The sequence below is a fragment of the Canis lupus genome, chromosome 3 (genome assembly GCF_011100685.1).
Source record: "Canis lupus familiaris isolate Mischka breed German Shepherd chromosome 3, alternate assembly UU_Cfam_GSD_1.0, whole genome shotgun sequence".
In the NCBI taxonomy this organism is placed as follows: Eukaryota; Metazoa; Chordata; class Mammalia; order Carnivora; family Canidae; genus Canis; species Canis lupus.
The window spans coordinates 16,888,973-17,033,151 of record NC_049224.1 but is presented as its reverse complement, the minus strand read 5'-3'; the positions used below and the strand labels follow the sequence as shown (position 1 = coordinate 17,033,151).

The 144,179-nt window shown below is 33.7% G+C and overlaps 2 long non-coding RNA genes and 1 pseudogene across 4 annotated transcripts; 1 reads left to right on the top strand and 2 right to left on the bottom strand.

Moving 5' to 3' along the window:
* Positions 1-30,564: 30,564 nt before the first annotated feature.
* On the top strand, positions 30,565-136,897 carry LOC111095137. The gene is made up of 4 exons (XR_005356702.1): positions 30,565-30,658; positions 33,124-33,164; positions 34,775-34,816; positions 136,613-136,897. It is a non-coding gene; the product is annotated as an uncharacterized LOC111095137 (long non-coding RNA).
* Positions 65,496-65,596, bottom strand: LOC119871319 (annotated as a pseudogene).
* LOC102151432 lies at positions 71,652-117,034 on the bottom strand. Of its 3 annotated transcripts, none has more exons than XR_005356700.1 (5): positions 116,917-117,021; positions 77,322-77,426; positions 74,243-74,353; positions 73,688-73,773; positions 71,652-71,911 (listed from the first exon to the last, which is right to left on the bottom strand). It is a non-coding gene; the product is annotated as an uncharacterized LOC102151432 (long non-coding RNA). The 3 variants fall into 3 exon arrangements; XR_005356701.1 differs by lacking the exon at positions 77,322-77,426 and adding an exon at positions 87,269-87,307 and having other exon boundaries at positions 71,653-71,911; positions 116,917-116,980; XR_005356699.1 differs by lacking the exon at positions 77,322-77,426 and having other exon boundaries at positions 71,655-71,911; positions 116,917-117,034.
* Positions 136,898-144,179: the final 7,282 nt, after the last annotated feature.

Here is a 144,179-nt window from a genome sequence, read left to right as displayed (position 1 = left end):
GCAAAATAAAGGGAATTTTAACTTTATATAACTCTGGCAAGTTCATATCAGGGCAATACTAAGTTATAATCTTTTTACTTATACTTACAAAAGCAAAAATACTAAGTATTTCCCACCAATACATAAGGCAACATTTTTCATAAATATGATTTCCATGTTAAATAGGTCAGTCTCCAGGTTCTTGATTACATTCCATTGATTTGATTGCACTCCATGTTTAATGACTAAAACTATAGTAATATTAACTTTTAGTATTAATTATATAATAATTATATTAGATGTATAATACATAAGTAATAATATTAATTACTGTTGTTTTCTTAGGGATCTGGTATCTCCACTTTGTTATTCAAAATTATCTTGTGTTCTTGGTCCTTTTTTTTTTATCACATTGTGATGGTCGATGAGATTTTGTTTAGAATTACACTGATTGCAGACTAGGCGAAGTTGATTTTGTTGTGGACTTTTCATTCCTAAACATGTTATTTTCCTTTAAAATATTTGTTGTTGTTAGTATTATTGCTATTATATGTTTTGTTACTGGTGTATAATAAAAACAGTGCATTATTTATATAGATTCTTTTTTTTATTTATATAGATTCTGTGTCCAGTATTACTGCTGAAATCCCTGATAATATTTTATAACTTATTTCACTCATGTCACTTCCAAATGTGAAAATTTCTTACTTTCCATTTTTTACACAGAACTTCTTCATTCAATATTAAGTAGAAGCAATAACAATGGGTTTCTTTTACTAGATTCTAATTTTGAAGAGATGGGATGAGTATAAATTATATCTAGACTTACAACTTTTAAGAATTTAAAAAAGTTTTATGTTGAACTAGTTCACTAAGACTTTTAGCACAAATGAATATTGCATTTTTTGGAATGTTTTCTCCATAATTTTCTTTATTTAAACTATGAAAAAAAATAAAATATGAAAAAAATCACATTGGTATATTTCCTAATGTTAAACCACTTTTATTTTCTGGGACATGTCTAATTTTGCCATAATGTATTATTAATGCAGTGTTGGGCACCTCAATGTAGTTTTACATTTTAAATATAAAAAATATTATTTATACCATCATAATCATTATTGTCTTGATAAAATGAAAGACCTTGTAAGGAGGATTCTCAAATTAAATGGCATAGGTAACAAATAATAGTAAATTAGTTTTGAGTCTAATGGCCTTTCATTTTATCAATAAACCTCATACATTGTAAAATGGCACAATTAAGGAAAGTTTACTGCATATTCCAAATTATTATTTAACCAGCTTAGTAAAACAACCCTGCAGTAGAAATCTCACAATGTGGTCCTAATTTACAAGGTGATACATTAATAAGATTATCACAAATTTGCAAATCAAATGCCCTTTATTTCTTTATATAAATAAAGAAGAAAGGTAAGTGAGCAATAAATAGAACTTGCAAAAGCACTACTGGTAGTTCTATTCTTATCATAATGATATAGTGATGCTAATAATGATCACCATGCCAAGAGTTCTTTTATATAAGTAACAGGTAGCATAATGCAACCTAGTACATATCTTGATTTCTTATGGAGTGTTGGATATTAGATAGGTCCTAGACCAGTTAATATATACCCTCTGGAGTTAATTTTTACCTATTCATGCACCATTTAAAAAATGTGAATTGGAAATTTCTAGAAGGAAATCTATTCCTAAGGAAAAATTAAAAATAAAAAAGATTAACAAAAAGATCCTAAATCAATTATTAATAAATAACTACTATGGAACTCTAATAAAATTAGGTAAAATCAAAGTATTTAGAAATAGGACAGCATTCATTTACTTTCGTTAAACCTTTATGTATAAATGGCTGTGTGGGTCATGCCTTCTGAATGTTATGCTTTGGAAAGATTCATTACATTCTACATATACACATAGTTGTATACACTTGAGGGTTTTTCTTAAATATGGAACATCACTTAATGTCTGATAAACTTCAAGGAAGAGGTTATATGTAGAATAACAAAGTGTGTGACAACCTGGAAATACAAAATATGCCTGTGTAAGATAACACTGTCTATAAATGCCAGACACAGCTTCTTTAATTTAGTTGAGTGGATCATTTCTTGGATTTAGCTCTGTATCTGTTACTTGCTAGTGCTGTGACCCAGCTCAATATTTCTGAGCCTTAGTTTCTTTATCCACAAGTGGGATAAATTATTCAATAACAATCATCAAATTATCAGTAATAATTCCTAACATGTGGGATTAAATTCCTAGGAAAGCCTGGAATTAATGTAAAATGCCTGGAGTTAATATAAAACATAAAATCTACCTTTTCACTTCATTGTTAGATTTACGTACTTGAGAGTAAAGAGTGAAAATGTTTTGATTTCATCAGTGTCTAATTGTGGTCAGGAAAGAGGAAATTATAAATTTACTTAAACTCAAAAAAATTTTTAATATTGAGTGAAAGTAACTACTGAATAAAATTTTAAAATAAAACCTCGGGATGGATTTTTGAATAGTATTACTTGAAATAGAATAGTCAGGTATATAAAATGCTTTAAAAATCTATAAAATGGAACAAATTTGTCAACTTAAAATTAGAAAAGTGGCCCATGTCCATCTTTAACAAAATGATCACTTTTTATTTAAAAGCAGACATCTGTAGCCACTCCACAGATTATGAGAATTGTGATCAGATACATAGCATATGGTACCAAGTGATGTATCTGAAGAGGCACAGCTAAGTTTAGATTTAACCACAATTTCTAGGTTTTACTTTAAAACTAAATGTAAGAAACATTCTGGCATCATTTATCATTAAATGGAGATAATATATGATCTCATTCTTAACTGCTCTTTTAAAAAAGAAGTATGAATGTAATACACAGTTCCTATGTAGTCTTCTCAGAAAATAATTGTTCTCTTGATCTGTTTTTTGTTTTTTTTGCTGACAGATATACATAAATAACATTGACAATAAGGGGGAAATAAATATAAATGTATGTACATATTATATAAAATTTCAAATGAATATGCAGATATAAAACTCACCATGAAAGTAGGTTAAAATTTTATTTATGTACCAAAGCAATTCTGAAAAACTTTGAATAATTATTAAGATCTTTAGATTATTTCTCCTATGCTACAGTATCAGATGATATTCATTAATTCATCCATGGTTATGTAACTGAAATAATAGATAATATAAAATTTATCATTTTTGAATCCTTGGAACTTTTTGCAGAAATTTAGCCCATAATAAATGCAAAGAAAGATATAAAATCTCTAACCATGCATAGTGACTAATGAGAGAATAAACAAAATCCTATTATAACCATTGTATCTCAATACAACCCTCAAGTGTATACAACTATGTGTACATTGTAAAATAACCATTGTGTCTCAATATCAAAATACACTACTTGAGATATCCATTCAAAGACCTGTTTTATGTTGATGGAGTAGGAACAGGGCAAAGTTCGATCCCAGTGTTGACAATGTTTGTTGGGTCTTTCTTGTCCTGTTCCCTGATTTTAAAATATCTTTAAGTCAGTTCTCTATTTTATCACTCTGTTGATTCTGTTGTATATGGGAAAAGTGGTGGGGCTCTATCCACCTGTGATCCTACACTAGTTGAATATTTGGACACAGAAGAATCACTGTAACGCCATCATGCTATTGAGAACTGCTTGTACTGAAATAGGTGCAACAGGTGTGTGATAGACTCTTCCTGGTTTTGCCTAAAACCATCATGAAAATATTTTTTCATTTGGTTGGTTGGGTTTTTTTCCGCCTATTTTAAAGCTGCAGGTCAGTGGTCAAGGCCACATACAAAGGACCTGGAAAACTTGGTCTTGTAGCTGTTCGCTGTGGGGACTTGGGAAAGTGTATAACTACTCTGTACCGTAGTTTCTCATTTGTAATAGAGAGGACATCTTTCTTAAATATCATATTGATTATTACCACTGTCCTTTGAAATCCTCCTTTCCATGCTCATGAGAAACTTGATCTCATCTCCTCATGGTGGAATGACTAGAAGCTTGGGAAAACCACATTTGACTCATGCATTCACTATATGGCTTTTATCATCTCAGGGCCTATAGTTTCCAAACTTAAAATTATTTTCTTGGCTTGCTATAACACCTTTATCTCAATGTATTAAGATTTTTCTTATTGTTTTATTAGAGTGTAACAAATTTAATTAATAGCTTAACAATGCCCATTTATTTGCTTATGGATCTATAGATTAAAAGTCCAGGTGGGCTCCATGGATTGTCTGTTTAGGATCTCACAAAGTCAAAATCAAGGTGTCAGGTAACCTGAGCTTCTATTTGGGGACTTTGGGGAAAAATCTTCCGAGCTCCTCCTTATTGAAGAATCCAGTTTTGCACAACTATGGGACTAAGGTCCCTTTTCCTTGCTGGCTGACAGCTCAAGGTTGCTCTGTTTCTAAGGACTTCTCTCAAGTTCTTTCCACATAGCCCTGCCATTTCCCTACTGGCAACAGTGCTTCAAATTCCCCTCAAGTTTCCAAAGTCTGATTTTTTTTTCTTCTGCCAGTTCTTTTAAACAATGTGTGTGATTAGATTAGGCACATTCTGATAATCTCCCTATCTTAAGGGCCACTAGCTAGTAACCATAATGATATTCACAAAATTCCTTTGCCACATAATATAGTTACAAGATTAAAACCAGTGGATAAAGGACATGGAGACTATCTTAGAATTGGGCAAATCACATTCAGGCAACAAATATGTGAAGATAAAGGGGTTGCTTCTATGGAGAAGAATTAGAGTAATAAAAATCACAGGAAGCAACACTGTTAAACAATTTAAAATATTATACCAACATATGCATTATGTGTTACTTTGCATATATGGTTGCTTGCCTAAACAATCATTTCATAAATTGCTATTAAATGAGTAAATGAGTAACAGTAAAATGAGAGACAAGGGCCTCATTATATTTATTTGCTCTCTATTTTGTGAGGGTAATTACTGAATATTAATTCAGTCATTCTGTCCTTAAGGTAAACCATTCTTTACTGCATTATTTTTACAACCTTAATATCTACCTTTCAAATATGACTTAATTCAAGGTTTTAAAAAAGTTTTATGTTCATTATAGAATGTTTTGGGGTTTTATTTGTTTTTAAAATTTTGTTATCTTGAACTTGGTGTTCATATCTGTTGCCATTTGTGTGTTTAAAATTATGATTTATTAGGGAATTGCTTATAATATGCTTTTTGATATAAGGTGTTAAAATCTGTTTTGAATATCATGAAGAATTATGATTGCATCCAGAAACAGTTTTCTTCTTCTTTTTTTTTAAATCCAGACTTTTGAGAAAGAGCTCAGCATAGATGTCTTATTCTCTGTCCCTATCCTATAAAGAAAATAGACATTGACAGGATCCCTGGGTGGCGCAGCAGTTTAGCGCCTGCCTTTGGCCCAGGGCGTGATCCTGGAGACCGGGGATCGAGTCCCACGTCGGGCTCCCTGTGCATGGAGCCTGCTTCTGCCTGTCTCTGCCTCTCTCTCTCTCTGTGTGACTATCATAAATAATAAAAAGAAAAAGAAAGTAGACATTGAGTGTACCTTCCTTGGTAAGATTTAATATTTTTTTAATTATAGGAAATCTGGCATTTTAGCTTTTCTATTAATCAAGTGTGTAATTTAAAAAGTAATTAATATATAAATTATATATATAAATTATGATATATAACATATATATAATTTATATAATATAGGATATATAATATATAATATATATAATATAGTATTTATATAATATAGTTTATATTATATTATTATTAATATAATAAATTATATATTTATAATTTATATATCTCACATGTCCAGTGAAAACTATTTAGCATTTTGGCACTTTCATTTGTCTTAATTTCACTCATGCCAAAGTTTATCTATTTGGAAGAAAGCACTGAATAATTTGGTGCAATGGGCTGAGCTTTTTGTGAAACTATAGAAAGTTTTGTTCTTTAGCTTTTGGATTGTGCTTTTTTTGGAGGAAATGTATCCTTTAGACATCAAAATGAGAGTTTTCCCTCACCACAGTCATCTATATTTATCTGCAGTCTGTCATTCAAAGGCATTTGTGTTTAAATGTCTGTTTCAGAAGTCATATTTTCCATCTGAATCCTTTAGAACCATGCACACAAGCTTTTAGATATAATCTCTTTCCTCACTCTACATGTTGCCTTTCCAAACTTAATATGACAAAATAGTAAGATATTTCATGTACCTGCCACTTGAATTTTCTGAATTCTGGAGACATCTGTTTCCTGTCACTGATAAAGAGCAAGAAATCCATCCAATTAAGAATGGTGAAAGAAGTTGGAATAGTTGTCTTGATTTATAGGCAATTAGCCAGTAAAAATCAATGTGGAATTTCCATTCTTGGGGAATTTCAATTATGTGATACACAAAATTTTTCCCTATAAGGAGTAGGTAAGTTGAAGGACTATTAAAAATTTATATATACATACACACACACACACAGACACATAAAGATTATTTATTTATTTATTCATGAGAGGCACAGAGAGAGAGAGAGAGGCAGAGATGTAGGCAGAGGGAGAAGCAGGCTCCTTGCAGGGAGCCTGATGAGGGACTGGATCCCCGGTCTCCAGGATCACGCCCTAGGGCGAAGGCAGTGCTAAACTGCTGAGCCACCCAGGGATCCCCTATATTTTTGAATTAAAAATAAATACTTCAATATTCAATGATTCCTTCTGTTGATGATTATTTTACATGTAAACATGGAAGGGAGAAGACAAGTGTTAATATGAATGTCAAAGAACCCATGCATATTTTATGAAGCAATAATTGATAAATGTAGCAAACCAAATCAACTGAAAATAGTTATCTGGGGATAATTCTCTGATCTGCTAGAGAAATTTATTCCTACTCTATTCAAACAATATGCTTATATAAAGAAGAATGGCCAAATAAGTATAAATTTTATATAAGATTTTACCATTTTCTCTACTTAGTTGAACTCCACTATAGTCCTTTTTTTATGTCAGTGGAAGGAAAATGTGACCATTACTGTAATTCCTTTTTTTTTTTCTGTTAGTGAAAATTGCAATACAAAATAGGTAATGCAACTCCACTGCTGGCCACGAACAGTAGTACCTCAGCATATCTCTACATGAAAGCTTATTTTACTATCACTTAAGGAACTCATTACCCTTTTATGAGGCTTACATGCTGCTTTACAAATATAGCACTCTAGTAACATTATGGAAGCATCATTATTCTTGCCAGTGGCATTTTTTAAAGCAAGGAAAAACTAGTTTGAAAATAACTTCCTTAGTGTTCTTAGTCTTTTGTACTATGCTAATATTTTTCCAAACTTTTGTTGAAATCATAGTTTTATTTTAGTTCATCCACCATCTGGAAGTTATTAAAATGTGAGAAAGCCTGTATGATTTAGATTTAATTGTTGATTCTTTGGATCATCTTTAATAGAACAGGCTTTAGGCCCATTTCTACACAGGAGCCAGTGGAACTTTAGCATTAACACTACTTTAACATTGAAGCTATTTGAGTAAAATATCAGAGCAAGTTATTTTAGTTTCAGAAAAGTCCAGTTAACTTAGAACACAGCTACATTACATTAATAAATACGGAGGCATGGGGCAAAATCTCACATGAGATGGTCAGTCCCAAATTGTTTGCTACTAACAAAAACTATACTACGAAAATTTGTCAATGATTATTTTACATAAAAAGAAAAGTTTCAAAATTGTGTTTTTGTTTTTTTAAAGTTATCCTAGGAGCACCTGGGTGGCACAGTAAATTAAGCATCCCAGTCTTGGTTTCAGCTCAGGTCATGATCTCAGGGTCCTGGAATTGAACCCTGGGTTGGCTTCCTGCTCAGCCAGGAGTCTGCTTGTCTCCCTTGTTCTCTGCCTCTCCTCCTGTTCTCTCTCTCTCTCTCAAATAAATAAATCTTGAAAAAAAAATTAAACTGTCCTTATTCTCACATTACGATTTCTTATTCTTGAACAAGAAAGTAGATGATCAAGTTACAATAAATACTCGGGAATTGTACAGAGCATTGATTGAGTGCATCTTGCAAGTAATATTATTTCTCTTGTGTCATGGTGAAAATAAGAGTGCAAACAGAACCAACTTATTGAACAGTATACTTCATTTGTTAGTATAGGACATCCCAATTTAAGGCATGCCTCTAAACCTGCCTATTTTTAGAAAAGGATATTTAAAATATTGAGATATTATGATAGGAATATTTTGCCAGGTAAATGACAATGAGAGGATTTTATGAAATGTGTTTTAATGCATTTCTTAAGGTAATAAAACCATGACTTCTAGAATTCAGGAGGTAATGTGTTAATGTACAACAGAATGGATAGCTAAGGACTTGTTAATTTCTATTGCTATATGAAAATGATTTAGTTCTATGGACAACCTGAGCTTCCTAGAGTTACTATCCAATAGTGGTTTTAAAATATGAATAAATTTGAATTATTTATTAATATCAACCAACTATCCCTCTTAACAATACCTACCTGGCTACAGCCTTTCTAAAAACAAAATGAAGATTTTTCTATCATGGAAAAGGACCTCCAAGAGCTACCTGTTCAACTTCATTTATTTATTTATGTTTGGCTGGCCCTGATTTGAACCAGGATGTATGCCAGGGCAGCTGGGGTAAGATGACACTACAGGGATATGAAAAATTCATAACTATAAAGTATCAGGTAATGAATAACAAATGTATTCACTATTTTGTACATTACATGACAGCTAGCTTTAAAATGCTACATATTTTTTCTTACAGTGAGAGCTCATTATAAAAGTATTAATAGAGATTTTTATTACCCATCCAGGAACTTTTAGAAGGCTAGACAAGACACTAGAAAGAAGGTTGTTTTAACTTATGCAATTGTTGATGTTAACATTCCAAATACAATTTCACAATTTGTAGTTTTATAACTAAACATAAAAAAATGTGTAAACTTGTCAAGTAAATTTGTTTGAAATTTAAAATTTTTAGATGGACAAAGAAGACCCGTGCATATTTGGTTCAGTTGTATCAACATTATAATATGTTAACTCAATTCTTAAAAATTGGATATGAGGTCATTTTTTTAAGTTTTAGACAACTGATTTTAGAATCATCATGAATGAACTTTTGATTTCTTTTCACCTGTCATTGTTGGCAAAAATCAATGTTGAATTTTGACAAAAGCCCTTATATGCAATTACATAATGTGACCTTGAAATTTCTCATCTATTAACTCTTTTGTGTCTTAATCTACTTTATGGGAGTAATAATGTATTTAACAATCAAGAAAAAATTCTAAAGAGGAAAAAACTATTCAAAACATTCAGCTACTTGGTACAATTACATGGTTTATATATTTGTTGATTTTTTTGCTTTGGTGCAGCCCAGTCAAGTATTATTATACACAAAATATCCATGTGCAGTGTCTTGCTTGTACTTGAGGATTGGTAAAGACCGAACCATTTTGGAAAACTGGGCTTCACCATCCTATTTCAGAGAGCTGGTTTTCGAGGAAATGAGACAATATGGTTGACTTTTCATTAGGAAAAGTGAGGAAGAGATGTATTTTTATTTAGGTCAGTGGCATGTTTGGGTTTAACTCTTACTTAATAAGGAGTTAGGAGAAAGAATAAGGAGCCCACCATGTCAGAAAGAGTCAAGAGGTGCTGAACACTGGTGTTGCCATTTTTTTTAAGTTGATTCAAGCTAGAAAATCATTCTAACTTTAAAAAAACTCTGGAAAGAATGACTTTAAGGTCTCTGTGAACCTTCATATTTCATCATTTGTTAATTAACAAATATTAATAAAACATCAACTATGTGAATAATGAAAAACTAGATAGTGTATATGGTAAGATGTGACACCATTCCTATTTTTAAAGAATGTTAAAATATGATCTGAATGACAAGTTAAATTTTTAGCGTATTATATTATGCATAGGGAATTACTGAACACAGTATGCAGCAGTCTCATGTGTCCATCTGGAAATTCAGACCTCAAGATAAATATATTTAGCTTATTCTTAGGATTAGTTATGAAAATCTGTTAGTTTTTAAAGACTATTTATTTGAGAGAGAATAAGTGACTGTAGGGCGGGGCAGAGTGAGAGGGAGAGAGAGAATCCCAAGCCAACTCCCCACTGAGTGGAGAGCCCAACAAGGGCTTGAACTCATGACTCTGAGATCATGACTGGAGCCAAAATCAAGATTCAGATGCTTAACCGACTGGGACACCTAGGCACCCCTATGAAATGCTGTTATGACTGGAATGTTAATGTAAATAAATTCATATACATGTAAGAAATGTAGAAATGAAAAAGCTAAAATTAAAGAAATTTCCTGAGTAGTGATTGTGATTTGATGAATTGACTGTTACAGGTATTTTTCTACACCACCCTGGTGGTAGATTCTGAGGGCATGATATTGACAATATTTTTTTTCATAGATCAGTCTAATTTATAGGCTTCACTTATTAATTGGCAAATATTTATTGAGTATATATTGTGTCTCTATGCATTATTCAAGGCACTGGAAATAAAGGGATAAATAAAAAAGACATGGTTCCTCTTGCTAACATGAATATTTTGGAGTAAATTCTAACCATCTTATGGTTCCATTTACTATTAGTAGAGCTGTGACTTACAAACCTGTATGATGTCAATATCTCATGTGGCAAAAGTGCTTCCATGGAGCACTTCATGTGAGCTTTTGTTCCCCTGGCTGTCCCCCTTTTCTTTTGCTTTATTCCATCTACATCTGTCATAGTTTACTCAGCTTTGTCTCATGCATTCATTTACTACCTATTTTTGAGCACCTGGGATATTCCAAGCACTGTTTTCATCTCTGGTTATGCAGAGGTAAATATAGACAAAAGACTATACAGAAAAGCTCCTCAAATTAAATCTTAGTTAATGCCCACACTGAAAAGATGAAAACAGTAGGAGTTACTTTTGGAGAGAATGTGGAATAAATATTCATGGCAGTAGATGGAGACAACTGATAAAAAGTTGTTAATATCAAGAAAAATTTCAATATGAAACAGATGTTTAAAAGATACGAGGTATTAAGACAAAGTCTGATAACACTTTTTGTGGCTAATAACTCATGAAAGTAAAGAGAAAATTAAAAAAAATCAAGACAATTAACCAAATAATTTAGGACAACTTTATTTTCTCCCTAAGAAATAACTACATGTGACAGAAAAATGATGCCTGATTTTTCTTTTCCATTTTCTAATTCTTTCATTTCAGTCTGGCAAAGATATTCTAGATTGTTATAGAAACCAAGTTATAGGCTGATGGCAAAAGCTGGAATATAAATTCAATGAAATACTATATAAATCCAGCATGTATTAATCAGACAACTGCAAATCAGTAAAGTAGTGATAAAGTAGCAAATCTCTGCTTATTTTTGCTTGTTGTAGGAATTTTCGGTGACATCTTTTTTTCCTGACTTTAGTATCAGTGACTTAACATCAATTGCATAGCATTTTAACAACATAAAATATCTTCAAATAGAGATACAATTTCAACATTTTAATTATTTGTTTTAATATTTGTGATAATATATGCCATTAACTATAGAATCACCATTTTCTCTTATGACAATCAGAAATAAAACTTCTGAATAAACTTAGGTTAAGAATTGAAAAAAATCATCTAATCTAGGTGACATTAATGTGCAAATTTTCCATAATATGTTGCCTGAAATGTTGAGAAATATTAAGGAATTCTGATCAAGTATGTTGGAATGTACTGGTTTGAACAAGGTAAAATAAACTTTTTATTACAAGCCACCTCAGAAATCTGACAGATCATAGAATCCAAGGGGTATAGATTGTTTTTATTTTATTCACCTTTATACATTTAGTGTGAGATTCTCAGTAAATTTTATTTTAATCAATAAATACCAGAATGCAAGTGATTTTCCAGAATGAGAGTGAAAATACGCAGTCATTGCCAAACACATTTGGCCACAGGACCTTTTTTTTTTTTTTTTTTTTTTTGCTGTACAGACACACTTTGAAAAATGCTATTGTTGATATAATTCATGGAAGAAGAGCTGATATTACTAGGAATACTTTGCCCAAACTTCCTCTAGAGCCAATTGATTAAAAAAAAAAAGTCTGTTGTAGAGAAAATTTAATAAGCATCCAATGAATTTCTACAGCTCAGTTATTATGTAAAGTAGTAAGAATATAAAGATGCCTTGAATCAAATCCCTGCCTTCCAGATTTTTTTCCACAGAGCATTAAAACAATATCTGTTTACATGGTTTACTGTACTATAAGCACAAGTATGCATAGGATGCTTTAGAAGCCCAGATAGGAGGCTCTTTGCACAGCTGGGTGTTCAGCGATAGCTTTGGGAAGACCTGAGTGTGTAGGAGTAGGCATTAGCCATGTGGGAGTAGCAATAGCATTGTAGGTGGCGGTGTGGGGGGGGGGGGTTCAGTGGTTAAAGTGGGTAAAACAAATTTTTCAGGAAACTCCTGGAGGAAGAAGTCAGGGAGTAGGCAAAGGTGAAGCTGACAGTACACAAAAGATCTCAAAAGATGTTTGAAAACTGTGCTTAGATGTATGCTCAACAAAGAGCCAAGTATTATGGGAGCCTCCAAAGTGCATGATGCATCCCCAGAGATCAGCTATAAACACAGGAAAAGTTAGGAATAGATATAAGTGGCAGTTTGAGGCAGCAATAAATGGGGAATCAAGCAAGAGAAATGCCAAATAGCATTTGCTATACACATACTATGTGCCAAGCACTTTGCACTTGTTATTTAATTTAACCCACTTAATAAGGATATGGGTTTGGTAACCACCATGAACTGCTGGCACAGAAGTCGAGAGGCAATATACTATACTGTATAAGAACAGAGACTCTGAAGCCAAGAAGCTGGAGTTGGAATCCTGTTTATACCACATATGATGTGACCTTGCACACTTCATTGAAGAGCTAAAGAGAAAGAGATAAAGATACGTGTATTGTGCATCAGTCCTTCAGGTGGAAGGACTCAAAGCACCCTCTATTTTACAGGGCCACTGTATGGAATAAATAAGTTAATAAATGTAAAGCATATTAAACAGCATCTGACACATGGTAAGGACCAGATAGTTACTGTGTTTATTATAGAACAAGTAACTTGCCCAGTCTTATAGCTATTTTATAGTACAGTCAGGATTTATCTCCAGTCTATCTGACTTCAAAGTCCAGGCTCTGTTTTCAGTGTCTCCAGACAATCCATGATTAATTTCTAAATATATTGTACAGACAAGAATATCCAGGAGAGCTCAGAGCTAGGAGAATTCACTCCAGGTTAAGATAGATCTCTATTAAAGAGGAGGGGTCTGAGGGAAGCCCTAAAGATGAATGGAATTTTGAGAAAGAAGGAAAGGAGGGGGCATATGAAGTGAATGTATTGGCATGAATAGAGGTATAATGTTAGAAAAGTGCAAATAACTGTAACTTGATATTCTTTCTTCTGATTTGGTAATCCTAACAGAAGTATACCGGGTAAAATTAATATAAATGGAAAATATTAACCTGAAATCTCACCACTCTAGTCATGAATGTATATTTTATCATCTTTTATGTTATCAAGCATTTATCCACAGAGAAATATACTATTTTTATCATTATGATAATGTGAAAAATCACTCTTAAACTATTGGTTAGTTGAGCACTCTATGGCATGTTTCTCTTGCTATACTATGCAGCAGTTGAAGTCACTGAATTGTTATATGCTGAATCTTGTAAATACATATATATGTGTATATTTACATCTATGTTTATACACACATTTAAGCTCACACACATATAAGATCCTCTAGTATATGTCCTAATATTTAAATGAGATTTATTATTCTTTTTTAAGATTTTATTTGTTTATTCATGACAAACAGAGAGACAGAGGCAGAGACAGGAGAAGCAGGCTCCATGAGAGGAGCCCAATGTGGGACTCAATCCCAGGACTCCGGGACCATGCCCTGAGCCAAAGGCAGATGCACAACCACTGAGCCACCCAAGCATCCTTGTGCTTCATTATTCTGAAGCATGAGTGATATTGTTGGATCACAATATAAAACGAAGGAGTTGATTAAGCATTTGTGTCAGTGAAGACTTTTTCTTAGTTTTAAGAGTAGAAAACTGTATATTACTTTAAAATCAATGCATTAGGAAAAAATAATATCAGTACATTAGGAACAATTAATTGACTTTCTTAACTGTAAATAGCGGGTTCTAAAAAAGTTTTTATGTTGAGCTCAGGGGAATGCTAGTAGCTGAGACTCAAATTTTACCATATGTTGGTAACTCCATACCTATTCATATCTAATATAATAATAGCTAATATTTATGGGTGCTTATGGAGTATTTCAGGCAATTTTCTGGGCATTTCTGAATACTTAATTTCTAAGGTTTAATTTTCAAGTCAATTCAATGAGATAGATGGTTAGGAAATTGAAATAAGAGAAGTTAAGTAACTTTCTCAAATCCAGCTTGAAATATTCTCAGTGGCCAGAGGGATGGAGTGCTCTAATTGTCCAGACATAGATCATGTGCCCACCCCAGTGATGATCTGAATGGTGCAGGGACTGAATGTCACCAAAAGCACAAGACAAACGGGGAAGATTTCAGAGCAGGCATAGTGATAGATGTCTGCTACTGGAATCCACTTAAGGAATATAAAGTTTTCCAGCACCTTTTTGCTTTCCTCCAAATAAAAATAGAAACTTTTTGAATGAGTAAAATTAAGACAAAAATGAAAGTGCAAAAATGGTAGATTGTTCTTATTTGATATGATAAGTGTATATGCTTACCACTTAGATTGCTGACTTAATAGAAAAATTATTTTTTTTATTTTTTTATTTATTTATGATAGTCACAGAGAGAGAGAGAGAGAGGCAGAGACATAGGCAGAGGGAGAAGCAGGCTCTATGCACCGGGAGCCCGATGTGGGATTTGATCCCGGGTCTCTAGGATCACGCCCTGGGCCAAAGGCAGGCGCTAAACCGCTGCACCACCCAGGGATCCCATTAATAGAAAAATTAAATGAGAAAATTGGCATTGCCCGGTAGCCACTAAAATGTAAGCTGTGCATGTTTGGAGAATAGCAACATAAAGGCAGAATTTTAATCTCTAAATCTGAAATTACATTCATCTGTCTATTTGCAACCTAACTAGCATGGAGCCTGCTTCTCCCTCTGCCTCTGTCTCTGTCTCTCTCTTTCTCTCTCTTTCTCTCTCTCCTCCTCCTTCCTTTCCTCCCTCCCTCTCTGTGTCTCTCACGAATAAATAAAATCTCAAAAAATAAAAAATAAAATATCCAGGCCAGCTCTGGATAAAAGTTTGTCTAGCCCATCCTTTACCAAATTAGACTCGTTCACCTGCCAAATTTATGAACTGTATTCTCTAATAATTTTTTTTTAATTTTTATTTATTTATGATAGTCACAGAGAGAGAGAGAGAGAGGCAGAGACATAGGCAGAGGGAGAAGCAGGCTCCATGCACCGGGAGTCCGACGTGGGACTCGATCCCGGGTCTCCAGGATCGCGCCCTGGGCCAAAGGCAGGCGCCAAACCGCTGCGCCACCCAGGGATCCCTCTAATAATTTTTAAATTAACTTTTAATTAACTAAACTTTTAAATTAATAACTTTTGTCTCAAATGGATTATTTTAAAATTTAGTGTTATAAATGAAGGTAGATATTTTCCAATATATTTTTAAATAAGATTATTTCAAATTAAAAAGAAACATGCCTTTGTAGTATCAAATTTCAAATGTTATGTCATCCGTGATAGTCATATTAGATATTAGAAAACACTGTGTCTCTTTCAAGAACTTAATATGCAAAGCTTCCTTGGCCTTGACATTCTTTAAATACTCCTCATTAGCAACAGGCGGTATTACATTGTGGGTCTTATCTTTGAACAATATCTGACCTCTTCTATAAATGATGTCAACAAGCATAGCACACATTCTGTAAAAAAGTAATAGTCATCTGTTCTTCAATTTATAGTATGTTTGGAGATTGTCAATTTTTTGCAATTAAGGTTTAAAAAACATACAAAAATATTTCAAAAAAGATATGGAAAAATAAACTTACTATTTTATTTTCATTTCCAAGTTTTTATTTAAATTCCAGTTAGGGGAGCCTGGGTGACTCAGTTTGTTAAGCGCCTGACTTTGGCTCAGGTCATGATCCCAGGGTCCTGGGGTTGAGCCCCACCTTGGCTTCTCCCTCTCACTCTGTTGCTTGTGCACTCTCCCCCCTCTGGCTTTCTCTCTCAAATAAATAAAACCTTTAAAGAAAAAAAATGTATATTTAAAAAATAAATTCCAGTTAGTTAACATAAGTGTAATAGTAGTTTTAGGTGTAGAATTTAGTGACTGAACACTTACATACAGCAGCAGTGCTCATCACAAGTGTACTCCTTAATCCCCATCACCCATTTCACCCATCCCCCCACTTCCAGCAATTCTCACTATGCTCTCTGTAGTTAAGTCTGTTTTATGGTTTGCCTCTCTCTTTCTCCCCCTTATGTTCATTTGTCTTGTTTCTTAAATTCCCCATGAGTAAAATCACATGTGTTTGTCTTTTTCTGACTGATTTATTTCGCTTAGAAAAATATACTCTAGTCCCATCCATATCTTTGCAAATGGCAAGATTTCATTCTATTTTATGGCTGAGTAATATTCCATAATACACACGTACCCTTTTCTTTTTTTTTTTTTAACAAGATTTTATTTATTCATGAGAGACACACAGAGAGAGGCAGAGACACAGGCAGAGGGAGAAGCAAGCTCCAAGCAGGGAGCCTGATGTGGGACTCGATCTCAGGACTCCAGGATCACGTCCTGGGCTGAAGGCAGACACTCAACCGCTGAGCCACCCAGGCGTCCCCACACCCTCTTCTTTATCCATTCTTCAGTTGATAGACATTTGGAATCCTTCCATAATTTGGCTATTGTGGATAATGCTGCTTATAAATATCAGGGTGGATGTGTCCCTTTGAGTCAGTACTTTTGTCTCCTTTGGGTAAATATCTAGCATTGCAATAGCTGGATTATGGAGTAGTTCTATTTTTAACTGTTTGAAGAATGTCCATATTGTTTTCCAGCATGGCTGCATCAGTTTGCATTCCCACAAAAAGTTTGAGAGGGTCCCCCTTTCTCCACATCCTCGCCAACATCTGTTGTTTCCCATGTCGTTCATTTTAGATATTGTGACATATGTGAGATGATCTCATTGTAGTTTTGATTTGTATTTCCCTGATGGTACATGATATTGAGGATTTTGTCATGTGTCTGTGAGCCAGATGTATGTCTTCTTTGGAGAAATGTCCATTCATGTCATCTCATCTTTTAACTGGATTGTTTGTTTTTTGGACGTTGAGTTTTATAAGTTCTTTATACATTTTGGATACTAACCTTTTATCAGATACATCACTGCAAATATCATCTCCCATTCTGTAGGCTGCCTTTTAGTTTTGTTGATTGTTTTCTTCCTTTGCAGAAACTTCTTATATTGATGAAATTCCAGCAGTTTATTTTGCTTTTGTTTCCCTTGCCTCTGGAGATGTATCTAGAAAAAAGGTGCTATGGCCGAGGTAGAAGAGGTTGCTGCCTGTGTTGTCCTCTAGGATTTTTATGTTTCCTGTCTGACATTTAGGTCTTCCATCCATTGTGAATTTATTTTTGTGTGTGGTGTAAGGAAATGATCCAGGTTCATTCACTGGTTGTATTTTCCAGTTTTCCCTACACCATTTGTCCTTTTTTTATTTTTAAAGATTATATTTTTTTGAGAGAGACAGAGAGAGTGAGAAAGAGCACAAGCAGGAGGAGAGGTAGAGGGAGATAGTGAAGCAGACTCCCTGCCGTGCAAGGAGCCCAACACGAGGCTCAATCACAGGACTCTAGGATCATGACCAGAGCCAAAGGCAGATGGTTAACCTACTGAGCCACCCAGGGACCTCTGTGTGCTTTTCCCATTGGATATTGTTCTTGCTTTGTCAAAGATTACTTGACCATACATTTTTGGGTCCATTTCTAGGTTTTCTGTTCAGGACCATCGATCTGTGTGTTTGTTTTTGTGCCAGTACCATAGTGCCTTGATAATTATAGCTTGGTAATACAGCTGAAGTCTGGAATTGTGACCCCTCCCTCTTTTCTTTTTCGACATTACTTTGGCTATTCACTGTCTCTTGTGGTTCCATACAAATTTTAGGATTATTTGTTCTAGCTATGTGAAAAATGCTGCCGGTATTTTGAAAGGGATTGCATTAAATGTGTAGATTACTGTAGATAGTATAGACGTTTTAACTGTATTTGTTCTTCCAATCCATGAGAATGGAATGTCTTTCCATTTCTTTGTGTCCTCATCAATTTCTTTAATCAGTGTTCTGTAGTTTTCAGAGTATAGATCTTTCACTTATTTGGTTAGATTTATTACTAGATATCTTATAGTTTTTGGTTTAAATATAAATGGGATTAATATCTTGATTTCACTTTCTGAGGCTTTTTGTGCAGAGAAATGCAACAAATTTCTAAACATTGATTTTTATATCCTGTGACTCTTCTGAATTTGAAAATCAGTTCTGGCAATTTTTTTTGTCTAGTCTTTTGGGTTTCCTACATAGAGTATCATGTCATCTACAAATAATAAAAGTTTGGCTTCTTCATTGTGGATTTGGATGCCTTTTATTTCTTTTTGTTGTCTGATTGCTGAGGGTAGGACTTCCAGTACTATGTTATGTAACAGTGATGAGAGTAGACATCTCTCTCTTGTTCCTGACCATAGAGGAAAAGCTCTGTTTTTCCCCATTGAAGAGGGTATTAGCTATGTTTTTCATATATGTTGTTTATTGAGATACGTTTCCTCTATCACTACTTTGTTGAGGATTTTTATCATGAATGGATGTTGTACTTTGCCAGATACTTTTTCTGCATGTGTTGAGAAGATCAAATGGCTCTTATCCTTTCTTTCATTAATCTTGAAATTAATGTTGATTGGTTTGTGAGTATTGAACAATGCATGCGTCTCAGGAATAAGTCCCATTTGGTGGTAATGAATGATTCTTTTAATTTAATCTTAGATTAAGTTTCCTAGTATTTTATTGAGAATTTTTCTATCCATGTTCATCAGGAATATTTGGCCTGTAGTTTTCTTTTTTTAGTGGAATCTTTGGTTTTTGACTCAGGTAATTCTGGCCTCATAGAATAGTTAAAATTTTTGCTTCCATTTCTAATTTTTAGAATAGTTTGAGAAGAACAGGTGTTAACACTTCGTTAAATGTTTGGTAGGATTTCCCTGTGAAGCTGTCTGGCCCTGGGCTTTTGTATATTGGGAGATTTTTTGATTACTGATTCATTTTCTTTGCTGGTTATTGGTCTGTTCCAGTTTTCTATTTCTTCCTCTTTCAGTTTTGGTAGTTTGTATGTTTCCATTTCTTCCAGTTTCTCCAATTTGTTAGAATATAATTTTTAATAATCTCTTAATACTTGTTTGTATTTCTATGATGTTGTTCTTTGTTCTCTGTTTGTGATTTTATTGATTTGAGTCCTTTCTCTTTTCTTTTTGATAAGCATAGCTTGGAGGTTATAAGTTTTGTTAATTTTTTCAAATAACCATTTCCTGGTTTCATTTTTTTTAAAGATTTATTTATTTACTCATGAGAGACACAGAGAGAGAGGAGACAGACACAGGCAGAGGGAGAAGCAGGTTCCATGCAGGGAGCCCAATGTGGAATTCAATCCCAGGTCTCCAGGATCACACTCTGGGCTGAAGGTGGCGCTAAACCTCTGAGCCACCGAGGCATCCCTTGATTGATCTTTTGTGCTTGGTTTTTGTTTGTATGTTTTTATATCATTTATTTCTACTCTTATTGTTATTTCTTTCTTCTGTTGGCTTTAGGCTTAACTTGTTCTTTTTCTAGCTCCTTTTGGTGTAAGGTTAGGTAGCTTATTTGAGATTTTTCTTGCTTTTTGAGGAGGGCCTATGTTGCTATATATTTCCCTCTAAGGACTGCTTTTGCTGCATCAGAAAGGTTTTGGACCATCATATTTTCATTTTCATTTGTTTCCATGTAATTTTTAAATTTATTCTTTATTTTCCTAGCTGACCCATTTATTTTTTAGAAGGATCTTCTTTAGCCTCCATGTATTTGTGGTCTTTTCAAATTTTTTCTTGTGGTTGATTTCAAGTTTCATAGTGCTGTGGTCAGAAAACATGCAGAGTATGATCTTAATATTTTTGTACTTGTTGAGGCCTGATTTGTGACCTCGTATGTGATCTATTCTGAAGCATGTCCCATGTGCACTTGAATAGAATGTATATTCTGCTGCTTTGGGATGAAATGTTCTGAATATATCTGTTAAGTCCATCTGGTCTAGTGTGTCATTCGAAGCCATTGTTTCCTTGTTGATTAGACCATCTGTCCATTGGTGTAAGTGAGAATGTTGAAATCCCCTAGTATTATTGTATTATTATTATTGAGTTCCTTTATGTTTGTTATTAATTGTTTTATATAATTGGGTGCTTCCAAGTTGGGGCATAAATATTTACAATTGTTAGATCTTCTTGTTGGATTGACCCCTTTATTATGATATAGTGTCCTTCTTCATTTCTTGTTACACTCTTTGGCTTAAAATCTAGTTTGTCTCATAAAAAATATTGCTGCTCTGGCTTTCTTTTGACATCCATTACATGGTGCCTTTTTCTCTATCCCCTTATTTCAGTTTACAGGTATCTTAAGGTATAAAATGAGTCTCTTTTAGGCAGCTTATAGGTGGGTTTTGTTTTTTTTTTAACCCATTCTGACACCCTGTGTCTTTTGACTAGAGCTTTTATTCCATTTACGTTCAGAGTAATTATTGATAAGTATTTAATGCCATTTTGTTACTTGTTTTGTCATTTTTTTTCTGGAGACTTTCTTGATTCCTTTCTAGTGTTTGTCACTTTTGGTCTTTCTTTCCCACTGAAACAGTCCCCTTTAATATTTCTTGCAGGGATGGTTTAGAATCCTTTAGTTTTTATTTGCCTGGGAAATTCTTTATCTCTCCTTCTATTCTGAGTAATAGCCTTGCTGGATAGATATTTTTGGTGCTATTTTTTTTTTCCCCATTCAGCACATTGAATACAACATACCATTTCTTCTTGCTTGCCAAGTTTCTCTGGAGAAATCTGGTGCTAACCTTACTTGTCTTCCCTTATAAATTAAGGACTTCTTTTGCCTTGGTGCTTTTAGGATTTTTTTCCTTACATTTTATAAATTTAACTACAGTATGTCTCGGTGTCAACCAGCTTTTGTTGATTTTGATGGGATTTCTCTGTGCCTCCTGGATTTGAATGTCTCTTTTCTCCCCAAGATTAGGAAAGTTTTCAGCAGTAAACCTTCTGCCCTCTTTTTCTTCCAAGACTTGTATCATATGAATGTTGTTATGCTTTATGCAGTCATGGAGTTCCTTAAGTCTATTTTCATAATCCAATACTTTTATTTCCCTCTTTGTCGGCTTCATTATTTTCCATAATTCTGTCCTTTGTATCACTTATTTGCTCCTCTGCTTCTTCCATCCTTGTGGTCATTATATCCATTCTGTTTTGAATCTAGGTTATTGCATTTTTCCTTTTGGCCTGATTAGTTTCAGATCTTTTATCTCTGTAGTAAGAGACTCCCTAGTGTCTCCTATGCTTTTCTGAAGCCCAACTAGTATCTGTATGGTTGGTGCTTTAAGTTCTGGGTCAGGCATATTACTTGTATTTGTTTTGATTAGATACTGGGCCATGACCATTTCTTTTCTTCTGGGATTAATTCCTTTGTCTTGGCATTTTGTCTAGGTTTCTGTTCTTCTCTGTGTTAGGAAAGCCTGTTTCCTGATCCTGAGAGTAATATTTTTTATGAAGAAGTCATATACTGTTCAGGGCCTGGCACTTCAGGAATTGTCTCTGGTGCATGCTCTCTGCTGCTGAGTTATGGGTGCTCTATCCCTCAAGTCAGTCCTCTGCAAAGTTTCTCCTTGTCTGCAGTGGGCAGTGTTTGGCCCTTGGCCAGCATGTGGTAAGTTTTAACTGGGTGTGTTCTTGTCTGCTTGCTAAGAGATACCTGTTGCTATTTCCACTAACATTGGAGGTTGCAAAACTCTCATCAGTAGATGTGGTGGATGTCGGGGTTTGTGTTGGTCTTCTGGGGAAGAGGCCTGCTGCACTGGTGGTGAGGCACACTTACCTGAGGAAAGTGGTACCAGCAGAGAGCAGCTGGACTGGTGTAACCAGGTGAGGGCACCAGTGTTGGCTCTGTGTTTCTACTGAAGTTTGTTTATGCTGAGGGGTAGGAGAGGAAGTGGGGCCAGTGTGTTCCTTTGTACTAATAGAGGACCTGTAGTCCACACTTGCTGCTCTGAGGGAAGTGCTTTCAGAGTAGTGAATAATTTCCCCTGGTGTATCACAGGAATTTTTCAGATAGTGGGTTTCACACTGTGTGTCTCTGCATCTCTCACCTTCCTGGAGCAGCCAGCTCCTGCCTTTTAAAATTCTAAACTTCAGGGACTTGGTGTAGGGGGCACCTGCCATGGTACCTTGGGAATGAGTCTCTCTGATCTGACCCAGAAGAACATATGTGCCAGAGCTCAGGGCTGTGAGATTTGGAGCTAGCTGGCTAACCAGCCAGTGTCCCAGTTAACTACTCTAAGCAGGGGTCTCTATGTCTATGCTGAGAAGCAGGGAAGAGAAATCATTGCAGCCAGTTCCTCTGTCCCAGGAGAGGCAAGGCTACCTCTCACAGATGTGCTAAAAAACAAAACAAAAACAAAAATTCATAAAACAAACAAACAAACAAACAAAAAAACACTCTCTCCCTGTGTCAGTTAGGTTTAGGTAATTCTCAGATGGCACAATCTGCTCTGGGATTGTTTGCATTCCTCTGCTCTTGGAGTAAAGCAGTGTTCTCAGATCTCTATCCCAGTCAAGCCCTCAGACCTCTGAAACTCCAGTCTTTTATCCTCCCTGTTACAAAACTCATGAAATCCGGTGCCTATCTGTTTCTCTCCAAACCATATCTCTGCGCTTCCTACCTTCCATGAAATGGACCATTTTCCCCCTATAGTTTGGGCAGAAAAGAGTTCATCTTAATTTCTTCTCATTCTTAACCCCAGAATTCAGACTTATCTCAGCATGCAATCCCCCAAGTTGGGAAAGTCAGAGCTTATTTGTCCCAGCAAATATTACTGATTGCCGAGTACTGGGAAGGAAAGAGATACATAGGTAAAGGTTGGGGTGGAAAGGTGGAAAGATGGCTTAGAATTGCTGTCCACTCTTTGGAAGTTATGAACTGAGATTAAAGCCATTGAAACAAAAGTGGAGCCATTGTTCCATTTTCCCTGAGCAAGAATCGTTTTCCTCTAATAAAGAGGAGACTGCTTATGTCTACCTTGTCTTGAGTTCCTATTCTGTTTCCTGAAAGACATCCCAAAATACACTGGACCCAAAGTGGAAATTTGCATAAGTTTCCAAGATAGGAAGCAAATATTATGAGGCTTCAGGTGGACTGGAGTATCTACAATTTTACTCCTCTCTGAAACTTACACATGGTATCATTTTATTTTATATAGTTTTTTATTGGTTTATTTATTTGCTTGTTTATTGTTACACACATCTGCCTCTACTTCTGACACACTGTGAGTTGGGAGTCATATAACATTTATCTCTATACTATGAACAAGAAGATTTGTTATCTTTTGGGATTGTTGTAAGGATTAAATAAATTAATTCCTTTAACATATTTTGAATAATATGAGGCTCATAAACCTTAATAAAGGTTAGCCATTGTTTCGACTAGACCACAAAGAACTGATGAATTGTCCAAAATCCACTTCTCCCTAGATTGCTTGACCATATTGAAACTTTTATCTTCATAAAAGAGTTTACTATGGGGGCAGCCCCGGTGGCGCAGTGGTTTGGTGCCACCTGCAGCCCGGGGTGTGATCCTGGAGACCCGGGATCGAGTCCCACATCGGGTTCCCTGCATGGGGCCTGCTTCTCCCTCTGCCTGTGTTTCTGCCTCTCTCTCTCTCTGTCTCTCAATAAATAAAATCTTAAAAAAAAAAAAAAAAAAAGTTTACTATGTAAAGAGCTGTTTGAAAAGGTGTTTTTTTTTTTTTCCTTTCTTCCCTCCCTAGTCTTAACCAGTCTAATGGAAATAGGAGTGCATTGAACAGAGTATCAGTTCTGTAGGTCACTGTCTATTTGCATGAATTATAGTACTGCTAATGAACCTGTGCCTCATTTAGAAAACCCCACATATTCTTTTAAACAGAAATTGTGCTGAAATGAAAGCCATTTTAGCAGAAAAACAAATTTTACCTGGTCACTATTTTCTATTTCCTAATAATAATGAGAGCTATCAATTTAAAACTGAGTAACTGTGTGTGACATGGTTCTAAGAGATTTTATGTTTGATCATTTGTTTAATTTTCAGATCAGATCATCCTTATGAAATGGGTGTGTTAATCTCCATTTTATAAGTTGAGGTGCAGATAAGTTAAATAATCGTGCAAAGATTAAAAAATAATGAATTATAGAGTTTGAATTTAAGCCAGGACTACATGTTCATGTTTTATCTATTAAAATATCCTAGATATTTTTCTTTTGGATCCTATTTTTTAATATATTGAGATGGAAAAGTATTTATACCGTGTTTTTATACTGCAAGCATTTTTATTCTTAACATCTTGATAAAATCATTCTATTCCTTTTTATATCTAACTTCATAAAATTGTGCTTAAATTACTCACTAGATTTTTTTCCCCCTTATGTAAATCTGAATTGATATTAGGAGGAGTAAAACATTCTTTCCATGTTCAAATATTTTGGTCTCTCTGAATATTCCCCTTGAGGGGTTCTCTTCCTCTATACCTCATAAATCATGTAATCACTATCCGATTTTGTCATGTCAACTAAGTAGTTATAGATATATCACTAAGTGACATGTGATTTATAGTTCTGGTAGGTAATCTCCGATGGCAAATATCCTTTAATGTCTTTTTCCATAGGACTAAGTGCCCTTTATTAGTGATTTCTAGAAGTTCTAAAAAATTGAATAATAAATTAAAAAAAATAAAATGTGATCAGAACTTGTTCAGTGCATTCACTCAGGCAGTGTATGTGTGTATGTGTGTGTGTTCTGACATCTCACCATTTGATTAAATTTTTATTCCATTTAGTTTAAAAGGAAAATAAAACAATTCCCATTTACAACCAGAGAAACATGGGATTACTATACTGTTTTTCTAAGTCTCAGCTTTCAGAAGTTTTCTCTAATATTTTTAATGAGATATTCATATTGTTCTTTTAATTTTAAAAAATGACTAGCAGTTAATTATTATAGCAAGCTATTTAAAGATACTATTTTAATAAGAAAAGTGCTACACAAAAGAATTATAGTAATTCTCAAGGCAATTTGAATAGCTGGAATCTGAGAACAAACATTTGATTTAGTAAGGCTCATGCATTCTCTAAAAGATACTAGAAATAAAAATATTTTAAATGATTAACAGTCTGTGAAATTATAGCTAATATTAACTAACCTGTCTCTAATCTTTATGATTGAGGAAATGTCCATTGATTTCACCAAAAAAGCAACCCAAAACAAAAAGCACAATTTTGACAAACCACATTTCATCCTTCTCTTAAACTTGACTCTTTAATGTCCTTTAGCCATATCTCTTTACACTTCTCTCTGTCAGGACATGTCAGGTTCCCTACAACATTACTGAGACTTGAATTCAAGGGTGTGTGGTATATTAAGAGTAAGATATACTCTTTGAAAAAATGGGTAAAGAAGCAGTAAAGCAAGGAAGGAATGTACACTGAAGGATGATGATTTTCAGATAAAGTGTAGCCTTAGTCTGGTCTGCAGGGGGAGGATGCTAGACCATGAACCAGAGTTGTGCCTTTTACCCACTCATCTATCCATCAATTTCCTACTAAGAGTGTGGTGTGAAGAAATCTTAATTTCTGTTTGCTGTATTTATGTATGTATTTGTAAGTGTGTTGTTAAAATTTAATGAAATTTAGTATACATATTTCTTGAGATTTTGCTTTCAATACTTTCTCAGTGTGGCTTGGGGACTGTTACCAGTATAGAGGTTTATGTAACTCTTCATAAAAGTTGTATAATATTCCAAGACAAAGTGTCATCATGTAATGGTTATAAATTCTCCATTGTTGTAAAAATTTTACAAATATTTAAGTACAAAAACTAAAGCAATAAACAAGATTCTAGCTTCCCTTAGTGTATATTTCTATGGAGGGGTGCTAGAGTGTTAATACACTGATGAGGGTAGAGGAGATGAAAGGTAAGTAGATTTTTTAAAAAAAATTCTTATTTCCCCCAACTGTTTTTTTTTTTTTTTTCAGTTTTCAGAACAAGTATTCTTTTTTAAAGTAGAAATAATACTGAGAGTTGACCAAGTGGTAATAAAACCACAAATTAGTAACAAAACCAGATAACAAACCCTCCCTAGAAAACTTTGAAACTGTCTATTAAGGCTTGCATCAAAGAAACTGAAATTGAGGAAGTTCTAAAGATAATGACAGTGAAAGCCTTTGTGTCACAATCTAGGGAATATAATTAAGCACAGTACAAAAGAAAACCAATAGTATTAAGTGCTTATAGGAAAAGTGAATAAAGGGATTAATGCATAAATAAAATATTTTAAAAGAAACAAAAAGTGAGCAAAACAGATGACAAAAAATAAAATATTAGGAAAAGAAAAATAACAAACCAATAATTGAATGGAAATAATTAAAAATCATTAAAATGTAAAATCCTAGAGAAATTGAATCAAGAAGGGGAAGAAAACATATATATAAAATAATAAGAAAATAATCCACTTAATGTCAGAAAATTGTTTAAAACTTTTTAACAAATTACTTTGTAGCATTAATTAAATTTGAAAACATAATGTGATAGATGGTTTCTTAATAAAAATATAATTCCCCAAGATCAATCTCTAAAAGAAAGTTTAGTTATATCAGTTTCTATACAAGAAATATAAAGTTATCATTCGACAAAAACAAAAAACACTAGGAATAAGAGGTTACACAGGGGACTTCATTTTTGTCAAAATTTTGTTTTGGTCAAAATTATCAGTGAACAGTAGCATTGCTTTACATTTTGTTGAATATAAGTTGGGTGGGCAATCTTTTCCTGTATTTATGGTTTATGTCATGGACAACTTTGTTTTTACATATACTATTTGTTGATTAGGTATGTTGCCAATATTTTATTACAGTCTGTTACATGCTTTTTAACTTTGTTATGGCTGCTTTTAAACAGAATTGCACAATATCAATGTAATCAACCCTGTAGTCTTTCTTTATGGTTGAGTTGTTGCTCTTTATCAGGAAAGACTTCTTCACCCCAAATTAGAAGCTAAAGAAGTTCCCCTTGTGTTTTCAATACTTCAAAAGTATTCTTAAAAATAATTTCTGAAATCTGTCTAGAATATATTATTGCATATTATGTGACATAAGGATCTAAACTTAGGCTTTCCTTCATATATATCCCATTGTCCTAATATTATAATTGGTATTTTCAACAGAGACTTAAAGTCTCGCCTTTAATATAATCATAAATGTTATCCTCATGTATTTCTCTGGAGCTCTGTTCCATTTAATTATTTGTCAACTTCTGTACTACTGGATGACATTTTATATCTTTGTAGTATCTTCATTAATTTTTCTAACATCTATGAAATACATGCATAAAAGATAAATTAGACATTAGAGTAAGATCATAATGAAATACAGTGTCTCCTGCTCTGTTACACTAAACTGCCAGAGGGAGGTATCACTTTCAACTGTATTTTTATTGTTTCTTAGAGTGTACTTCTAAATTATAGAAATAAATTTCAATTTATTGAGATATATATATATATATATATATATATATTTATATGAACCTTATGTATTAATTCTATGTCCTGAATAGTTAGTTTGCTTTGATTCTCCTTGTTTCCTCTCCTTCATCCCAATGTATTCACATCACTAGTTTTAGATATTTTCTTGTTTTGGGTAGATATCATTTTTGGAACCTGAAAAGATATAGTTACTCCTTTATTTTTGTTCCATTCATTATGGAGGGATCTCTTAAATCTTACACTATGATAGAAGGGTATTAGCATTTCTAGAACTCATCTCTTTCATTTTTCAATTGCTTTCACTTCTTAACTGAGTTTACCTCTTAACTTTATAAATTGATACTAAGTCAAATATCAATAAACCGTATTAGGGCTACATAAATATTTCTTACTGAAGATCAAAGTAGTTGATAGTAATGCATTTTATTTCTCATGCTTATTTTTAAAGGTATTTTAGCTACTTTGTTTTTTACTTTATTAGAGTCCAGTAGTTATTCTAGTATTTCTAGAATAATGTCAAGTGTGTAAAATCTCTTTTTTGCTTACAAACACTTCTTCAAATACTCTGCCTCCTGATCTAGTACTCACTGGACCTATTGTTTATCCCAAGATGTCTCATAATAATTCTTGTTCAGTGGATTCTGTTTTTGTTTTGTCTCCTATATTTTACTTTGTTTCAATTCTCCTACTTTTACATTAATTTCTCTGGTAAGAAACTTCTTTCATGTCTGCAATGTTTATATTTGCTGTCATACCCTATTCTGCACTATATTCTATATTCCAGTGGGGCTTTTCAAAATGTTAATGTCATTGTGATTGCAAAACCTTTATAAGTGATCAGTTTCTTTCTCCTCTTTTTCTCTATCTTTTGGAAAGCTTTATCACTTTTCTTTTGTTGTTAGACTTCTGAAATATTGTGTCAATGTATTTTGATGGAAGCCTTTGTTGGTATATTTTATTTGGGTTACTGAATATTGAATGATTTTCTTAATTTTTAAAGTTCATGTATTTCCTTTAATAAGAAAACCAGTAACAACAACATTAATAGAATTGGCATTTGCATAGCACTTAATGAAGGCATAGACATTGTACAGTTTATTGAATTTTTATATAAGCCTATAAACATATTGAATACTGTGCTTGCTCTGGAATGTTACCTTGTACTTCTTTCTAGTCAATTTCCCTACCTGGCTACACATAACTAGTATTCTGATTTCTGTCTCTATAGAATACTATTGACTCCTTTGGATTTCATAGGAATGGAACAATAAAACACACTTTTTGTGTCTGGCTCTTTCCATTATCACATTTTTTTGTGATTAATACAGTTAGATTAATCATTATCCATGTTTATTACTGAGTGGTAATTTACTGCATGGATATACCATGGATTAGTCATTATTTTCTTGGTGGATATTTGATTTTCTTCTAATTTTTAGTTATTTAAAAAAATGCTTTTATGTACATTTGCAGGAAGTCTTTGACCATGTGCTTTCCTTTACCTTTGGTAAATAACAGTAGAAAGTTTGAGATATATGGTGGGTATATGCTTAACTTTTTAATAAATATGCAAACTTGTCCAGAATGATATTACTATTCACATTTTGTCAAGTAGTGCATGAACACTACATTGTTTCAAATCACATCAACACTGTGGTCATCTTTTTAATTGCAGACATCCTAATAGGTAGTTACTATTGTACTGTGGTTGTAATTAAACTTAATGGTAACTCTTTTTTAATGGGCTTGCTGGGCATTCGTCTATCTACTTTGATAAAGAATATGTCTAAATCTTTTGGTCATTATAAATAGTGTGTTATTTTTTAGAACAGTTTAAGGTTCACAGCAGAATTGAGGGAAAGGTATAAATATTTCCCATATACTTCTACTTCACATATGCATAGAGTCCCCCATTATCAACATCCCTTACCAGGGTGATGGATTTGTTATAACTGATGAAGCTACATTAATGAACATCAATAATCACCCCAGTCCATAATTTGTTTTTGAGTTTACTCTGATGTTTTATGCTCTATGTGGTTGGGAAAGTATGAAATGATGTGTATTTATCATCTTGGTATCATGAAAGAGTTTTGTCACTTCTCTAAAAATCCTCTGTGCTATCACTTACTTATCTCTACCCACCATCTCCAAACACTGGCAACCACTGGTCTTTTTATTTTCTTCATAATTTGCCTTTCCCAAAATACTATGTGTTTGGAATTATACAGTATGTGGTCTTTACAGATTGGTCTATTTCAAACTCATAATATTCTCTTAAAGTTCTATGTTTTGTCATGGCTTGATAGCTAAGTTCTTTTCAGCACTTAATAATAATAATTAATCAGTTTTGTGGATATACTACTGTTTATTTGTTCATTCACCTACTGAAAGGCATCTTGGTAACTTCCAAGTTTTAGCAAATATGAATAAAACTACAAATATTCATGTGCATATTTTTATATGTACATAAAATTTCAGTTCCTTTGGGTAAAAACCAAGGAGCATGATTTAGGTCTTTCTCGATCTGTATCGTTTTTATTTCCTTTCCCTGTCATATGGCATTAGCTAGAACTTCCAATATGATGTCACAAAAGTATTTGTGACAGAGGACATCCTTACTTTGTTACTGATCTTAATGAGAAAGCATGAGTTCCTTATGTATTACGGTAGCTCTAGGCTTTTTGTGTATCTTCTTTTGAGTTGAGTAAGTTCTCCTCTATTCCTACTGAGTCTTTATCATGAACAGCTATTGGATTTTATCAAATGCTTTTTCTGCATTTATTGATATGGGCATGTGATTTTATTTTTTAGGTTATTGGTGTGATGGTTTATATTCATTCATTTCAAGTGTTGAAATAGACTTGAATATCAGGGATAAACACCACCTGATCATGATTTATAATTCTTAATATACTCTTAATTTCAATCTTCTTTTGAGGATTTTTATATCTGTCTTCATGAGAGATACTGTTTTATAATTTTTTTCTTTCTAATGTCTTTGATTTTTGTGTGAAGATAATGCTGAACTCATACAATGAGCTAGGAAATATTGCCTTTTTATCCTATGAAAGAGATATAGAGAACAGGTATAATTTTTAAATGTTCATTAGAATTCACTATTGAAACTAGCTAGACCTTGTACTTTCTGTTTTTGAGGGTTATTATTTATTTAATTTCCTTAATAGATAGAGGCCTATTCAGATTGCCTATGTGAGTTTTGCAGGCTATGACTTTTGAGAAATTCCATTTCCTCTAGATTATCAAATTTGGATTGTTCAGAATATTCCCTCATGATTCTTCTATTGTCCATAGGATCTTTATTGGTCCTTCCTCTTTCAACTCTGATATTAGTAATCTGTGCCCTTCATTATTTTCTTAACCTGACTGCTGCCTTATTTGTTTGATATTGATATTTTCAAAGAGCTATATTTTGGTTTTATTGATTTTCTCTATTGATAATCTGTTATCAACCTCACTTATTTCTAGTTTTTTTCCGGCTTCAGATTAATCTGCTTTCCTTTATTTCTAGTTACCTAGTTTGCCTTTTTTTTTTTTTTTTCTAGTTTTCTAGTTTGCTCCCTAAAGGGGACACTTAGATTGTTGGGTTTGGATCCTCTTTTCTAATAGATGAATTATATGTTATAAAGTTCTCTCTAAGCAGTGCTTTTGCTGTATTCCACACATTCTGATAAATTATTTTTATTTTCATTTAGTTCCTTCAATTTTAAATTTCTCAGTATTTCTTCTTTGACCATATGTTATTTGGAAATGTGTTGTCTAATCTCATGTGTTTTGGCATATACTAATTATCTTTGTGTTATTAAGTTCTAGTTTAATTATTTTGTGGTTGGAGAGCACATGCTGTTTTCTATAGTTTTAAAATTTTTAAGGTGTGTTCTCTTGCCCAGAACATGGAATATCTTGGTGAATATTTTATGTGAGCTTGAAAAGAATGTGTATTTTTCTCTTGTTGGGTGAAGTAACCTATAGATGTCAATTATATCCAACTGATTGATGGTATTTGATTCAACTACATCTTCACTGGTTTTCTGCCTGCTGGGTCCAGTAATTTCTGATAGATATTGAAATCTCCAACCATGATAGTGAATTCATCTATTTATTTTTGTAATTTTATTTGCTTTTGCCTCCTATAGCGTGAAACTCTTAGGTTAGTTGCATACTTGCTTAAGGATTATTTTGTCATCTTGGAGAATTGATCTCTTTATTATTACCCAACACCCTTCTTTATTCCTGATAGCTTTCCTTTCTTTGAAGCGTACACTGTCTGAAATTAATATAACTATTTTTATTTTCTCTTGATTAGTATTAGCATAGCATATTTTCCTTAATATATTTACTTTTAATCTGTGTTTCTATATTTAAATTTGTTTTTTTGTAAGGAAACATATAGTTGGGTCTTGTTATATTTACCCTGTTAAACTCTTCAAATTGTTAAATTTATACCATTGATTTTCAAATTGAGTATTGATATACATGGACTAATATCTATCTTACTCATTACTGTTTTCCAGTTTTTGCCTTTGTTTTTAGTTTCTATTCAGACTTCCACTTTTTTTAATTACCTTTGTGGTTTTACTTTTATTTTCTTTAAATATTTTTTTATTTGAGAGAAAGAGGAGAGTAAGTACAAGCAAGAGGACAGGCAGAGAGAGAAGCAGGTTTCCCACTGAGCAGGGAACCCAATGTGGGGCTCAATCTCAGAACCCTGGGATGACCTGAGCTGAAGCAGACGCTTAACTGACTGAACCACTCAGATGCCCTGACTTCTGTTGTTTTAAAAGAGAATTCCATATGATTCCATTTAACCTTCTTAGCATAGAAGTTATATTCCTTTAAAAAATAATGATTGCTCTAGAATTTGCAATATATATTTACAGCTGATACAGATCTACTTTCAGATAATTATACTACTTCCAAGGTAGTTTGAATATCTTAACAAAAATATTCTAATTCTCTCCTTTTGTTCCTTCTATCATTGTTCATTTCACTTATATATAAGCATATATAATAAGCATGTTATGTACATAAGCATACATAATAAAATACATTATTGATACTACTTTGAACAAATTGTTTTCTGTTAATTAGTAATAATAAAAATTGTTTTATCCTCATTAACTCTTCAATATTTTTCTTTTGTTTATGCAGATCTGAGTTTTTCACCTATATCATCATCTTCCTCTCTAAAGGTATTTAAAAAAATTTCTTAAAGATTTTGAGAGAGAGCCAGGGAGATAGAGCATAAGCAAGGGAGGAGGAAGAGGGAGAGGGAGAGGGAGATGAACAAGCAGACTGCCCAATGAACATGAATCCTGATGCAAGGTTTTATCCTAGGACCCTAAGATCATGACTTGTGCCAAAGTCAGATGCTTACCTAGCCAAGCCTCCTAGGTAGCCTTTAAGATTTTCTTTTAACAGTTCTTTCAAAGTAGGTCAACTAGCAACAAATTTTCTGGATGTTGATTTGAGAAAAAAAATATTATTTTTTAACTCACTTAGGATAATCTTGCAGGGTACAGAATTCTACTTTGGTAGTTTTTCTCTCACCAATTAAAATACTACTACTCTCTTCTTGCTTGCATGATTTCTGGGAATAACTAGGGACAATTACTCTCTTTGCTCTTCTATGTGTAATGTGTTTTCTCCTCTGACTCCTTTTTGGATTTTTTCTTTATCTTAAATTTTCTCAAGTTTGAAAATGATATCCCTAAGGGTAATATTTTAGGATATGTATTCTGCTTGTTGTTCTCTGAACTTCCTGGATCTATGTCTTGATGCCTGGCATTAATTTGAGGGAATTTCTGTGACTATTGTTTGAAATATTGTATTTGTTCTTTCATCTCTTTTTTTCTAGCATTCCCATTATACATATGTTATACCTTTGTAGTTGTCTTGCTGTCTTTGTTCTTCTCTAAGTCTTCTGTTTGCCTTCTGTTTTCAAAGATTCTATTGATATATCTTCTCACTCAGAAATTCTTCATCAGCTGAATCTTGTCTACTACTATTCCCACGAAAGACATTGTTTGCTTCTATTACAATCCTTTATACTTACACCATTTTTTTAGTTCTTAGCATCTCTGTGTCTATGCTTACATTACCCATTTGTTCTTATATGTTGTTTATTTTACTCATTAGAGCTGTTAACATATGAATTATAGCTGTTTTAACTTCCCACTCTGATGATTTTGACATCTCTACCAAGTCAGGTTCTGACACTTCCTCTGTTCCTTCATGTTATTTATTTTTCTTCTATTCCTACAGCTTTTACTTTTTCTTGGTAGCTGTGCATGATATACTGGGATATAAAGGAACTTATAAACAGACCTTTAGTAATTTGGTGAAGTGTAGGGATATGAAGTCTTTTTTTTAATGAGTCCTATGCCTCTTGACTGTGAACTTGACAAGAGTTTTCCAGGAATTTTCTCCCATCTTACTTGGGGCAGGATGGATAGAACTGACTGGGTATTTACCTTCCCCCAGGACAGTTAAATTTTAACAGTAGTCCAGCATATTACACTCTGGTTAAGTAGTTTACTCTTGGGGCAGGCCTTAAGAATAAAACACGCTGGAGTATTTAGAAATAGTTCTTTTTCTCATTTCCATGCCAGATGCAGAAAGGAATTTTTCTGTGACATGTGCTATGAAAACCTGGTCAAGTTTCTGTAGTGAATTTGACAATATTTTCCACCCATCCTTGACTAGGTCTACTGGTGTTTTTAATTGTAAGATTCATTTGCATTAAGCCTACACCAATTTTTTAATTACATTTTAGTGTTTTGTTTTGTTTTGTTTTCTACAGTACTAGTTGATTCCATGGTTTCTGCTTATGAGTTCTACTGTGGTAAGTTGAGACTTCCTGTACATCCAGTCTGTAAGTATCCAGTTTTCCCTGTGTCCTCTTGTCTCGTGAATCCAAGAAGAGTTTATATTCCAGCCTGCTCAGTTTTTACTTGTTTTTCTGGAAAGAGTGATAACCTCTAATTCTTCACATGTGGAAATAATAAGGAATTCTGCTCATTATTTTTTTCAAACTGGGTTGTGTGCTTGTTTTATTTAGTTTTGGATTTTCTTTATATACAATGAATAGATTTCTCTTACTAGACATGCTATTTATAAGTGCCTCATACTTTCTTAAAACATAGGGATTGTCTTTTTGTTAAGAATGAATTTCAAAGATCAAAACTTCTTAATATTGATAAAATTTAATAGTTTTATTTATTTGTGTTATGGAGCATAATTTGGGTGCCACATGGAAGATCATTTGTCTTAAGGTCAGGTTAAAAATACTTTCTCTTTTCATCTTCTTTATAGTTTTTGATTTACACTTTAAAATTCATTTCAAGTAATTTTAAATAAGGCAATAAATATGGTTTAAAATGATTTTGTGCATATTTGTATCTAATAGTTTCAGCAGTACATTTTAAAAGACTGTCTTTTCCCAGTGAATTTTCTTTTCTTATGATTTTATTTATTTATTCATGAGAGACACAGAGAGAGAGAGAGAGGCACAGACATAGGCAGAGGGAGTAGAAGGCTCCTTGTGGGAAGCTTGATGCAGGACTCGATCCCAGGACCCCAGAATCATGACTTGAGCCCAAGTCAAATGCTCAACCACTGAGCCATGCAGGTGCCCCTCCACTGAGTTTTCTTTGCAACTTTTAAACACAACTATTTGCCATATATGTGTGGGTCTGTTTCTGGGCTCTCTATTTTGCAATAGTCAGCCAAAATCACATTGTCCTGATTATTATAGTTTAAAACACTTACTGAAGTAGGTAGTATAAATTATCCAACTTGTTTCTTCTTTTCAAAGTTGTTTTGGCTATTATAGACCTTTAAGTTATTTTGCCTATTCCAGATGCTGTGCATTTTCATTCAAATTTTAGAATCAGTTTCTCAATTTCCTCAAAGACAACTGCTGAGATATTGATTAGGATGATATTGTATCCATAGGCTAGGCAAGAAAAAAGGTTTAATTTTTAAAATTTTAAGAGTTCAGATCATGACCACAATATGCCTCTGCATTATTTGGGTCTTTTATATTTCTATAAACAGTGTTTTCTATTTTTTTGGTATGTGGGTCTTGCACATCTTTTATTTGGCTTATCCTTAAGAGGTTTTTACTATTATGTTCTTAAAAATTATATTTAATTTTAATATAATTGTCCTTTGCTAGAAAGAAAATCGCCTCCTCTATATTGATCTTGTATCCTGTAATGTTACTAACCTCACTTACTAGTTCTATGTTCTACTTGATTTTGTGACAAACATGTCATCTGGAAATGGTTGTACTTCATCTTTTAATTTTATCACTTACCTAGGTTTGAATAAGAAAGTACTCTAAAATGTGATTACTTAAAACAGTGATTTATTATTGCTTATAGTTTGCATACTGGTGGAGTGGTTTTTCTATTGGTTTTGCTTGGACCTACCCATGTGACTGAATCAAAATTGACTTTGGATTACAAAGTTTCTATGGACAAGAGTAGACTAAGAAAATGTCTTAGCTGGAAATAAGATTTATTTATTAGTGAAGAGAAAATAAGTTTAAGACCTCTTGATAGGAGAACCACAGAGAATATTTCTATGTTTATTAGAATATTCATATATTATTTTTCTATATATTTTATTATATTATTTTAAACTAATAACACTATTTTTTGAGGATTCTTGCATAATAAATGAGCGTGTTCTGTAGCTCTAAAAATATATGTTGATAAACTAATGAAATATCAGTGGATATTAATGATCCAAGATTAATAAATCTAGGGATACATAGAGATAGCCCAACCTTTTTGTTGACATTGGTTATTCTTTTTTTTCCTACCTAATCAGTCTTGCAGGGTGGTTATTACTTTTATGAATCTTTATTAAGAATTTTTTGGCTTTCTCAATTTTCAGTGCTGTGTTCTATTCCAATGACTTGTGGTCTTTACCTATGCATTTATTCCCTTCACACATTTTTGTTCATTTTGTTCTTTTACTATACTCTTTTAAGAAGGATAAATTTATCTTTTAACAAAAACATTAAAATCACAATTTTTATTTTTAGCACTTAGCAAAATTTCAGATTTTTATGCATTGTCTCTTTAATATAATTTTCTCTAAAGTAGTTCCCAGTGGATTATTAAGAATTGTGTTGTTTAATCTTTAAAATTTGAGTGTGTCTAGATATATTTTGTTATTTCTAATTTGATGTTTTTTAATGTCCAAAAGTATATTCTTTATAACTTCAATCCCTTGGGCTTGATTGAGACTTGTTTTATGGTTCAGAATATGGTCTATCTTTATAAGTATTTCATATACACATGTAAATAATGAATTTCCTGCCATAGTTGAAAATAATGTGCAATAAATTATATGATAGTTAGGCAGTTTCTTACAAAACTAAACATATACTCACCACATGATCTATAATTGTATGCCTGGGTATTGACCTGAAGGATTTGAAAACATGTCCATATAAAAAAAATTGCACAGTAGGGGCACCTGGATGGCACAGTCAGTTAATTGATTCATGGTTTCAACTCAGGTGGTGGTCTTGAAGTCATGGGATGAGCCTTTTTTGGGACTCCACACTCAGCATGGGGTCTGCTTAAGACTCCCTCTCCTACTACTCTTCCCTGCCTCTCTGTCTCTCTCAAATTAATAAATATTTTTTTTAAATGCACACTAATGTTTATAGTATCTTTATTCATAATTGCCCAAATCTAGAAGCAAGCAGGATGTCATTCAGTAGGTGCACAAATAAATAAACTGATACATCCAGGAAACAGATTATTATTACTTGGCAAAAAGAACTGACCTATCAGGCCATAAAGACACATAGAAATTTAAATGCATATTGCTAAGTAAAAGAAGCCAATCTGTAAAGGTTATATACTGTATGATTTCAACTATATGGCATTCAGGGCAAAATAAAGTATGGAGAATAAAAAGTTCAGTAGTTGATGGGTTGGGGAGAAGATCAGAGAGAAATGAATAAGCAGAGCTCAGAGGATTTTTTTAGGGAAGTAAAAGTACTCTGTATGATGCAATGATGACTATATATCATTATACTTTGCCCAAAACCATAGAATGTAACACTCAAAGATGAACCCTAAAGTACTGGACTAGGTGATTATAATGTGTCATTGTAGATTCACTCTTAGTAAAAATGGACCATTCTAGTGAATGATGTTGATAATGAGGGAAGCTATGCCATGTGTAGGGCAGGGAATGAGTAGGAAATCTCTATTTCTCCCAATTTTGTTATGAAACTAAACCTTCTCTAAGAAAATAAAGTCTTAAAAATAATACATTGAGTCATGATGGTTGGAAGAGTTTCATCCATTTTATACCCTCACATTCTTGAGAGAGAAGTATTAAAATCATAGGGTATGATAGATTTGTCTATTTTTTCCTATTAGTTTGTTGATAAGTGATTAGATTATAGGTATATTTTAAATAGCCAATAGGAATTAGAGTTGCCATTTACTAAGTTGAGATAGAATGCTGTATGATATCTCCTGATATCAATGAATCCAAGAGAAAAAGTGGTTTAGACTACGTTTATGGGTAATACATGTGGAGAATAAAAAAAGTTATTGAAGTTGAAAAGTTAGAGGGATTGGAGTTTGGGAAGAATTAATGAAATTAATTTATTAATTAATTTATTTATTAATGAACTCAAAATTTTCCTTTGAAATATTTATTCATTAGCTTTTTAGTATTTTATTTTATTCATTAACTATCTTTGTAAAAATTTTTTAAAGATAAATAGATAAAAATCTATTTTACAACTATCTTTGTAAATATCTCTTTTGCATTTATTCAGCTAAAACATATTATTCAATTTGTTTACATATTACTTTGATTTACTTTTGTACTGTTTTCTATTTGAAGTCCACTTTAAATGTTAAAGCCAAGTATTTTGTCATGATTTTTTTATTTCTGTCTGATACCTAGAGCTCTCTAGCCTGATACCTAGAGCTCTCTAATCTATACAAACTATAAAGTTATTAATCAAGAAACACCTTTATTGAATATCAAAGATCATCTAATCTGACTGTCATCTATAGTGAGCATCCCTACTACAAAATACAAAGGGTTGATTAGCCTTTACTAATAAACTTCCAGAAACGAGAGTGCATTCTCCCTTGTGGCAGGTAATTCCCATATTGATCTACCAAAAAAAAAAAAAAAAAAAAAATTCAACATTGACTGAAAATCTTTTAATTACTTTGTAAAAGTAATCAAAATGTAAGTATCCATAATTTTTAGAAAATACTACATGTATTAAAATCTGCTATACGAAATAGTGAACGACAGGCCTGATAATTTGCTATGTCTTTGAGTATCTACCCATACAAGTAAATGTATATACATACAAACTAACAAATTTAGGTATTAGAAAGAATTCTGTTTCCAGGGCAATTGGACAGGATTTATCCAGCAGCATGGGAGAATATTGTCAAGATTCAACTTTAATTCAATCAGGAACTTGATAAGCAAAATCAGTGAATGAATGCATGAATGGATTGAGTGAGTGAATGAATTCTTTATTGGCTCAAATAGCTTATAAGTTTATTGGTCATGCAAACTACAAGGATTACAAATAAGTTTGGGTGGTTGTCCAGAAAACATGTGCTTTAAATATTGTTTATTTGCTTTATATTCTCTTATCAGAAGGGAGAGTGGACAAGGAAATATAATAAACCTCCACTAAAGTGAACAAGAATTTGTAATAAGGAGTGCATAGAAAATTAATTTCAGTAACAGGAAGCAACAAGATCAAGCCTGTTTTGTGATAGAGCTTGTTCCAAGTTGGTTCCCTAGGGCCTTGATAAAGTGATGGAGGCAGCAGCAATGGCCATGGCCCTGTTCTCAAATTACTTTATTAAGACAGTGACCAGAGTTTCAGACAGAAATAAACAAATTCAAGCCATATAGTTCAGCTTATCATTTCCAGTATATGATAGCATTTCATTACTGTTATGAAGCAGTATACACACACACTGAATCTGTAAAAAAAAATCTATTCAATATATTTTATCATATAATACATTATGATATATAATTTACTGCACTATTTGTATTAGACCAGATGCTCCAAATAGTATAGTTCCTGGCAAGTTAACTGCCATTGACTGTATAGTGGTGTTAAAACAATTTTAGTAAACCTCTTTTGTCAAGAAAATTTGTTACTTTTTTTAACTTTTAAAAAATAGTGATCCATTAAACTAACAATATGATCCACTGGTTCAAGATTAAATATTTAGTATTAGTTTATTTTTACTGTTCGACAACTGTTTTTTTTTTTTTTTCCTCAATGTAGGTTGTTTTACTTGATAATAATCTTATTTAAATAAGCAGTCTTTCTTGTGTTCATATGGAATGGTAGTCTCTAAGCATTTCTTATGGTTCCTTGGTGGGATGGTCACTTAATGATCAAATTAGAGCTCATTCAACCAGAGCTGTGGTAACAATAGTTACTAGGCTGCAGTCCTCCTTTTCAGACTTAAAGAACATGCAGGTGGAGTTCATTATTGTGAATCACCCAGCATGGTCCCCTGGCAGCAGATTAAGAAAACAGTCTAAATTAGAGATGGCTGCACTGCTAAACTTATTCCTCGTTCAAAATGTAAGGCTACCCCTACATTTAGCCACACACATCTTATCTGTAGTAACCTTCTATCCAGGGAGGTCTCTATAAGTATTTGCTGCTGCATTTGTACAATACCTAAAATATTTATGAATCTGAAAGTTGAAAAATTACAGATTTGTAACTAATACATTATGCAGCTGCACGTTCTTGGTTTGCAAATTTATAACTGGGAATTTAGTACTAACAAATTCTAGCTTTTGAACAATTGGATGTATTTTTCCAACTGTGTTGCCCAGCCTCTTTTTACTCTCACTCCCCAGGCAGGATGGCAGCAATGGTGGTACAGCCTTTGGGGAGGTAAGGAGGAGGGATGGATGGAACTCTTTGCCATCAGTCACCAACAGCCCCTCTGGCTGATTAAGTAGCAGGTGTTAATAGGAACCCAGGGGAGTGCTCTCCAGTTCCCTTTAGCTGGAATGATAGTGACATGATTCAAGGCCTGAAGGGTTTAGGGCCCTTTTAGGGAGTAGAGGAGAAAAGTGGACTTGTAAAGTGGAAAATAATAGAAGGGTATGTTGTTTTGAAATACTTTTCTTAATGCTTGAATAATACACAGTTTTTGAAGATTTGAACATGGAAATTTCTTATACTTATGTGTCTAACATTAAGAAAAGGAATGAAAGAACATACTAACCTTTAAACACACTGCTCACTCTATAATTTTGATTTCATTGGAGTTGTATAATGCACAGTAAGATTTAATTGTTTTAGATATTAGGTAGATAGACAAGGAAATAGATCTTATGAAAATATGGTGGAAGGATACCACAGCTTCTGGAAAATTACAAAGCATAAGCTTATACACACAAAGCGCACAAAATCAATAGATGTGGTTCATAATCCAAATCAGTGATGACTGTTAAAATCTGGAGTTTATTATGGTTAATCTGTATATTCATTTGAATCTTGCATCTGTCTCAGAGGACGTTTTTTTAAGAACATGACTTTTAAGTTTGATATACACAATATTAAAATATTTTAAGGACTTTATCAATATTAGCACCACCAAAATACTGTCATACTTACTTCTGCTTAACAAATATCACTCCCAAGTAGCTATTAATACTGTTAGCTGTATTGATCAATTTTTGTACTTTATAGGAAATTTTATTCTTTACATAATATGTTACATACTCCTTTGTGCCTAGTTTAGTTAATATATTTGTGAGACCCATAAATATTGCTGTGTGTAGTTATAGTTCATTATTACTTTTATATAGTATGTAATTGGGTGAATAAGCATATATCACACAATTGGTGGTTATTGAATCCTTCCCAAGTGGATTTTTAGTGTAATATTGATGTGAACATTCCAAAGCATGTCTTCTGGTAAGGATAGGCACACATTTCTACTTGTTATAAACCTAAAAGTAGAATTGCTGGATTGTAGCATACTTTAGCATTGAAGTCAAACACATAAAAGAAGGATAAATGGATATTCTAGAATTTGAAAGTATGTTATCTTATAATTTAAAAAAATAATTGAATTGAAAAATAAAGGTGGCAAATGAAAGTGTCAGTGAAATTGAAGATAGATTAATAGAAATCATTCTACTCAAAGCAGAGAGAGATGAAAAACTGAAAAAAGGTTAACAGAGCCCAATGTCTGGTGAGACAATATCAAGTGATCTAACAAACATATAATTACAATGTCAGAAGGACAGTATAGATAACAAAAAGTATTTTACAAAATAATAGAATGTTCCCAAATTAGGGGAAAACACCTAAAGATTCAAGAATTTTATCCAAATACAGACAAGATAAATACAATGAAATCACACCGACTCATCCCATAAACTCCTAAAACCCACAACTACAAAATCCTTGAAAGTAGAAAAATGATAAATCACATACATTTGAGGAAAGCTATGAATGATGGTTGATTTCTTCTAAAAAATACTGATGTCAAAAAAAATAAAAAATAAAAAAAAATAAAAATAAAAAATACTGAGGTCAGTAGACAATGAAATGACATCTTCAGAGCGCTGAGAGAGAAATGTCAGATTTTTATAGCCAGTGAAAACAATACACAAAAATGAAGGTGAATCTAGTAGTTTTCTACTGCTATTGTAACAAATTACCACAAACTCAGTGTTAAGCCACACAAATTCAGTCATTTTGGAGGCCAAAATCTGAATAGATGTCACTAGGCTAAACAAGTTGTGTGTATTTCTTTTGGAGCCTTCAGAAGAAATTCATTTCCTTGCTTTTTCCAGCTTGTATTGACTGCACACATTTATTGGCTCTTGGTTTTCTTCAAAGCCAGCACCCACACTGCTATAACCTCTCCTAGTGACATCATATCTCTTCTGGTTCTAATGCCCATTTCACTTCTAAGGAGTTCTCTGATTACAGAATGTGTAATAAGACCCCTTTGGGAGCCATAATTCTGCCTTTTCCACATCTAACATTGAATCAAAAACTTTTTTAGATATATACGTAAATCAGAGAATTCCTGGCCAGGATAGTAGGAATCTCTGGCCTGTTTACCAGAATCTTGGCCTCTAAGAAAACAAAACCAAAACGAAAGCAAAACAAAACAAAGCTAAAGAATTCTTCAGGCTGAAAGGAAATACCACTACAAAGAAACTCCTATTTAGAAGAAGGAACCAAGAACATTAGAAATGGCAAATATTTACTATGTCGGCAAACATCTTAATTGATTTTGTGATTATCATCTTTTATACCATGTTTAAAAAATCTTTGGCTTTTCCAAGGTCATGTATTTTCTATATGAACTATAAATACTTAGATTTAGCTATCTATATAGAATCCATTTTTAGGTATAGTATGATGTCATGATTAAAATACACTTTTTTCATGTAAATATCTACTTGACTCAGCAGTTATTAAAAAGACCATCTTTAAAAGAATTATCTTTCTTTACAGATTCCTATTTTCCATTTATGCTCTTTATATTTTTCTTCTATTTTGTCCATCTTTTCTTATATTTTAGTTAACACATGGGCAGATATTTCAAAGTCCCTTGCTGCATCTTTAATATCTCAATCATCTAATGGGTCTGTTTCTATTCTCTTTTTTCACTTGAATAAAAGTCAGTTTTTCTTTACTTTTCACGGTTACGGGAATTATTAGTTATATGCTAGAACTTGCCTATAAATTAACCATGGGCTTCAGATGATCTTATCTGTAACTAGAAAAATTTTTTCTTATATTCTCTATTAGGAAGTTGGGGTGTGAGATAGATATCAATCCGCAATCCACGTAGTGATTAATGTAGTTGGGGATATTTTCCAGTGAGTAAGATTTGGTGTTTTTATGGTCAGTTGGAATCCTAGAATGCATACTTTGGAACTTTTCCTCAGGCCTGAAAGAGTACTGGAAATTGAGCTCTGTTCTCAACACACTTCTTCAGCCTAAAACACCAACAGACTTCAAAACTGGTAAATACCTTGAGAGTTAGACAACCATGTGCTTGAAACTTATCTCTACTCCCACCAAAATATTTGTTTCCTAAGCATTTATGACTGTGGGAGATGAACTCCTATTAGAAGTTTTGTCCTAATTCTCCAGTATATTGTGCTGTCCCCCAAATTCCTGGCTGCACCTCCAGTTTCATGCAGCTAGGGTTTGGTTGTTTTTTTTTGTTTTGTTTTGTTTTTTGTTTCCCCCAGTAGAGACACATTGCTTGTATGATTCACAAACTTCAATTTAAGCCTACCATTACCAAATGCCTTGAGGAAAAAAAAAATGGTTCTGGAAGTAAGATCTAAAAGGTTCTTTACTCTCCAGAACTTTATCTAGTCTTTGTTGCAAATGCATCCCTGGGATGTCTTTATTATTTTATAATTTAATTGAATCTTAGTTTTGAAGTAGAAGCATTATCTTATCATAGCCTACTATACATATACAAGGACAGAAGTTAAAGTAATATTATTTGTTAGATCCAAATATATACTGTGTCTTTATCCATATTAGGAAAAGAGCAGTACTTCCTGTGTAACTTTAAATCATGGGTGTGCTGGTTATTGTGTGACAACAAGATATCCAATGAGAAAGGGAGTGAGATGAAAGTCATATTTATAGGTTTGTTTATTTCCATGATATAAATCTTCCCACCATGATCAATTTCAGGCTACCCATATGATGTTACCAAGTGCAGATTTAGGAATAGGTATAGTCTTGCTTAAATCATTACTTAAAGTTGCAATATGTTAAAATGATTTTCTGTAACCACGAAGGGTTGAAATCATAATTTTCTCTTTTATTATTTTGGAATTTAATTATGTTGAACTTTTAATCGGAAAAAAATTATAATTCAAAGAAACTCAGTCTTTGGACTTTGTGAACAAAATTAAATATTGAAAAACAGTAAATATGTTTTTAGTCATTAGTATCTAATGTTTCATAGGTATTATTTCTCAACATTATGATAATTATCTTAATGTATTGTCTGTTACCAAGATGATTATAGCAAGAAACATTAAATGAAATCTATATGCATAAAAATATTTGTGATGTCTCAGGCATTTTTCCCTTGAACTATTTATAAATAGCAATAGTTATAGAAATGTGTCAAAGATATTTTTAATTGAAGAGTATTAAAATTAATTATGACAGAATGCTGAAAAAGTAAATCAAAAGATTCTTTTAAAAAAAAAAGAGTGTATTACATTCAAAAGACCGCAGATTTTACTATGTTACAAAATGTTGAGAAGTCCTTTTCTTGGGGATCTATAATTAGAAAATAAGACTAAATGGTTAAGAGAAACAGGCAAGTTGCCCACATTTTTAAGAGAGAAGAAAATACTTGGTTTTGGGGCTACTAAAAGTGACGGCCTGTATGCCTAGCATAGGACGTCTGAAACTACCACTCAACCTACTGGCTGCTACTCAGTTCTGAATTTAGTCCTGCTGAACCTACTACCACTGAAGAATATTGCATATGATTAAGGGACCATATAATCTGTTGTCCATACTGGGATTCTCAAGGGTAAGGGTTTATTAATAGCAATAATTACACTGGACGATAGACAAGCACCAGAGCTGTCTCTGGTAAAACAGGATATATGAACATACTTCTTAGGCTTCTCATGTTGCCATGGCATCACCCAAGGCCTCAGATTGGAGAAACCTCAGTTACAGGCCCCATCCAAACTGACAACAAACCAACACAGTGTATATCTACATTTTCAGTTTAGAAAATGTAGATATTTCTACATCTTAGAGGTGAGAATTTGCCTCATTTGGTGTGGAAATTCCCTCTAAAAAAGAGGTTCCATGTGCTGGGTGTTCAAATTGAATGACAGATATAAATTGCATAAGTTTTAAAGTAACTTCTTGTTTATCAAACCTGGTCAATTGAATTAAAAGTAAATGCACATTAAAAAACATTCCCATCCAAATGACCATACAAGTTCTTCAATATTTACTCTGTACTCTAGCTACAGAAATTCTGGAATTTTACTTAGTTGTCAGTTTAGAGTGATACAATAGCATAAAAAAAAATGTGCTTCTAAGATGATTTAATTAGTTGATTTTCTAATAGCATATTTCATCCAAGATTAATATTATTCGAGTAATGATTTTCTTTTGTTAAGCATACAATTTGTCTTTTCAGCCTGGACACTGAAAGACAAGGTTAATTAATGGAGGTGTTAAACCTGATTTTATTCCTTAAAACTTCCTAATTTTCTCCCAGGTAATTTTAAACATTTTATCTGAGAAAATGTATCATAACTTAGTCTATTTGGACAGTTCAGGAATAGTTACATAATTGTTCACTGCTCATAAATACTCTTTTTACCCTCCTTGCTACCTCCATTACTACATACACTTAGCTTTCATTTGCTCTTCACATCTCAAGTTTTACAGCTTTAGACTCCTATGGTAAATGTGTTCATAGCGCCATGTGACATTGTATAGTGCTATTCATGGTTCTAATTTTATGGTTATTTTTGTATTTATTTAATTATTTGTAGCCACCTACCAGATAGTTATTTCCAAGAGATCAGTGATTTTTTATTTTGTTTATTTGAGAGAGAGAGAGAGAGAGAACAACAAGGAGGAGGGCAGAGAGAGAGAGAGAGAGGGAGAAGCAGACTCCCCACTATCAGGGAGCCTGATGCCCAGCTTGATCTTGGGACCCCAGGATCACAGCCTGAGCAGAAGGCAGATGTCCAATGGATTGAGCCACCCAGGCACCCCCCAAATGATCAATGATTGTATCTTTGGCTTTTTTCCCTGTGATAAACAGAACACCTAATCTACAGTAGGTGCCTAATACAATTTGTTAAATGGATGGATAAATTAAAAGTAAACACAAAGAGGAGCACTTGGGCTCAGTCAGTTAATTGTCTGACTGGTAATTTCAGTTCAGGTCATGATCTCATGGGTTGTGGGATCCAGCCCCACTTTGGGCTGTGTGCTTAGTGGAGAATTTGCTTTAGATTCTCTCCTTCTGCCCCTCCCGCACTCTTACGCACATGTGATCGTTTTCTCACTCCCTCTCTCAAATCTTGGGGAAAAAAAAAGTAAAAATACAAATATAGTTCTATTTGATTAAAACTAAAATGTGATCAGATCTATTTCAAATCAGTTAAATGATTAAATATACTTACCATTTAGGATAATTACCCATCAACTTTTATTTTCATATTAACTCTGAGGTTTTTTTAATACAATTCTTGTTAGGTAGATTAAGCTACCAATATAATTATCACTGGACAGAAGAGAAAATTTGGAGTTTAAGAACGAGGATGATTTCTCATGAACTGTTTATCAAAATAGTGACTAGAGGACATTTACTAAATGGTAATAAACTTCTACTAAGTTCAGTGACCAAAGAACTGATTTGAAATACAGATCTCTTTTTGTCTCGAAATGGAAATTTATTACAATATTTAGACTTTTAGGTTTGCATGTCACTAAATGAATACTTACTAATAACTAAATAAAAAAGGAATGCTAATATTTGCTATGCTAAACTAAACTTAATTTGGTAAATTTTTCCATAACTCTAAGTATTTTAGTACAAAGTCTCACTACCACACAGTAATTGTTTGGCACCACAATAAAGCTCCTACTGTACATGTGTATTTATAGATAATTGGAGTTTTTATAACTCACACAGAGGACTTTTATCAGTACATCACCAGAATTATTTTAAGTGTGTTCTGGTATTCCATAACAGTTATTCTTGCAAACGATTACAAATTATTGTAGATTTATGTTCCTCATTATCCATTCAGTTTGTTGGATTGTGGATTGAGTAAATACCCCCTTTGGGAACGACTAACATGTAATTTTCTTATGTTAGATTACCATAACTGAAGTTATCTTTCAGACTTCACTTATTAATTGCATTAAGAATATTATTTTTAGGGCAGCCCCGGTGGCGCAGCGGTTTAGTGCCACCTGCAGCCCGGGGTGTGATTCTGGAGACCCTGGGATCGAGTCCCACATTCGGGCTCCCTGCATGGAGCCTGCTTCTCTCGCTGCCTGTGTCTCTGCCTCTCTTTCGCTCTCTCTGAATAAATAAATAAATAAATCTTTAAAAAAAAAAAATATTATTTTTAAATGTTCATCCTAAGTCATTCAGTAAGTGTAGAGCTTGGATTTGTAACCTACTTATAACATAAATATTCCAAAAAGATTTTACTTTATGTTGTCCAAGGACAGTACTTTAAGAACTAGTGATAAAAAGTATGGCACATATGCTGTTCAAATGAGAGAAATTATAAGCCTATTCCTGAAATAATGGTATTTATTTATTCCTTCCCTCAAGTTGCTTATCTTTATCATCTCACCTCAGTGAGATTTTTCTACCGTTCCAACTCCTATAAAAAAACCTTTTAGACCATTATCCTAAACAAATGAATCCAAGCCACAGAATTTTATCATACTTTTGTACTAAAGTCAGCTGGTAGTCTTTCAAGCTATTTATCAGTAATAATAAAGTTATGAAGTTTGAAAATGACTTATACATCATAATATACCTACATATAAATATTAGAGTAGGTTCAAAATTGTATCATTAAACAATCGTCCTTATTCTCTTTTACTGACATCTACAAACTTCTGCATTAGTACAAGGGAATTAACCAGTACTGATCAAGGTAATTATGAAAGAAAAAGCACATTAAAGTTAGTAAGACTTGAAGACTGCTCTTTTTCTAAATATACACAACTATACATAATTATACTTTATGACAATGAATAGTCAACATATTAATATTTTCTGGAAATAGAACAGTTTACCAACTACACCTCTTAAAATTAGACTTTTAAGGGCATTGTCAGCATAACTTGAACAACTTCTTATATATATGAAGAGTAAGTTTGGCCATAGCTTTAGTTAAATAAAATAGATGCAAATTGAGAAAAATAACAATCTCGAATATGCTAGAAAGACAAATCTTCAGAAACTCATCAATAATTATATTAAAATATATTTTCATTAATATTTACAGAAGTAGTGGTCTGAGAAGCTTTGGAGGAATTGGAAATAACTTATTAGAATTAAAAGTCATAAAAAATCTAAATTTGAAGTTGTCCTTGGAATTCTCTACAAAAGATTAAACCTGGGTTGAATTCAGTCTTTACCAATTAATTTTTTATACTACAATCCATCCCACAGTTTCTCCAGGTTTAAAGCAGGAAATATCAAATGGAAATCTTAAGCTTTTCTGGGGAAATGAGAATAATTCATAACTTAATCTGTAACTCAAAATAACAGACTTTAGAGTAAGTTCCCCCAAAGTTACTTCTCATTAGTTGTATAAAATCTATAAGTTTTCTGTAATTTTCTCTGATGGCTTTGAAGAATTAACTCATAAGCTCAGGCATAGTTCTTCTCATATTGATGGAATTCCAGTTAATCAAGTCTTACCATATGAATCATAGTTTCCCAAGTTGCATTCTGCATCAATGTGCTTCTCGGAGTCATGGATGAAGCAGATATGAATGGAATGAAGTTAAGTTTCTTCCAGACCCTCTAATAGCTTATGTGCATTGAGAGTTCAAAGTATGGGAGGAATAGGTTGTGTTGGAAGCATGGAGAGAAAGAGAAAGAGACAGGAAGGGATATTGGCAGCGTAAGCTAATTTGAACTTGTTGTTTGGAAATTGCAAAGTTTATTGTGTCATTTCTTCTGAAATAGCAGTCACATTAAACTTTGCTAACTTACTTTCTTCCAGATCTGTGAATCATCAAGCTCACTTCATATCTATTTCTCTTTAAATTTAAGAACTTGAACCTTAATGAGGCTCCATATTCCTCAGAGATCCAAAATCTTTAAAATATTATTTATTGATATTTCCTGCCTTAGAAAGTTTTCTATAGCCTTTTTTCCTTTTTTTTTTTTTTTTTTTTTACAATTTTCCAAAAGTGCAGGTGGCTAAATCATTTCTTTTAGAAGTATGCAGATTGCTGCTCCTCAAAGCCTGTTCACTCAATGAGGCTAAATACATATCCATGCAAGATGAGGATAGTATTGAGTCATAAAAATCTTGAAGGACCAAGAGACTAAAATAAACATGTTTTCAACTCTTCTGACATCTGGTACTCAATGTGAAATAGCAATATTGAAAAATTACTAAAAGATGCTTGTTTCAAAAGTTTGATTCAAATAATTACATATTAGTATCTACCAGTATCATTGACGTAGTGATAAAGAGGAGATCATCACTAGTGTGTTCAAATTGACAAAGCTATTCTTAAAATACTACTTTATTATAGTACAATTTAGCCATGATGATTCATTTAAAAATAGTTTTTGTTGAAAAGAAGCGGACATTTCCCCCCAATTCCTTAATTGGAGGATATAGAGAATACTTTCTGTGGCTATAAGCTAAATCATTTCATATTGCTCAGCTCAATGTGGCTCTTGTGATAATTGTTCAGAATTGTATTATAGTTAAAATTACACTGTAATAGAAAAATGTCCTTCTTTCCCTTTAAAGCAAAGCTTAGTCCTGGCAGAAACAAAAAATTCTAAGTTGGGAAATCTTTGTTTCATTAGCCAGAATGCTAAAAAATGCCTAACTAAGAGTAAATCTGCTAAGAAATTATTTTCTGTATAATCAGGCTAATTGATTTTTTGGTTATTTGCTTTGTTAATTATTCACTCAACATTAATTGTGTGAATATTTATTTCTCACTATATATCAGAAACTAGATGGCAAAGAACAGCATAACATTTACTGAGTATATTTTAGTGGAAAGAAATGGAATTTTACTAAAAAATTGAATATTAGATATTGGAAAATTCTAGGCAAATTGATTATGTGGCCATTTTACATTGGGAGTCAGTAAGAAAGTATATCATGCAGAGTGAGAAGCTAGCACAAAGATCCTATGGCAAAAACTAGCTTGGAGGAATATGAAGTCCAATGTGGTGGAACAAATGGATGAAAGGAAAGAGGTAGACATTGAGAAATATTAAACAGGCACCAGAAAGATAATTTTAAGTCAAGTTAAGGATTTTTTTAAATGATTAAGAAAATGGTTTTTTAATTTAAAAAAAAATAAAAAATCAGTGTTTTAAACAATGAGTGATAATCTTTAGAAATTTTTTTGTAGGGGTACAACTATAAGCAAGGAACTGGAGATGAGTGCAGTAGGCACCAGATGATGGTGTAATTTAATAGCCTTGTGGTGTTGCATTAGAAAGAAGTGGACTGTTGAGAGAAATGTACTGGAAATAGAGTCCCTGAGAAGTGGCTATGGGATTGGACATCACATGGAAAAATAAAGCTAATAATTCAGAGTCAATAGACCAGTCTCACCTATTCACTTACTCAGTTGTTTTAACCCTATTTTGGAATATTTTGAAAAAAAAAAATCTAAATTTATGTTTACCTCATAAAGAACAGAGAAAAAAAAAGATTATTGAGAGGAGCCAGACCAGATTTGAAGTCAGAAGAAGGCAATGAAGCCAAAAACAAAAATGCAATAAAGCAGTATGATTCTCTAGATTTAAAAGCTTCTTGTACTTACTCCATGTTAATATTGGAAAATTTCAGTTATCAACTGGAACAATGAGAAAAGTACCATAATCTCTCTTTTATACCTAGATCAAAATTAAAAAGGACAATATGCATTATCTGCCAAAGTGCATTCTTTGCAATGCCAATCCCATGTAATGGTGTGAATACATTTATGAAATATTGTATATTTGTAAATGTATATGTATTATTTATAATATATATGCATATATATTTACATGTGTATTACATATATATATAAAATAAATATTAACATTTAAAATGTAAAAGTTTTTTTGAAAAAAGCTAACATAAAATAATGCCCATGGTAGACTATTTATAATTATCATTATGGTGTAGTTTTGGAATATACGTGAGGTTTGGTGTGGTGAGATCCAGAGCCATGACCAAGAAAGAATTCTTGAGATGTTTTTGATGGAAAATGATGGTTTTATTAAAGAAGGGGACAGGACCCATGGGCAGGAAGAGCGGCTGCCTGGGGGTTGTGAGGAGTGGCTGATTAAATACTTGGGAGTTGAGGGAGGTAAGGAAAAGGAAGGGAGGTTTTCAAAATAATTTTGCATGATAAAGAGAACCTAAAAGATACTGGAGACCTTGCCATTGTCAAATTAGGGTTGTAAAGAATTAACATTAAGATAGTTGGGGGTTTCCTTCTGGAAGTTAGGTTATTGATAAGAATGCTTTTATCTTGTAAATCACTAAGACATTTTGTAAACTCTGGGAGACTCCAGTCTAGAGGACTATATAGACTATAGTCTAGAGGACTAACCCTATAAATTAACTATTTGTTTTCCTTTCCCTTAGTTTTAGGGCAGCCAGGAGTACCTGACAAATGCCACACATATCCCCACTCTGGGTTGGGGGGGCTCAGTTGGGGGGTGTCAGCTTGTGGTTTGTCCTCAGATAGCCTTCTGTTCCCTCATCAATTATATTATGGGGTAACAAAACCATATTACATATTACCTCCCAGAATTTACAGATCTTCAGGAAAACATTAAATTCACTCAAAACAGGAGAACTATCTTCTCTAGAAGTTACCTTACGTAACTTAGGTAGGTATTTACGTAAGAAGTTATCTTACGTAACTTAGGTATTTATACCACCAGAGGTACAATCTGAGGTCACTCTGTGAATTAATACCCCAGATATCTAGGTCTCTGTGAGATGCTAAAACCAAGTAATATTTTGTCATGAATATTAAAATCAAAAACCAATTCAGAGTCATAGCAATACGAGTGCATAGCAGTTACCAATTTGCTATGCCTCCAACTAAGATACAATATGATGAACAAGGATGGAGATTAGAATTTTTCCACAGGTAGGAATAAATGGCATGGTAAACTTTAAGCCCATTAAGAATTGCTGCTAAAGATTTGGATTATTTCAATCTTTCTAGAAGCTTATTTTATTTGAGTAAACATACTCTGAGTTGAGTAAACATACTTTACACTATACTAAGTTGAGTAAACATACTTTACACTAAGAACAAGAAAGTATATTTCTCAGAGGTTTGCCTTTATTGATGAAAATTTAATCTTGGGAGTGGAATGGGGAACATGTGTTTTGTGTGCCTCATGATTGAATTGTAGCCTTAATTATAGGTTTTATAGTTTAAAGGCCACTGGATCTCATCTTTCATTTCAACACTGCTACCTATGAGGATACTCTAGCCATTTTGTATCAAAGTTATCCTGTTTTCAAAATAATTACAAATGATAACTATGTTCATCTGACAGATGAGGCTGTGTTTTAATAAGGTAATACATATAAAAACACTTTAAAACTACAAATTTCTAAATATCTTTTTTTAATTTTTTTTTTAAATTTTTATTTGTTTATGATAGTCACAGAGAGAGAGAGAGAGAGAGAGAGAGAGGCAGAGACACAGGCAGAGGGAGAAGCAGGCTCCATGCACCGGGAGCCCGACGTGGGATTCGATCCCGGGTCTCCAGGATCGCGCCCTGGGCCAAAGGCAGGCGCCAAACCGCTGCGCCACGCAGGGATCCCAAAACTACAAATTTCTGTACAGCTATGTGGTGTTGTTACTATTTTGATTGTATGTGCCTCAAGATGTGAGCCTTTGGCAGAAGAAATATGAAAAAGATTGAATGTAGGCATCGGATTGTTTGAATATGGGAACACTCACTTTTTGCTCTGGATCCCTTTAAATACTTAAATTATTGAGGACACCCAGCAGGCTTGTGTGTATGTATTATGTATACTGTTAAAATACAAAATGGAAACTGACTAAATTCAACTTATTGGCTTCCTTAAACAATTCAGGAATCCGGCAGCCTCCCACCTAGCAAGTAGAGGGGGATTCTAAGGAGTACAAAATGGAGGGTTTTTACAGGAGGGTGGGATGAGAAAGTTATTAGCAAAAGAAAAGGATTTTTCTAGGCATGGTTGCTTTCCCCTAGGAGGAAGAACAAGGGCATTTATTATGCAGATTTACCTCATCTTCCTCTGGGGGTTGGAGAAGGCCCCTGTAGCAGATTACTTTAATGGTATTTACGGGAAAATTCTTGAATAGTGAAAAGTAAGTTTCTGGGGGAGGTTAAAAATGCAGTTAGATTAGGTATTAAGCTCCAGTTTGAAGATTCAGCCTCAATGATGCCATTGTGAGCTTGTGGTCTTGTCTGTCTTTCTTCTTTCTTTCTTTCTTTCTTTCTTTCTTTCTTTCTTTCTTTCTTTCTTTCTTTCTTTCTTTCTTTCTTTCTTTCTTTCTTTCTCTTTATTTAAATTCCATTTAGTTAACATATACTGTATGTTTCAGGGGTAGAATTTAGTGATTTATCAGTTGCATATAACACCCAGTGCTCATTATCTCAACTGCTGTCCTTAATGCCCATCACCCAGTTACCCCATCCTTCCAACCCACCTCCCCTCCAGCCACCCTCAGTTTGTTTTCTAGGGTTCAAGGTCTCTTATGGTTTGCCTCCCTCTCTATTTTCATCTTATTTTACTTTTCCTTCCCTTTCCCTTTGTTCATCTGTTCATTTCTTAAATTCCACATATGAGGTTTTGGGTTTTTTTTTTTTAACAATACATTGATAACCAGCTAGAGGTTAAATCAGAAATTTTTTAAAAAAAGTTTATATATAACAGCCATAGGAAACCGATTATTTGTTAATATAAATAAAAGATTTTTTAATAAAAAAGCCTTATTTTTGAAAGCCAAAAATTAGCAAGAAGAATGGCATTGTTTAAAGTTTTGCAGTTTCTTTAATGTCTGGCTTATGAGAAGACATCTGAATTCTCATATCTATTTCTGCATTCATTCTGGTGACATGTTGCTTTAGTTGAAGTATTGAAAGAAAATTCATTCTTACACAGGTATGTGATCAGAAAAGGGAGTTCGTCTTGGACTGCTCATAGCTCTTAGGGACCACTAAGCATTTTCTCACTAACTTTAAGAACTGCTGCTCAAGAAAAAGATAATTGAAAGAATTAACAATATTAGAGTTATACCACTTAACTCCTTATTTCTAAGTGTTCTGGCATAAGGGTAGGCATGAAAACTTTGATATTTTGGCTGATGGAAATCATTCTATCCCAAACTTGACCTTTTTATTACTTTCAGGGAACAGCTCTTTGATTTTGAGGGAAAATACAGTTTTTAATAAGAGAAAAGAGCTTTAAGTTGCCAACTGAATTCAGAGTCACACTTTAAAATCTAATGTAACCTTAGGTAAATTTTACTTGCTCTTAAGGGATTTTTCTGAGAATCAAACAAGGTAGGCTGTTCTGAATAAAGAAAAGTCTATCTTTGTTATCCTTCAATTTGGAGAGAGGCCATCTGCAGTTGAGGTATTGAGATATGGGAATTGAGATATTGCATGCCCCATTTGCTAAATGTGACATACTGGTTTAAAAACTATTGCTCTCTCAAAGGCTAGTTCCAGTAGCCTTGGTTTGAAGTAGAAATTAATGATTGGTCTACTGCTTATAGGTGGAGTAGGTGGTGGACACTTACCTTCTGGTCAAATAGGGACTATTGGGTCTGATTCAGACACTATAAACAACAGAAGGTAATGTGACACAGTATTTGGTCTCTCCACCTACAGTATTTCCTCAGCCTTCACAACAATTTGGAAATGAGTCTGTTATTTTATAATTATTATAGAGGTAAGGGATTTGAGATCTGTACAAATCGACTCTCTCCCTCAAAAAAATCCCTGATCTGGTAAGGAGCAGAACTTGGAAATTGTCCCACACCTTTGAAGCCCATGTATTTTCCTAGATCATTTTTAAAGATATTTAGGAAGAAATGATTTCCCACTTTTAAGAATTTACTGAAATGGGGAGAAGGGGGAAGAGAGGTTTTTTATGAAGTTAGATGCCCAAAGTGCAAGCATGCGATTTGTCACAGCAGTTTCACAAGAATTTGTGCTATGCAGAAGTCTGTTGGAAGTATTCAAGACTTCATGGCTCAAAAACAGAGTTGAACACAGACTCAAAATTTCTTAACTACTGCATTTTGGGTATTTAAATCATACAATCTGAAAACCTCAAATACAGAAACATGTTTGTCACTGACAAACCTGGTTAGGTTCTTGAGCTATATAAGCTGCACTCTGGGAGAGAGGCTTTATTACTATGAGGCAAAGTCAAATTTGGCAACTAAAATATTAAGAAAATAGAAGGTTACTGGTTTGCAAGTGGTCATGGGGTGGTGATCTGATTGATTAATTAGTGACCTATGTAGGTTGGGTCTAATCCTCACCTGTGTGCATTCTAGAAACTTGTGGGAAGAAACCTGCTTTGATCTTGTTAGGAAAAAACAAGAGTAAAGACTAGAGTAAAAGATGATCATTTCTTTCAAAGTATGGATGAGGATGGATAGAGGAACAATAGCCATGCCTTCTCTAGATTTATAGACAAAGTCACTGTGGCTCTGAGCTCCAGACCTGATGTGAGCTTTAACAACGTGCATTCCTTAATGTACCTTTGTGGATATATCCACTTTTAATTCCATAATGATTCAGATGTACTTGATTTAACTCTTCTGTTTCCTTTTTGGCATAGAGTAGGTCATTTGAAACCGAGGCACATAAGCTACACACATGCACACAAATACAGACTTAAGGTTTTAGAAGCAGAGTCTTTTTGAGTGGCATTCCAACAGAATCTTAAAGGCCACTTTGTCTCGTACTACTGCTAACTTACCTACTGAGGTCATTCTGTCCTCTTTTCTAGACAACCAGTGTTGGGAATAATCACTATTAGCATTTTATTTTTTAAAGATTTTATGTATTTATTCATGAAAGAGAGAGGCAGAAACATGGGCAGAGGGAGAAGCAGGCTCCATGCAGGGAGCCTGACGTGGGACTCGATCCCAGGTCTCCAGGATCACGCCCTGGGCTGAAGGCAGGTGCTAAACCGCTGAGCCATCCGGCTGCCCACTAAGAAGAGCATTTTAGATGAGGTAACCTAAGTCTTGGGGGAAATAGCGTCAGTCGATTTTTCTTTGCTCCTTTTAACAGAGGAATAGGTATGCGATACTTGCAAAGTAAATTTAAGCTATTTATCAGTGATGTCTCACATTCTCACTGGAAATTCTAGATCTTATTAGTTTCTTCCTTCCTTTTTTTTCCTTTCTTCTTTCCTTCTTTCTAATTTTTTCAAATATTATCACTATGCCAGCCTTTGTCCCAGGATAAGAACTGGGAGTCGTAATGCTTAACTTTTTTTTTGGTTGCAATTTTCTAATTTTTTAATAAATGACTTAGGAACCTTAGAGTGTTGGGAGGCCTGGGTGCCTCAGGGGTTGAGCTTCTGCCTTTGGCTCAGGGTGTGATCCCAGACTCCCTGGATAAAGTCCCACATTGGGCTCCCCACAGGGAGCCTGCTTCTCCCTCTGCCTGTGTCTCTTATGAATAAATAAATACACTCTTAAAAAAAAAAAAAAAAGGACCTTAGAGTAGTTGAACAGGAAATTAGTATAGTGAAAGTAAAATAAACATTTAGAAAAAAAATAAGTACATGGATAAATCATAGGTGATTTCTAAATAGTCATTTAGGGAATTAAATACTGAATAGTTTTCCTGGAAATGTTATTCTCTCTCTGATAAAATGAGCATTCTGAAAATCATGACAATTTTTTTATTTCTAGAGGTTTCCTATTGCAGCCAAAAAATACACACATATATATTTAACTTAAGCTAGAAGGTGGTACTGGAAACAGTTTTTTTCATTTACTGTATTACAGGATGCTTGAATATTATAGAACAATCAGTTCTTTCCTGCCATCAAAAAAGCCTTCAAGAGATATGGGATAAGAAAATAGTCATACTGTGAAAGTCATTCGCTTTGAATCCTGATTCCATGTATTTGAAAAAGGACTACCAAATTTGGTGTTATATCTTAATATATTTTGGTGTATTGATAACAATAGTATAGGAAAATGAAGAGCAGTCTTTAAGAAATATTTTAGGATTTTTAGTTTCAAGGATTGCTTTATTTTTGACTTCTAAAATACCCTAAGTCAGTTCTAGATAAAACCTATTATTTTGTCTCAATTACAGATAATCTAAAGAACAAAAACCAGTTATTTAATGGCTTACTAGAAATATAACAGCTTTATTTTCTCTCTAAACTAAATTACTATAGTACTGCCATTTTAATATAACTTTTTAAAAGATATGATCAAGGATATGATTTCTTTATTTCCATTCTGCATTTCCATTTATTTACTTTTTAAGATGGTCCTTTACATTAATAACTTAAAGATATTCAAGTACTATAGATAGCTAGAGGCATCATTGTTAGACTTGAAAATATGTGGGATTCTGATCCTTCGCTGGGCTTTATTGATTTAGTCATAAGGCACCTAAACACACAGTACTCTTTTGTACTATAAGTTGAAAAGCCTTTCCCATGCAGTTAATGTTGCAACTTTTGCCCCAATCAATATTTAGTTAGCAGCCCGCAGGAATGGTGGTAAACTTTGTTCTACACCAGTATTTTAGGTAATAAAATATTAAATCATTTCTTGAAATATAACAAGATTTCTTTTTCAGATTTAATGTGACAAGATAGTATTTTATACTGTTTTTATTAGCAGTATAACAAATGGTGAGTAAAAAATTCAGATACAGTGCAGACAGACTTAGGCTGTCAGAACTAGTGCGGTGGCTTTGTCTGGCTCTTAGAGCACAAAACCCTTAGGTAGGATACATACAGAAAATCTGTTGTCAACAAATGACAAATATTTTAGGGTTCAGTTTATAGTTATTTTCTGTAGGATATTACTACTCATATAAAACACATATTCCAGGATATTCAATTAGACACAAAATGTGTATAAATTATTTTCAATTTCTATAGAAATTAAACATTTCCTAATATCCTTATATGGCACTATTTAACTATAGATGTTTTGGAGGGAGAGACACAATATCATACCTCCTCTAACTTTTCATGTTACCTAGAAAAATGTTATGTATTTGTATTTATTGACTAGCCAATATTTGGTACTCAACTGTTTGCTGGAAAAATGTGAAGCAGAGAATTTCTAAGAATGGTGCAATCACATCTGCATTAGAAATCTGGAATTGCCACTCACTGGTTATGTATATTTGAATAAGTTACTTAAAGCCTCTGGATTTCAGTTCTCTCATCCATAAAATAAGGCAAGATTTTTTGAATGTACACTTAAATATCTAGCAGTATTTCCCCCTAAGATGGTAAAATGGCCCTATTTAAATCGGTTCCTTTTCAAGACACCTTAAAATGAGAACAAAAAAGGGGTGGGTGGTAAGAAAAGGAACCGTCACAAATCTTGAATTCTAGGTTATTATGTGAATCCTTAGTTATTAAAGGAAAGTGCACTGAGACATGAAAAGGACTGAAAAATTGTACCAAAATAAAAAAAAAAAGACAATCAGTCTCTTGTAGACTGAATCTCAGAGATAGTCATTTGTCTTCCGGACAAATATTTGAGTATTCTGGTCTAGATAATTTATATTAAAAAATCTTAGAAAACTAAAATAGTTGGTTCAGGTTATGGTAAAAGCCCTCTCCCTTTCTGGCAATTGAATATCACAGAATAATGAATCAACCTACAATAATACACCTCAACCAAAACCTGCTACTTTTCACACAGAGCCAGTACTTAACTTTCTATTACTCATTTAAAAATATTGTACTAGTTTCTGCAATTGAATGAATTTTTATGCCACCCTCTCGCCAAAAAAAATTTATATGTTGAAATCCTAACCCCGCTATTGTGATGTCATTATGAGGTAAGGTTTGGGGAAGTGATTAGGTCATGAGGGAGATCTCATAAAAGTGGAATTAGTTCCTTATAAGAGAGACCCCAGAGAGCTCTCTTGCCCTGTATACTATGTGAAGATACAATAAAAAGTTTGTAACGTGGAAAAGGGTGGACCCTCACCAAAATCCATACTGACACCCTGACCTTGGACTTTCAAGCTCTGAAACTATGAGAAATAAAATGTTGTTGGTTATAAGATGCTCAGTCTATGGTATGCTGTTATAGGAGCCCAAAACTGATTACACCTTTCTCTAGGAAGGTTGTAACAAATTACCATAAACTGAGTGGCTTAAAACAGTGGAAATGTATTTTCTCACTGCTCTGGTGGCCAGAAATCTGAAATCAAAATATCAGCAAGTCTGTGCTCCCTTCAAAGGCACTAGAAGAAAATCTTTACTTGATTCTTGTGGCTTTTATGGTAGCTTTAGGTTTTAGTGGCTTGTGGCTGTGTAACTTACATATCTCCTTCGGACTCTGTGTGAGTTATTCCTCTTCTATTGGTCTCAAATTTCCCTCTTCTCTCTCTTTTTTTTTAATGTATTTATTTATGTGAGACACAGAGAGAGGGACAGAGACATGGACAGAGGGATAAGTAGGCTTCCTGGGGGGAGTTGAATGTGAGCCTCGATCCCAGGACCTGGGATCACAACCTGAGCTAAAGGCAGATGCTCAACCACTGAGCCACCCAGGCATCCCTCCCTCTTCTTTTTCTTATAAGAACTCCCATTACTGTACTTAGGGCCCAACTGGATGATCCAGAATGATTATCTCAAAATCCTTAATATGTCTGCAGAGACCCTTTCTCCAAATAAAGTCAAGAATTGTAAGTGAACATATCTTTTAGAGAAGCCCACTTTCCAATTCATTAAAGAATGAAAAAGTAACCAAAAAAATCACACTTTTGAGAAAACTATTAAGAAAACAAATATAAAAATATAAGGGGATTGTGATTTCAATAATATCAGAGTATTTTAATCAGACTGCCCAGAATTATAAACTAGTAAGGAAATATACATAAATATATTTTTGATGATAGTGAAAGATGACTGAAAATAGACATAGGATGACATTATACCCTTTTTCCTAAGTTTTTAAGTTTTATTTTCACTATAGTGAACATGCAGTGTTATATTAGTTTCAAGCATCCTATATAGTGATTCACCACTTCTATACATTACTCAGTGCTCATTGCTCTTAATCCCCATCACTTATTTTACACATTCTCCCTCAACTCCCCTCTAATAACCATCCATTTGTTCTCTATAGTTAAGAGTCCACTTTTTTGGTTAGTCTCTCTCACCCCCTTTTCTTTTGATTTTTTTTTGTTCCTTAAATTTCAGATATGTGTAAAATTATGTGGTATTTGTCTTTCTCTGACTGATTTTTCTTGACACAATACTCTCTAACTCCTTCCCTGTTGTTGCAAAAGGCAAGATTTCATTCTTTGTACAGGCTGAATAATATTCTTGTGTTTGTGCATGTGCGTATGTGCTTATGCATTCATCTATGAATGGACACTCAGGCTGTTTCCATAATTTGTCAGTTGTAAATAGTGTTGCAATAACATAGAAGTGCATATATCCTTTCAAATTAGCATTCTTGTATTGTTTTGGTACTATGCAGTAGTGTGATTACTGTCATAGAGTAGTACCATTTAAAAGTTTTGAGGAACCTCCATTCTGTTTTCCACAGTGACTGCACCAGTCTGCATTCCCACCAACAGTGCAAGAGGGTTCCTTTTTCTCCACGTCCGCACTAACACTTACTGTTTTTTGTATTTTTTATTTTAGTCATTCTCACAGGTATTAGGTGATATGTCATTAGAGATTTGATTTACGTTTCCCTAATGATGAGAAATATTGAGCATCTTTTCATGTATATGTTGGCCATGTGGATGTCTTCTTTGGAGAATGTGTATTCATGTCTGCCCATTTTTTAAAGATTTATATTATTTTAGAGGGAGAGAGAGAGAGCTCATGGGGTGAGAAAAGGCAGAGGAAGAGAGAGATTCTGAAGCAGATCCCCTGCTGAATGTGGAGCCTGACTGAGGGGTTGATCCCACAACCCATGAGATCATGACCTGAACTGGAAATCAAGAACCCTACACTTAACCATCTGAGCCACCAGGGTGCTGGTCTTCTCCCCATTTCTTGATTGTTTTTTGATTGTTTTTTGATTGTTTTTTTTTTTTTAAGATTTTATTTATTCATTCATGAGAGACACAGAGAGAGGGAGGCAGAGACACAGGCAGAGGGAGAAGCAGGCTCCATGCAGGGAGCCCGAAGCGGGACTTGATCCCAGGTCTCCAGGATCATGCCCTGGGCCAAAGGCAGCACTAAACTGCTGAGCCACCCGGGCTGCCCCTGAGCTACCTGAGCTGCCCTGTTTTTTCTGTGTTGAGTTGTATTAGTTCTTTATATATTTTGGATACTAACCCTTTATTTGATAATTCACTTGTAAATCTCTTTCTCCCATTCTGTTAGTTTTGTTGAGTCTTTCATTTACTGTACAGAAGCTTTTTATGTTAAGGTAGTCCCAATAGTTTATTTTTGCTTTTATTTCCCTTGCTTCAGGAGACTTGTCTAGAAAAATTTTGCTATGGCCAGTGTCAGAAATTATTGCCTGTATTCTCTTTTAGGATTTTTATGGTTTTATACCTGAGAGGTCTTTAATCCATTTTGAGTTTATTTTTGTGTATGGTGTGAGGAAGTGGTCCAGATTCATTCTTTTGCATGTAGCTGTCTAGTTTTCCTGACACCATTTGTTGAAGAAACATTTTCTCATTGCATATTTTTGCCTCTTTTATCAAAAATTGACCATGTAATTGTGGGTTTGTTTCTGGGCTTTCTATCCTGTTCATCAATCTGTGTGTCTATATTTGTGCTAGTCCCATACTGTTTTGATTACTCTAGCATTGTAGTGTAACTTGAAACCTGGATTATGATATCTCCAGTTTTGTTTTTCCTTTTCAAGATTGTTTTTGGGCTATTCAGGGATTCAATTTTAGGATTATTGGTTCTAGTTTTGTGAAAAATGGTGTTGGTATTTTGAGAGAGATTGAATCTGTGGATTGCTTTGGTTAGTATGGTAACCAAATGTTAGTATGGTAACATTTTAACAATATTTGTTCTTTCAACCAGTGAACATGGAACGTCTTCTCCTTTGTGTCCTTTTCAGTTTCTTTCACCAATGCTTTATAGTTTTCAAAGTACAGATCTTTTGCCTCTTTGGTTAAATTTATTTCTAGGTATTTTATTCTTTTTGGTGCAGTTGTGCATGGGATTGCTTTCTTAATTACTCCTTTTATTGCTTCATTATTAGTGTTTAGAAATGCAACATGGGCAGCCCCAGTGGCTCAGTGGATCAGCCCAGGGCGTGATCCTGGAGTCCTAGGATCAAGTCCCACGTCAGGTTCCCTGCATGGAGCCTGCTTCTCCCTCTGCTTGTGTCTTTGCCCCCCCCCCCCCACCTCTCTCTCTCTCTCTCTCTCTGTGTGTGTCTCTCATGAATAAATAAATAAAAACTTAAAAAAATGCAACAGATTTCTATATATTGAATTGATGTCCTATGGCCTTCCTGAATTCGATTATCAGTTCAAGTAGGTTTCGTGGAGTCTTTAGGGTTTTCTATATATAGTATCATGTCATCTACAAATATTGTAAGTTTTACTTCTTCCTACCAATTTGGGTGCCTTTTATTTCTTTTTGTTGTCTTATAGTTATTGCTTGGACTTACACTACTATGTGGAATAAAAGTGGTGAAAATGGACGTCCTTGTCTTACTCCTGACCTTAGAGGAAAAGCTCTCAGTTTTACACCATTGAGTATGATGTTCACTGTGGGTTTTCATATATGGCCTTTATTACATTGAGGTATGTTCCCTCTAAATCTACTTTGTGGAGGGTTTTTATCGTGAATGGAGGTTTTACTTTGTCAAATGTTATTTTTGCTTCTGTTGAGATAATCATATGGTTTTTATCCTTCCTCTATGGATATGTATCATGTTGACTGATCTGCAAACATTGAACCACACTTGCATCCCAGGAATAAATCCGACTTGATCATGGTGAATGATTTTTTTAATGCATTTTTGGATTCATCTTAGTAATATTTTGTTGAAAATTATTCTATGTCCATCATAGATAATGTTCTGTAGTTCTCTCTCTCTTTTTTTTTTTTTTTTTGATGAGTCTGGGTAAAGGTTTATCAATTCTAATAATCTTTCAGAGAACCAGCTCCAGGTTTCATTGATCTGTTCTATTGGTGTCTTTGGTTTGTTTCTGTTTTATTTCTGCTCTAATATTTATTATCTTTGTTTTGCTTGTTGGAGTTTCATTCTTTTTCTAATTCCTTTAGGAGTAAGGTTTAGATTGTTTATTTGAAAAAAAATTTTAAAGATTTTATTTATTTATTCATGAGAGGCACATAACAGAGAGAGACAGAGAGGCACAGACACAGGCAGAGAGAGAAGCAGGCTCCATGCAGGGACCCTGATGTGGGATTTGATCCCAGGACTCCAGGATCATGCTTTGAGCCAAAGGCAGGCGCTAAACCTCTGAGCCACCCAGGGATCTCCTATTTGAAAATTTTCTTTTTGAGGTAGCCAGCATTGCTACAGACTTCCCTCTAGAACAGTGGTTGCTGTATCTTAAAGATTTTTGGCCATTATGTTTTCATTTTCACTTGTTTCCATGTATTTTTAAATTTTCTTTTTGATTTTCTGGTTGACCTGGTCATGGTTGAGTAGCATGTTATTTAACTTCCATGTATTTGTGGTCTTTCCAGATTTCTTTCTTGTGGTTGATTTCTAGTTTATAGCATTGTGGTCAGAAAAGATAAATGGAATGACTTTAATCTTTTTTGAATTTGTTGAGACTTATTTTTCTGGCCTATTATGTCATGTATTTTAGAAGAAAGTTTTGTGTGCACTTGAAAAATATATTCTGCTGTTTCAGGATGGGATGTTCTGAATGTATCTATTAAATGCATCTGGTCTTATGCGTCACTCAAAGTGTCTATTTCATTATTGATTTTCTGTTTGGATAATATACCCATTGATGTAAGTGGAATACTAAAATCTCTTACCTTTAATGGATTACTATCAATTGGTTCCTTCGTGTATGTTATTAACTGCTTCAAGTATTTGGTCCCATGTTGTGTGCAGAAATATTTATAATTGTTATATATTCTTGTTTGGATGTCCCCTGAATGATTAGCGTCTTCCTTTGTTTCTTGTTATAGTCTTTGTTTCAAAGTCTATTTTCTTCAATATAAGTATTGCTACTCCAGCTTGCTTTTTACATCCATTTGCATGATAAATGCTTCTCCATCCTTCCACTTTGAAATCTGCATATGTCTTGAGGTCTGAAATGCCTTTCTGTACAGATGGGTCTTGTTTGTTTTTTTTAATCCATTTCTTCACCCTGTCTTTTGATTAGAGCATTTATTCCATTTACCTTCAAAGTAATTATTGGTATGTATGTATTTATTGCCATTTTGTTACTTGTTTCATGTTTGTTTTGGTAGTTTTTCTCTGTTCCTATATTCTCTTGCTCTCTTCAATCACAATTTGTTGGGTTTCTTTAGTAATTTACTTGACTTACTTTCTCCTTATTTTTTGCATATCTATTAAAAACATGGAACCCTTCACAAATTTGCGTGTTGTTTTGCACAGGGACCATGCTAATTTTTTTTGTATCATTCCAATTTTGTATATGTGCTGCTGAAGCAAGCATGGCATTATACCCTTTAGGAAAGGAAAGTACACTGGATAAATTTTACTTTTGTCTGTGTGGGTCCTCTTCTCCCAGAGGGTACCACCCAGTTTAACTTATATAAGGTTGGTTAAATTTGAGCAGAAATCTCATTAAAACTTATTCCTACTGGTTAGAGGAATTTGCAGGAAAGCTGGAAAGTGAGGGGAAAAAAATCAAGGAGAGAAAAGAGTCATGGTGTGGGGAGGGGCTCAAATATATGTGTCATCTCTGTCTAAATTGTTGGCTGGTATATGAATAAACCTGTGTGGGTAAAGTCCAGTAGTACAAAGGAATAGGTACAAGGTTAATAATAATTAGCAAAGACATCAGCTGCCTTCCATGGCAGGTTTATTACGTTTTGAGTTGGAGTCCTACCAATTTAGGTATCGAATAAGACAAAAACCAAAGGGCAACAACAACAACAAAACCCAGAATTCTTCGGAGGTAACTAATATATGACAGAATCTATCATTCACATGTTCCACATGCAGGAGAAAATTCTAGAAATTCTGTAAAGAAACAGGTACATGTGACATGTAGTCACGAGAAAAAACAATAATAGAAGGTCACCCAGACAACAATATCTCGATGTTGGAATTAGTAAACAAATGTAAAGGAAGGAGTATAACTGTTCTTCTATAAAGATGATACATTGTCTACATGGAAATTTATAGACTGTTTGAAGTTATTACTAGACTAATAAGTGAAGTTAAACTGGATTTAAGAATCAGTATGCATATATTAAATACATATTTGAAAACAAATGGGAAGTAAAATAAAGTAATTTTTGAGGGGGGCATAATTATAAGAAAATAAAGGTTTAAATAATAAAAAAAGGAGCCTGCCTGGCTCAGTCAGTAGAGAATGTAATTCTTGATCTTGGGGTCATGAGTTCAAGTCCCACATTGAGCACAGAACTTACTTTAAAAATTGAATGAATGAATAAATAGAAAGATATATCATGCTCTTGGAATCAAAGACAAAATGCTGTTCAGGTATTTTTAGCCTAGTTTCTTCCCAAATTGGTCAATAAATTGAACACCTCAGCCATAAACTTATCTAACTTTTTTAAATTGAAAATTGAAAAATTGTTCTAGAATTTATAGTTACTTTCTAAAATCCACTTTTACAAGTGACATTGTATAGCCAAAACAAAATTAAAGAAGAAAAAATAATAATGTAGGAAAGCTTACAATAGACATTAAGATTACTAAAAAGTTGGATTTAAGAAATTGTGTCACTATTTAAAGAAAAGAAATGGATCACTATAATAATGAAATTTGAGAAAAAGACAAACACATATGTGATTCATTCATTTCAAATCTGATGTCAAAAATATTCCATAGGAAAAATATCTTCAATAAATAGTGCTGGAACAACTACATATCCATTTGGGTGTGGAAACAAAACTTGATATCCATTTTACATATACACAAAATTTAATTTGAACTGAATCATAGACCTAAATATAAATACTAACACTGTAAAGACTTGAGAAGAAAATATAACTAAAAGGATTAATTAGCCTGGTCACAGAAAACAACTGTAAAGGACAAATGATAAGTTAAACTTTATGAAAATAAAAATCTGATCCTCAAAAGATACTATTAACAAAATAAAAGTAGGATAAAAACAAACTGGGGTAAAATATTGTCAAAATACATATTTTAACAAAGAATTCACTTCCAGAATACATAAAGATTCTCTAAACTCCACGTAAAAGACTAACAACACAATAAAATTTGTACAAATTATTTGAAAACAAACATCACAAAATGCATGTGTGTATGTGTGTGTGTGTGAGAGCGAGAGAGAGATATTAAAACATCTGTTAAAACACTGTGGATACATCATGCAGGGGAAAATAACTGGATACAGAGTAGTAATCTCATTGACAAAGTCTGTATAGCTGGTGAGAATGACAGTTACCTTTACCAATTGTAAAGTAAGGTGGTAAGCCTGTCACATCTCTTTGAGGGAGAATTCCAGGATGTTATTCTAAAGGACAAGAATTTTTCCACCAGAGATCTATTGTGAGTCTATATATAGCAACTATTTTCTACATGCTTTGTATTCAGAGTTTGTAGCTTTATTGGGCCATGTGGTCTTTTCAAAACACTTAATTATACATGACTGGATATTAGAAAGATGTTATTTTCTGGCTGGAGCCAGGGCTTGATCATAGGGTCTAGGTTCGATTAATGGGATTGTTTCCCCTGAATTTTGAAACTCCAAGGAATGAATGCAAGATACAAGAACAGAAAGAAACTATTCTAGGTGGTAGTAGTGGTGGAGAGAGAAAAGTTCAGCTTATCAACAAAGTGTGTTAATGGCAGTAGCTTTGCCAACATAATTTTTAACTTAGGTTTTCTTTTTTTTTTTTTTTTTAATTTTTTTTTTTAAATTTATTTATGATAGTCACACAGAGAGAGAGAGAGAGGCAGAGACACAGGCAGAGGGAGAAGCAGGCTCCATGCACCAGGAGCCCGACGTGGGATTCGATCCCGGGTCTCCAGGATCACGCACTGGGCCAAAGGCAGGCGCCAAACCGCTGCGCCACCCAGGGATCCCTAACTTAGGTTTTCTATGTTGATTCTTGGTTTTCCTTTTCGTACCTTACTTCTATTTCTCAAACCTGATTTTCCAGTTTTCCATAATCCAGTCTGCCATGCCCTAGCCTTTTAGCAAATGCATTTTCTAATTAAGGTACCCAGAGCCATTTTCTGTTTTTTTTTTTTTTTCAACCAAGTTTGCAAGGATGTTATTACAACCTAATTGTACACTTACATAAACCCCAGTACATTTGAGCATATAAATTTTAAGAAATTCTCTAACTGAATGGACATGGATAATTCTCGAATCTCTATCCATAGCAATTTTTAAATACTGCATTAGTTTGCTTAAAAATGCAGGTAGCTAATCTAACAGCTGCACAGTGCTCCCTCTGTTGGGTGCCACCTGAATGAGAGTCAAGAGGTTGGTGGTGCAGGGAAAGGAGAATGCTGCTTGTCACATGTGCCTTCTCCTGGTTTACTGAATCAGAATTTTTAATATGTATATGTATTCAGGTACATGTCAGAAGTTGAGGTCCACTGCAATATATATATGCTAACTTTGATTTCAAAGTGAGTTGTTTTCTGTTAACTTTATTACATTTTTAGTACACATATGAACAGAAACATTTATGTATGTATGCATGGTATGTATTTATTTGTGTTTTTTAATCTGCCCAGAAAATGTGCTATTTGAGTGACCTGATATATTTCAGTTGCTTGATACTAATGTTTGTGGTGGAAAAAAAAAAAAAAAGCAATTTGAGGTCTTTAAAACCAGGCGATGTGAACCGGTTAAGGATTAGGAGATAGCAAGAGTGGGTAAGGGTTGTCTGACTCACTCTCTTAATGAGTGGGTTCCTGTGGGGGTGGGAGGGGAGGGAGGAGGCTGACCAGCTGTTTTCCATCTCCACTGAAGCTAGTCAAAATAAATACAAGTAGACTGTTGTTGGACTAGATGTTAGAGGCTGAGGTAAGGTGGGTAAAGGGAAGAGGAAATGGCTTACTCAAATAGCTTTAAATGTGGGAAAGAATACTAAGATGAATACTGAGGTACATTTCTGACTAAAGAACAATGAGATAGCTTAAATTATCTCCTTAGTTTCCTTTAAGCCCTTGGAGCCCAGAATTCAGGATCTGAGGGGAACATCCAACTTCTTAGCAGCCAAAGAAACTATATTAAGGAACACATTTACTACTAAATTGTTACTGAATTTAAAGGGAGCTGATGAATGGCTGGCAAAAGGAGGCTGTCTCATGATGTTCTGAAAGCAAAACCAGTTAAGAGGGTCAGCAGATCTCTAATTATAATGGAGCAGTTAACACCACTATAATTAAAGCTGCATCAGCATTTCCATTGCAAACTAATGTTTTTCATGGGTTGAAACTCAGCTGTAAAGATTCAGTCTTGGCTGAAAGTTGGCATATAGGGCTCAGGAACTCAGCAGGGAAGGGGCAAAGAAGGGAGATTTTAAAAAATTTATTTACTGAACTGTCAAACACAAAATATAGCCATTAAGATCTGTTGAGGAAATAATAAATAATACATTCTCTCAAAATTAGTATGCATAGCAAACCCTGGGTGCCATAGGCATGGTGGAAAAAAAAAAAAACATTTAAGTTATACAGATTGGCAAACAAAAAAAAAATACTTGAACTGAAGGATGAGTTTTTAATCCTGTGAGTCGTGTCTCTTTTACAGAGAATATTTAGATGTTGCTAAAAACATATTTAGTGTTCTTAAATATTTATTTGCCCAAGAAATTTAGATGACTCCAATGAAGCTGCAAAATGTACACCAGCACAGTGGGGTTAGTTACATAGGACGTTATATCACTTTCTTCCTCTGATTCCTTTGATAGATAACTTTAATCTAAATTCCCTCATTTCTATGAATGTTAACACTTTTCTTTTTATACATGAATTTCTGGATGTTTCTTAATAATGATACACTGATTTACTGTGATATGTTAATTTTTATACATACTCCATTTTTGTACTTTAAAAGGTACAGTTAATAACTCATGAAGGAAAATTACAAGATGTTAAGGGCCTACTATGCACCGGACACATACCTAGTGGCTTGTTTTCAACTTTATGATTCTGCTTGGAATTATTTTTATTTTTGAATATTTACATTAAAAATAATTTATATTATTGCTTTAATTTATGTTACTTTATTATTACCTTGATTTTTATTTTGCCCTGTAAAATCTCAAAGCTCTTTGTTCTTTGAATGTAATGACACTATTTAGGTAAGGGCCAGTTTGATCATTCTTGTCTAATCTATAACTTTATTTATTATGGTCAAGATTATAAAACCAAGTAAGAAAATCTCACAGAAAAGCCATTTCAGAGAACTTTGATATCAAGGAAAATAAGTTGAATATTCATTATATATTGACAAATACCTGGAAGGATAATAACCAAACTGATAAATGTGATGTGACAGGAGACAAGTAGGTGAGAAATCAGCTTAAGGATGATAATAAACTGACTTTAAACTTAACTGTTGTATTTTGAACTTTCATGGAGAAATACATTTTTGTACTTTTGTGTTTCTGAATGAGTTTTAACAATAAAAATTGAAAGAAAAACCTGTTCTAGCAAATGTGGCAATTAAAAAAATGAACAGAAGATATGAGGTTCAGTTGTATACATAAGAATATCTTTCTCTTATCTGAACCTGCATTTATGGTTCAAAAGACTTTTAAATATATGTTAACTCAGTAGGAATAAGGAAACCTCTTACAGAATAAAAACAGCCTACTGGTATCTAAAAATGTTCTACAAACTAATCCAAAAGTATTTTGTGTTTTGCTTAGACCTTGCCAATAAACTTCCTGCTGAGTATGTGGTTTATTGCAATTAAAAGAGAAAAGATGGTAGATAATGGATTGGACATATCTTGTGGCTCTCCTTTTTCTCTTCCACCATTTTCCCTCACACGTGTTCCAAACTGTGCTTGACTGGCTACCTCTCTCTGGCAGCCATTCCATTAACAAATTCTTTGGAATACTGACCTAAGTAGCCGCTCTCATTGCCTGTAAGTTACCAGCAGGAGGAAAGTGGTGGTTATTAAAAGTCAGCTAAGAAGTAAAAAATAGATTTTAAAGGCTGTGGACATGGAGGGGGGGGAGGGGTCTTTGGAGTAGATCCAAACCAGGTTGGCCTGAATTGAGCAGCTATTAACTCTACAAAAGTTTTCTGAGAGAAAAGTTGCCATTCATATTTCAACTTAGAGAAGTCAAGAAGTTAGCCAAACAAGATGTAGATAATCAAGAACAACAGTTTGCAAACCTCAAGGAAACCATGGTGGAAAGGGGGGAAAATGGATATGAAAACCTCAGAGAAAAACTAATCAAATCAGACTTCTTGAAGGTCCTGGCTCCTCATTCATGGAGTCAGTTACCCAGGCGATGAAAGTATTGAGCATCTATTCCATGTCATTTTTGATTCTGGCCTGGGGATACAAAAATAAATGAGCCATGATGTGATTTTCATATTTATGATCATTTAAAATACATTTTCTCACTTTAGATCACAACTTCCTGCTGAAAGCTAGTTTGATATAGGACTGGTCAAAGTTGAAAGTTGTTTTAGGATTATTATCTTCTCTGTTTAGTGCTTTAGTCTTCAAATAATTCTTTTTCCTTCTTCAGATATTCAGTTTCTGACTTCACTTAAGTCTCATGTCAATGTGTACATAAAAACATGTTCTCCTAGGATGGATTCAACCTATTAAAGGGTAAACAAAGCAATTTATAGGCAAGGAATCAACATTAAAGACAAACAACAAAAGAAGGAATAAAATGAAATGACATAGAATAAGGTAGAAAATAAAATGAAGTGAGTTTCTAGTGGTACAGGTTAGCATATACTATGTTAGCATATATTTGTATACATATATTCAACTATATGTGTATATTAATTTATGCCAAAAATGCTTTCCTCCTTATGGTTATTTATATTTTACTTTATTTCTGTTTCTAGAATGTTATTTACATCATTAGTGGATTATAGGAAATGATGGTGATGATTTTCATTTTTTAACAAATACCAAGAAGATACTGCCCTTTTTTTGCCTATACATAAGGTCATGGTCTCACAGTTTTTATTAGGAAAAGCTCAGCAATTTCTGTGAGACTTTCTTTATCTCAGAGAGATAAAAATAAGCATCTTTTCTGAGTATTTTTGAGTGGGGAAGAATCTTTAAAATGTCTAACAAGATTGCCTGGTTCTTCTATTTTCCTAGGGTTTTTTATTTAGCTTTGATTAAGTCAAGACCTATCAGTCACTGATAAAGAGTCATGGAATATTTTGCAGGAGAGTAGGATGATTGATTTCTACAGAAATATGAGTAAAACTAATATATTTCAGTGATCCTTTGATTACAAAAACTGAAAAACTACCTTAAAATAAGAATGGGGCATTTTGATTTACGGAATTGAACAGCACAAAATAAAGTCAGATTCAGTACCCTACCAGGTCTATTGGCTCAATGTCATCAATAAATAGTGACTTGTTCGGCCTATGTTGTCTTTTTTTTTTTTTTTTTTTTTTCTTTTGTGATTTTACTCTCAGGTGTGGCCTCTCATCATATAAGAAAAGTATCCACAGCTGTAGACTGATATATTTTCAGTTTAACAACTGCCTAAAAAGAGTGTTCTCTTCTAGTAATTTCAGCAAAATCCAGTAGACTTGATTAGCTCTAATTGGCCTTATTTGGGTTACATTTAAAAACCTGAAGGACGCCTTGGTGGCTCAGCAGTTGAGCATCTGCCTTCGGCTCAGGGCGTGATCCCAGTCTGAGGATCGAGTCCCGCATGGGGCTCCGTGTGAGGCGCCTGCTTCTCTTTCTTCCTACGTCCTTGCCTCCTTCTCTGTGTCTCTCATGAATAAATAAATAAAATCTTAAAAAAAAAAAAACTGAGCAAATCACCATGTCCAGGAGGATGCTATGCCTACATATGACCAATTCAGTCATAGAACGAGGAGAAGAAAAATCTGAATCATTCAAAGAAAACGAATATTTATGTTTCTGGGAAGATGGAGTAGATATACTTAGCAAGAGGAATACAAAAGTACAACTAATAACTTTGGCTATAATATGTAAAATATAAGGAGACAAAGATGGACAGAAGAAGGCAGACCAAGGAAGGATCTTGAGATTCCAAGGGAAGACAAAGTGATGAGTTCCCTGGGTTTTTTTTTTTTTTTTTTTTTTTGACTTGATATACTTCAGATTGGCAACTGAAGAACTGGCAACCTGGGAAAAGGCAAGGAGTACATAAAAGATATCTCAAGAAAAGGATAGTCTTTCTAGTCAAAGGATCACGAAATGGGCTGGCTGGCAGGACAAAACACTAGGGTATATCTTCTCTGTACAAGCCAAATGAAACATACCCACAAAAAGAAGACAAAACAGCAGAGGCTCCACACCCTCTCTCCCAGCAAAGGTGAAGTAGAGAGCCTGAATATACAACCTAGAAAGCAGTAATAAACACCACTTACCACTTACGATGTCAAGATGTCATTGTTGACAACCTTTTGGACTAGAGTTTGGTGAAGAACATTAGCCATGATACCAAAATATTGATCTAGGCAAGAAAAAGATAAATTGGGCTTAATCAAAATTAAAATCTTTTGTTTTGGGAAAGACCATGTTGACAGGATGAAAATATAAACTATAGGCAGGGGAAACTATTTATAAGGTGACAAAGGGATCATAAGTAAAATATTTAAAGAGCTCTCAAAACTCAAATAATCCAATTAGAAAATGGGCAAAAGATATGAAGAGATACTTCACTGAAGAGAGTATATAGATGGGAAATAAGCACATATTAAGATATGCACATCCTGAGCCAATAGGGAAATGTAAATGAAGGTGATGATGACATGTTGCTATCCCCTTCAATAACAGGTAAAATAAAAACTAGTACTAATATCAAATGCTGGTAGGGACGCAAGGAAAGTGGATCTCTTGTACATTTCTGATGGGAATATAAAATGGTAGAGATGATATAGAGTATAGTTTGGCAGTTTCTTAAAAACTAAACACACATTTACCATATGACCAAGCAATTTCACTTTTCTTCTTTTGACCAAGAAAATGGAAATTTATCTTCATAAAGACGTGTATATGATTGTTCCCAGCAGCTTTGTCTTAATAGTTCAAACCTGGAAACAAATAATTTTCCTTCAGTAGATGAATAGCCAAAAAAACTATGGTATATCCATCCACACTATGAAGTAGTACTCAGCAATAAAAAAGAATGCACAATGATACCTGTAACAACTTTGAGAGATTTCAATAATGTGCCGAGTGAAAAATTCAGGATTTTATGTGATCCTATCTAAATAGTACTCTAAAAACAATAAAAGTTATATAAATGGAAAATCAGTAGTTTCTAGGGTTTAGGGGTGATTTGGACACAGGAGTGGGTGTGACTGCAAGGGAATAGTAAGAATAAGATCTTTGTGGTTATGAATTAAATAGTATTATATATTGATTGTAGTAGTGGCTACACAACCCTACACATGTGATACAGTGATAGAGAGCTATACACACACATTGTACCAATGTTACATTCCTGTTTTGGATATTGCTCTACAGCTACGTACCATGTACTTACTGGAGGAAATGGTGCAAAAAGTACAGTGGACCTCTGGACTATCTTCGCAATTTCTTGTAAAATATAATTATTTCAAAGTATGTAAAAGCTTTTTAAAAAGAAACAACAAACCCTGAAAGTCTGGTGATGCTATTTCAAGATGAAGGTAATTAGAGAAAACAAACCTATATCTACTACAGGGAAAAGACAAATTATTTGGTATTTGGTTTCTATCTATATTTACTTCCAAAGGAAATGATGTTACTTCATAAAATTAACAATTAAAAAAAAGATATAATTACTTTCATATTTGTTTTCCTTGAACTACAAAGCCAAATAATCATTTTAATTATGGTATTATGATAATTGCTATTATTATTGTTATTTTAGATTATCAACTTTCTTTTATAAAGTCAAATTTGAAAGAGAGAGGAAATGCTGCTTAGAAATCTTTGATACCAGTGTGCTCTTTCCAATTTGTCCAATTTAACATGCCTGCTATTTCTGTTCTTCTTTTCCCTCCAAGTGAAGTGTGTTAGTGGCAGTCACTAAATAATCATTTTATTTGCTTTTGTGAAATATGTCATAATCCAATGTGTAATGTGTTTTGAGAATAAAATGCTATTTCTGTGCATTTAAAAGTAAGGGAAAACAAGAGAGGATTCACTGTTTTACCAAATGATTAGCAAATTTTGATGAATTGGAATATTTTTCAAGTAGAAAATTTTAGATCAGAATTGATAGGCCTTTGGAAAAGTTTGTTATACCTTCTATATTCAGAAATCAATAAGAAACATTAAAAATAGTGTGCATTTTTTAATAGTAGTCACTATTTTTATCGTCTAAACATAGATTATATGTAGAATTTTCCTTGAACAGGCGGTATTGTTAAACTGGTGCACTGATCAGTTCCTAATGAAATTATTTTTAAAGTTAGTTTAGAGGCATTCCTAACCATCCAAGTCATTGCATAATTATATATATATATATATATATATATATATATATATATAATTGGAGAAGCAGGCTCCATGCAGGGAGCCTGACGTGGGACTCGATTCCAGGTCTCCAGGATCACACCCCAGGCTGAAGGCGGCGCTAAACTGCTGAGCCACCAGGGCTCCCCTAAAAAAAGTATATTAAAGAACTTAGAAAAAATAATCAAAAGGATTTGGTAAAATTTCAGATACCTTCAGAAAAATTTTTCACCAATATGTTCAGTTATCACACTACTCAAGCTTATACATATCTTTAGTTCTTATTTTATCATTCACAGATATCACTACTGAATGCCAGATTTCAATATTGTCAGGGTTCATGATTAAATGATGTAACATCCTCTTCCAAGTGGGCAGATTCGCTATTTGATAGTGGCCCTAGGAGAAAGGTACTAGAAATGTGTATCAATTAAGTTTTTATTGACTATTCATAAAAGCTTATAATAACCACCTGGATCCAGTAAACTGCACGGTGGGTATCCAACTCTATTTACCATCAACTCTGTAAACAATATGTATACTTTAATTTCAGGTTCACTAGCAAAAATTACCATCCAAAAATTGTACATCTTAGTGTTCCAAGCCAAAGTTAACAGAAGGCACAAGAAAGCAAGGAAATAGTGTACACTTAATTTTGGATCTTTCAAAATGAATAGCATTGTCTTAGAATCCCAAATACTTGAAAGAACTATTTACATTTTTCTGCTGACACATATGATGAATTCCAGCCTTCCATATAAGCCATCTTAATACAATGAACGAGAACAGTAGAATCTTTTCAAGTTGTTCAGACATTTATACTATAGTGCCAGAAGATAAGAACCTTGTAAAGTTTTCAAAATGTTAAAAAATCGTGATTTTTGTTAAATATTAAACATGTCAAGTATTTTATTTAACTCTTTCATTTAGGGAATGAGTAACGTGCTACAAACTGAGAATTTGACTTAGATTTATTACTACTGGACAGTGTTCATTTGCATTGTTAGGAACAAAAATCAGTTGTATTATCAGTTTTCTGGAATTTAATGGTTATACTATTTGTCAAACACAATTAAAAATGCACATGTTTATAGAATCAGATAATCCCCAGAGGCACCACTAGTCAATGTGATCATTGCATTTAAAAGATAATCAGTAAATCTTTTGTCTTTTTATTAAGTGTGACAGTTTCTCTTGACAACTTTGTCTCTTCACAGCTTATATAACCACACATAGAATTGTGCTTTGCTCAATATGTGATTTATATTTACCGAATGAATAGGTGAAAGAAGTCAAAGAAACTGGTAACACTTTTCCAAAACAAATGAAAAATCCAAAAAAAAAAAGAGAAAGACTTCTACTTTTAGAAGGTACAAGTTATTTTAGTGGTCATTTATCATAAATATCAGGTATGTAATATATCATAATTATAGATATCTATGTTAGAATTAGTCATACTGAAGTTTGGCTCATTTAGCAATTGTTTTATTATCTAAAGTCTTTAACTGATAAAACCCTTTCAAGCCCATGGTTTATATTATACTAACAATAACATACCTGGTCAGAAATCATGTATCTTTGTTCATCTTTTGCCTTCCTCTTTCTGAGTTTCAGAGCCATTGAGGTCAAATGCAGTCACATCCTTTCAAATAGGAATTTTTCCTTCAAAAAGTTCAAACAATTTTGCATTGAACTTTCATTTCTTTAGAGAATCCAGAAGTGGACCCTGAACATTATGGGCAACTAATATTCGATAAAGGAGGAAAGACTATCCATTGGAAGAAAGACAGTCTCTTCAATAAATGGTGCTGGGAAAATTGGACATCCACATGCAGAAGAATGAAACTAGACCACTCTCTTTCACCATACACAAAGATAAACTCAAAATGGATGAAAGATCTAAATGTGAGACAAGATTCCATCAAAATCCTAGAGAAGAACACAGGCAACACCCTTTTTGAACTCGGCCACAGTAACTTCTTGCAAGATACATCCACGAAGGCAAAAGAAACAAAAGCAAAAATGAACTATTGGGACTTCATCAAGATAAGAAGCTTTTGCACAGCAAAGGATACAGTCAACAAAACTCAAAGACAACCTACAGAATGGGAGAAGATATTTGCAAATGACATATCAGATAAAGGGCTAGTTTCCAAGATCTATAAAGAACTTATTAAACTCAACACCAAAGAAACAAACAATCCAATCATGAAATGGGCAAAAGACATGAACAGAAATCTCACAGAGGAAGACATAGACATGGCCAACATGCATATGAGAAAATGCTCTGCATCACTTGCCATCAGGGAAATACAAATCAAAACTACAATGAGATACCATCTCACACCAGTGAGAATGGGGAAAATTAACAAGGCAGGAAACAACAAATGTTGGAGAGGATGCGGAGAAAAGGGAACCCTCTTACACTGTTGGTGGGAATGTGAACTGGTGCAGCCACTCTGGAAAACTGTGTGGAGGTTCCTCAAACAGTTAAAAATATACCTGCCCTACGACCCAGCAATTGCACTGTTGGGGATTTACCCCAAAGATACAAATGCAATGAAACGCCGGGACACCTGCACCCCGATGTTTCTAGCAGCAATGGCCACTATAGCCAAACTGTGGAAGGAGCCTCGGTGTCCAACGAAAGATGAATGGATAAAGAAGATGTGGTTTATGTATACAATGGAATATTACTCAGCTATTAGAAATGACAAATACCCACCATTTGCTTCAACGTGGATGGAACTGGAGGGTATTATGCTGAGTGAAGTAAGTCAGTCGGAGAAGGACAAACATTATATGTTCTCATTCATTTGGGGAATATAAATAATAGTGAAAGGGAAAATAAGGGAAGGGAGAAGAAATGTGTGGGAAATATCAGAAAGGGAGACAGAACGTAAAGACTGCTAACTCTGGGAAACGAACTAGGGGTGGTAGAAGGGGAGGAGGGCGGGGGGTGGGAGTGAATGGGTGACGGGCACTGGGTATTATTCTGTATGTTAGTAAATTGAACACCAATAAAAAAAAAAATAGAATATAAAAAAAAAAAAAAAAGAACTTTCATTTCTTAATTAGAGAAATCAAAAGAAGAGGGAGACAGGAACAAGAGGGAAGTAAGATAAAGTAGGGGAAAATGAAGGCTTATTGATTAAGGTTTAATCAGAAAGTCTCTCTATACTTCTCTGTTTAATTCTCTTCTCGAGATAACTCAATATTTTAGATACTAAATAAATTCACAACATGGGTTTAATTGAAATTTTTTTAGTATGCATTTAACAAAGTCACTTTGGGTGGATTTTATGAACTGCAAATTGACTGAATAAGTGAATACAGGCAAAATACACATTTGCCATCAGGCAGTTACCTATCACAATGTCTTACGTATATGTGAATCAAGTGAATGTGTTAAGATTGTGTTTTGAATTTGAATTTGAAAGTCCATCCATTTGAATAATTTTAAAAAATAAGCAAAGATAATGCTTTGTGATGGGTACTTTTTGCATAATATAAGTTTCAGGATTTGTAGAAGTGTTGTCTAAATCTATGATAAAGGGTAGCACTATATTTTTAAAGATCATATTCCCCTAGAATATCATATGTACCATATGATTGAACTAGATTTTTTTTCAGACATGATGTACTTTCTTCTTCAAAAATGCTGTATAATAATCATTATCCACTAAGTATCGTCGTGGAGAGGGAGATTTTAAATAGCAATTACTATTACTTCAGATTCATTAAATAATTAAGGGTTGTTGAATGAAAGTGGTAGGTATAATTTTTCAAAAGTAAATCTTTAATATAGGTAAATTCTGAAGAGTATATTTACATGTGGAAAATGAAAAAGAAATGTTTTTCTCTGATAAGATGATATGTTTCTTTTATTTATAAACTGCTAGGGATAACTTTTACATTTTGATCATCATGAGCACTTATTATTCACAATAAAACATCAAACAACCTTGTGAAGAGACAAAAGACTATAAAAGAAGTCTTTTACACATTGATTTTTATAAAAGCATTTTTCCTGTAGAATCGATAGATGCATAAAGGAATAAAAGACAACTGATTTTAGAGTATGAAAAGGGAGTTTATGAAGAGCTGGTCTCCAACTGCAGTATATTAATACTCCTTTGGGCATTCGTGCAGGGATTTAGGTGTTAAATGAAATCCTTTAGAAATTTTGAGTTAATCCGTGTTTTCTGTAGATGTTATTGCATTTTACTACTTATTTGAATCATAACTATAACTTGGACTTTGAATTGTCATATGTAGAAAGTTGAATTGAAGGAAAGAATCAAGAATCTATTTTTTAGGGATGCCTGGGTGGCTCAGCGGTTGAGCATCTGCCTTCCACTCAGGGCATGATCCCGGGGTCCTGGGGGTCCCACATTGGGCTCCACATAGGGAGCCTGCTATCCCTCTGCCTAAGTCTATGCCTCTTACTCTGTATCTCTTGTGAATGAATGAATGAATGGATGAATGAATGAATGAATTTTAAAAAAATATCTTTTATTCAGAGTTGTCAGAGCACTGGAGATCATGTATCTTTTAAAATATTCTTGAAATATTGATACAGTTTAAGAAATAGACTAAAACTGCATTATAAATAATGGTTGAAATAAATTTGAATTATATTGCTTAAAATATTAAGAATCTACTAATATTTATCTTTATATTTGTTCACAAAAATATTTAAGAACAAAAAATTACTTTGTTGAAATGCAATTGTACTTTATAGTATTAAAGTTAAGGGACAGACCCATAAAACTTGAAATCTAAAAATTGTAAGCTACATTCATACGGTCCCAGTTCCTTTACCTGCATTCAACTTTGTGGGGTTATATAGGTTCTATTTATATAGAATAAGCCTCTAGACAAGCACTAAACTCCAGATTAAAAAGGAAACAGGTGCCTTTGATCCTCCATTACATTTATATTTTTGATTAATCAAATTAGTCATCTTTCCCTTAAGATCTGTTCCTTCTACATTCCGTATTTTGGAATTCCATATTTTGTGATATTTCCATGTTCCTCTTAGGCAAGCCAATAGTAGTTTTGGGGTAATTAGTCCTCTGACATTCTGACTCTCATTTTATCTAGGCCAGGTCCTTTGTATTTTATTTTCACAGGCTTCACAGTTCCATCTGTTTCAATTCTACACTATTCTCTACTAATCTTGCTTTGTTAGGACTTTTGTGTGTCACCTGAAGTTTAGTAGTTTAATTCATCTCCCCACCTCCAATATCAGTACATCTTTCAATCTGCTAACAGATTTAGATATGATTATGTTACTTCTCAGCCCCTAAATCTAATGGGTATACCTGCTGTTCAGAGAATAAAATATTTTGATGTATCATTTAGATTTCCCTAAGACCTGATCCTTGTCTATCTTTGTAGCTTTTTCTCCCACTCTACCCATTTACTATAAGTCCTATTCGTATATATATATGAATATATATGTGAATAGCTTACATATATATATATGTAAGCTTACATATATATATATATAGATAGATAGAGAGAGAGAGAGAGAGAGAGAGAGAGAGATGTGAGATATCTATATCTATATATCACACATCTTCTTTATCCATTCATCTATTGAAGGACATTGTGGCTCCTTCCACAGTTTGGCTATTGTGAACATTGCTGCTATAAACATTGGGGTGCAGGTATCCTGTTGTTTCACTATATCTATATCTTTGGGTAAATCCCCAATAATGCAATTGCTGGGTCGTAAGGTAGTTTTATTTTCAACTTGTTGAGGAATCTCCACAAAGTTTTCAAGAGTGGCTGCACGAGCTAGCATTCCCACCAACAGTGCGAGAGGGTTCCCCTTTCTTCTCATCCTCACCAACATTTGTTGTTTCCTGTCTTGTTGATTTTCACCATTCTCACTGGTGTGAGTTGTTATCTCATTGTGGTTTTGACTTGTATTTCCCTGATGGCAAGTGATGTGGAGCATTTTTTCATGTGCTTATTGGCCATGTGTGTAGATCTTTGGAGTCTGTCCATGTCTTCTGCCCATTTTTTGACTGGATTGTTTGTTTCTTGGATGTTGAGTTTGGTAAGTTCTTTATAGGTCTTGGATACTAGCCCTTTATCTGATAGGTCATTTGCAAATAGTTTCTCCCATTCTGTAGGTTGCCTTTTGGTTTTGTTGACTGTTTCTTTTGTTGTGTGGTAGACTTTTCCCTAATGAAGTCCCAATAGTTCATTATCGCTTTTGTTTCCCTTGCCTTTATAAGTGTGTCTTCCAAGAAGTTGCTGTAGCCAATTTCAAAAAGGTTGTTGCCTATATTCTTCTCTAGGATTTTGACATTTCCTATCTGACATTTAGGTCTTTCATCCATTTTGAGTTTATCTTTGTGTCTGGTGTAAGAGAATGGTCCAGTTTAATTCTCCTGAATGTGGCCGTCCAATTTTCCCAGCATCATTTATTGAAGAGACTGTCCTTTTTCCAGTGGATGGTCTTTCCTGCTTTGTCAAATATTAGTTGGCCATAGAGTTGAGGGCCCATTTCTGGATTCTCTATTCCGTTCCATTGATCTATGTGTCTTTTTTATGCCAGTGCCACACTGTCTTGATGATCACAGCTTTGTAGTACAGCTTGAAGTCAGGCATTGTGATGTCCCCAGCTTTGGTTTTCCTCTTCAACTTTTCTCTGACTATTCAGAATCTTTCTGATTCCATATAAATCCCTTAACTTTTGCTTCTTGGGAGGTTTTTAATGACTGCTTCAATTTCCTTGCTGGTTATTGGTCTATTCAGGTTTTTTTTATTTCTTCCTTTTTCAGTTTTGGTAATTTGTAGGTTTCCCAGAATGCATCCATTTTTCCAGATTGCCTAATATATTGGCATATAGTTGCTCCTAATACATTTTTAAAATTGTTTGTATTTCCTTGGTCATCTCTCCTCTTTCATTCATGATTTTATTAATTTGAGTCTCTTTTTCTTTTTAATAAGTCTGGCCAGGTGCTTGTCTATCTTATTAATTCTTTCAAAGAACCAGCTCCTTGTTTCATTGATCTGTTCTATAGTTCTTATGATCTCTATTTCATTGAGTTCTGCTCTGCCCTAATCTTATTATTTCTCTTCTGTTTGTTCTGGGCTTTATTTGCTGTTCTTTCTCCAGTTCCTTTAGGTGTGAGGTTAACTTGTGTATTTGAGATTTTTCCAACTTTTTGATGGAGGCTTATATTGAAATGTACTTCCCTCTTAGGACCGCCTTTGTTATAGCCCAAAGATTTTGAACAGTGGGGCTTTCAATCTTGTTAGTTTGCATGAATCTTTTTAATTCTTTTCTAATTTCCTAGTTGACTCATTCATTTTTTAGTAGGATGCTCTTTAACCTCCAAGTGTTTGAGTTCCTTCCAAATTTCCTCTTATGATTAAGCTCTAGTTTCAAAGCATTGTGCTCTGAAAATATTTACAGAATAATCCCAATCTTTTGGTATCAGTTGAGACCTCACTTGTGACCCAGTATGTGGTCTATTCTGGAGACAGTTCCATATACATTTGAGAAGAATGTGTATCCTGCTTGTTGGATTGGGTGGAATGTTCTGTATATATTTGTGAAGTCCATTTGGTCAGTGTGTCACTCAAAGCCCTTGTTTCTCTGCTAATCTTCTGCTAAGAAGATCTGACTTTGGCAGAGGGCAGAGTGTTGAAGTCTTCTACTATTAATGTATCATTATCTATGTGTCTCTTTGGTTATTAATTGGTTGATATAATTAGCTCTTCCCACTTTAGGGGCATATATACTCATAATTGTTAGGTCTTCTTGTTGGATATACCCTTTAAGTATGACATAGTGTCCCTCTTTATCTCTTAGTAAAGTCTTTGGTTTAAAATCTAATTTATCTTTTATGAGGATTGCTACTCCAGCTTTCTTTTGAGGTCCACTTGTATGGTAAATGATGCTCTACTTCCTCAGTTTCAGTCTGAAGGTGTCCTTAGGTCTTAAATGAGTCTCCTGTAGATAGCAGGAGATATCTACTATCTACTTTTTTATCTAGCCTGATACCCTGTCTTTTGACTGAATCATTTAGTCTATTCATGTTCAGAGTAACTGTTGAAGGATATGAATTTAGTGTCATAGTATAACCTTGTACAGTCCCTGTTTCTTCAGATTGTTTCTTTGGGCTCCCTCTTTGCTTATTGGGGTCCCCCTTAATATTTTTTGCAGGGCTGTTTAGTGAATACACATTATTTCAGTTTATGTCTATCCTGGAAGCTCTTTCTCTTTCCTTCTATTCTGAATGACAGCCTTGCTGAATAAAGTATTCTTGGCTACATGATTTTCTCATTTAGTACCTGGAATATGTCATGCCAGCTCCTTCTGGCCTGCCAGGTCTCTGTAGATAGGTCTGCTGTTAATCTGATATTTCTCCCCATATATGTTAGGAATCTCTTGTCTTGAACTGTTTTTAGGATTTTCTTTTTATCTTTGAAATTTGCAAGCTTCATATTTTATGTCAGAGTGTTGATCAGTTTTTGTTGATTTTTTTTGGCAGGGGAGGGTTCCTGTCTCCCTCTCCACACCCTCTGGAATCCCAATTAGTTGGATGTTCTTCTTCTCTAAACTATCACTTAATTCTTAGAGGCTCTACTCATGGGCTCTTAGGTTTTTTTCCTCTCTTTTCCTTAGCTTCCTTCCTTTCCATCAACTTGTCTTCTATGTCACTTACTTTCTCTTCTGCCTTACGTACCCTAGTTGTTAGAGCATCCAATTTAGACTATATCTCAGTTAAAGTACTTTTAATTTTGGCCTAGTTATATGTCATTCCTGCAGTATAAGATTCTCTAAAGTGTTTTATGCTTTTTCAAGATTCACCGGTAATTTTATAATTGTAATCCTGAATTCTATCTCTGACATCTTACTTAAATCCATATCCATCCGATCTGTGGCAGTGAGTGTTACCTCTGGTTCTTTCTTCTGTGTTGAATTCTTCCTTCTAGTCATTTTATCCAATGCAGAATGACTGTAGGAGTGAGCAGAGTCAAAAATATCAACCACGACCAAGCAAAATACACACTTGCAAGAAGTGGTCACTTTTCTATTTGTAGCATTCCAGCTGTTCTCTCTTTACCTCTAAGGTTGAATTCATAGGTGTTCAGGATGGTTTGAAAGTTATCTAGCTAAATTTGGGAGACCAGATGAAATGAGGACCCCTACTCTTCCACCATCTTCCCTCTCTCCTTTATATCCTATTCTTAAATAATTCAGTGGTCCTGGAATGGAATGTATTCCTTCTACCACAGTTTCAAAGAAAATGTTCTCTTATTAGCCTCAAAATCAAGCAGTGTAGTAATTTTAGAATTTAAGCTAATAAATAGATGAATGCATGATACTTTTTTTTTGTTTTTTTTCATGATACTGTTTTAAGAGAAAAAATCTTCAGGGACATAACATCTAATCACATTAACAAAATATATTGGAAAATGCACAAAATTATGTTAAGTTAGTTTTGTTCTAAATAGCATGAGCCTGTAGATGACTGATGAAATGTAGATGCCCTAATACCAAATAATTGAAAACCTTGAGCTTCAGGGCTCAAGATAAAAGTGAAAAAGTATATGAAAAACATGTCAGGTGACTCTATTTATTTGTCAATTTTTCATATTACTTGAATAAATGCATTTTGTAATAGTTTTGGTAATTCTTCCTTTAAAAAGTTTTTAGAAAGTCATTAAATACAGTTATATAATAGTCTGCATGAAATTTCACAAACTTTAGGAGACTCCATTTTACAAAAAGTGAAGTATGCTTGAAAGGTTTTTTCATTTATGTTCTTTGTTGAGTAAAATATTAACTTTAAAAGTTAATAACTTACTTTTTTGTTAAATATCTAAAGTCATTTATTGACATTCTTTTGATGATTGAATATTTTGTCCTAGGCAACTAAAAAGAAGATAAATAGCTATGATGATTTTAACATTATTCAAAATACATGAGAAAATAAGTGAAGTGTCAAAAAAAAGATTGAATAGGAAAGATATATCAATGAGAGAAAATATTTTTAGTCTTCTTAGAATATTATACAATGGAAAGTAAATGAAAGATTTGAAAAACAAAAATGACAGCATTCTTTTCATAAGATGTTGAAAACAAGAAAATGAAAACAAAAGAAGGGGAAAATAACTGTCTTAATTTTTTTTTCCTCTCTTAAACTGTCATGAAAATGTGAGAATAGTAATCAGAGATTTTAAGTCATGGGAAGAAATAAAGTAAACATGCTTTTAAAGCATCAAAATATTTATTTTACATATTTTAATGAAGGAACAACTATTGTATGATTTATATTAGACATAGAAACTTAAAGTTTTAAACATTATGATTTTTTTTTACTATTTGTGCCATTTGCTTTGGGCCTAAGTTTTTATTTTTAAACCTTGAGTATAAGTTGGATGTGGGGCTTAAAATACATTAAATTTGAAATTTATGCTGCTTAGCTAAATGTAACATAATATGATTAAAAATGATTAAAAATGATGGACAAAAATATGTCTTTAATCAAGTCATATTTCTTAGGTGAAGTAGATAAATAAATATTAATATGAAAGACATTTCAAATTTACATAGGAAGTATATCAGTTGGAAATTAAAATAAATGTTGGAAATAATACATTCAGTATTTCATTCACTTAGGAAAATTTTTTCATGGTCAGTATGTGGCAGGCACTGTGTTAAACACTGACAATGCCAGCTCCCATGTATATGTATGCTCACACATAGCCATGTTATGTATTTTCATACACACAGAAGTGCACATGCACAAATAAACACACATTTCACTTTTCCCTCTTATAGTAATGCATGTATGCAGACATGCTGGCATACACAAATATGCACATGCATGTTGACACACTCATATTTAGTGCATATGTGTATATCTGCACACATATACTGAAGCATACATTAATACTTTCCTCTATACAAAAATACACATTTGCACTCACAAAACCACAATTTAGGGGGTCCCGGGGTAGCTCAGCAGTTTGGTGCCTGCCTTTGGCCCAGGGCGTGATCCTGGGGACCCAAGATCGAGTCCCAAATCAGTCTCCCAGCATGCTTCTCCCTCTGTCTGTGTCTCTGCCTGCCCCCCTCCCACCCCGTGTCTTTCATGAACGAATAAGTAAATAAATAAAATCTAAAAAAACAAAAACAAACAAAATACCACAATTTGGATTAAGTACTATAATGGAGTACACACAGAGTGAGCTATGTATTATATAATAACAGTTCATAATATGGGTTAGTATTTAAAATTAAAAAATAAAATTAAAATTAAAAAAAAATTTTAAAAAGATTTTAAAATTAAAGAAAAACCCCACAGAACCATGTAGTGTAGTTTGTTTTCTTTTGATATCATGACACAAAAATATCATATTTGTCATATTTATGTAATAAATCCTTGTTGGTTAAGTAAAGTTAAATATTTGTAAAAAGTTAAGGAATTTTCAGACTTTTTTATAACAAATATTCCAAAGTACATTACCTTTTTTAACTTAGAAAACTCTTTTTGCTGATTTATCCTCTGACCAATGTCCCAGGGTTAAATGTCAATTCAAAATCAAGAAAAAAAATAGATCTAATGAGAAAAACAGTAAATAGTCTTTCCCCACAGATAACTTCATTATGACAATAAACTTCATTATGATAATAGAAGTATTTGCAGTACTAGATGAAATTACTCAACTTTAACCAGTTTTTTCATGGGCTCCCATGACAAAGTACCACAAATTGTGTGTCTTTAACAGAAATTTATTTTCTTTCAATTCTGGAGACCAGAAATCTAAGAGCAAGGTTTGAGCAGGATTAATTTTCTCAGATGCATTTGCGCTTTGCTCTCTCCATTCTTGTTGACTCTTTTCTTGTTTTCCAGTGGTCTGCCCTCTGTTTGAATCTGTATCCTAATCTCCTATTTTTATAAGTACATAAACTGTATTGGATTATGGTCCACCCTACTAACTTTATTTTACTGTAATTCTTAAAAAACAGTCTCCAAATATAGTCACGTTCTAAAGTACTGGGGATTAGGACTTCCTCATAGGAATTTTGAGGGGGAAGTAATTCAGCTTATAACACATTGAGTTTCAGAATATACTAATACTGTACCTAGATCTAGCTTCAGTTAGTTGAATTGAAACAACAACAACAAAAAAAAAACCTTTCAAGTTCTATTATATCAAAATTATTCAAATGTTTCTTTTTTTTTCGTTTTTTTTTTTTTTTTTAGTTTGGAGTTCTACATAATTGAGTCAATGTATAATATGTTTAATGTATATTATGCATTTAGAAAATAAAGATGCAACTTATTTTCTATTCAATAAGTTTTTTGATCCACATCAGATATTGTTTTATTAACTAAAGTCGATAGCAATGTCAGGAATCCTTTCCTCTAGGTTTTCTTCTAATTGTTTTATGGCATCCTTTTATATTTATTTTTTTTTAAAGATTTTATTTATTTATTCATAGACACAGAGAGAGGCAGAAGGAAGAGAAGCAGGCTCCATGCAGGGAGCCCAATGCGTGACTCCATCCTAGGTCTCCAGGATCACACCCCAGGCTGCAGGCGGCGCCAAACCTGCTGCGCCACCAGGGCTGCCCATCCTTTTATGTTTAAATCGGTTTTTTTTTTTTTTTTTTTTTAACATTTAAATCATTATCCCATTTTGAGTTGGTTTTTGTGTATATAGAGAGGTAGGAGTCCAGTTTCCTTCTTCTGCATGTAGAAAACCATTTTTACAACCAACATTTATTAAAAAGAGACAATCCTTTTCCCATTGTGTGGTCCTTGCTCTTGACAACTTTGTCAAAGAATTAGTGATCATAAATACAAAGATTTATTTCTGTGCTGTCTGTTCCATTCCATTGAACTTTGTGTCTGTTTTTGTGCTGGTACCATACTATTTTGATTACTTTAGCTTTATAATATATTGAAATCATAAAGTCTCATGTATCAACTTTGCGTATCTTGCTAAAGATTACATCAGATTTTGGGGTATTTATTGTTCATACAAATTTTAGGAATTTTTTTCTATTTCTGCGAAAAATTCCATTGGACTTTTGATAGAGATTCCAATAAATCTGTATATTATTTTGGACAATGTGGACATTTTAACAATATCAATTCTTCCAGTTAATGGGCATGGAATATCTCCATTTGCATCTTCTATTCTTTTTATCAATGTTATATACTTTTCTATATGTCAATCTTTTACTTCCTTGATTAATTTATTGCTCAGTATTTTTTTATGCTATTTTAAATGACATTATTTTCTTTTTTTTCTGATAAATTGTATTTTCAATCTTTTTTTTTCTATTTTGATATTGTATCCTGCAACTATTGAGTTTATTTATCAATTCTAACAGTTTTTTGGTAAAATATTGAGAGTTTTCCCTACATAAGATGATGTCTATAAATAAATGTTTTTACTTCTCCCTTTCTGATTTGGATGACTTTTATTTCTTTTACTTGATTAATTGCTCTAGGACTTCCTGTACTGTGTTGAAATTGAGTAGTAAGAGTGGGAATCTTTGTCTTGTTTCTAACCTTAGAGGAATGGCTAGCAGCTTTTCAACATTGAGTATGATGTTAGCAATGGGCTTGTCATATACAGCTTTTAATATGTTGAGGTATATTTCTAATATGCCTAATATATTGAGGGCTCAATCATTAAAGGATGTTGTTTACTAATTCAAATTCCTTACTAGTAATTGGTCTTTCTGAATTTTCTATTTCTTCATAATTCAGTCTTAGTAGTTTGCATATTTCCAGGGATTTATCCATTACTTTTAGGTTATCCAATTTCTTGGAGTAGAATTGTTCATAGTTTCTTAAGATCTTTTGTAATACTGTGTTATCAGTTGAAACATCTCTTTCTTTTCTAATTTTGTTTGAGGCTCTTTTATTTTTAAGGAAGTGCCTAGAGTTTTTTTATTTATTTTTTTTTTCTCTCCAAGTTTTTATTTAAATATCAGTTAGTTAACATATAGTATAATAATAGTTTCAGGTATAGAATTTAGTGATTCATCACTTAAATACAACACACACTGTTCCTCACAAAAAAGAGCCATCCTTAATCCCCATCACCTATTTAAACCATCCTCCATCCCCATACTTCACCTCCCTCCCCTCTAGTAGCCATTAATTTGTTCTCTCTAGTTAAGAGTCTTGAGGCTTCTCTTTTTTTCTTAGTTACTCTAGCCAAAGGTATGTCAATATTGTGTATATTTTCAAAAATAAACAGGGCACCTGGGTGGCTCACATGGTTAGGTGTCTGCCTTTGGCTCAGGTCATGATCCCAGAGTCCTGGGATGGAGCCCCATGTCCAGCACCCTGCTCAGGGAGAGTCTGCCTCTCCCTCTCCCTCTGTCCCTTCCCCTGCTCCTTTTCTTTCTCTCTCTCACACACACTCTGTATCTCAAATAAATGAATAAAATCTTAAAAAAAACAAAAGGCCCCAAACCACACACACACACACACACACACACACACACACACACACACAAACCCTCTTAGTTTTGTTGAACTTTTCTATTAACTTCATAGTCTCTTTTTCATTTGTATCTGCATTGATCTTATTTCCCTCCTTCTACTACTTTGAGCTTAGTTTGCTTTTCTGTTTCCATGAGGTATAAAGTTAGGTTAAGATAATCTTATATCTTAAACTAAGTATTAATTACTATGAATTTTTTTCTTAAAACGGCTATTGTTGGGATCCCTGGGTGGCGCAGCGGTTTGGCGCCTGCCTTTGGCCCAGGGCGCGATCCTGGAGACCCGGGATCGAATCCCACATCGGGCTCCCGGTGCATGGAGCCTGCTTCTCCCTCTGCCTGTGTCTCTGCCTCTCTCTCTCTCTGTAACTATCATAAATAAATAAAAAAATTAAAAAAAAAACGGCTATTGTTGCATTCTGTAAGATATGTTGTATTTTCATTGGTCTCAAGATATATTTTTATTTCTGTTGATTTTTTTATTTGAACCATTAGTTGTTGGGGAGCATGTTCTTTAATCTCCCCATATTTGCAAGTTTTGCAGATTTCTTCCTGTTAGTGAATTATAGTTTCATACTGTTGTGATTGGAAAAGTTGCTTGATATAATTTCAGTTATCTTAAGTTTATTCAGTCTTATCTGGTTGCCTAACATATTATCTATTTTGGAGAATATTTTGTGTGAAATTGAGGATATGAGTTGTGCTACTGTTGGATGAAATGTTCTGTATATGTCTGTTAGGTCTATTTGATCTAACAAATAGTTCAAATCCTTTGTTTTCTTATTGGTTGTTTGGAAGATCTATTCATTGTTGAAAATGGAATTTTGAAGTCCCTTACTATTACTCTATCACTGCCTATTACTCCCTTCCAATTTTTTGGTATTTCGCTTTATACATTCAGGTGCTCTGATGTTGGGTGCATAAATATTTATAATTGTTATATCTCATTGATAAATTAACCTCTTTGTCCTTATATAATGATCTTTGTTACAGTTTTTGACTTAAAAATCTATTTTGTCAAGAAAAGTCTATTTTGTCTGATATAACTGTAGTTACCCCTTTACTCTTCTGATTTGCATCTGTGTCAAGTATTTTCCATCTTTTCACCTTCAGCCCATACCCTTTTTAAAGCTGAAGTGAGTATCTTTACACAGCCTATAGTTGAGGTCCTTCTCCCTTTTTTTTTTTTTTTTTTTTTATCATTCATCCACTCTTTGTCTTCTGACTGGAGATTTTAATCCATTTAAATTTAAAATGATAACTTATAGGTAAGAGCTTGCTATTGTCATTTCTTTAATTGTTTTCTGGTGTTTCATAGATCCTTTGTTACTTTCTAGCTTCCTTTTTATTGATTAATTTATTGATTTGATTTGATATTTGATTTCTATTTCAATAATTGATTGGTTTGATTTCTTTATCTTTTGTGTATCTAATGCAGGTTTTGCTTTGTAGTTACCATAAGGTTTATATAAAACATCTGGTTGTTAAAACAGTCTATTTTAAGCTGATAACAACTTACCTTTGCCTACAAAAGCTATATATTTTTAATTGTTGTAATCCTTGCTATTCATTCATTTATTCATTATATGTTAAGATATTCAGACTTACTAGCAGATATCTACTGCTACTGGAAGAACATTTCACTGATAACTATTTTAACTCACCTTCCTGTTTCATTTCCTTTCTTTTTTTCCTCCCATAATTTCTTTCTAAAGATTTTTTTCTGTTAAATATAACTCACCTTTCCCCCCATATTTTATATCTTCCTACAGAAGATAACTGATCCCCACATTTGTTGTACATACACCCTTAGACATATTAAATACCATCTTCAGGTATGTGAAGGCCCATGATACTAAAGATGTTAACCTCATGCTAGGTTAGAATAAATACTCTTCCATTAGTAAAAACCATCTGTCTTGCAGATTACATATAAAATTATTTTTTAAAGTCTTCCCTGACATATATAACTAAAGGTAATACAGAATTTCTAAATTGTAGTCAATAGAAGTCCTTTATTCATATTCCATTTTATTGATGAAGAAACTGAGGCTCTAATCTATGTAACTTTACTAATAGCAGTAAGTACTATGTGCACTGTTCTTAACAAGCATCATTATCATAACATCATCCCCATTTTTACCGATGTGAAAACTGAAGAACACTAACCTAACTTATTTAGGGTCCTATCACTGGCCAGTGGTAAATCAGAGAATTGAATTCATGAAATCTGTCACATAACTCTGTGCTCAAAATGCTATGCAGTCTTATGTATCTTTATACTTTCATTCAAATGCTCTTTCTCTTACCCAATAGTTATCTTATATGTCACCTGTTCAGGAAAATAAAACAAAAACAACTTACTAAATGAGATACTGATTACATTTCTTCCCCCTTCTACTTGGGAAACATTATCATTAATAAAATTCAGGTGAGTTGTAGCTAGCCGTGGAACACATAAATGACAATTCCTAAAAGGGATCTTTAATGTCTTTATGTAGCTGATAATTCAAGAAGAGAAAAGACCCAACTTTCTAGAAAGAAAGCAATATATGTTTTACTATTTATTTTAAATACACATAAGGGAATTAAAAGAATTGGACTTTAAAGCTAAATATGAGTATAGTTTCTCCTTTCAAAGAAATAATAGGACCAATTACTCTTATAAATATTATAGCTCTTAAAAATGTTACACACTGTGTATGCTATGAAAGGTCACCTTTATCCAGGGCCTATTAACATATACTTAAGTAATATTTATGCCAGTTCAAGTGATCAAGGTGAAAACGACATCTAAATTCACCAGTTGACTTTGACAGAAATTCTCCCACCTAAATATATTTTTTTTTTTGATTGCTTATTCACCTAAGGTTGTTTTGGTGTACTAACCTTGGCTTGTTTCTCTCTTTTAGTTACACTGCATTCTCTAATGCTGTGGCAATTCAGAATAATTATAATTCATAACTTCTGATAGGCAGAGTCAATTTCTTATTTGGGTCCTGGCTGACAATGGCTGCTGCAGGCATTTTATCATGAAAGCTGTCTTTCCACCTCTTTATACTAAGGAGTAACTCAGGGATTCCTGTTCAACTATAACAGTGGGTAAGCTTGAATGAGTTGTCAATTTTTATTATGCCGATTCTGCATAAAATGTTCAAGGAGAAGAAAGTACTTCCATTATGGAAAGCAAAATTACAATGGAAAAACGTATTTTCATCTTTGTTATTGAGGAAATTTTAATTTATGCTTTGAAATGCCAGTTCCATTAGTATTTTGTTCCTTAAATCATGAACTTACTGATACTTGACTGTTTTTGCAAAGGATAGTATAATTTTAAAAGTGTTTTCCTCATTTAACAGCTTAATATCAAAGAAAAGGAATTATAAGTCTTTGAAACTCTAATCTTTTTATTATAAAGTATACCTCTTACTGTGTTCCTCTGTGTCAAAATATCTTTGCCTATTAGTCTGCATTGATTAATATTTTTCCTTTTTAAAAATTAAATATTATTAATCAATAAAACCTTTTGAATGTTATGAAAAACAATGTCATGACAGTGAAAAATAGCATCACAATAATTTCAGTCAAAATTAGGGAAGTTAACATTTTACTTTGCTATGTAGCCTTATCTCTGGTTTCCATTAATTATTTTAAAAGTCTAGACAGAAACTTGGTGACCTCAGTTACTGGTTTTACCATTGAAAGAATTCTGGAATCCCAAATTGAGACCACTTTTTATAAAGGAAGTTTTATTCATTTTTCTATTCTCATAAAGCCCTTCCTTAAAAATATAAAATATTTCCTTTTTTTTTTTTTTTTTTTTTTTTCTTAGTCAAAGAAGTTGTGTAAGTACTTGCTCATTTTCAGTTAACATAAAATATGTAATTTTTTGAATCCTTTCCTTTGGTGTTTTTAATGTCTCTGAAATCAAATGAACAAGATTTAACTACATGGCTCTAAATAGATAACAAAGCATATGAGCAAAATGAAAGTAGAAGAGATTTTACATCCTTAGGCCAGTGGCTTATCTCTTAGAGCATGTTGGGTTCCTGGTGTGGCACAATAACAGTTGGTTTCACTCTCACTTCAGAAAGAAATACCTCTGTATAAATGGTCCATGTAGCAATTTGATCATTTACAATTGAGGGGCCACTTTAAGCCACAGTAATACACCCAAGAGAGTCATGGTTTCCACCAAAAAAAAAAAAAAAAATCACAATAGGTTTATGCAGTGGTTTCAGGTACCAGAGGGAACAGCTTCTTTACAGAAAAGTCTTAAATGAAGTAGCATGTTCCACAAAGAACAAAATGTCTTCTTAGAATGAACAAGTAAGTTGGTTTTGCTAAAACTACAGACAGTTTTCTCCAAAAATAGTGTGGTTAACTGATCTATTTCTACTTCTCTTCATCCTAAATCTTCTCTACCTTGACATGCAGCGACATTACATGAAATGTTTCAGGAATTTTAAAAATAGAAAACTTTATCCATTGGGCTAAGTTATATTCTCTTTTAAAAGAAAAGACATAGCTCTTTTGTACAGAGTATTATAGGCTGGACCTATAACACAGCAACATTTCCATGAGTGTGTGTGTGTATGTGTGACAGAAAGAAAGAAAAAGATACTTGAATTAGCAAAGGAGGTAGTGGAGGAACTTGAGAAACTTCAGCCTCAGCATTTTGAAATGAGTCATTAGCCACAGAAGGCTACAGCCAAAGGTGAATGAGAATGAGTGGGATATTCTTGGAAGGTTGAGTGTGAACAAGAATCAGTAACAAAAGGTAGACAAATGATCAGAATATATCACATAAAATTAAATATAAAAAAATTAAATATAAATGTAACATCTGAACATGTCAGGAAATTCTAGTTCTATTTGTATGCAGGTATGCCTTCGTTTGCTGAATAAGTTGTGGAGCCAAATTGCCTAAAAATTTCGGAGTGGTGTTCTTTGGTATTGGAAAAGATAAAAGATTTGAAATCAGATAGATTTGGACTTTAATCTCAATAATCGCACTCCTGATGGCTGGGTGAATATGGATAAGTTATTCACTAATTCAGCCACAGAATCTTTACCTGAAAAGTGAACAGGTAAAAGGTTTCAGGTTCCTGAGAGTATCAAATAAAAGATATATATGAAATACACATGTGTGGGCCCTAACACATGGGCATGTGGTTAATGCTGTTTATCTTTCTCCCTCTATTTTTAATTCCTTTCTTCCCATATCAATTCTAGTTTATTACTGGTTGCCAAATAAAATTAGATATGTTTATGAAAATTGCTCCTGTAAATTAACTTTTTCAAAAGATAGCAACAGAATGGCAAAAAACATTCTAGGTTTATCATATAGCAAGACTCACCTCTTCACTGACTAGAGGATTTAAAATTTTCCTTTGCTATCACAGATAATTCTCAATATCAAATCATTCCCATCTCAAAATTAACAATTTTTATTGATATGTCTATGAGGAATGTTGCATTGCCAAATAATATGAGGCCATATTAAGATTTAGTAGAAAAGAGTATCATGATTGACTATAATGTTTTATGTAAGTTTGATACTTCTCCCTCTCTGGGCTTGAGGTATGTTTAATGGTAAATGACATATCAGAGTCTACCTGATAGTATTTTTTTCTTTTTTAATCAAACCACAAAATAATGGTGTGTTTAATGATTGAAGGTATCTTAGAGTCAGTGAAATGTGGATGTCTGCTATAGGCATAGAAGAGACAGTGTAGACAAACCACCTATTTTGATGTAATATTTGAAAGAAACCTTCCCCAGTTTTTCTTTTTAAATATTTATTTATGAGACAGAGAAAAACAGAGGTAGATGCAGGGATGGGGGCAGAAAGAGTCTCAAGCAGACACCTTGCTGAGCATGGAACCCAAAATGAGGAGTTTGATCTCACAAGGATGAGATCATGACCTGAGCCAAAACCAAGAGTCAGACGCTTAAATGACTGTACTACCCAGCTGCCTCAAAACTTCCCTGAGTTTTTAAAATACTTGCAGAAGCCACTGATTTACTATAGAGATGTGGTTTTCTTCTTAACTTTGGACCCTTTGTTCATTATATATTATTTTATAACTTAAAGTGATTTAAAGACATATTCCAGAAAAAAGTAATAAAGTATGAAGTGTAATCCTGTTAAAATAAGTTAATTTGCTTCAACGTGGATGGAACTGGGGGGTATTATGCTGAGCGAAGTAAGTCAGTCAGAGAAGGACAATCATATGGTTTCATTCATACAGGGAATGTAAGAAATAGAGGGATTATAAGGGAAAGGAGGGAAAATGAGTGGGAAGAATTAGAGAGGGTGAAAAACATGAGAGACTCCTAACTCTAGGAAATGAACAAGGGGTAGTGGATGGGGAGGTGGGCGGGGGGATGGGGCTAGTGTGTGATGGGCACTGAGGGGGGCACTTGACGGGTTGAGCACTGGGTGTTACACTATATGTTGGCAAACCGAGTTTCAATTAAAAAATATATTAAAAAAATAAAAAAAATACACATACAAAAAATTTAAAGTATCATTAGAATCAGGGCCAGGGTGCTGTTTCTTTATCAGTATCTATTTACATTTAATGGTGTATATTATTACAATTATATACAGTTGACCCTTGAACAACATGGGAGATTACTTCAACCCTCACATAGAACTCCACATACAACTTTTGACTACCCAAACCTTAACTACAAATAACCTACAGTTGATTAGAAGCTTTAATGATAATATAAACTGTTGATTAATACATATTTTATATGTTATATGTATTATATACTGTATTCTTTCAAAAATAAGCTGGAGAAAAAAATATAAGGAAGAGAAAGATACATTTACAGGACTGTGCTGTAAAAAATCCCTGTATAAGTGGACCCAAACAGTTCAAAACCATGTTATTCAGGGTCAATCGTATAAGTATTTACATTTCTTTATACACTATATAACTCTGACTGTATATACATTAATTTTAAGGTATTAAATGTTAAGTTCCTTAAAAGAAGTTGTCTTATTATCAAAGATATCTTATAATTGGCAGAGACTTTTTTTTTCTCAGTGATACCAGAAATAATTGTATACTCTACAGTGAATGGAATCTTAGGTTTAATATAATAGGATAGAAAAAAAAATAGGATAGAAAGGTGGGCATAAAGGTAGATAAAATATAGATGGATTGATTTTGCATACATAGATGCCTGTACCGCACTCTCTTGTTTTTTTATCATCAGATAAACTACCCTTCTGGAAAACATATTGTAGGTAAATATATTACAAATTGATCATTACCTTTGAAAGCAGCTAAATTATTATGCTCAGTTTCTATATAACTCTACAAAATACTAACTAGTATTTTGAAGGTTTCCTTTTCATTCGGAAAGTATTACAGGAATCTTGATACTATTTGATGAGTGACAGTATTAAGTAAAGGAATGTAGATGGTGATGAAAGTCTCATTATTTTATTGATTGTTATTATTATTTTCTTTGCACAGAACCCGTTTGAGCTTAAAGATTAATTTTTCTAGTATCAAGAAACATATTTTTGAGCATATCAAGAAATTTATATTTTTGAAAAAAGTATTAAGTAAATTACATTCTCTTAATAGTATTTATAAATTTCAAATTTTAATGAAAATGAATTAATGAAATATGTTTACATATTTATTAAAATATACATGTAAAAATAAAAGTAAGAACACATTGATCAAAAAGTTGTGGTATTTGTTAAAATTTACTAATTTGAGAATACTTTGTATTGTTAAATAATTAAGCATGTGTATAGTTATATAACTGTGAATATTCTTTCTTCTTAACAGTGTAAAAGTCAGAAAGATATTTAAATGTCTTCAGCTGTTGTGGCTTCAGTACATACATTGCAGCTCTTCGTACAACAGTAGAGAGTATACTGATGTTAAAAGTGAGATTATTTAAAAACAAAGCTTATATATGAAATAGAAATCAGTCATTCTAGTTTAAATGGTATTAAACTCTTAGAAAGCTACTCATTTTGGGGAAATACAAGTGCTTTTATATTTCTAACATGTTAAAAAATGTGTACACTTTTGATTTCTCTATCAGATGGTGACCATAACTAGTTTTGTGCCAAGAAAAAAATGAAAATAAAAAAGACACCAGTCAACAAAACTTAAAAATAAGAGCAGCTAGGAAATACGCACAAAAATATAAAGACAAACAATTTAGTCTTGTCATGCGTGTTCTTGCCTAGCATGTGTAAAGAAGGCGTAAGTGCATCATTTTGCTGATGATTAATTGAGTGCTTAACTTTAGGCAGGCAAAGGGATGTTGGAACCAGCACATGTACAAAAATAGCTCTCTCTATGTGGAGGCATTCCTTGCACAGTCTGCAGAGCCTATATGATCACCATCTCTCTCTCTTTCTCCCCTCTCTCTCTTTCTCTTCTCTTTCTCCCTAAATAATGACTTGATTGAACTTTGAAGCCTTCTTTTGCTCATATTGAAAGTCATCCCCAAAAGAAGTTGGTTCAGATTGTATCGTTAGTATTTGAACTGACAGCAGTGACCTGATCTGAGCACAGGGCCTTCTTCCCGACCTTTGATGTGCTGTCAGAAGATAAGTTAAATCCCAGGCTTTTTGGCATCAGGTTTTAATTTGATATCATGGAAATGAATTGCATACTCACTACTCGGACAGATAGTGTCTATTACTGGTCTTGTGAAGTGCTTGGAAGCATTGCTTAAGTTGAACAATCGGGAAAAAAATTATAATTTGTCAGCTTCATTATGTGTCTAGTAATTTGCCTCACTCATAATAAGTGTTTAGGACATTTTTGATTGGATGTCAGGCATTTATTGTCTTTGACACCAGACTCTGTTGCCTGTGTACTCTGGGAAAGCACTGGTTAACGGCATATGGGGACTGTTTCTCCTGCTTAAAGGAGTATGTAGCAGTACTACAGTTTTAGAAACTATGAGAAATCAAAGTGCTGAGATCAAAACAAAGAGGATGTAAACTTCTTACACTACTTAGTTCTTAAATGTCTTCTCTGTGACAACATACACATATACAGATATACATACATATATACACACACGTGCACATATAAGTGTATGTATGCATATAATGTTAAAAGAATGTCATAATATTTTTAAAGTAACAAGAAACCTTGGAGAATGAAAGTCGGTTTACCCTGAACAGTGGTTCAAAGTTCTGTTTTTAGGAAAAATTAAAAGCATATGTTCCAGAATTTAGCTCTAATTTGCAATGAATTGCTTAAGTAAAACCACTTATATCACTATTGTTAATCTTAATGGTTTACAAGCGACCCACATTTTAATAATCCAGATCGTCAGTTGAGTACAAATCTTTTTTTTTTTTTTTAATTAAGAATGTTTGACCACAAGAGGGAGTTCCTTGCCAACTGTTTGTTTATCCTCAACAGCTATTACAGGCCTGAATTTACAAAGAAAAATACCTTAAAATATGTTTAGTTTCTTCAGTATTTTTAGGTTAAGAAAATAATGACAATCTACTTAAATTTAGGTATTCATGAATTTCGAGAATGAAATATAATTTGTGCAATGAAATTCTCAGGCTAATACACTAAGCATTTTTCAGGAATGAAATAATATGCCATGTTTTTCAAAGAGCTTCCAAATTTGCACCTGCAAAATTGCAGTGTACCAGTTTATGAACAAAATCCACATTGACACACAGAGGTGCTTTTGAGGGCAGAGATTATGTTACTGTACTCCAATTTACTGAATTTGTGTTAGTAAAGATAGCTTTGTCAACATAAATTTATGCATGCATTTTTGCTGAATTTGGTAGCATCAGTGCAGAGTGTAGGATATGGAATGCAACTTTCAAAATACAAAATTAAATTAACATCTTTAAAGAGAAAAATGTTTTAACTAAAGTCCTTAGGATATAAATAGACTATTTTCTTCATAATTAGGTGCATAATATACACAATAACTCAACCATATGTTAGAGAACTAAAAATATTTCCTACCTTATGACTGTTTGACTTAAAATTACGTGTGACTCACAGCATCTCGGTAAAATGTGCACTGCTACAACTTTGGAAAAGTATTAACATTATTAGAAAATGCTGCCATTCCATACTGATGCATGCTTCTTTTCATGTAAAGTAAAACAGTAGGATTGTCTTAGACCTTGTAAATGATTCCCCCAGGAATGTGATTTCTGTTGTGATTATTCCCAAAGTGTTACACTACAACATCCAGAAGTTATGTTGTTCAACAGTGTCCTTCCTCATCTTATGATTAGAGCAAAATTGCCTCCAGGTCAGAGCACATGGACATTTAGAGATAGACACTCCAGCAATACATATTGAGATAATTAATAAGTGTATCAGTAGTAAATGCAGTAATTTTGGCAAAACTTATTTGGAGAAAATGACTGCATCTCATATGTCTTCCTAGTGTGCCTTTATGGCACTGGCTGTAAATATGGGATATGGGGAAAGAAAATACCAGTAATTCTTTTTGCTGTTGCCTCCCACCCCCTATGGTTCTTGCAATTGTATTATTTTAAACCATTTTTGACACATTTGGCCACATGAAGTCATGCATTTTTAAGAGCTGTTCTTTTTACAGTAACTTGAACTGACAAGTCAGGAAAACAGACTTCTTTGGTGACCCAAGTAGTCATGCAGCTCACTGAATGAGTTTTCCCCACCTGTTTCCAAAACAAACACAGTGAGGAATGAAAGGATAGTGAAAATTTACGTATATTCAGAAGTAGGAATTCAAGTAGATAAGATACAGGGTAAGTCGCAAGATACTGTGAAGACACATACATACAAATTATATACAAGTATATGTTTGAAATGAATATTCTTTGTTAGTGTGGAGATGAAGTCATGATAATTTCTTCCTTTCAGTCCGAGATCAAAATCAAGATGACATTAAGCTGGAGAAATGAAAACTCTTGCTTATTTTTTTCAGCAAGTGGTTGGAAGATATACTATGTTATTTTTTTTTAAGGTTTTATTTATTTATTCATGAGAGACACAGAGAGGGGGAGAGATGGCAAGAGAGAGAGAGAGAGAGACAGGCTCCACGCAGGGAGCCCGAGGTGGGACTCGATCCCAGGTCTCCAGGATCAGGCCCTGGGCTGAAGGCGGCGCTAAACCGCTGGGCCACCGGGGCTGCCCGATATACTATGTTATATTCTGGAGTAGGAAGTAGAAATTTTTCTTCTCTCCTGCTCTGTCTCTCTCTCATACACACACCCTGCCTATAGTCTTCTTTGGGGTTAGTAATACTGAGATCCTCAAGGGACATATTGACAATATGCCTAGCACTAAAACTCAGTGAAAACATCTGGATGTTTTGGTCTCCATAATGTAAAAGATCCAGATGTTTGAAAATATGCTCACTGAATGTTGTGTATTTGTGTATGTGAGCGTGTGTGTGTGTGTGTAATCTTTTGTGACACTACTTGGTATCTTGACGATAAAATCTTTATCTTCACATATTGTCATTATAAAGCAAATGATCTCCTAAATTCACCTCGTAATGATGGAACACATTTAGTTTTTGAACATTTGATTTTTTGGTACGTATCTCACACTATCAATCTATGCATATTTGAAGGTGATTTTGGAGTCACATCAGTCATCTGGAAGAAAGCTTAAAGATCAATAAGTACAACTCTTAAATTTAACAGCTTTCAATAGAAAGCCAGAGAGGTACATAGAGTGACTTGCTCACAGGGCTGTTTCTATCCAGCTCTTTCAAAGTGAGGCCAAACTCAAATTCTTAACTTAGCATCTCTGCCTAATAGGATGGAATTTTGACAGGGAACAAGATTTCAGCCTAAAAAGTCAGTAGGAATTTCATGTGTATGTGAACTTCTAACAGGGTCACACATTATTCTTTCTAATAATGTCTTGGTTTGACATTACTGATAAATATTACCAGTGCTTTTTTATGCCTCCGTTATCTTGATTATGACGTCAGTAAATTTTGATTTCACAACACACTTTACATACAAACACAATAAATAAATTTCCTCAATCAAGATGAATCCCCAAATAAGAACAGCTTCCTAGCTCTGAGTTCCAAGCCAGATAAAGTAAATAAGTTTTTTAGATCCTAATATCTTAGATAAATTCTAATAAGCTGTTCAAAAAAGCATGGTTTAAAATATGCCAAAATATCCACATGCTTCCACTGGACTGAGGGCTTCAGTTAATACTGCAAAAAGCTATCTTTAATAGCTATTGGATGCTCAGCAGGATGAGCAAGGCTGGGATTAGAGATAATGATACTTGTTGGAACGGCAGGGAAGCAGAGGAGAAAGTGATCGGCCTCCCTTGGCTTTGTAAAAGCATATTGGGAAGAAACTTATATTTAGAAGGACAAGATACTAGACAGTGATACACTTGATAATATAAATATTTCCTTTTTTAAAGTTATCTGAGACAGTGATTTCAAACTTAAATATAGTATTAAAATATATTAAGTCTCTTCATACGGGTACTTTCTTCCAATTTCTTGTCTTCATTCTCTTTCCATACTTGTCATCTTAGTAAATACTGGTGTACTGATGTTTCCTAAGTGATTGTGCAACACTTGCGGCCTCTCCAAAATAGTCCAAACTAATTGGGGAAGTCAGATGGATCTTTCTAATAGGCTGCTATGATTGTGTTACTTTCTTATTCTGAAATTTAGAGACTTGGCTTGCACAGTGTAATATAGATTTCATACACTGGCGATTTGGTTCCCTTCCTAGAAGACATCAGCCTCTCTTCCTTCCTTCCTTCTTTCTTTTTGATTTTTCTTTTTTTTCTTTTTTCTAACACTACTCTTGCATGAAACATTCTTTGAACAGCTATGTCATTTCAGATTCCTGTATCAAAGGAATTCTAATTCTACCAGGAGAAGAAAAATCCGCACCTTGCCTAAGAAAATATATCCACCATTTAAGGCCTACATCAGTTAGCATATGTTCTGTAAGTTTTTCTCTACATCTGTTATGAATGGATGCTTTAATGCTCATCTCCTCATAGCGCTTTATTTGTATCACCTACACCAAAATTATATAGTTACCTGTGTATAGGTGCTACCTCCCCTTTACATTTTGCTCACTCCGATAGTGCAAACCATGTCGTTTCCAATTTTATCCTACAAAACTGTTTGCTACATAAAATATGACACAAAATTCGAATTGACCAATTGATGAATTAGTCAATGTTTGAATAAAGTAGTTAATTGCATAGCTGTTCGTTTTGGCCAGAGGTCGTGGCTCCCATCAGGAAGGCCTGCCACAAGTGCTCCATGGGGGTCAAAAGCTATCTCTTCCTCTTGCTCTTCAGATCCAGGTGTGGCCCTAAATCTCTTCGGTTGCTAATAAGAGACTGCAGTGTTTCTTGTGGCCTCTCTGCATCCCACTCATGCCATAGATAGTCCTTTAAGTAAACTGTCTTCAAATTTTCCTATTGAATGGTGTGATCTGTTTCCTGAAAGGATTCTGAGTGGTATGTCTACAAATGTGCATGTATTTTTGGCACATACACATTGTATATCTACAAAGTGATAATTCTCAAGAACCATTGGGACTTAGATAAACTGTCAAATGACTATCTTTTATCATGAGTATTGTGGAAACAATCTGAAATAATTCAGTCAGCAATAACTCCATTAAATGAGCATTAGTTTAGGTTGGCTTTTAGTCATTATTATATAACAAAGAAAACAGATATATGTATAAATATTTGTCCTTTACAGAATATAGGATTACTAGAAGTATTCATAACCTATGTACAGCTAATGTCTATTTCCAATCAATGCCTATACAGAGTCAAGACACTAGTCGCTCAAATTCATACTTATGAGTTATACTTGCATCTTTGATTAAAAAGCAACAACACCAGTGTACCTGAGTGACTCAGTTAAGGGTCTGTCTGTGTTTGACTCAGGTCATGATCCCAGGGTCCCGGGATGGAGCCCCCTACTAAGCTGTCTGCTCAGTGGGGAGTCTGCTTCTCCCTCTCCCTCTGGCTGCTGCTCCACCTACTTGTGTTTTCCCTCTCTGTCAAATACATAAATAAAATTAAAAAAAAAAATAAAAAACAAAACTTTTGTATCACTTAAACTGCTTACCAACCTGAAGTTACCAAAGCAATTTGTTATTCATCCATAAGTAACCAACACTGATTCTAAAATTGTTCTTTAGGGCAGGCCAGGTGGCTCAGTGGTTTAGCACCACCTTCAGCCCAGGGCCTGATCCTGGGGACTGGGAATCGAGTCCAGCGTCGGGCTCCCTGCATGGAGCCTGCTTCTCTCTCTGCATGTGTCTCTGCCTCTCTCTCTCTCTCTCTCTCATGAATAAATAAATAAAATCTTTAAAAAATAAAAAATAAAATTATTGTTTGATAGGTATATACTACCTAGTGTCTTATTAAAAAAAAGAGAGATAAAAGTATTTGTTAAAATAAAGAGACTCAATATTAATATACAGTATGTAGTTTATCAAGAGCTGGTATGGTAAAACCATTAGTAAAACACGTATGTGAAGTAAATACTTTTGGAAGTTTGTCAAGAATTAAAACAGACAAATTACATATATAGTATTAGTCTTCAGGTGGGAGACCACACAAAATCAGCAAATATAAAATGCTACAATAAACCAGTTCTCTATCTTAAGCTGAAAACAACAACACATTCTTGCAAATTCAATTCAAATGACTTGTATTTTAAAATACAAGTATGTTTAGTATGTTTAAATGCTTTTCTCCAACTAAAATATGGCTGAACCAATTTGAATCCAATTTTGTAATTAAAAATTGCTCTCTCTCTGTGAACTTGTAGTAATGTTTCATCCAAAAGCAGGTTATTACAACCAAATTATGAACTCCTAAAAAGAAGGGGGGCATTATAAATGGAAACACCCACACAACCTTAAGTACAATATAGCAATGCAAACAGCATTGCTCTAATGACAGTAATCCTGCTTGCCTTAGCCGTATTCATGCAAATGACAATTTAGTACAGATGTGGTACACATTTGCATGGTTAATGGCATCATTTTTTTCTCCTTTTCTACTCCTCTATAGTATGATCAGCTGTTATGCTTAACATTACAAATTCTATGTGCTGTTCTTAACATTAGTGGAAACATAAGGCTGGTAGTTTCCTTGTCAGTGATTTAACTAAAACATGCATATGCACAAAAAAGCATGAGATGTGGGAAGAGGGATGAAGGTGGTAAGAGGTAGTGCCTAGCTGACGCTCTCTGCTTGTAAGAGATTTCCTTTCCTGGATAACTGTGGAATTCAGATTTTAATATCTGGGAAACCTCCATAGTTTCCCTCTGTTTCACCCACAAATTGTGACTGTTCCACATGTCACCTGAACTCACATAATAATTTCCTAACCAGATTTATCTCTACATCTTTCCCATTCCATTTGTAAATATGCATTTCAATTTCTTGAAAAACATTTTATATTTTGTAAGATTAGCAAAAATAAATATGAAAATATTAGTTCAGTCTAAGACGGTAATTAATAAACACATAAGGTATTTTTCTTGTTAAACATTTTTTCATGCTTACAATTGCAGTCTGAAACAGAAGGCATGGTATTATAAAGTAGACATATTTCAATATGACACTGCAATAAGTATTTCTAATTAATTGATTTTGAGGAATTATAGGAAATTCCTTCATGTTCATTTTTGAAATATGAATTTTACATTTTTCTCATCACTTTACTAATTTTCAGATTTGTATTAGTTATTAAATCTAACATGAAAAGTATCCCTAATTTTCAGTTAAATATTTTATTTTCAGCATTCTTAGTTTCTTATTTGGTTTACTTTCCCCAGAATCCCTACCCCAACACACATGCTATTTCTTACTATCCAAGGACATTCTTTTTAAATTAAAGAAATAATTCTGGTATAGTTGACATATACAGTGTTATATTAGTTTCAGGTATACAATATAGTGATTCAGCAATTGTATACATTGCTCAGTGCTCATCATATGAGTGTTTTCTGAGATACCAGGGCTGCCCTGATGAGTGTATTCTTAATCTCTTATTTATTTCACCCAACTCCATCCACCTACGTTCATTATAGTTAAGAATCTCTTTCTTAGTATGTCACTTCTTTTCTTTTATTGGTTTCCTAAATTCCATATATGGGTAAAATCATTGATATTTGTCTTTCTCTGACATTTCATTTAGCATAGTTCCTCATAGATTCATCCATGTTGCTGCAAATGCAGGAGTTCATTTTTTTTTTTTTTTTGAGGCTGTAATAGTCCATATGTGTGTGTGTGTGTCTGGGTGGTGGTGGTGGTGTGTTTTCAGGTCTCATATCCTTAAGCATTTTGAGTTTTGTTTTTTTTAAATATATGGTGTGGTTTCATTTTTATTGTGTGTAGCTATCCAATTTTCTCAGCACCATTTGGTGAAGCTACTGTATTTTTCTCCATGCATGTTCTTTTCTCCTTTTTTGGAAGATTACTTAATTGTATAATCATAGGTTTATTTCTGGATTCTCTATTCTGTTCCATTGATCTATGTTCTATATTTGTGCCAGTACCATACTGCTTTCATAACTGTAACTTGGTAATGTATCTTGAGGGATTGTAATACCTCCAGTTTTGTTCTTTTTTTTTTTAAGATTATTTATTTATTTATTTATTCATGAGAGACGGGTTGGGGTGGGGGAGAGGCAGAGACACAGGCAGAGGGAGAAGCAGGCTCCATGCAGGGATCCCAATGTGGGACTCGATCCGGGGTCTCCAGGATCACACCCTGGGCTGAAGGCAGTGCTAAACCTCTGAGCCACCTTGGCTGCCTAGTTTTGTTCTTTTTTTTTAAGATTGCTTTGGTTATTTAGGATCTTTCATGGCTCTATGCAAATTTTAGGATTATTTGTTCTAGTTCTGTGAAAAATGCTTTTGGCAATTTGTAAGTGATTACATTAAATCTGTAGATTGCTTTCGGTAGTATGACACTCTAACAATATTTATTCTTCCAATCCATGAGCTTGAAAAAAACTCTAAGGTTTTGATATGTAGCATCACATCATCTGCATATCGAAAATCTGACTTCTTTCTTATTGATTTAGATACCTTTTGTTTCTTTTGTTGTCTGATTGCTCTGGCTAGTATTTCCAGTACTGTGTTGGATAAAGGTGGTGAGAGTGTACATCCTTGTCTTCTTCCTGACCTTAGGGGAAAAGCTCTCAGTTTTTCCCATTGAGTGTGATTTTGCTGTGGTCTTTATTATATTGAGGTAAGTTCCCACTAATCCACTTTGTTGAGGTTTTAAAAATTATTATTATGAATGGATGTTGTGTTTTGTCAAATGCTTTTTCTGCATGTATTAAAATGATCATATGGTTTTTAACCTCTTATAGATATGATGTATAGGTTGATTAATTTGTGAATACTGAACCACCTTTGTATCCTAGGGGTAAACCCCACTTGATCATGGTGAATGATTTTTTTAAATGTATTGTTGAATTAAGTTCACTGATATTTTGTGTTGTTTTGTATCTGTGTTCATCAGAGATAGTGGCCTGCCCTCTTTTTTTGTTTTTATCTAGTTTTGGTATCAGGGTAATACAAACCTTGTAGTATGAATTTTGAATTTTTCTCTTCCTTTTCTATTTTTTTGGAATAGTTTGAGAAGAATAGATATTAACTCTTCTGTACTATTTGGCAGAATTCACCTGTGAAGCCTTCTGGTCCTGGATTTTTATTTATTGGGAGTTTATTACTGATTCAATTTCATTGCTGTAATCAGTTTATTCAGACTTTCTGTTTATTATTAATTCTCTTTAGGGAGATTACATGTTTCTAGTTGTCCTTTCTTCTAAGTTGTCCAATTTGTTGACATATTTTTCACAATATTTTCTTATAATATTTTGTATTTCTATGGTGTTGGTTTATTATTTCTCCTCTCATTTGTGATTTTATTTGAGTTTTTTTTTTTATATTTCTGGCTAGTGATTTATCAGTTCTGTTATTTTTCAGAGAATCACCTCCTGGTTTTATTGATCTGTTCTATTACGTTTTTAGTTTTTATTTCATTTATTTCTGCCATAATATTGATTATTTCCTTCCTTCTACTGGCTTGGGGTTTGGTTTTTCTTTTTGTTTTGTTTTGTTTTTTAATCTTTTTATATGTAAGATTGAGTTTTGTTTTGTTTTTGTTTGTTTGTTTGTTTGTTTGTTGAGACTTTCCTTGCCTTTATTGCTACAAACTTCACTCTAGAACAGCCTTTTCTATATCCCAAAGATTTGGACCATTGTGTTTCACTTTCATTTGTGTCCATGTATTTTTTAATTTCCTCTTTGCTTTTTTGATTGACTCAGTCATTGTTAAGAAGCTTATTGCTTAACCTCCATGTGTTGTGGTCTTTGAATTTTTTTTTCTTGCAGTTAATTTCTAGGTTCATAGTACTGTGGTCAGAAAATATATATGGTATGGCTTTTATCTTTTTTAATTTGTTGAGATTTGTTTTATGGCCTAATATGTGAATTGTTCTGGAGAATGTTCCATTGCACTTGAAAAAAAAAATTGTATTCTGCTCTTTTAGGTTGTAATGTAAATATATCTGTTAGATCCATCTAGTTCAATGTATGTTTCAAAGCCATTACCTCCTTCCTGATTTTTCTGTTTAAATGATTTATCCACTGATGTAAGTGGGATGTTAAAGTCTTCTACTATTACTATATTTACTATTGATGACTTTATTTATATTTGTTATTAGCTGTTTATGTATTTGGGTATCCCCATATTGGATGAATAAATCATTACAATTGTTATATCTTCTTATTAAATTCTTCTTTTTATGATTATTTAGTGTCATTTTTTGTCTCTTGTTATGTTTTTTTGTTGTTGTTGTTGTTAAAGTTTGCTTTGTCTGATACAAGTGCTGCCATCCTAGGTTTATTTCACATCCATTTGCATGATAAATATCTTTCTGTCCCTTCACTTTGAATCTGCATGTGTATTTAGGCCTGAATTTGTCTCTTTTAAGCAGCATATAAATGAGTCTTGCTTTTTTAGCCACTGTCATTCTATGTCTTTTGATTGGAACATTTAGTCCATTTACATGCAAAGTAATTATTAATAGGTATGTATTTATTTGCATTTTGTTTACTTTATGGTTGTATTTGTGGCTTTTCTGTTCCATTTTTATCTTGGTCTCTTATCTCATGCTTTGTTGGCTTTCTTCAGTGATATACTTGGATTCCTTGCTCCTTATTTTTTTGCAGGTCTATTAGCAGTTTTTGACATGTGGTTACCATGAGATTTGTATATAAACCTTAGCATTTATCAATCTATATTAACTTGATCACTTAAGTTTGAACTCGTTCTTTACTCCTCTCTCCACCATGGTTTAGGTATATAGGTGTCATAATTTATATCCTTTGATATTTTGAATACCTTGCCTGATTTTACAGATATATACAATTTTTTTACTGCTTTTGTGTTTCCTACTTTTTTTTAACTCCTACTTATGGTATTTCCTTTCCACCCAGAGAATCTCTTTTAGCATTAGTTGTAGGGCTAGTTTAGTGTTAATGAATTCCTTTAACTTTTCTTGTCTAGAAAACTCTTAACCTCTCCCTCTATTCTGAATGGCAGCCTTGCTGGATAGAATATTCTTGGAGGCAGGTTTGTTTTTGTTTTTGTTTTTGTTTCAGCAGTTTGAATATACCATGCCAGTCCTTTCTGGCTTAAAAGTTTCTTATAAAATATCAGCTGATAATTTTGTGCGTTTTCCCTTATATGTAACTGTTTTATTTTCTTTTACTGATTTTAAAATTCTCTCTTTATCACTAGTTTTTGCTATTTTAATTACTATGTGTCTTGGTTTGGGCATCCTTGGGTTGATTTTGTTGAGGGCTCTTTGTTCCTCCTGGATCTGGATTTCTGTCTCCTTCAGCATACTTGTAGAGTTTTCAGCTATCTTCAAATAAATTTTCTGCCCCATTTTCCCTCTCTTTTCCTTCCTTTATCCTATATAATATGAATGTTTATACACTTGATAGTGTCAATGAGTTATCTAAGTCTGTTTTCTTTTTTAAATTATTATTATTTTTTTCTCCTATCCAGTTTGATGGTTTTCCATTACCATGTTCTCCAAGTCACTGATGCATTCTTATGCTTTCACTAGTGTACTATTTATTCTATTGTATTTTTTTTGTTTTGAGTTTTTCAAATCTGATTATTTTTTATGTTTTTTTTAAATCTCTTCATTAGGGGTCTCATTATGGTCCTCCAGTCTTTTTTTCGAGTCTAGTCAGCATCTTTATGACCATTACTCAAAATTATCTCTTAGGCACATTACTTATCTCTATTCTGCTTATGTCTCTGGCTATGATTTTGTCTTTTCTTTCATTTGGGACAGATTCCTCTGTCCACTCATTTTGTCTAACTCTCTGTGTTTGTTTCTGTGTTTTAGGAAAATAAACTATATCTTCTGTTCTGAAAGCAGTGGCCTTATGTAGAAGAGGTCTGTAGTGCCCTGAAGTGCAATGTTCTTTGTTCACCAGATCCTTGTACTTGAAGGGTATCTCCTATGTGTGTGGTATATGCCCCCCTGTTGTGGGTAAGCCTCTTTTCCTTTCATCCCTTCTTCTGCAATGCCTCTCTTTGTCTGTTGTGAGCCTTGTTTGGTCCCTGTGTTGTTAGTGGGCAAGTCAGGAACCTCTTTGGGCTTAAGTTGAGTTAAACCAGGCATTTGCCAGGGATTCAGTAGCACTGTCTAGGAGAATATGGAGGTGGGGCATATGATACCAACAATGTCCCTGCTGGAGTGAGGGGACCTACAGCTGCTAGACTGAGGCAGGCCAGGTTGGAGGGCCTGGATCTGCAGAAGCATGTGGAGGCAGGATATAAGCTGTTAGCAAAATTTAGGTAGGTCTTCTTTGGGAGTATACCTGGAGCTGAGGCCTAGCTGAATGAGACATGTACCTGTGGGTGGGACATACTGTTAGCAAGTTGTGTTGGTTCTCACAGGCATTCCTTTGTTTATGCTGGGGAAAAGGAGAAAAATGGCACCTGCCAGTTCTCTTATTCCTAGAGAAATCTCCCAAGGATCCCTGATGCTCCAGCATGTGCTCCAAGATTAGTAAACAAATATCCCTCCCATATAGGCCAGGAAATTTTCAAATTTTTCTTCTATATCTCTGGAGAGGTGTTTGTTGTGCTGTCTCTTCAGGGCCAGGACTCCGTTTCCCCTCACCCATTCGAGCTCTCTTGGGCTTGGTGATTTTTAAAGTTACAGGTTTGAAGCCCAGCTAATTTTAAGAACTCATGAAATTTGGCCCTTTGATGTTCAAAGCCAAATGTTATGGGGAGTTGTCTTCCCCATGCAAGCTCCCTGGTGTGAGAGAGTGTTTCTGTTCCTCTCCATGCAAATGGTTATTGAAAGAAATCTGGAGTAGCAGTACTTATGTTGGACAAACTAGACTTTAAAACAAAGATCATAAACAAAAGGGACAAGGGAATTATAAAAGCATAGAAGGAACAATCCAAGAAGATACAATTATAAATTATGCCACCCAACATGGGAGCACCCAATTATATAAAACAATTAACACAGGGAACTGACTGATAATAACACCATAATAAGAGAAGAATCTAACACCCCACTTGCATCAATGGGCAGATCATCTTTTTTTTTTTAAAGGATATTTATTTATTTATTTATTTATTTATTTATTTATTTATTTATTTATGAGAGACAGAGAGAGAGGGAGAGGCAGAGACACGGGCAGAGGGAGAAGCAGGCTCCATGCAGGGAACCTGACATGGGATTCAATCCCGGGTCTCCAGGATCATGCCCTGGGCCGAAGGTGGCGCTAAACCACTGGGCCACTGGGGCTGCCCAATGGGCAGATCATCTAAACAGAAAAATAAACAAGGAAACAATGGCTTTGAATGACATACTGGACCAGGTGAACTTAAGAGATGTATTCAGAACATTCCTCCTAAAACAGCAGAATATACATTCTTTTCAAATGCACATGGAACATTCTCCAGAATAGGTCATATAAGAGGTCACAAAGCAGGCCTCAACAAATACAAAAAAGATTGATATCATACAAGGTATCTCTTCTGATCCATGCTATGAAACTAGAAGTCAGCCACAAGAGAAAGCTTGGAAGACCACTAATACATTGAGGTTAATCAACATACTAGTAAACAATGAATGTGTCAACCAGGAAATCAAAAAGAACTTTAAAAATACATGGAAACAAAAAAAATAAAATAAAATAAAAAAATAAAAATAAAAAAAAATACATGGAAACAAATTAAAATGAAAACACATTGTTCAAAAACCTTTGAGATGCAGCAAAAGCAGTCCTAAGTGGGAAATCTATAGCAATACAAGCCTTAGGCCTATCTTGAGAAGCAAGAAAACTCTCAAATAAACAACCTAGTCTTACACATATGGGAGGTATAAAAAGAAAAAGAAAATAAAAAAACTAAAGCCAGAAGAAAGATGGAAATAATAAAGATTAGAGCAGAAATAAATGATAGTGGAGCTAAAACAAACAAACAACGACAACAACAAAAAACTCAGTAGGATGTATCAATGAAGCCAAGAGCAGGTTCATTGAAAAAATTAATAAAATTGATAAACCTCTAGCTAGATTTATCAAAAAGAAAAGAGAAAGGAAAAAAAAAGAGGACTCAAAAATCACAAGTGTGAGAGAAAAAATAACATTACGGAAATACAAATAAGTATAAGAGAATATTACAAAAAAAATATATGCCAACAAATTGGATATCCTGAAAATAATGAATAAATTCTTAGAAACAGGGTAGGCTGGGTGGCTGAAAACTCCACTAAAAAACTGCTAGAACTGATGCACAAATTCAGTAAAGTCGCAGGATACAAAATCAGGGTACACAAATCCATTGCATATACTAATAATGCAGGAAAAAGAAAAATTAAAGAATCAACTCTGTTTACAATTGTACAAAACACAAGATACCTAGAAATAAAACTAAGCAAAGAGGTGAATGAGTTATGCTCTGAAAACTATAAAACACTGGTGGGAGAAATTGAAAGGGCACAAAGAAATGGATAGACTTTCTGTGCTCATGAATTGGAAGAACAAATATTGTTAAAGTGTCTACTACCCAAAAAAATCGACACACTGAATGCAATTTCTTTTCTTTTCTTTTTTTTTTTTTAAAGATTTTATTTATTTGTTCATGAGAGAGAGAGAGACAGAGGCAGAGACATAGGCAGAGGGAGGTGCAGGCTCTCTGCAGGGAGCCCGAGGTGGGACTGGATCCTGGGACTCCAGGATCATGCCCTGAGCCAAAGGCAGACGCTCAACTGCTGATCCAAGCCAGTCAGGTGTCTCTGAATGCAATTTCTATCAAAATACCAATGGTATTTTTCACAGAACTAGAATAAAAAATTCTAAAAAAAAAAATTGAATGGAACCACAAAAGACCCTGCATAGCGAAAGCAATCTTGAAAAAGAGTAAGCTGGAGGCATCATAATTCTGAACTTCAGGTTATATTACAAAGCTGTAGTGATCAAAACAGTATGAATCTGTCACAAAAGTGGATACATAGATACATAGAACAGAATGGAAAATCCAAAAAGGAACCTACAATTATATGGTCAATTAATCTTCAACAAGCAGGATACAATATCCAATGGGAAAACCTGTCCAGGGAAAAATGGACAGCAATGTGCAAAAGTGAAACTGGATCATTTTCTTACACTATATACAAAAGTAAATGCAAAATGGAGGAAAGCCCTAAATGTGAGACTTGAAAGCATAAAAATTGAGGTCAGCCATAGCAACTGCTTTTTGATATGTCTCCTGAGGCAAGGGAAACAAAAGCAAAAATAAACTAATGGGACTTAATCAGGATAAAAAGTTTCTGCAATCAACAAAACTAAAAGATATGGAATGGGAGAAGGTATTTGCAAATGACACAGCTGATACAGGGTTAGTGTCTAAACTACATGAAGAACTTATAAAATTCAAGACCTAAGAATGAATAATCCATTTAAAAAATAAGCAGAAGACACAAATAAACATTTTTCCAAAGAAAGAGACAAAAGAAACAGGAAAAAATGTTCAATATCATTGATAATCAGGAAAATACATATAAAACTATAGTGACATATCAGCTCATACCTATAAGGATTACTAAAATCAACACAAGAAACAATAGGTTTGTTGGTGAGGATGTGGAAAAGTGGGAATCTCTTGCACTGTTGGTGGGAATGCAAACTGGTGCAGCTGCTCTGGAAAACAGTATGGAGGATCCTCAAGAAGTTAAAAATAGAATTACCATAAAATCTAGCAATTGCACTACTAAGTATTTACCCAAAGAATACAAAAATAGTAATTAAAAGGGATACACCCTTTTAAAAGGGATCACCAAGGATGCACCCCAATGTTAATAGTATTATCAACAATAGCCCAGTTATGGAAGAAGTCCAAATGTTTATTGACAAATGGATAAAGAAGTGATAAAAATCATAAAATCTTGCAATTTGCATAATGTGGATAGATTATTACATGAAGCAAAATAAGTCAGCCAGAGAAAGACAAATACCATATGATTTTACTCATATGTGGTATTTGAAAAAACAAAGGAGCAAAGGGGGAAAAAAAGAGGCAAAGTAAGAAATGGACTCAACTATAGAGAAAAAAACCCTGATGCTTCTTGCTTTCTCTCCCTTTGGCCTTCCCCACTGCCCATGCTCTCTCTCAAATAAATGAATAAAATCTTAAAAAACAAAAACAAAAACAAAAACAAAACCCATAACTGAGTTTATAAGATACTGATTCCTGAGGTCATTGTTTAAGCAACTGAAGGTGGATTAACACTGCATTTTTCAGTTTTCTTTTTCTTTTGCTAATTTGAGTTGGTTTCTTATACTGTTATGAAGGATATTTGTCTGATGAGCTAAGTGAGACTTGAATGGGATAGTTAAAGGCAGGTGTGGTTAACTGTGGGTTTTTTTTCTCTTTGTTTTTCTCCACTGGTATCAGGCTATATAAGGATGGTATGTGTTTTTCATGACCTTGTGGAGGTTGAAAAAAAATGGTATTTTTAAAAAGAGTTTATTCATTTATTTGGGAGAGAAAGAGTGAGCAAGAGAAAGAGAGCATATGCTGGGGAGGGCAGGAGAGGAGCAGAGGGAGAGGGAGAAGCAGTTTCCCCACTGAGCAGGGAGCACAATGTGGGCCTCAGTCCCAGGACTCTGGGATCATGACCCGAGCCAAAGACTGAGATACTCAGGTGCCCCAGGATATAGTATTTTTGATGTCTTCTTGTATCCTTTTTGTCATCACATTTCTCCTGTAGAATAATTGCTCTCTAGACTGGTAAGATATGAGATCTAAATTTATCATCCCTGATCATCAATAGATACCGTTGGTGTCTGATGCTAATATGATTGTGTTTCTAGCCTAACTTTTGATCTGCTGTTTGTTAGTTTGGCTAGGATACTGTTGTGCTACAGGCTGATTCATTTCAGTAAGAATCTCATTGGATATGAAATTCCTTTGAGCATCTGCCATTTTCCTTCATCTGGCTCATTGCTTACCCAGGCAATACCACAGCTTCTGCTATAGCCTCGTTTCGGGCTTTTATATAGTAGCCCTCATGGCATGCTTCATGGCTCTCAGTTCAGTTCCTTTATATGGTGCCACTTTGTGATACACAGAAACATTTGGTCTCATACATATCATGTAGGACTTAAAAGGTGCTGTAAAGGTAAAACACTTCTGTGGGCTTCCTCTACTCTCAGTACTCCAACTCTGATCATCCGATGTCACCACTTTCAGGATGTTATCTGTACTTCTGACTGACAGGCTATACATTGGAAGTTCCCTGATCCCCAAACTTAGGTTCCATTGATTTGCTACAACAGCTCACAAAACCCAGAAAATGTTTTCTTTACTACATTGTTGCATGATTACAAAAGTATATAGCTCAAGAACAGCCAGAGAGATGTGTAGGGCAAGCTGTGGGAGAAAGGAACAAGAAGCTTGCAAGCCCGCTATAGGGAGTGCCACTCTGCACCATTCACCTGTTCACTAACTCAGAAGCTCTCCTATATTTGTTCTTTTGGGTTATTAAGGAGGCTTCATTATATAGGCATGGCTGATTAAATTATTGGCAGTTGGTGATTGAATCAACCTCCAGCTTCTCTTCTCTCCCTGGATGCGGGGGGTGGGGAAGTAGTTGCTGAAAGTTCCAACCTTCTAATCAAATGTTTTGTTCCCCTGGCAACCAGCTCCCATTCTTAGGAGCTTTCTAAAAGTCACCTCATTAGCATAAACTCTAGTGTAGTTGAAAGGGGCTTCTCTAAAAACAATAGATATCTTTATTGTTTTTATTACTTATGAAATTCCAAGGATTTTAGGAGGGTTTTGTGCAAGGCATATGGAAAAGGACCAAAAACATTTATATATATTTTTTTATTATAAATCACACTATCACATGCACTTAGGAAAGTAACACTCCTGGCTTCCTTCTCATTAAATAGCTTTTCACTAAGACTTTCTCTGATATGGACACTCCCAACATTCTATTTTGGGGCACCCTCCAAGGGACTCTCCCTCCAGAAGTGAGACCAAGGCTCTTTTTTTTACATTTCATGATCTTACCTGCTCTCCACTCTGGGACCAAATAAGGACACAGGAGATCAATACACACACTTCAATCTTTGCTTCTCATTTGAGTCTTTTTCTTGTTCCATAGTCATAGTGATGTTGTAGACACTAGAATTTTGCCTTCTTCAAGACTCTTTCTATCAAAAAATGGTCTAATTTGCTTCTTGTTAATATAGGGGCGGAAAATATTTTCCTCAACTCTGAGGATTCCTGTCTGGTTCTGAAAATTAACCTGAGAAAAATAGATTAACAGGAAAAAAGCGTACAAGTTATATTGAATTTTTATATCTACATGGGAGCCTTCATAAGAAAATAAACAACCAAAGTAGTCATCAGAGCAAGAAGCTTTTAAATACTTTAGACAAAGAAATAACAATAAATTTGTGAAAAATTGATAAAACAAAGGAGTTTGAGTTAGAAGTAGTAAATGGTGAAGAAGTAGGAAGAGAAGGGTTAATTTAATAAGATTTGTTTGTACAGATTTTTTAGCCCCCAAATTCTCTCTCTTTGGTGATAAGAATGGTTTCTTTCCTCCTGGTACAGCAAGTGTACCTTTCATGGAGGAGATTTATCTCTTGCTTTCAGAGAAGAAGGGCGATTTGGAGGAGGTCATTGTGACCTTCCTGGTTCTGCCATTTTCTCATACTCCTTCAGTTTAAAATTTAAACATACCTCGGTGCCATATTTAAGGATAGTATGTCTTAAATCCCATCTTATATTATAGAACTAAATTTGAATAGTATTTTTTTATCTCTTCAGCAAACCTAGCTATCAAGCCTACTATTTAGATTGGACTTAAAAATCCTGCTTTGGTTGTCAGACAATATGTCTTAACTCTTGCTTTCTTGACATGATATATTTGAATAGAGGTGGTTAGTTGCAGAAAACACAAAATGCATTCCCAGACCTACAAAGAGAATGATTTTAGGCAGATATTTATTAAAAAAAAAAACTTTAAAATATTTTATTTATTTATTTGACAGAGTGAGAGAGTGCGCACAAGTACAGGAAGCAGCCGTCAGAAGGAGGAGGAGAAGCAGGCTCCTTGCTTAGCAGGGAGCCTGATAGGGGGCTTGATCCCAGGACCTTGGGATCATGACCTGAGCCAGGGGCAAATGCTTAACCGACGGAGCCACCCTGGTGCCCCTGTTGCCAGATATTTGATGGCTAAAATATCTCTGAGCTTCTGGCCAAAGTTCAGAACAACTCTTAATCTTTAGAATCATACTGCGGAATTCAGCTCCACGGTTCAAAAATCCGGGCATTGGTAGCCCCAAATCAATTCTCCTAAGCCACACAAGAAACTGTATTACTAAGAGAGTCTCTGTATCAAATGGTCATTAAACATAGGGCCATATTGCTATTGATATCAACAAAATGGATCCTCATACTCTGCCTCTCTTCCCACTTTGCACAGTTCCAAATTCATATCATGTATGACAGCATATGATGGATAGATGCTAAATCAAATTTGGAATCCTGACTACAAGATAATCTGAAAATAAAAATTTTAAGTTTTCAGCATACAGGAAAGCACATAAGAAGGAAGTGGAAATGGATACTGAATGTGCTGATTTATCGTATCCATTATACATGCAAAGCATTAAAAGGAGTACAAGCCACAGGGTGATTTCAAGAAATGAAGTGTGTTTTTTGTTATTACTCTTGTTATTATTTTCATTAAAGTTTTAAAAAACGTATCCCCCTAACGCTCTGGTGCCTTTAGATAGCAAAGGGGAAGATTATGTACATGAAAATGCATGTGAGAAAACCACATTAGTATACATCTAGGTTATCCTTATATATTAATATAAATTTTTAAAACAAACAAAATTAAGGTAAGTTTACTATTCTCTGACCTTATTAGGTCTAAAATATTAAAATATTCAAGGTTCTATAGTGGACATTTGCCATTTGTTTAAACCCACCCAAAATGGAATTGTAAATAGTCAAAATGAATATCTTGGAATTTACCTTTTCTAAAGCTAATATCTCCTCTCTATTCTCATTTTCTTTGATTCATTCTATTCTCCTCCTTTCTCAGATTTTTCCACTCAGTCTTCTTACTTGATTACCTTTCCTCTTTGTCTTACCTTTTATCATTCCCCTGCCTTTTGTTTTTCTGTATTGCCTGGACATTTGGGAAGCATCCTTGTACTTTTATAGCATTTTCACATTAGCAATTAAATTGACTGAAATAATTATTCGTGTGTCTATATTTTAATAACATGCTATAAATTAACTTAATGTCTTGCCTATTTTAAAGATTGAATGCTTACTTTAATTTTGTCCTTGTTAATAAGAGAATCAGATTTTTATCCAATAGAAATTATTCAGTGGTAGATGAAAATGATGTCATTTTGGGTTGCTTGTGACACTTTCATGTATTTCTAATACCTAATGTGTTATCATCATATGTTTATCCCCAACAGTACCTAGGAAAGTTTTCTCAGAGTAGACACTTAATTCTTTTCCATTTGGCTCCTCCTTTTACACCTGGTATTTATGAGAACATTCCTGAAGAGGTCAGCAAAGTGATCAAAGCCAGTCAGGCTAATGAGCAAAAAAGAGCATAGTATTTAAGAATGTAACAAAGTTCCAAATAAATAACTTACAAGTCAGATCAATTTGGCTTCAGGTGATAGGATGGATGAAAATTATGGTTAATAGATGAGAAGTCCAAAAAAAATTATGTTAGTTTTGCTCCTATACAGTGAAGTATTCTAGAGTCTATGAAGGAAATAAAAATAATTAAAAAGCAGAGCACTATCTTTATAAAATTTGTTTATAATCAATATACAACACAGAAACAGGTAGCAATTTATCTGACCATAGAAAACCATAGAAATGTCTCATCTAGGTAAACTTATTTTAAATGTCTCCTATATGTATTTTTTACAAATAACTTGCTCTTCAGTTAAAATATCTATTTTTAAAAGTTTAGTCAATTTAACATTTTTGCATATTACATTATTTTGTAAATATATATTTTTTCTAAACTACTGAGATTGAACACATTTTAGCTTTTTATTAACAATGTGGGTCATTGTGTGGAATATTTACCATTAAACATTTAACTTTAAACATTAATGCAAACCCATGTAAGTTTTTGTGTGTCCAAGCTTTCTTCTTTAGTACTGAGTGGTCACTTTTACTTTGCTTATCCTTTTCTTTTTTGTTTCTGTTACTAATGCACAATAAACTGGAAAGTTCACTATCCTGCTTAAACTTTGAATGATATAGTAGTTAATCAATCCCTAAGAGTAGTCATAACAAATTTAATATATAGCTTCAGCTCAGAGGATCCCTGTATTTGGTTTTCTCATATATCTAATGTACTAATTTCCAATTAGGAGATTTCCAAACTTACATGGTATTAAAGTATTGAAAAAAAAAAGATTCTTTAATTGCAGTACTTACCCAAAGAATACAGAAACACTAATTCAAGGGGAGACATACACACCTCTGTTTATTGCAGCACATTTATAATAGGCAAGATATGGAAGCAGCTCAAGTGTCTAGTAATTGATGAATGGATAAAGAAGATGTGGTATGTATATCCTGTGGCATATTATTCAGCCATAATAAAGAATGAAACCTTGACATTTGCAAGGACTTAGAGCTAGAGAGTATAATGCTACATGAAATAAATCAGAGAAAGACAAATACCATATGATTTCATTCACTGGTGGAATTTAAGAAATAAAACAAACAAGCAAAGGGAAAGAGAGAGGGAGAGAGAGGCAAACCAAGAAACAGACTCTTAACTATTGAGAATAAACTGATAATTATCAGTCGGGAGAGGTTTGGGAGGTGGGTGAAATAGATGATGGAGATTAAGGGGTGCATTTGTCATGATGAGCACGAGATACTCACTATATTGTATACATGAAACTAATACAGCGCTGTTAACGAACTGGAGTTAAAATCTTTTTAAAAATGAGGCAAAAAAATAAATAATAGGAGAGATTATACAGCAATTTTAGGAAGAACTTTACCTTATTACAGATGAGCATGTATAAATCAATGCATTACAGACTGAAGAGTTTAGATGTATTAAATAAGATCCAATAGAATTATATATTATGTTTTCTTTACTAGTTTTTATATTCCTAAAAATGAATTTTTTTCTGATTATTTGTGCTATGAACTTGTTTAAAAATCCTGTGCTGGCTTCTAAAGTATGTATGCATGTAAATATTGGCACATTTCAGAACACAATTTCTAGAGAGTCAGAGAAAGTCAGAGATTCACTATTTGTTTTATAGCTTTCCTAAAGGGGCAAAAGTTGGTAGTATCTTTTCCAAAGGGTGCTTTATTCACACTAACTAATTAAGTAAATGGGCTTTCTGGTTTTAATTAAGTGCAGTGTTTGTATATGTATATGCATGTTTGTATACTCAGAGGCAATAAGGATGAGATTTTAATATAGAAAGGAAGAAATAGCCACTAAGAAAGTTCAAGCCTGTTCAATTAAAAATCCTAACCTGATAGTTTTATGCAATGCAAAGTTAATGGGCTGGTTCAAATTCCATAAAGTGGTACTTTTTTTTATCATCTGAAATGGCTCATGGATCTCAAATGAACATGCCTAATATTTCTGGAGCATTACCTCTTCAGAGGTATAATCACACTGTGTATCAATAAAAGATAAAATACGTAGTAAGTGAAATTTTGCTTTCTGGCTGCTTTGGGATTATACGGTTAATGGCAGTGGGGCAGATACTCAGGCAATCAGAACGGAGAGATTCCTTAACTCTGAGAGCACAAGCAAGATTCCTAAGTGTGCAAAATGAGTATAAAGACTAGGGGCAAAGGTGGCAGATTTATATATGGTGGTAGGTTTTGTTTTTCAGGAATTTAAGGAGAAGTCTACTCAGGCTGTTATTTTATAAACAATAGAAGAAAAAGGATTAAGTACAATAACTGGGATATACATAGACCAACTTTATCACCTAATGTGGTATATAGTTCGGTAGAAGATTGATAAACCTAGAAAAATGGGGACTCCTAGTTCTGCCGGCAAATCAGCTGAATGGCTTTGGGAGGCTATTTGATATCTCTCTGAGTCTCAGTTTCCCCATTTGTAGCATAAAGCAATTCAGATACATTAGTTGAATGTCTCCCATGAGCCACCTTGTGAGGTAGGTTTGGGATACTAAGAAAGACAGCACTGTTCCTTCTTTGGATTGGGAGACTACCATTATAAAGCAGAAGGCAGGTGTCCAATAAGTGCTTTAAGGCACTGCAAGTGCTGTGGTTTTGCTTCTAATGAGGGCAAAGAGAGAGACAAATATGAGTGTACAATCTCATTTGTAGGTAGGGGCAGAGAAGTAAATTAAGTGGGTACATGTGAGGGATATGAAGACAAGATTTTAAGCTGGAAGAGGACTTCAGGAAGAGAAAGTACTTTGACAGAGTATAACGAAGACAGGAATATACAGAATAGCAAACAGTCAATTATAAAATCTTAAATGTCAAGGTATCTGAGGGAAGTCCTATATTCACATTGAGATAGTCAGTCATCATGCCAATCTTAGGAGTAGGGGGAGGACAGTATGATTTCAGTGCAAACAATTGTTAACAATTGTGATTCCATGCAACCTCCATTGATATGAATCCGGTAATTGTCCTGAGCCATGTAGAGTTACTTTTTGCAGTCACTTCTCATGTAATTTGATGGGTTCAGTATCCTTGAGAAACCACCTAATGTAAATGCCCTTTCAATTATCTGAGGCTATTAATCTACATCAGGCTGAGTGGTATAGCATCCCCAAAGTACCTATGAACTTTGAAATTTCATGTTTAGACTTCATCTTCCAGTGGGTCATGGCTGGAAAGATTTTTCAAGATAATGATGTAAAAAAAATCAATAGGGATAGCAAACATGATAAGTGTCTCAATAATTAGAATATAATATTACTTTCTGTTTAAAAGAGAGTATATTTACCCTTCAAGTTAAACTTTGGTTTTATAATCCCTTTTAATGAGACAAGAGAAAATAGCTTAGGTTTATCATGAAATCCTCAAAAAGCAGGCTGGAATATTGATCACAAAATTGCAGTCCAGGTAGCATTGAGATCCCTCATGTTGCTGAAGCCCTCTGAATATCTGAGCACTTAGAAAAACTCTGGAGTGTGTGTGCGACACTGCATGTGACAGAGACTAGAAATGAATCCTACAAATAGCTTACATCACATCAAGAAGGAACTAGATTACTTTGGGTAAATACGACCTTTATGCTGTAGGTGGTGATTAGAAACTTCTAACATAAAAGAAGTGGCCATTGTATCATGACTATCATCAAACTTTAGAACTGGAAGGAACTTGAGCATGCTCTTAGTAAATTCCTTGGACTATGAATTAGTCTAGTTCTCCAGAGAAATGGAACCAGCAAGATATACAGGAATACCTTGGAATATTATGGCTTCAGTTCCAGACAACTGCAATAAAGCAAATATCATACATAATAAAGCAAGTCACATACATTTTTAGTTTGCCAGTGTGTATTATACTGTACTGTCTTAAGTGTGAGACAGCATTATGTCTAAAAAACAACATATGTACCTTAATTAAAAAATACTCTAAGAAATGCTAAGCATTATGTGAGCTTTCAGTGAGTCATAATCACTATCACAGATCATTATAAAAATATAATAGTAATAAAATGGTTTGAAATATTGTGAGAATTATCAACATGAGCCACAGAGATATGAAGTGAGCAAATGCTATGACAAAAATGGTGCCAATAGACTGGTTGACACTGGGCTGCCACACACCTTCAATTTGTTAAAAAAGCAGTATCTGCAAAGTGCTATAAAACGAAGCGCAATAAATTGAGGTGTGCTGGTATTTCTCCCATTGAAAGAGAGATTTATCACATAATTGTTTTCTGTGATTATGGAGGCTGAGAAGTCCCACAGTGTGCCCTTTCCAAGCCAGGAACCGGGAAGGTTCCCAACTGGGAACTGTACTGTAATTCAGTCTGAGTTTGAAGGTCTGGGAATTAAGTGAGGTGGAGTAGATGGTGTAAATCCAGTCTGAATCCCAAGGCTTGAAAATCATTGATGTCCGAGGGCAGGAGAAGATGGATGACCCAGTTCAAACAGATAGTGAGATAATTCACCATTCCTCTACCTTTTTATTCTATTTGAGCCTTCAAGGTATTAGATGATGCTCACACATATTAATGTGGGGCCTTTGCTTTGCTCAGTTCTCTAATTCAATTATTAATCTCTTCAGAAACCCTCTCACAGACACACCCAGAAATGATATTTTACCAGCTATCTAGGTGTCCCAGGCAAGGTGACACACACAAAAACCATCACAGATTGGAATCAGAGACCTAAAAACACATGTGCAAGTTCACACAAACCTGAAGTCCTGACTCTTGGTCTAATGCTCTTTCTTATGCACCTTGATGCTTTGTTATGTAACATTAGAGTATATACAGAGTCAAAGGTTTTGGGAAACATGTAAGAATATATCCTATTAAGCAAACCTTAATATAAGAAAGTCCATATTTATATACTTGATTCAATGTCAGTGATTTTTATCTTTGCAAACAGATTCACTGAAAGCTTTAAGTAAACCACTAGTTTTTAAAGGTGTTTTATTGGTTTGGTTTGTACTATATTCATGACGCTATATGTTTATAGCGTAAAATATTCCAACTCATACACTGCCTTTGAATTATTTATTTTTGTTCTTATAGATTTTGTCCTGATAGATTTTTAATGGATAGATAATGCAGAAAGAAAACTTGATTAGTGCCTTGGTAACAGATGATACTGTGACTAAACCTCAACCCAAATGCCCATGTCATAAAAAAATATTCCAGTATTTATAGTACTTATTTTTGAGTGGGGCTATAGAAAAACTTCTTGAAAACTATCACCCAAATTCTAACATAAGGAGGAGCAAGTCTAGGGCAGAATTGGGAAAAAAGTGTGTGTAAGTGTCTGACACTGTTGGTTAGTCAGCAAGTAAGGCATTAAAAAGGAAAAGATTAAAAATTTTTGATTATCTTATTCACACGCCTTGTAAAATATGACTATTCTTTGAAAAACAGGCAAATCTGAGATTTTCTTATACAGTGCTTATTCCAAAATCTGTTAATCATTTCTTGACATTCATGATGTTCAAAAAGATTTTAAACATTGCTGAAAATATACCATTATAGATAATACACTCACTGTTTCTTCTCTCCTATATATGCCGCTAAGTGCCTGCCACTTAGTAGATACTTAATACAAATTTGTTGAATGAATACATAAATACATGGTAATTTTCAATGTAGGAATAATTTTAATATATCAAAGAGAATTATTTAATTTCTTGGTCTTTAAACATTTTATTAGAGGAATAAATTCTTACCGAGAACTATAGCAATCACAACTTTATTATCTCCTGTTTATTATGGATGTTATACAGCAAGGAGAAATCAGGCTATTATTTCCTTGGTAGCTATAACTTCCATGGATTTTCTCATGTCAATATAATCACTTAGCCAAAGAAGTTGGTTGGCAATATCAAGGAGGGTCTTACCAATGATTAAGTAATGCATTTTAATTGTGTCCTCAACTCTTGTGATTCAAAAAAAAAAAAAAAAAAAAACACTAAAAGCTGATGTTAAGACAGTAAAATTTAGATAAACTGACAACTGCGCTTTCACACAGATCATCCTCTCCTGTTCTTTAGGCCACTGCCTCAACTGAAAAGGCATCTACATTGTTGAGCGTCTAGCTAAACTCCTCCATAGTATTGGTGACTTGGCATCCATTGTATGTGGCTAACCAGCCTGCAGGGGCCTCACACTGACACTAACCCCTCCCTCAAGTGCATCCCTAGGTAACAATCAGCAGAATCACAGGGAAATATAAATTCCTGCTATGACTTCTGTGACACCCTGAACATAAACAGCTTCTTCGGCATGAATTGTCCCCCATCTTCTTCCTTTGTGTGCCTCTTAAATAAGATTCATGTGAAGTTTACAAAAAAGCCCCGCATTTTTGGGATTGAATTGACCAATATGGCCCTAGGCAAGGAACAACCAAAAGTACTCCGCCTGCAGATCCTCATAAAAGCTGGTATCCCAGATCCTGCAGCTTACTCTCTGCCTGCACCCTGACTTGATCTTGATTTTTTCAGGCATGCCCTGGAATGCCTCTAGCACCTGTGAGGAAAAAAAAAGAAAAAAAAATTCTTTATCACACTTTACCTTACTATCCTTGTTGAACTATGGCTCCCCATCCAACACCTCCATCCCCTGGAGACTCTACTCAATAAATAATATTCTAGCAAAATCACAACATACTAGGTCTTAGGTTGTCAAAACATACATGACACCATCAATATGATCAATATACTTTAATAAACACCCAAGTAACTATTTGGCTACTGGCAATTAATATAATTTTGGAAATGTAGGGAATTTAGCATAAAATGATAGGGTGAATTTTACTTTGATGCCATTATTTTAATAGCCTATACATGTGGGTAGGCTGCATTTAGAATGCTCTGTGGATGGAGGAGTCTAGGCCAAATGGCTCCATTAGCTTTGGAAGGTCTTTGTTAACTATTCTAGAATTATGGTGAAGCCTGAGGCCACATTGAAGGGTCACTGAATGACTTGATTCTTCATAGTAAATTGCAGAAATTAAGGAATAATTTTCAACACTATATTTATTGACTTCATGAAAGCTATTAGTATCTTTAAAAGGACTGGCTGCATGAAGATAGTTAAATATAGTAGTAGTCCCCCTCTCCCATCCCTCTGTCACTGCTGAGGTCACTTTATCTATTCAATAAATAGTTATTGACTGGCCACTCTGTGACCAGCCTCAACAGTTGATGAAGGCGTGACAAATAGTGAATAAGACATGATTCTTCATGTACCTCAATACTAGTAGCTTGAGAGAATCAGATTTAATACTGGGCTCATTTTGACATTGTATACAGATTCGAGGAGCTGTGTCACCTTCTTGCTGTCCTATCTCTGAGCTATTGCCTTGCTTCCCAACAAGCAATTCCTAAATTTAAGGATAATTTTGAACATGTTTTCTTTCAGGTGTTCCTCGTGGCTGGAATTTGGCTCCTGATCCCCAGAATTCATAGTGAGACTTTTCTGTAGTATTACATTCCTTATATTAACATAACCATCAAAAACCATCTAAACATTAGTTATCGCCAAATTCCTCTGATAGTTTCTCTTCTATTTTGAGACTTTCAGATATATACTGCTATGGAAACTCATTAATGCAAAGTGCATACCGACTTCAACTCCAATTACTTCTTGACAGTCTTAGGACCTTTGCTATAAATTGCAGAATAGTGATACAAACAGTTTTGCAAGGGTGTAGAATGTTTATGTTAAACACAATCTGCCTTACCTCTTAGGCCATAAGATTTTTGAAACATAGAACCAAGCTGTATTCTTGTCACTCAGCATTTAAGACATGTTATGTTGCTTTATCAAATATTTCAATGTTTTAATCCAGAGCTATATAGGAATAGATGAAGAATATCTTTTTTCTTTTTTTCATTCAAGAATGACTCAGCTGGTTTAGCCAAGAGAATGGAGTGACTGTTAATTATAATTTTTCCTCCAGTTTGGCATCATTTGCTGCCCCCTATTGAAATAACTTCAAAATAGTCCAGAGCTTCAGCAGTGATGTATGCACATGCTCCCCCAAATCCCCATAACTGCATTCTTACTGACTTCTTTCGTAATGGCTCCAGTAGCTTCAGTATTTTTAAATTGAAATATAATTCACATATTAAAATACTCACCCTTTTAAAGCATACAATTCAGTGGAGTATAGTATATTCACAAACTGGTATAGTTGTCACAGCTATCAAATTCCAGAATATTTTTATCACCTGAAAAATAAATCCCATACCTATTAGCATTTACTCCTCCATCCCTCCAGGCCTTTGAAGCAATAAGCTCTTTTCTGTATTTGTGGGTTTGCCTATTGTAAACATTTCATACAAAAAGAATTGTGTGATATGTGGTCTTTTATACCTGGCTCCTTTCACTTAGCATAATGTTTTAAAGGTTCATCCGTGTTGTATCATGGATTATTACTTGTTCTTTTGGCTAAGTAATATTCTATTATATGGAAAGGCTACATTTTTTTGTGCCATCATCAGTTGATGGATCTTTGAATTGTGTTCACTTTTCTGGGAATAGTAGTCTTAAAAACATTTAACTAGTTTGTATATGGACATGTGCTTTCAATTCTCTTAGATACATATGTAGGAGTAGAATTTCTGGATCATATTGTAATTTTATGTTTAAATTTTTGAGGACCTGCCAAACTGCTTTCCAAACTAGTTGCACTATTTTATTTTCTGACCAGCAAAATAGGAAAGTTCCTATTTTTCCACATGATTGCCAACACTTGTTACTGTTTGTCCCTTTATAAACATCCTAGTATTTGTAGAATAGTATCTCATTATGGTTTTGATTTATATTTCCCTAATGATATTGAATATATCTATTATCCACTTGCACATCTTCTTTGAAAAAAAAGAATATTATGTTCAAATATCTTGTCCATTTTATGATAGTTATTGGACTTCTTACTGTTTAGTTCTAATAGTTAAATACTTTGGATACTAGATCCCTATAAGATACAGGATTTGAAAATATTTTCTCTCATTCTGTGAATTTTCTTTCTACTTTCTGGAGAGTGTACTCTGAAGCCCAAAAGTGTAAAAATCTGATGAAGCCAAATTAGTCTATTTTTTTCCCCTTAGGTTGCTTTTGGTTTTGGTGTCCTATTTAAGGATCCATTGCTTGATCTAAGTTTACAGACATTAATACCGATGTTTTATACTTAGAGTTTTATAATAATAATCTCATACCTTTGATTCATTTTGAATTTTTGCATATACTGTGATAAAAGATTACATCTTCTTTCATTTACATGTGGATATCCAATTGGCTACAAACTGTAACTTGAAAAAAAAAAACAGTTCTTTTTCATTGAATTATCGGGGCTTACTTTTCGAAAAAAAATTTAATTGAAGTTTGGTTGACATATGTTATTTTCAGATGTATAACATAGTGATTGGCTAATCTATACATTACCATATGCTACCACAGATGTAGCTATTATCAGTCACCATTCAACATTATTAAAATACCAGGGACTGTGTTCCCTGTGCTGTCATTTTCATCCCCGTAACTTATTCATTCCATATCTGGAAGCCTATGCTTCTCACTCCCTTAGACCCATTTTGGCCATGTTCTCTCTTTTCCCTATGGCAGCCACAAGTTTGGTCTTTATAGATCTGTTTCTGCTCATTGTTTGTTTACTCATTTGGATTTTCTTTTAGATTTTACCTATAGGTGAAATTATAGTATTTGGCTTTCTCTGATTTATTTCACTGAATATAATATTATCTATGTTCATCCATGTTGTTGTAAATGGCAAGATCTCATTATTTTTTATAACTGAGTAATATTCCATTGTATGCATGTATGTAGGTATATATACCACATTTTTATGCACTCATCATTAGATACTTGTGTTGCTTCCATATCTTGGCTATTATAAGTAATGTTGCAGTAAACATAGGAATGTGTATATGTTTTAGGAGCCAGAAATGAAATTACTGGATTATATGGTATTTATATTTTTAGTTTTCTGAGGAACCTCCATATTGTTTTTCACAGTAACTATACCAATTTACACTCCCCAGGACAGTGCACAAAGGGTTTCTTTCTTTTTTTTTTTTTTAAAGATTTTATTTTTATTTTTTTTATTTTTTAATTTTTATTTACTTATGATAGGCACAGTGAGAGAGAGAGAGGCAGAGACACAGGCAGAGGGAGAAGCAGGCTCCATGCACCAGGAGCCCGACGTGGGATTCGATCCTGGGTCTCCAGGATCGTGCCCTGGGCCAAAGGCAGGCGCTAAACCGCTACGCCACCCAGGGATCCCCAAAGGGTTTCTTTTTATGTATCTCTTCACCAACTCTTGTTATTTCTTGTCTTTTTGATACTAGTTATTCCAAAAGGTGTAAAGTAATACTTTATTGTGGTTTTGATCTGCATTTCCTTAATAATGAGTAATATTGAGCATCTTTTCATTTGTGTATTGGCTATCTGTATGTGTTCTTTGGAAAGATGTCTATTTAGGTACTCTGTCCATTTTTAAATTAGATCATTTGTTTCTTTGTGTGTGGGTGTTGGTGTATGTGTTTGCATTGTATAAGTTCTCCATATATTTTGAATACTAACCCCTTTGGCTATTTTGGATACTTCCCCTTATGGGAAATATAATTTGTGAATATCTTCTCCCATTCAGTAGATAGCCTTTTCATTTTATTGGCTTCCTTCACTGTATAAAAGCTTTTTTTAGTTTGGTGTGGTTCCAGTAGTTTATTTTTGCTTTTTTCCCCTTGCTCAGAAGACACATCTAGGAAATTTGTTGATAAGACTAATGTCAAAGAGATTATGACCTATGTTTTCTGCTTGATTTTTATGGTTTCAAGTCTCACATTTAGGTATTTAATACATTTTGAGTTTATTTTTATATATGTTGCAAGAAAGTGGCTTAGTTTCATTTAGTTTTCCTACAATCACTTATTAAAGAGATTGTCTTTTCCTTGTTGTATATTCTTGCCTCTTTTGTTAGAGATTAATTAACCATATAAGTGACGGTTTCTCTCTGGGCTCTCTATTCTGTTCTCTTTATGTATCTATTTTTATGCCAGTGCCATACTGTTTTAATGACTACAGTTTTGTGAAGTATCTCAGAATCTGGGATTGTTATATCTCCAGCTTTGTTCTTTCTTAAGATTGCTTTGGCTATACAGAGTCCTTTGTAGTTCCATACAAATTTTAAGTTGTTTATTATAGTCCTTTGAAAAATGCTGTTGGTATTTTGATAGGGATTGTATCAAATCTGTAGATTGTTTTAGGTAGTATGGGCATTTTAACAACATTAATTCTTCTAATCCACAAGTATGAAATATCTTTCCATTTGTGTCATCATTACTTGCTTTCATCAGTGTCTTATTATTTTCAAAGTACAGGTATTTCATCTTCTTGGTTAAGTTTATTCCTAGATATTTTATTCTTTTTGGTTCAGTTGTAAATGAAATTATTTTTTAATGATTTTATTTATTGATTCATGAGAGACAGACTCAAGCAGAGACACGGGGAGGGGGAAAAGGAGGCTCCCTGTGGGGAAGCTGATGTGGGACTCGATCCTAGGCCCCCAGGATCATGCCCTGAGCTAAAGGCAAGATTCTCAACCACATCCAGGCATCCCAATGAAATTATTTTCTTAATTTCTCTTTCTCTCACCTTATCATTATTAGATAATATACAACAGATTTATGCATATTAATTGTGTATTGTGCAACTTTATTGAGTTATTACTTCTAAAAGTGTTTTGGGTTTTCCATATACTGTATCATGTCATTTACAAATAGTGAAAGTTTTATTTCTTCCTTGTCAATTTGGGTGCTTTTTATTTCTTTTTGTTGTCTGATTGCTGCAACTAGGACTTCCAGTAGTGTGTTGAATAAAAGTGGCAAGAATGGATATCCTTCTCTTGTCCCTGATTTTAGTGGGAAAGCTCTGTTTTTCAACAGTGAGTATGATGTTAGTTGTGGGTTTAATAAATATAGCCTTTATTATGTAGAGATATATTTCCTCTAGGCCCACTTTGTTGATATTGTTTATTATGAATGGATATCATACTTTGTCTACTGCTTTTTCTGCATCTATTGAGGTAATTAAATGATTTTTATCCTAAATGTTATTGATGTCTTTTACATTTGTTGATTTGCAAATATTGAACCATCCTTGCATTCCTTTGCACTTGATCTTGGTGGATGAACCTTCTAATGTACTGTTTTTTTGTTTTTTTTTATTTTATTTTTTTTAAGATTTATTTATTTATTTATGATAGACATAGAGAGAGAGAGAGGCAGAGACAAAGGAGGAGGGAGAAGCAGGCTCCATGCTGGGAGCCTGACGTGGGACTCGATCCCGGGACTCCAGGATCGTGCCCTGGGCCAAAGGCAGGCGCCAAACCACTGAGCCACCCAGGGATCCCCTAATGTACTGTTAAATGAAGTTTGCTAATATTTTGTTGAGGATTTTTGCATCTACATTCATCTGATATTTTAATCTATAGTTCTTTGTGTGTGTGTGTGTGTGTGTGGTGTGTGTGTGTGTGTGTGTGTGTGTGTGTTTGGTTTAAGTACCAGGGTGAAACTAACTTCATAGAATGAATTTTTAAGTTTTCCTGCTCCTTACATTTTTTGGAAGAGTTGAGGAGAATGGATATTAATTCTTCCTTAAATATTTGGTTGAATTTACTTGTGAACTCATTGAGTTCTGGGCTGTGTTTGTTCAGAGTTTTTTGATCAATGATTCAATTTTGTTACAAGTAATTCATCTGATTAGATTTTCTCTTTGTTTCAATTTAGTTTGGGAAGATTGTGTATTTCATCTAGGTTGTCTAACATGTTAGCATATAATTTTTTGTAGTAGTTTCTGTAATGCTTTTATTTCTTTATGTCTCTTCTTTATTTTCTGACTTTATTTGGGTCTTCTCTTTTTCTTGATAGGTCTGGCTACAGATTTTCCAATTTTATTTATCTTTCCAAAGAATTAACTTTTGTTTTCATTGATCATTTCTTTTTTGGTTTTTATCTCATTTATTTTCACTCTGATCTTTATTATTTCTTTCTTTTTGCTTACTTTGGTCTCTGCTCTTTTTTAGTTCTGTTAGGCATAAGGTTAGATAGTTTAGGATTTTTCTTATTCCTTGAGGTAGGCCTGTATTGCTACAAATTTTCCTCTTCAAACTGCTTTTGCTGTGTTCTGAAGACTTGGGACTGTTATGTTTTCATTTTCATTTGTCTCCATGTATTTCATTATTTTCTATTTGATTTCTTGGTTGACTCATTTGGTTTTTAGTATCATGTTTAACTTCCACATGTTTGTTTTTTTTCCTGATTTTCCCTATAATTGACTTATAATTCCATACCACTGTGGTCAGAAAAGATGCTTGATATGATTTAAGCATTGTTAAATTTATTGAGACTTGTTTTGTAGCTTAACATGTCATGTATCTTAGGGAATGTTCCATGTGCATTTGAAAAAAATGTTTTCAAATGGGATCTTCTGTATAAACTCTTAAGTTTACTTGGTCAAATGTGTCATTCAAAGACCCTATTTCCTTATTGATTTTCTACCTGGATGATTTATACATATATGTAAGTGGGATGTAAGTAATAATACAGTACTATTGTTGTATCTCCTTCACTTTCTCCCTTTATTTCTGTTAGTGTTTACTTTATATATTTAGGTGCTCCTAAGTTGGGTACATAGATACATACAATTTTTATATCATTTTGTCAGATTGACCCCTTTATCATTATATAATGCCCTTTTTGTTTATTGTTTTTGTCCTTGTTTAGTGTCCATATATTGTCTGATGTAAATATTGCTATGCTTCAATACCATGCCTACTTCTTTCTTGTTATTCTTACTGTTGTCTCTATCTTTTGTTTTGCAGAATCTGTTCAGTTAGGCTTCAGTTCTCTAGGAGGCATTGCTCTATAAGTAATGTAGATATGGTATATACCTGGAGTTGTGTGTTTAGGGTCTTCCTACAACTCCATCTTGGACTGTGGCCCCACCCTTATCAAAATTAGTTTACCATAAATACATAGGTTAATTAACCTACTTACAGTTTAATTCTAGCCATCTATATATCTATTCCTATGTCAGTACCAGATAACCTTAATTGTTGTAGATTTATAGGAAGTTTTGAAATTGAGAGTGATGAATCTTCAGACTTTATTCTTCCTTTTCAAGATTCTCTTATTTAGTCCCTTGCATTTCCACATGAATTTTTGTATGTTTCTAAAAAAAAAAAAAAAAAAAAAAAAAAAAAAAGTAGCTAGGATTTTGATAAGATTCTGTTGAATCTGTACATGAATTGGAGGTATATTGCCATTTTGGTAAGTCTTCTATATGTATATGGGGTATGTTTTCATTTATTTAGGTCTTCTTTCAAATATATTTTGAATATATATATTCCTTTCAAAAATTCCTTTCAAAATACTCCTCTCAAAAATATTTTGCAGTTTCAGTACATAAGTAAGTCTTGAATTTCTCTGGTTAAATTTATACCTTAGTGTTTTATTCTCTTTGATACTAGTACAAGTAGAATTGCTTTTTCATTACCAGGTGTATATAAATACATTTTTTGCATTATTTTGTATCCTACAAACTTGCTGAACTTTTCTGTTAGCTATAGTAGTTTTCTTGTGGATTCTTTGGGATTTTCTCTATAAAATTATGGCACTTGTAAGTAGAGATGGAATATTTTCTTTCTAATCATGACGTCTTTTATTTGTTTTCCTTTTCAAATTTCCCAGGCTAGAACCTTCAGTACAATGTAGACTAAAAGCAGTGAAAGCAAACATCTTTGTCTAGTCCCTCTAACATGATCTTAGAGTGGAAGCATTCACTCTTTAATCTGATATTAGCTATCAGAGGTTTTTATTCATCCATTCATTTGTAGTAGTAGTAGTAGTAGCAGTAGTAGTAGAAGTAGTAGTAATAAAAGAAGAAGAAATCTCTTACTATGTTGAGGGAGTGTTTTTGTATTCCTATTTTGGTAAGTATTTTTATCCTAAAGATATATTGTGTTTTGTAAAAATGCTTTTTCTCTATGCATGTGATCATATGGAATGTGTCCTTTATTAATATGGTATATTACATTGATGGATTTTATATATATAAAATAGACTTGCATTTCTAGTATAAAGCCTCATTGGAATGTGATGTAATTTTTTTATATGTTGGTGAAAAGAGTTGGCTAGAATGGTATTGAAGATTATTTATCTTTATTTGTTGGAGGAAAGGTGTTGGTCTATAGTTTTCTTGTGTTCTCTTGCTTTGGCTTTGGTATTTGAGTAATATTGGTCTCATAGAATGAATTGTGAAATATTACCTCATCTTTTGCTTTTTGCACACAGATGTGTATAGCTCCTTTATTTATAATGGCTCAGAATTAGAGATAACCAATTTTTTTTCAATAGTTGAATGGATAAACATTCTGTGGTACACTCATATGGTGGAATATTATAAAAGGAAATGAGGTATCAAGTCATGAAAAGGCATGGGGGGACACTTAAGTGCATATTAAATTTAAGAAGCCAGACTGAAAAAGACTATATGCTCTCCATTCTAATTATATGACATTGTGAGGGAGGAAAAACTATGAAGATGGTAAAAAGATCACCAGTTGTCAAGTTTCAGGGATGGAAGAATAAATATGAGAGAATATTAGAGTAGCAAAACTATTCTGTATTATACTATAATGGTGGATCCATGACATTGTGTTTGTCAAAACTCATAGATCTGTATGACACAAACTGTGAACCTCAACATGTACTATAGACCATAGTTAGTAATAATAAATTGATATTGGTTCATCACCTGTAGCAAATCCAGTACACTAATGCAAGATGTTAGAATAGTAAGAGATATTCTCTTTCTGCTCACTTGTTTGGTAAATCAAACAGTTTTAAAAAGAAAGTTGATTGATTTATATATATTACAGTCTAGTTCATATTAAAATCAACTGAATCATAGTAGCAGAAAAAATTGTGCCTATAGATTTCCATTCTCTCTTCCATCTTTTTGTTATTATGTATGAATAAGATAATATATTCATTACTGGTAAGCCCATCAACACAGATTTGTAATCATTACTTTATCTAGTTGTTTTAACCATATGGGAGAAAAAATGCATTACAAATAAATATAACATTTATACTGTCTTATATATTCACCTACATAGTTGCTTTTATCAACATTCTTTATTTTCTGTGTTCGTTCAAGTTAGTAGGCAGTTATTGCATGAAGTGAATTCACTTCCATCTGAAGGAGTTATTGTGCCCAAATTCAAGAAACCATCTTAGCAGTATAATAAAACCAGTTCTCAGTATTTTTGCCACAAATTACAGAGGAATTCTCCCGTGTCAATAAACTCTACCTTTTATTTTACTTTCCTATATCCAAAACTTTCAAGGTACTCATATACATTTAATTCTTAGGATTTCTGGTTTATATTAGCTAGATATTTCAGTTATTTGGGGACATATGCTGTTTCTTCTTATTATGTAAGAAATACTATGCATTTCTTTACTTAGATTATGCTGTTATATAAACCTTATTATTATAAATCTATTGATGGGAATAAAGAAGGCACAAGCAGATCATGAGAACAAGCACCATCATCTTAGGAAAGGGTATGATTTGAGAAATTTGAAATGTCTTCCTGTGAGCAAAGACTTTTCTGCTTTATGGGGAAAAGAAAATTTCTTTTGTTAGCCTGAAAAATTTAGGAGGATCTGAACACTCAACATTCTTAGGCTTAATTACCCAGGTGTGTAATACCAAGTTTGGGGATTAACTTCTTTTTCTATCAAGCTCTCATGTGGATATATGAGTATCTTAGGGTGAGTGTTTAGGCTTCCGTGCAATTCACTTAAACTCAAAAGCAAATTCTGTGCTTGATTTTCAACATGTGGCTCCCCATTGCTGTGAAAGGTTCTGTTTAAAACTGCTATTGATGCCCTTCACTTTTGGGACCACAGATCAAAGCAACTATTTATCGTCTCCTTTTTCTTTTGTCCAAAGCTGCCAGAATCATCAAAAGGAGTCAAGTCACTTCTGGTACACACGGGGGTATTTTGGGCTTCCTGGAAAGCTGAGCATGAAGAAAATTTAAGAACTATTACTTTCCTGGGAGTTTTGACCTCAGGCAATGCAACTAAAGCAGGAAGGTCCAGAGTGGAGTGAGAAGATGATGAGTTTTTGGTGAAGATACTACTTCATAAGCTATAAAGAGACAAAACAATTTACTAGCCTTTCAGGAAATCTTGGACAGGTGGTACATAAACCATATTTCAGAACAAATAACAAGAGAGATAAATAAAAATAAAATGAATATATCTTCCATATATTACTTGCCTCTTGTTGCCCAAAGATCAATATTTATTCCATGGAAATTCAACAACTTTGTACTTTCAGGTTGTACCAACTAGCTCTTTTAGCACAATTGCTCATTACCAATATTTGTCTTCAAACAGTTGTTCATATCTCAAATGTGGAGATTTGTGAATGGTAATATGCAGGTTTAGTGTACAACAGATAGTTATCAATATAAGTGTTTATACTATATACTTAGCATATCATTTATAATATATACTTCCACAAACATATACACACACTGGATATATTATATTATAACTTTTTATATATGTACTTAATGTATGTATATGAAGACATATGTATTAACCCTGGCTAAAAAATATGCCATATACACTTAGATACCATTAAAATAAAAATTTAAACTTCACTTAGATATTCAAGGACCTCCAAGACACAATACTATTTCACCTAGTTTTAAGTGAATGTCACATAAGTAAAATATTTGTTGTGGATATTTCTACAGACACACTTTCATGTATTAAGGATGCTATTCATTCTGGTTTGTTAATTTTTAGTATGTATATGGTGGAATTTTATCATATGCTTTTACCATATCAATTTAATTTTGTCACATGCTTTTTACCATATTGATGAACATTATGAATTTAGTTCCTGACATTTTGTTCAGCAATTTTATGTCTAATTACATGACATTTATTATTATTCTTTTTTTTTTTATTTAATGAATTCTTTTTTTTTTTTTTAATTTTTTTTTTTTATTTTTATGATAGTCACAGAGAGAGAGAGAGAGGCAGAGACATAGGCAGAGGGAGAAGCAGGCTCCATGCACTGGGAGCCTGACGTGGGATTCGATCCGGGGTCTCCAGGATCGCGCCCTGGGCCAAAGGCAGGCGCCAAACCGCTGCGCCACCCAGGGATCCCTTATTATTATTCTTAAAAGTAAGTACAAATTTAAAAAACAAAAATATATTTTTGATTTGTGCTATCCTTTTCAAGTTTTGATATCAAAGTTATTCTAACATTATAAAAAAGTTGAACAATTCCTTTTTTACATATTCAGAAATATTAAGTTGGTAAACTTGGAAAAAAATATTCTGTACATATTTAGCAAAATGCAATGAAAATCCAGAACTATGGAATTAAAGATTTTTTCCACCTGAATAAAATGTTCTATCTGTAAGCTGTAGCTACTATCAGCAAAGACTAAAGCCCTTCAGTTTTGATTGGAGAAATTGAAGGATTATGAATTTATTTTCACTTAGATACTTGTCTACAAGGCATTATTTATGATTTTTAATGTTAGAAAATTTTTTGATGGGCTTTCTTTGCTAATAGCTTTTTTTCTACCCAATTAAGGCATTTTAACAGTACAGTATTAGGATTGGAGAGGTGGATATCTATGTAAATAACTATACTGTTTCTCTTATTGATCGTTTTAATAAGAAATATCACTATGACTAGTTTTATTTATCCACTAGAGTGTATGGTTTTTAATATTTAAGTAGCAGTGAATTTCATGCAGTGTTACATGTTCTAAAGTCTGTGACAGTCTTGTGAATTACAGTATGTTAGATTATCAACATACAATAGTATACTCTGAGTGTAATTAATATGGTAAAACTAGTTTATTTTTTGTTTCTTTATTAGTAAATTTTAAATTAATGTTGCTGATCCAGGGGATAGTATGTAAATAAAAAATTCTAAACCTATTCTAAAAACTCTTAAAAACTTCCTGCAACACCAAAATATTCAGAGCTATTTGGCAGGTGCTGAAGATGGGTAAGAATATTAACTTAAAAATAACAAATTAACTTACAAATGCAAATAAATTAACTCACAAAACAAATAAATAGCTTATCTTCCTACAAGTTAAACCAATGAGTATATTCAGTTTTAAGTTTTTTTTAAGATTTTATTTATTAAAAAAAAAGATTTTATTTATTTATTCATGAGAGAGACAGAGGCAGGCAGAGCCATAGGCAGAGGGAGAAGCAGGCTCTTCATAGGGAGCCTGATGTGGGACTTGATCCCCAAACTGGGATCACACTCTGAGCCAAAGGCAGGCACTCAAACACTGATCTACCAAGCATCCCAGTTAAGTGGTCTTAATATAAATGACTTACTGAAATAAACTAGTCCCTCAGTTACCTGAAATTTTCAGCAAAATCTCATACATTTCAATGAGCCAATGAAGAGTACATTCGCACCAAGGATTCCCACATTTGTACTACTGGCTTATAATTGATGTGAGAAACTGAAGCAAGTGGGCTCGTTATCACTGCTGCTTCACTAGAATTTAAAATTCTAGTGACTAGTTCTGGTCTCAACCATTCCCTTGTTGTGGGGATGGAATCTGAGTTTCTTTGTGAGAGCCAGAAATCACTTGGACATACAGACCTACAGGAGACAAGGAAAGAAATGAATAGAACGAGGATTGGAGGGCAGAGGTGTGTGTACAGGTGTAGTAGCATGCTTGTGTATTTGACAGGCAGGTATGAATGTATGTCCCTGTTCAGAGGGATTAAGACTGGTAATAGTTGAGCAGTTCAGAATTTCCACAAAGTTTTCTTTGCAGCATTTGGTCATATCAGGATGTATTTCAGAACATGGAGTCTTCTACCCATACTTAATACATATGTATTTAATTTCTTAATGCACTAGATCCCAGCTAAGGAATAACTAGCTAATTAAATTGTTTTCTGTTTGAATTGGTTACAATAGCTTGAGGTTATCTCTAGTGTGTGCACCTTTAGAGCTCTCTTGGCAAATTTGGGTTCTATGTCTTTAGCTAAGACAACTTCCATTAGGATACACTTATTTGAAAACCTTAATTTTGTGCTCGCTTCAGCAGCACATATACTGAAAACCTTAATTTCAGCATAAGGTACTTTTAAAAAATCATATTTCAAAGATTCCTTCTGTAAGTATCCAATCTTCCAATATTAAGATGGTAGTATAGATTTAAATTATAATCTTAATTTTAGGGGAAGTATTTGGTTATAAACAGGACTTTATTTTAAATGACCATATTCTGAGGGCCACCTGGATGGCTCAGTCGGTTAAGTGTCAGGTCATGATCTCAGGGTTCTGGAATCCAACCCTGCATTAAGCTTCTAGCTCTGTGGGAGTCTGCTTGTCCCTCTCCCCCTCCCTCTGCTGTTCCTGTTCATGTTCTGTCTCTCTCTCAAATAATAGAATATTTTTAAAATGACCATGTTTTGAATATTGTTTTCTCATTTAAAATAGCAGCTAGTATTTAGGGAGAATTTTGTTACTTATGATTTAGGTCATTTCAGATTGTAGCCCTTTTAAAACAATAGTTCAAAAACAATTTAAAAATAATCAGCTTTAAGCAAATTCAGCTATGCCAACTGCTTACCAGGTCTCTGAATTTGGGCAAGTATTTCACTTTTCTGAGTCTCATTTCCTTATGTAAAATAGAAATAATACTTTATGATTGTATTATAGAAGATGTTACTAGAAAAATGGTAAATAGAACTATTTTTTTGTGTGTGCAAATAGAGACATATAGTCTTCTGGTACTCAATAAGCAACTTGATACAATTTGCAATATTTGAATAGATAAGCTTAACCTTAAGAACTTGGGATGTATCTTGATTTTGATGCATCTTAAGTTAGAATCTATATAGGCTATCATTGGTTTTAGGATCATTTCTCAGGATTTTCATTAAAGAGAGTATGGCCAAACATTGCCAGTATTTAGACAACCAGATATTTCATACTTTTTCTCGCCCATTTCCCAAGCAAATTCTATGTGTGGCTTTGTTCGGAGCATTTTTTATTACTTCTTAAAATTAAGACCTACTGATTAAAGAGACACTTAGTAAATCACATTCATTCTGAAATAATGTTTCACAAATAAAAGCACTGTCACTTAAGTAATGATTCATGCTAATGATATATCTGCCATAGCTGTGACTTCATTTCCTTCCGTTTTCTTTATCATTCTCCAAAATTTCATCTTCATTGAATTTGGATTTGTTTATAAGTCAGGCATTTGTAGTATTTCGTTCTTAGAATAGTGCTCACTGAGATGTGATACGTTTCAAGTCAGTTAGCTAAAGTTTAATGCATATTTATTATTTTTCAATTTTAGCTCACCAAACAATAGGTGCAAAGAAGCAATGCTCCTGCTGTTTAGGCTCAGACAATAGGAGTAGATATCCCTATTTCTTCAATTAATTCACTCTGCCTTTACCCATACATATCTTCTGATGCATTGGTGTGATAATTTTGACTTTATTCCTCATTTCAGTTTGAGTGTGGATCTTTTGTTGTTGTTTTTCTTTTTAATTTTATTTTAATTTTTTAACATTGCTAATACTTATTTTAGATGATTGATTTCTGTGATTTATTAATATGATAATTAAAATAAATTATTCCTACTTAAATTCTTCTTGATAATAATATATATATTATATATAAACTATAAATATATAAATAGTAGTAGTTCTTAATAGTATTTTGGTAGAGTTGTTTTTCACAAATTAAGAATAATGAAGGGCAGGAACACAAGGGAATTGAATCTTGATTAGCTTATCCATCATATCCTGTGTATAAATCTTTCATGGTTTTCCAAATGCTGTAGGATAAACACAAATTCTATTACATGGCCCCCAAATCCTGAACCAGTCATCATAGTCATTATTAACTTTTCCAGCCTTAATTGCATGGCAATCCTAGTGGCTTTCTGTATTCTCTTATTTCCCTGTTCCTTCCCACTATAAGGTATGTGCAAATATGTTTTCTATGCCTGAAACTCTCCATACCACACCCCAGCTTGTAATTCTTACCTAACTTTCACAGATTTTGGTCAAATTTTAGAATTTCCCAGTGATATACTATCTCATCTCCCTCAGAGGTCAAATTGCTTAATAATAATATCGACTTTTATTTTACAGCACTGTATTCCAAAATTTCTTTCTACACGATTAACACAGTTATAATTTTACATCAGGTGATTTTTTGATTAGTATTTATGTTTACTATTTGATTATAAGCTTATTGTTAAACAGATGTATGAGTAGATGTATGAAACTAGTTTATACCTTTCAGAGATCAAGTACAGTGCTGGTGTGAACAAACAATATCTCTTTTACCCAAACAGATTAATGAGACCACTCCTGTTTTATTATAGTGTTGTATATGTGACAAGTAAACTTGGTTGTTTCCATGTTTCTACCCAGTTCTAAAACTCTATATTGGTTGGTAAATGTCTGTAAGTGTCAACCTATTCAATTTTAAAAAAATATATTAAAATTAAATTGTGAAATAATTTAGAAGTTATTTGGACCAAAGACTGTAAGCTAAACTCTCTTTACCTGAATAATAATTGTTTTCATGTAAGCATTGGGTTTCTCTTAGCTTTCATGAGTTTCAGAATCCTATTTCCCAAAGATGACTGAAAATAATCTGTTGATGTTCTCAAATATCTTAATTCTATAATTCCCAAACCAAAAATTTATTTCTTTTAGTCCTCTTAATATTTATTGCTTTTCTTCATTTCCCTGCTTTATATCTTGACTGATAATGCTGCAGAGTTGTCCTTCTCCATTTTATATGAACTACTATAAAAACCTTGTAACAAATTAGTGCTGAGTGCCACCCCCCCAACATATAGCTACTGAAAGATATAACATGTTCTCATCAATAAGTGGGTTACTAAAGCAATGATTTATAATAAGGGATGCCTCATTAGGATGGGAAGGAACGTATCAGAATACTTACACATGGGAGTTTCATATAACTAAAGTCCCATTTTTATATTCAGAAACATCCGTTAGATTCAAGGAGCAATGAACTTAACATACAATAACTTAAATAGGAATTTTTATTTTGTTTTTAACATAAGAATCTTGGAGGAGGGCTGCTATAGACAATGCAAGGCTATTAGGTGTCAGCAATTTTCTTGGAAATTATGGACACACAGTGGTTATACCACTTCAGAAATTATCTCATTATTTGAGACAGGTAAAATGGAGTGTGGGGGGGAAGCAGTAAGAGTATATATCTTTTTTAAAGTATTGCCTCCCAGAAGTCTTAGGAAGACTGATATTTATGCTTATTGGTCTGAAATGTCACATGACCACCCCTGGTCTCAGAATAGAAAAGTTAAATGGGTATTATTTTATCTACTATTATGAAGATAGGAAAAGGTGATTGGAAATAGGAATTGAGTTGGCCAATTTCTGGTGTCCTTCATGTCAATTTACAACCCTATAGATGTTCCTCATCTATATTGAGAATCACTGTGTAATGGTTTTTGCTTCACTCCTTATACTCAACAATTCATTTTTCTCATTCCAAAAAAGTTCCCTTTCCTTAAAATAATGATAATTTACAGTCTACCTAAAATATATTGTACCCTTGTTTTCAGTGTAGCAATAATTTAGAATGCTGTGATGTTATTGGCACAATGATATGATATATTAGACTCAAAGGTGTACCATTTAAAAACTTTATTTTAATTCCATTATAGTTAACATATAGAGTTATAGTAGTTTCAGGTATACAGTAAAATGATTCAACATTATCCAGTGCTCATCATGATAAGTATACTCTTTAATCTCCATCATCTGTTTCACCAATTCCCCCCACCCAATTCTTCTCTATAACCATTAGTTTACTCTCTATAGTTAAGAGACTTTTTCTTGGTTTTTCTCTCTTTTTTCCCTTTGCTGATTTATTTTTCCCCCTTAATTTCTATATATAAGTGAAATCTTACAGTACTTGTATTTCTCTGATATATTTCACTCATCATTATACTCTGGCTCTATTAGTGTCGTTGCAAATGGTAGGATTTCATTCGTAACTGAATAATATTCCATTGTGTATGTGTATGTACACACACACACTACTTCTTTATCCATTCATCTATCAATGGAAAGTTGGGCTGCTTCCATAATTTGGGTATTATAAATAATGCTGCTATCAACAAAGGGTGCATGTGATTCCTATGAATTAGCATTTTTGTATTTTTGGGGTAAATACCTAGTAGGGTGATTTCTGTATCATAGAGTGAGTCTATTTTAGATTTTTGAGGAAACTCCATACTGTTTTCCACAGTGGCTGCACCAGTTTGCATTCCTACCAACAGTGCCAGAGGGTTCCTTTCTACATTCTTATCAACACTTCATATTTCTAGTGCTTTTTAATTTTAAGCCATTTGGGCCAGTGTGAAATGATATGTCATTGTAGTTTTGATTTGGATTTCCCTGATAATGAGTGATGT